This window comes from Amblyraja radiata, chromosome 25 (genome assembly GCF_010909765.2).
Source record: "Amblyraja radiata isolate CabotCenter1 chromosome 25, sAmbRad1.1.pri, whole genome shotgun sequence".
In the NCBI taxonomy this organism is placed as follows: Eukaryota; Metazoa; Chordata; class Chondrichthyes; order Rajiformes; family Rajidae; genus Amblyraja; species Amblyraja radiata.
Window position 1 is genome coordinate 26,732,424 of NC_045980.1, and position 144,179 is coordinate 26,876,602.

At 43.1% G+C, this 144,179-nt stretch overlaps 5 protein-coding genes across 8 annotated transcripts in view; 2 read left to right on the forward strand and 3 right to left on the reverse strand.

Annotated features, from left to right (window-relative positions):
* The first annotated feature begins 5,278 nt into the window (after positions 1 to 5,278).
* septin5 (septin 5) lies at positions 5,279 to 83,915 on the forward strand. 4 transcript variants are annotated; one of them, XM_033043566.1, is made up of 13 exons: positions 5,279 to 5,422; positions 5,645 to 5,655; positions 25,695 to 25,784; positions 62,929 to 63,025; positions 66,024 to 66,110; positions 68,251 to 68,374; positions 69,983 to 70,117; positions 71,510 to 71,627; positions 72,727 to 72,828; positions 73,565 to 73,661; positions 77,052 to 77,187; positions 80,071 to 80,173; positions 81,076 to 83,915. In XM_033043566.1, exons 1-13 carry the CDS (start codon positions 5,380 to 5,382, stop codon positions 81,130 to 81,132), a joined length of 1,200 nt encoding a protein of 399 aa, XP_032899457.1. In that variant the 5' UTR covers positions 5,279 to 5,379; the 3' UTR covers positions 81,133 to 83,915. The 4 variants fall into 4 exon arrangements, with proteins under 4 accessions (XP_032899457.1, XP_032899460.1, XP_032899461.1 ...); XM_033043569.1 differs by lacking the exon at positions 25,695 to 25,784; XM_033043570.1 differs by lacking the exons at positions 5,279 to 5,422; positions 5,645 to 5,655 and adding an exon at positions 17,593 to 17,610.
* Positions 83,916 to 91,478: 7,563 nt separating this feature from the next.
* gp1bb (glycoprotein Ib platelet subunit beta) lies at positions 91,479 to 93,805 on the forward strand. Its single transcript, XM_033043571.1, has 2 exons — positions 91,479 to 91,634; positions 92,298 to 93,805. The coding sequence occupies exon 2, from the start codon at positions 92,307 to 92,309 to the stop codon at positions 92,862 to 92,864; it is 558 nt and encodes a 185-aa protein (XP_032899462.1). The 5' UTR covers positions 91,479 to 91,634; positions 92,298 to 92,306; the 3' UTR covers positions 92,865 to 93,805.
* A 4,208-nt stretch (positions 93,806 to 98,013) lies between these two features.
* On the reverse strand, positions 98,014 to 115,253 carry LOC116987168 (immunoglobulin alpha-2 heavy chain-like). Its single transcript, XM_033043044.1, has 6 exons — positions 115,135 to 115,253; positions 114,703 to 115,044; positions 111,291 to 111,602; positions 101,211 to 101,351; positions 100,778 to 101,110; positions 98,014 to 98,539 (listed from the first exon to the last, which is right to left on the reverse strand). The coding sequence occupies exons 1-6, from the start codon at positions 115,181 to 115,183 to the stop codon at positions 98,217 to 98,219; spliced, it is 1,500 nt and encodes a 499-aa protein (XP_032898935.1). The 5' UTR covers positions 115,184 to 115,253; the 3' UTR covers positions 98,014 to 98,216.
* Positions 115,254 to 124,750: 9,497 nt separating this feature from the next.
* Positions 124,751 to 128,571, reverse strand: LOC116987507 (immunoglobulin lambda-1 light chain-like). Its single transcript, XM_033043576.1, has 3 exons — positions 128,473 to 128,571; positions 128,050 to 128,382; positions 124,751 to 125,130 (listed from the first exon to the last, which is right to left on the reverse strand). Exons 1-3 carry the CDS (start codon positions 128,519 to 128,521, stop codon positions 124,808 to 124,810), a joined length of 705 nt encoding a protein of 234 aa, XP_032899467.1. The 5' UTR covers positions 128,522 to 128,571; the 3' UTR covers positions 124,751 to 124,807.
* Positions 128,572 to 141,273: 12,702 nt separating this feature from the next.
* The window catches only part of LOC116987506 (immunoglobulin lambda-1 light chain-like), a 3,811-nt gene continuing 905 nt past the window's right edge, over positions 141,274 to 144,179 (reverse strand). The window contains exon 3 of the mRNA XM_033043574.1: positions 141,274 to 141,653. Within this exon, the coding sequence (XP_032899465.1) occupies positions 141,331 to 141,653 (323 nt within the window). The 3' untranslated portion in view covers positions 141,274 to 141,330. The remainder of the gene's footprint in view (positions 141,654 to 144,179) is intronic.

Genomic DNA, 144,179 nt, shown 5'->3' on the forward strand with positions numbered 1-144,179 from the left:
AGATGCTGCCTGACCCGTTGAGTTACTCCAGCACTTAGTGTTTTTTTAGGCAAAGTAGCAGCTGGGTGGTGAAAGATAAATGAGACTGAGTAATGTATTCTGGAATGCAAAACAGTGATTAGTATCTGATCTTTCAACTGGGAAAAGATCCCAACATTTTGAAAAAGAGCAGGATTTTAGCCCGTACTTGAGAGCACCAAAATCACTCATACTGCTATTTGTGGGAGCTTGCTTTGCACAAAATGCAAATTTACAACACTGACTGCCCTTCCAGAGGTTTTAATTTGCTTAGGTATGTCCAAAAGTCACCTTACTCAAGTATATTTATTTTCATACCACCAAGACTACATTTGGAGTTCTTTATTCATTTACAGTTACATTATTAAGAAATTAGAAATTACATTATGAAGAAATTAAGAAATTAGATTGAGTGCCACCTACTGCACACTTCAGTTTGTTCATTCCCACCCTGCCTAGCTTCCTCCCACATCACCTTGTGTCACACTATTAACCTCCCCTACATTTTCTCTGCTTTGTGTGTTTATCCAGTTTCTCTCCAGTTGGATATATGCTTTTTGGAGCATAGATGCATCCGATGAGAAATGTGTGGAGTGTATTCCCACCAAATCCATCTGAGTGTTCCCTGACCAGAAGCATAGGATAAACCAGGAGATCTGCAATTGACTGAGCACCTGATCACAGGTATTCAGGTCTGGCAATACAGGGTCATATAAGAAGTGAAGGTACTACATCGATAAGGCCATTGAGAAAGCAACAAGACGATTTTAGACTTAATTGGAGGATCAGTCGGACGTTTGGAAGTTGTGGCAGGTCGTAGCTCAACTGACAGTGATGCATCCCTCCTGGGAGAGCTCAGAGCTCTCTATGCTTGTTGCAAAAGAGAGGACACTGATGTGCCTTCCTGGGTCCCCACGACCCCTGACAACACTGTGATCTCATTTGCCGAGGCCAATGTCAGAAGATCCTTCGCAAAGGTGAACCCTTGGACAATATCTGGCCCTGATAGTACACCTGACCGCACTCTTAAAACCTGCTCAGACCAACTGTTTGGAGATTGTGCAGATATCTTCAACCTTTCACCATTAAGGTGCAGGGTTGTAAAAGTATATTGATAATACTGGTGCCCAAGAAGAGCAAGGAGACATGCGTCCATGAATAAGAATTGATAGCACTGCCATCCGTGATAACAAAGTGCTTTGAGAAGTTGGTTGTGACGCATATCAATACCTGCCTTAACAAGGACTTGGACCCCTTGCAATTCGCCTACCAGCACAACAGATCAGCAGGGGATGCAATTTCACTGGCTCTCCACTTGACACTGGGCCACTTGGATAATAAGAATATATACTTCTCCAACAATAGCTCGGCATTAAACACCTTCATCTCCTCTGAACATCATGAGACTCTGAGAACAGGGTCTCTGTTCGACACTATGCAATCGGATCCTCGATTTCCACATTGGAGGGCTAATATCAGTAGAAATTGGCAACAGCACTTCCACCTCAATAGGTATCAACAGAGGAGCACCACAAGGTTGTGTGCTCAGTACCCTGCTCCACTGTCTCTATATGCATGATTGTGTAGCCAGGCATAGTTCCAACAACATCTTTATATTCTCAGACAGAATAATAGATAATGATGAGTCAGAGTACAGGAAAGAGAATGAAATGTTTTTTGAATGGTACCAGACAATTTTGCTCTCAAAATTAGCAAGACCAAGGAGCTACTGGTTATAATCTGTAAGGGAAAGCTAGGGAATCTGAGAACCTGTCTTCATCAACGGGAGAGCGGTGGAGAAAGTCAGCAACTTCAAGATCCTGGGCCCAGCACATTGGCGTTAACACAATGAAAGCGCATCAACGCCTCTACTTTCCTATGTCATTAGGCATGTCAAGTCAAGTCTATTCGTCACATACACATACGAGATGTGCAGTGAAATGAAAAGTGGCAATGCTCGCGGACTTTGTGCAAAAAGACAAACAAACAAACAACCAAACAAACTACAAACAGAATCACATATTTTTTTACATATTAAATATTGTAGGCGGAAGGAAAATGGTTCAGTAAAGTTAGTCCCTGGTGAGATAGGAGTTTACAGTTTGAATGGCCTCTGGGAAGAAACTCCTTCTCAACCTCTCCGTTCTCACAGCATGGCAACGGAGGCGTTTGCCTGACCGTAGCAGCTGGAACAGTCCGTTGCAGGGGTGGAACGGGTCTCCCATGATTTTATTGGCTCTGGAGTTGCACCTCCTGATGTATAGTTCCTGCAGGGGGGCGAGTGAACTTCCCATAGTGTGTTCGGCCGAACGCACTACTCTCTGCAGAGCCTTCTTGTCCTGGGCAGAGCAATTCCCAAACCAGATGGTAATATTTCCGGACAAGATGCTTTCCACAGCTGCTGAGTAGAAGCACTGGAGGATCTTCGGAGACACTCTGAATTTCCTCAATTGCCTGAGGTGGTAAAGGCGCTGCCTTGCCTTACTCCCGAGTGCTGTGGCGTGTGATGTCCATGTCATATCCTCAGAGATGTGGACTCCCAGATATTTAAAACAGCTCACCCTATCCACAGTATCCCCATTTATCCTCAGTGCTGTGTATGTCCTCAGATGATGTGTCCTCCTAAAGTCCACGATCAGCTCCTTAGTTTTTTTGATGTTCAGGAGGAGGCTGTTGTCCTGACACCAGAATGCCAGATCAGCCACCTCCTCCCGGTAGGCCTTCTCATCGTTGTCTGAGATCAGGCCCACCACCACAGTGTCATCAGCAAACTTGATTATTGAGTTGGAGCTGAACATAGCCACACAGTCATGTGTGTACAGGGAGTACAATAGGGGTCTGAGGACGCAACCCTGGGGCGATCCTGTGCTCAGGGTGAGGGACTTTGATGTATTCCCTCCCATCTTGACTACCTGGGGCCTGGCGGTAAGAAAGTCCAGAGCCCAGGCACACAGGAGGGTGTTGAGCCCTAATTCCAGTAGCTTCTCGGCCAGTCTGGTGGGGACTATCGTGTTGAAGGCTGAACTGAAGTCTGTGAAAAGCATCCTCACGTAGCCCCCCTTCTGGCTGTCAAGATGAGAGAGAACGGTGTGCAAAACCTGGGAGACCGCATCGTCCGTGGATCCGTTCGGACGGTATGCGAACTGTAACGGGTCCATGTTGCGAGGGAGGAAGGCCCAGATGTGTTTCTTCACCAGCCTCTCAAAGCATTTCATGACTACCGAGGTAAGGGCCACCGGACGGTAGTCATTCAGACAGGCTGGGGAGGCATTTTTTGGTACCGGTACAATAATGGATTTTTTGAAGCAGGCAGGGACCACGGACTTGTCCAGGGAGAGGTTGAATATATTAAGTGAGCACCGGAGCTAGCTGCGTAGCACAGAACTTGAGTACTCGCCCCGAGATGCCATCGGGGCCTGCAGCTTTCCTCGTGTTCACCCGTGTCAGAGCCCTCCTCACATCGTGCTCGGACAGCGAGAATGTGTGCACATTCCTCCCTTCCGCTTCGTTAGCCAGCCCGCTGGCGGTATTGTCGATAGTCGGCAGACCTGGGGTGGTGTTGCCCATCATGAAACTAGCATAAAAGGAACTTCTACAGTTGTACAGTAGAGAGCTTACTGACTGGTTGCATCTCTCTCTTTGCTTCCACCTCTCCACGTGGTTGCAGTTCCACACACTCATTTCTTGTTATATGTTATACACTTTCTTGTGCTTTGATTCAGATCATTTCATATCGCTGACCTTCATGTGATGATGAAAGCGAGATGTGACATCACTGGATAAGGGAAGTGAATCATCTGGAGACTGTTATAGTTTGTTTTAACAAGTGGGGAGAAAACAAAGATTAAGAACATAAAATAAGGAAGTCATTAACTTATTTTAAGGGAAAGACCACTTCAGGATTGACAATTTACTCAAGAGATAGAATTCAATTCTATCTACGTTCACACAGGTCACATTTTTAAAACGAGAGAGTAAAAATCTAAGGTTATTTCAAATGGCCAATAGTCAAACATAAATTGGGACATAAAAGAAACCAGTTTGAAATAGGTCTGAGACATTGAGCAAACGCCTTCAGTTTTTACTGTGTGATCCTCAGCCGGGTGTATGCAGTACGTTGTGTGGTGTTTTCCTCACTGTGGCCAATGACAGCTTCCCTTATTTTGAGTGTTTAAGAAGGAACTGCAGATACTGGAAAATCGAAGGTACACAAAAATGCTGGAGAAACCCTACCTCCAGTTTAAATTCCATTTGGAATATTTTGGAGGACCAAGAAACCAAGAACCAAGCGGGTGCAGCAGCATCTATGGAGCGAAGGAAAAATAGGTGTTCAAAAGGGAACTGCAGATGCTGGAATATCGAAGGTACACAAAATTGCCAGGGAAACTCAGCGGGTGCAGCAGCATCTATGGAGCGAAGGAAATAGGCGACGTTTCGGGCCGAAACCCTTCTTCAGACCCGAAACGTTGCCTATTTTCCCTTCGCTCCATAGATGCTGCTGCACCCGCTGAGTTTCTCCAGCATTTTTGTGTACCTTCCCTTATTTTGAGTGTCTGATTAGACATTTCTGGGGCTCAGTCGGGAGCTTTCTCATTTTCTCATTTTTGACTTAAAATAATGTAAGCTATTTGAATAGAAGAGTAAACATGAAATGCATTGCCGTCCCCTTCCTCCCGCTGCCCAGAGCCGGTCGCGCCATTGCTGTTCGACGCTGCGATCAGTGCAGAGGAATATCGGGCGATGTGTGGGACCGGCACCTGGCCCGACCGCCCGCCCGCCCGCCTGTCTCCCGCTTTAACTCCCGGCCCATCCGTCTTTCTTCACGGCCTAATTCCTGTCATAGATCCCAAAACGTTGAGCGTGGCGCTGATATTCTCGATATTCTCGCTATCTCTAGATCGGGTTTGTGTTTTTTTTAATCCCCCCTCGTTGTGTATCCTTTTTTAATTCCCAGACTGAACTCTCGCCTGATTGGCTGGCCGGCCGTGCCCACTCTCCGTCTCCCATTGGACCACCCATCCCTTGCACCTGATTGGTTCTGCTCCCAAGCCATTTGCGGACCCGCCGATTGGCTGGCAGTTGGGGGCCGGCACCAACGATTGGCTGGCAGTTGGGGGCCGGCACTAACGATTGGCTGAACGAGGGAACGTATCATGAGCCAGGTATCATGTACCTGCATGCATCGGATTGGCTCCCCGTCTGATTCCCGGACGCAATTGGTCCGGAGCGTCCCCTTGCTTGCGTGCCATTGGCCCACTTGCTTGCGTTGGGTACCAGTTTCACGGTGTCAGTGTAACCCTGGCTCTCTCGGTGAATCAGACTCCGTGTTCCCCGCTGTCGGAGGGATTTAAATCGGCCACAATGGTCAGCAACGTCAGATTTAAAAGCCGAATGCTGAAATCGGGTAAGTTGCATTGATCTCCGCGAGAAAAAAAAACCCCCACACACAACCCGAACCCGATTAGCACTTGCCAGAGGTCTCTTGTGTTACTGAATGAACCTTTCCATTCACTGCCTCTCCTTTCTCTGCCCGCTGCCGATGGGCGTCGCTGGGATACTGAACCTGCCGTATTTCAACGACCGCCGCCGCTTCCCCCGATGCGCTCGCTGCTCCTGCGGCATCCAGAGGAGAAGGAGGTGAGTTCCAGACTGTGTCCTGTTTTTCTTTCCTTAATATAATCGAGCCGGCTGAAATCTCCGGCCATTCTCCGTGTAAAGCGACATGCAAATAGGGTCGAACCTCACGGGCAATTTTCACATTGTATTTGCGTTCCCGTTATGGAATTTTAATTTTCACGTCGATCTCGGCATCCCTGTTTCGGGTCTGTTTCTCACTCTCACCCGGCATCGCTCTGTACCACATTCACATCCCATGTGTCTCTTTCCCCCCCTCAAGCCCATATAAACATCGTTGTGCAGAGATTTGCAAAGCAAATGAGGCCAAGCTACTTGCGGCCAGCAGCAGCTGATTGCGGTCAAGAATGAGGCCTGGGGAATGGACGGGATGAGTTCCGTATGCAGGAATCCAGTGGGAAACCATCACAGGGTAAAGCCACCTCTGTCATTCCGCAGGGTCGCTGTCTGGCTGTGAAATCCCCTAATTTGGCCGCAGTTTGAGGTAGTTCGCTCTGAATAACATTGCATTCCCCAATGGGAGGGATGTTGATGTGCGAATGTACCTACTATAACAGCATAGAGGGTTAGTGCATACAGCGATTTGGCTTGAAATCACTCATCCAAGCACCAGGGAGTATTTGTTCTCCGGGGCCTATGTCGTGCACACTAGCTCTTACTCCGCCCCCAGTGTTCGCCTACAGGCACAATATATCTCGTTATACCAGTTTCCAACACATTTGAGGTTACCATTTAAATATTTGTAATTGGTAATCCAGATTTGCAACATGACATAGTAAGGTGTTTATGGTTTACCCACATTTCCCATGGGATTTGTGGTGGTGATGAGAAGGTTGGAGTGGTGATATTTGAACATTTTATATTTTGATTTAACGTGGTGCCATTTCTGCTATGGAAAACCTGATAAGCAAACATAATCACTAAATGGGAAGGGATGCACTGCATGTTTTTTGGAGGCAGGCACTCTCACACCCTTTAAGAAGTATCTAGAATAGCACTTGAATTGCCACACATGGAAGGCTATGGACCAATTCCTGGTGAAATTGGGATTAGTATACTGGGTTGGGTTGGACCCGGTGGGCCAAAGGACATGTTTCTGTGATAAATGACTCTGTGACTATTATTTGGGTATGAATATTAAAGAGAAAGAGGGAATTGTTTGAATAAGACTTCGGGTGACAAGATTAGAAATTATAAAGAGAAAGATGAGAAATTGTATAACAAGTATAAATACACAGAAAGGCGTATTGAATGAACTCATACAAGGTACAAATCCTGATCCAGTAGAATTGATAATACATGTTTTAAAAGAATCTCAGAAGGAGACAGGAGAGACAATGTAATACATAGTTTAAAAAAATTGTTAGGCAAGGACGTCAGAAGGCAGACATAATCTGGAGTAACTCAGCGGGTCAGGCAGCATCTCTGGAGAAAAGGAATAGGTGATGTTTCGGGTCGAGAACCCTCTTCAGACTGATGGACAGGGGAGAGGGGAACTAAAGGTGTGAAAAGGTATAAAACAAACCAGAGCAGGCACCGATGGCCAACAAGTCCACAATGGTCTATTGTTGGCTGTGGAGCAGGTAATAACAAATGGATATGAACAGTGGAATTAGCAGGACAACTAGGAAGGGGAAGGGATGGAGTGCGAGTGAATGGTTACTTGGAAGGTGGACAGCAGTATGTCTATGTTCAAGAACAATCTGGTGAACCACAGAGCCGTCAGATTAATGTTTTATTTATTTAATCATAGGATGTACATTTTGCTGACCAGGCTAACATTTTATCGCCCATACCAAATTGCCCCTCTACCGAGTAACGTGCCTACTATTTTGGACACAGTTTGCTTGGAATCCGGAAGGACAAATAGGCCAAACTGGAGAAGGATGGCAGATCTCCCCAACATGAAGGCCTTCTGAGAACCAAATGTGATTTAAGGATGGGAAAGAACTGCAGATGCTGGTTGAAGATAGACACAAAATGATGGAGTAACTCAGTGGGACCGGCAGCATCTCTGGAGAAAATAAATGGGTGACGTTTCGGGTCGAGACTCTTCTTCAGTCTGAAGAAGGGTCGCGGCCCGAAACGTCACCCATTTCTTCTCGCCAGAGATGCTGCCTGTCCTGCTGAGTTACTCCAGCATTTTGTGTCTATCAGTCATTTATGGATAATCTGATTCATTTAATACTTGAATTTAAATTCCTCAGCAGGTATCATAGGATTTGATCACGTCTCCAGATCAATGGCTCTGGTCTCTAGATGTTGATGTAAAATACCATGATAGCACACCTCTTTCTTATGAAAAATAATGAAACATTACCAAAACATATTTTAAAAATAACTTCAATAGCTTTAATCTTTGAATGGAATCCAGAAATTAATGCAACAGATTTAATATACCTGAATTTCCAAACAGCCTATGGAAAGAAATCACATAATAGATCAATTAAAACATGAGGACATTGAAGACACAGCAGCATGAATAGGTACTTATTCTCAAAACAGAAATTAGAGAGGGGATAAAGATCTGCTTTTTAAATTGACGAAAGGTGAGCTCCTGGAACGAAAATGATTAAAAAAAACCACAAATATTCACAATTTTCATTAAAAAATTAAACTGTGGAATTAAAACTCAATTTGGGGATGATATCAAATCCGGGTGGTTCAGCCATCAACCAGGACAGAAACAAAGAATATGAAGACAACAATATTTAAGAATACAGCATTCCCATTTTTCCTAACTGAATGCACAATTTAACATTCCCCCCCCCCCTTTATGTTCCATCTGCCATCATCTTGACCACATCATTAACTAGTCATTATCTGTGATGAGACTGTGCCCTTCTCGAAGCTAACTTTCCCATCCAGTTTCATATCATCAGCATACATTTACATTCTGGTATTTCATTTGAGTCATTTATGAAACTGTGAATAATCGAGGGTCAGTGCTGATTCCTTTGGCCAACCCTAAACTGCTATTGGAAGAAGACCCAGTAATTATTGCAATATGTTTTCTTGCTCTGACCAACCCATTGTCCATGCTGGAATGTCACTCATAAACCCATAGACTCTGGCTTTATATTGCAAATGCTTTCTCAAATTACAGGTATACTACACTTTCCCATTATGTTCCCTATACAATCGTACTTCATTTGTCCAATATGACTTTCTTTCATGAATTCTTCCAGGCTTCTGCAATGGTGGCAAATTACAATCGCAACACATTTCAGGCAAGTGAGCTGGATCTCTTTCCTGTGATATTCAATGGCATTACCATTGGTAGGTTCTCAGGATCAGTTTCCTAGAGAGTCAGCACTGAACAGATCTTAAATGGAACAGCACATACATGCCTTGGTGACTGGAGAAGGTCAAAGGTGGGATCTTCTGCAATAAATAGCTTAACTATTGACTCACCATAGCCTTTCCAGCACTGACATAATATATTGCATGTGCTTGTCTGGTAAATATAATAGATGTTCTTGAGGACACAGTTATAGCAAGATGGACTAGTGGAACAGAGACAATAAATGCAGCGTTTATAGATTCAAGTAAAGGAAACCCCAGTTACTGCGACAAGATTTGTTGAAAGTAGGGAGACAATGTAGGAACTTTGTGAATTGTGGGTGGAAGTCAGTTGCATAGAAATGTATTTATTCCTTCACAGGATGCTTCAAGAATAGAGTCAGCTTTTAACACCGATCCTTAATTCCATTGTCCTTATAAAACTATTCATGTGCACTTCATAAGCCACTGCAGCCACTATGGCGAAGGCACTGTCACAGTTCAGTTGGATAGGAAATTTCACGATATTGACATTAACAGAATGGTAATACATTCCCAAGCCAGGAAGATGCATGAATTGGGGGAGAACTCCAAGTAGTTGTGTACCTTTGCATCTGCTGCTAAAGGCTGTAAAGGTTGCAGGTTGGTTTAGATGTCAGAGAAGGTTTGAACATTTATGCACCAGGTGATCCAAGAAGGAAATATTTAGGATGTTGGATCATTCGCATGTTCTGGATGATGACGAATGCATCCATGCAAGATTTTCAAAATAGGTGCAGTGCTCTCAGTAGCATTGGAGAATCAGAAGGCAAGTCACTCGCAAGATAATACATGATCTTGCAGCCAAAGTGCTGAGTGTGTAAGAAGGAACTGCAGATGCTGGTTTAATCTGAAGATAGACACAAAAAGCTGGAGTAACTCAGTGCGACTGGCATCATCTCTGGAGAGAGGGAATGGGTGACATTTCGGGTCGAGACCCTTCTTCAGACTGGTTAGGGATAAGGGAAACGAGAGATATAGATGTGAAAAGATAAAGAACAATGAATGAAAGACATGCAAAAAAGTAACGATGATAAAGGAAACAGGTCAATGCGAGCTGTTTGTTGGGTGAAAATGAGACTAGTGCGACTTGGGAGGGGGAGGGCTAGAGAGAGAGAGGGAATGCCTTGGCTACCTGAAGTGAGTGAAATCAATACTCATACCACTGGGCTGTAAGCTGCCCAAGCGAATTATGAGATGCTGTTCCTCCAATTTACATTTAGCCTCACTCTGACAATGGAGGAGACCGAGGCCAGAAAGGTCTCCTCTAGGAATGGGAAGGAGAATTAAAGTGTCCATCAAAAGGGAGATCAGGTTGGTTCACGCAGGCTGAGCGAAGGTGTTCCGCGAAACGATCGCCATTCTGCGTTTGGTATCGCGGTGTATAAGAGTCCACATCTTAAACAACAGATACAGTAGATGAAGTTGGAGGAGGTGCAAGTGAACCTCTGCATAACCTGAAAGGACTGTCAGGGTCCCTGGACAGAGTCGAGGGAGGAGGTATAGCAACAGGTGTTGTATCTTCTGCGGTTGCAGGGGAAGGCACCTGGGGAGGGGGTAGTTTGCTTGGGAAGGGATGAGTTAACCATAGAGGTGTGGAGGGAATGGTTTCTGCAGAAGGCGGAAAGGGATGGAGATGGGAAAATGTGGCTAGTGGTGGGATCCCAGTGAAGGTGGCAGAAATTTCAGAGGATTATGTGTTGTATGCGATGGCTGATGGGGTGGAAGGAAACGACTAGAGGGACTCTGGATTAGGGGGAGGGGGAGCAAGGGCAGAGCTGCAGGGTATCGAGGAGACACGAGTGAGGGCCTCACCTATGATGGGAGAGGGGATTGTAATTTTAATTTTCCCATGGCCTTACTTAGTGAAATGCTACTCTTTTGTGCACGAGTAGATTAAGGCTGTAATGAGGACCAGCGCTGAGTGATGCAGGTGAAATAGATTACAATGTTGGTGACATCTACTGTCACATTGCTCATGATTAGCATTGGATGGACGGGTGATAATCAGTTAGACTGAATATTGTGGGGCTGAACATGCCTGGGCAATATTTCATATTTCCAGTGTTGTAACTTTGCTAGAGGTACATCTTGCCTTGGGACACAACTGCAACCATTGGGTTGCATAGGCTTGAATCTATCCAGTGTTCCCAGCTGTTCCTTAACATTACATTAAGGTAGTTCGAATCAAATCAATACAACTATTTTCAGTGGTGTGAACCTTAACTGCCTGGGACAGGTCATTAAGTTGCTTGGGTGATTAAAACCCACTTGGTTGGCATGGATATGCATCAGAGATTATGTGGTTAGCTATATCAAAAATATCAGGTAATTCAGGAAGTGCAAAAAGGGTTTAAGAAGAAACTGCAGATGCTGGAAAATCGAAGGTACACAAAAATGCTGGAGAAACTCAGCGGGTGCAGCAGCATCTATGGAGCGAAGGAGATAGGCAACGTTTCAGCCCGAAACGTTGCCTATCTCCTTCGCTCCATAGATGCTGCTGCACCCGCTGAGTTTCTCCAGCATTTTTGTGTACCTTAGTGCAAAAAGGGTACCCATGGTCATGTATAATGCCATTAATGACTTTGCTAAGGTTTACTGGAAGAATGAAATCTGATTGGAGGTAGTTAAATGGATGACACTGGAAAGAGGGAATTCATTTTGGTGGATCTAGCATCATTTACATTTTTGAAAGGAATGATTTTTTTGTGGAAAGGATGAAGGAGATGCTGAACACTGCTTCAGACTCGATAACTATCAATACATTTAGTTAACAATGGCATCAAAGGGAAGTTGGATGGACTGCTGTTAGGTAGGAATAAAGTTGAGGGAGCAAAGGATGCATCTCGTGTGCTGACTGAACTTGGAGGGGTGTGACAAGTATTAAGCCAGCAACAGAGAGAACTAGGAAAATATATCTGATTATAAATCATTTGGAGATCTGGGAGAGGGCGATTGTAACAGAACATGTCAAGTGCATCCCCTGAAAGAAGCAATGCCATTAAACTTTCAAAACAGTTTGAAATAACAGAACAAGCCTTTAAAAAAAACAACTACAGGGGCAAAATCAGGGCATGTCAAGGCCATAGATTGTCTATGAAATGACTGGAAGACATCATATTCTAGGGTTCAAAGGTCACCAAATAATTGACACGAACAAGTGGGCGTGGTCAAGGGGGAATCTGCAATGCTAATACCAACAAGCCTTATCAAATATTTTCTATTAAAAACTGAGAATGTAAAAAAATAATTGTGGGTGACCACCGAATCTGAATTTTACATAAATCAAATGAACAGAAGTAGTATAAAAACACAAATAGAAACTGGAAATCAAAGCAAAACTGTTTAGGGGAGCTCACACCTTACATCAACTTTTGGGTATTAAAGGATTGACCGGTCACAAGCTGTGAGCAAAGTGTCATTAATGATGGGAGTCTCAGCAGAATGGACCAAATGAAGCTCCTTAAAGAAATATCACTGTTTCTAGGCAGGGTAGCTCACCTGGGCTGTTTAAAGAGAATGAAAAAAACAAAGCAAACTTAAAGATCTCACATCAAGTTAAAACAGTGACTTCAATCTCAATTCAACCTAAAGTCAGTATCCCATTTTAGCCACAGGCACTATCTCTTCAACTGACAGACAAAATATACTGGGAGTGCACTCTGGATCAGGAGGTGGGTAGGAGGCCAATACGTAATTGGTGAGTGTCTGGAAGGAAAGATGGGAAGGAGAGATCGGTGCTAAACCTTTGAGATTAACAGATGTCTGCATAAATTTTGACCAGCTGTCATTATTAATGTTAACCACACATGGTCGTTCATCACTGAGGTATTACCACGCTGTTGGCACCGCGCACACCTGGTCAAGGTGCTACTTTAGACCACCCATGACCTAGATTAATTCCTGACCACTGCTATTATCTGGGTAGCGTATGCACGCTCCCCCTGTGACCATGTGGGTCTCTTCCGGGTGCTTTGGTTTTCTTCCACATCCCAAAGACACGCGGTTTGATGAGTTAGTTGGATGCTATCAATTGCCCCGGGTGAATGATAGAATTTGTGATGATTGGATGGGAATGTAGGGAGAAATGGAATGGGATTAGCAATGAATTGGTGGGCTGAAGGGTCTGTTTCTATGCACGTATGACTCCATAATTAGTTCGGCTGCTGCCCATTTGTATACGTAAATTGCAGCTCAATTGTCCTATTGTCAGTGGAGTAGCCCAAGCCACAATGGTGTGTTCATGTAGATTGGAGCAGTATGACTTCAACTGCTGAATGTATTTTACTGCCAATCATTATCTGAGCAATGCTTTTTTTGGTGTTATCGTTGTTCAGTCATGTGACAAACATTTGTAGCCACCCATTTCCTCCCAGGTTACCCATTTTGATTTGTGATATTTTTTCTCTCCGAGACTTTAATCAGATATGAGTTATGTTGCTAAAATGAAGGGCGCTTAAATTATGTTTGGTTGAAAGGGATTGGGACTGAATTCAATTTACTGTTTAAATGAGATAGAGGATTACTTATCAGAAGAGGGAAATGGAAATTGAGTCATTGCAGGCCTTTCTAAGAAGATGTTGTTTAAAATTTGACAAGATCTGAGACAAAGAAAACAGTAAATGCCAGCATGCCTTGATATTAGCCGGCTGCTCCAAAAATAGTATGTTGATGTCTATTTGAAATTTACTACTGAGAGTACAAGCTTTTCAATGGCAAATTACATCCTCAGCCAAAATGGATAGCCCACCCATTAATTTTCCATTAACTATCACTTATGGAATAGTGGAAACTAACTCTTAGAACAATCGGAATAATTCCAAACTTAGAGCAATTTAGCTCAGTTTTCACACTCGTGTAATTAAACTTCTGAAGAGCATTCCTTCCAGTTCATTTGCAGGTAAACGTTCAAGACCAGATTTATTGAGTCAGTTTCAGGTCGAGTTTAAAAACTGATAAAGAAAAAAATGGTACATCCGTTAGACATTTTTTTTTAACCTTCTGGGTAGTAACTTGGGGGGCAATTCAGCAGTGATGGTCTTTTTAACTAACCAACCCTATCCTTAAGCAATATTATCATAAGTTGGCCAGTTATTTCCAGTGGGAGTCTTGCCATATTTTTTATTCTTTAATTGAGGAATGTTGTGTTATCACGCTTCCTGCTGCCGCAGCTGAAACCAGCATATATCAGGACGAAAAATGCAATCCTTCAAATTGGTATGATTTGTTATTTGCTGGATAAACTGGGTGGATTTTGCTTACTTTCAAAAGTGATATACCCCTGGACACGCCAAATTTTGAAACCTGGATATTTTTATCCTGTGGACACCCCCCAGATTCTGCCATTCCAAAGGAAGAACAATTGGTTTATCACAATATATATGATCAAATGTGGTGTCAAAGGGGGGCTATCAGAATGAGAAGGTGGCATAGTGGTGCAGCGGTAGAGTTGCTGCCTTACAGCACCAGAGACCGGGTTCGATCCCGACTATGGCTGCCATCTGTCCGGAGTTTGTACGTTCTCCCCGTGATCGCGTGGGTTTTCTCCGAGATCTTCGATTTCCTCCTACACTACAAAGACGTACAGGTTTGCCGGTTAATTGGCTTGGTATAAAATGTAAATTGCCCCTAGTGTGTGTTGGATAGTGTTAATGTGCAGGGATCGCTGGTCGGTGCGGACTTGACGGGCCGAAGGGCATGTTTCCATGCTGCATCTCTAAACTAAACTAAACTAAAATTGGAGTTACAAATTAACATTTGGAACAGAAGACCACTTGACCACTCAATTGATCAACCAAATCCATTGTTCTATATAATTTGATCCCCTGTTGTAACAAAACTCTGTTGTAATCTGCCTTGAATGCTCTGTAATCCAGGATAGTCATCCTTTTGGGAAAAGTCTACTATTTCTACTATTGTGTGAAAATATTAGATATGATTTTCCATGTTGTTCCTGACATTAAACATTGGGCAAGTGAGTGCAATAAAATTCTAATAATCCGCACCCTCAGATCATTAGTAGTGCAGCACCAGCAGATTTACCGGGATTTGGGATGCTATTCCTTTCATAGCCAAACAGTCTTTTATTTCACTTTTAAATTTATTACAGCATAGTATAATTTATTACCCTGTAAATCTGGTCAGTTTCAAGGGAGTGGGAAATGTGCAAGCATTTGAGACTGCAATTCCAGCCACAAATTGACCCACATTCCTCATCCCTGGTGTTCTGGTCCCCAGTTTCAACTCCAGATGAACATCCGACACATAGTCCAGACTCTGGCTGCATTCTGGACACCCACCCACTTGCACTCTCAAGCCTCTGTTCACATTCCGGATTAAGGAGTGAGCCACATCAGGACTTCCAAATGATTGGAACTGGATTATCAAAGTCTCTCTGTAATTATTCTGCTTATTTTGCCTTGTCTCCTGCCAATTTCCTCTTCTGTTAGAAACTGTGGGTCCGGTGGAATTATCTGGCGAGGAGTCCAGTTATGATGAGCATTTTGTGAAGATTAGAAAAAGAAGTGGCAAGATTTTGTGAAAGAGCAGAAGGTTATTGTGAGGATGGTAGAGTAAAAGGCGATGATTGGAACATAAGAATAACATACGTAATTTTGCCCAGTCATTGAAGATGAACTGCTGATAATCTGCATATCTGATTATAATGGAGAACAGAAGAGCAGAGCTGCAGTCAGTCTGAACCTTTTTACCCAGATGGAAATATCAAATACTAGAGAGCATAGTTTAAAGGTGAGGGGTAATGTTTTAAAGTGTGGTGCAAGTTTTTATGCGGTGGGTGACTGATGCCTGGAATGCATTGCCAGGGATGGCGGTGGAGCTAAATACAATAATGACATCTAGGAGGCCTTTGAGTGGGCACATGGATATGCAAGGATGGAGGATTGTGGATTCTGTGCAGACTGATAAGAGTTGGTCTTGGCATCATGCTTGGCAGAGACATTGTGGGCTGAATGGCCTGTTCCTGTGAGGTTATAGAGTCACAGAGCATGGAAACAGCCCTTTGGCCCAACGCCTAAACCGACCATCTAAAATAGTCCCACCTGCCTGCGTTTGGCCCATATCCCTCAAAACCTGTCCTATCTATGTACCTGTCTAAATGTTTCTTAAATATTGCTATAGTACCTGCCTCCTCCGGCAGCTTGTTCCATACACCCACCACCGTTTGTTTGAAATTTGTTTTAAATCTTTCCCACCTCAACTTAAACTTATGTCCTCTGGTTCTCAATTCCCCTACTCCGGGCAAGAGACTCTGTACGTTTACCTTTTCTGTTCTGTGTTCCATATCAACAACTCTTGAGGTCAAGTTGCATGGTAGCATTGTTGTGAGATTGATATACTGCGCATTGGGATGGCATTTGTTAGAGTTGCTGGGCATCCCTGAATGCAATCTCATTGCTGAGACCCGACTCTGTAGATCAGCCAGGTTGCTTAGCAACACCAACTTCATCAGTATGTTTTGTTGTGCCAACATTTCACCTATTTATTGAGATTTGGCAAGCAGTCCAGAAAATAACACCACAGAGACTTCTCTAATAGTATCAGCATTAAATTTATTTCCCTCCTAATATTCTGTAACCCCCTCATATGATTTATTGGTATTCAGGCCCTCAGATAGTAGCTAATATTTGGTGTTTTTTTAACAGTGCCTGTGTCACACTAAAATCGGGAATGGTTCCAGAGGACTGGAAAGTCACTAATGTTTAAGAAGGGAGCGAGGCAAAATAAAATAAATTATAGGCCTTAATTATAGTCCATTATTAAGGACGAGGTTTCAGCATACTTGGAAGTGCATGATAAAATAGGCCGGTCAGCAAGGTTTTGTTAAGGGCAGATCTTGCCTGACAAATCTGTTGGAGTTTTATGAGGAGGTAACAAGCAGGATGGCCAAAAGAGAGTCGATGGATATTGTTGATTTGGATTTTCAGAAGGCCTTTGATGAAGTGCCACACATGAGGCTTCTAAACAAGGTAGGAGTCTGTGGTAGAGGGAAGGTTTTAGGATGGATAGAAGATTTGCTAATAGGCAGAAGGCAAAGTGTGGGAGTAAAAGGGGCTTTTTCTGTTTGGCGGCTAGCGGTGTTCCACAGGAATTGGTGTTCGGTCTGCTTCTTTTCACATTATATGTTAACGATCTGCATGAGGGAATTGACGGCCTTGTGGCCAAGTTTATGGTTGATACGAAGATAGGTGGAGGGGCAGGTCGTGTTGAGAAAGCAGGGAGGCTGCAGAAGGACTTGGATGGGTTGGGAGAGTGGGCAAAGAAGTGGCAAATGGAATCCAGTACAGCAAAGTGTGCAGTCGTGCACTTTGGTAGAAGGAATAAAGGCGTAGACTACTTTCTAAATGGTAGGAGAATTCAGTAATCGGATGTGCAAAGGGACATGGGGGTGCTGACATAGGATTCCCAAATGGTTAATTTACAGGTTGAATCAGTAGTAAGAGAGAAAACTGCAATGTCAGCATTTATTTCAAGAGCACTGGAATTTAAAGCAAGGATGTAGTGCTGAGGCTTTATCAAGAGCTGGTGGGGCCATGTTTGGAATATTGTGAGTAGCTTTGGGCCCCATATCTGAAGACAGATGTGCTGGCTTTGGAGAAGGTCCGGAGGAGAAGAGAGGTCTGGGGAGAAGGCGAGAGAATGGGGCTGACAGGGAAATATGGATTTATCACATTCTCAAAGAGTCAGTCATACAAAGGAACAGGCCCTTCGGCCCACCAAGCCCCACTAATCCTACATAAATCAGATATTGTTCTACCCTTTTTCTCATCAACACCTCATTCTTCCACTCACCTACACACCACATGCCAATTAACCTACTTGGATGTGAGTGATCCCATCCAGTCATGGAAAGAACATGCAAACTCCACACAGGCAGCACTACAGATCAGGACTGAATCCATGTCTGGAGCTATAAAACAGCAGCTTTATCAGCTGCATAATTGTGCCACCCATTTTAATTTAATGTTCACACATGGTAATGACCATTTAGTGATCAGATTCATATCGCGAGGCTTCTTCGGATGTAGGGATTGAACAGAACCACAGCCACAACTGAAGCCATCAGAGAGGCAGTTGGTATTTGCATCCTATCTCCTTAAATCATACTAAACATGAGTACAATCAAGTCATACATGTACAATTGCCACTGCAAAGAGAAAAATGCCTAAGTGAGGAATACAGCCTTAGTTACAGAGAAAGTGAAGCTAAAAGAAATGCAAGAGCTGCAATGAAGTAGGCTGGCATATTGGGACTGAATCCTTATGAGAGGACCTTCAGTAGTCTAATAACATTGGGGAAGTAGCTGTCTCTGAAAAAGCTCATCCTGCAGTTGGATTTGGGGTGGTCTAGGTTATATTGTTCTACACTAGAGGTAATTATAACGTCCATGTTAATATGAATCAGGTTTAATCAAGGCTCATGAGTTATTACACTGCCTATATTTTACCTAGTTTAAGAAACCCTCTGGAACCTTTTGAATGTTTCTAAGTTCACTGGGTATAGTAGGCAGCATTTTATTCACTGGCTGTGGTACAGGAGAAAGAATCTGAATCTTGCTCAGGATGAGAGATAATGCATACATAATCTTAGGAGAAAGCAAAATATTATGGATGCTGGCAATCTGAAAACATCAATTGATTTGGATGAGAACATACAGGGCAAGATTAGCTGATGATACAAAATTTAGTGGTTTTGCAGATAGTGAAGATGGTTGTGAAAGATTGCAGCAGGATCTGGATCGATTGGTCAGGTGGGAGGAGGAATGGTTGATAGAATTTAATACAGAAAAGTGTGAGGTATTGCATTTTGGGACATCGAACATGGGCAGGACCTACAGTAAATGGTAGGCCTCTGGGTAGTGTTGTAGAGCAGTGAGATCCAGGAGTACAGGTGCATGGTTCCTTGAAGGTCGAGTCACAGGTAGATAAGGTAGAAAAGGCTTTTGGCATTTTGGCCATCATCAGTCAAAGTATTGAGTATAGAAGTTGGGAGGTGTTGTTGCATTTGTATAAGACGTTGGTGAGACTGCTTTCAGAATATTGTGTTCAGTTCTGGGCACCATGTTGTAGGAAAGATATTGTCAATCTAGAAAGGGTTCAGAAAAGATTTACGAGGGTGTTACCAGGCCGAGAGAACGTGAGCTATAGGGAGAGGTTGAGTAGGCTGGGTCTCTGTTCCATGGAGCGCAGGAGGATGAGGGGAGATCATATACAAAATCATGAGAGGAATAGATCTGGTCTTTTCCCCAGAGTAGGGGAATCAAGGACCAGAGGACATAGGTTCACGGTGAAGGGGAAAAGATTTCATAGGAATCCGAGGGGTAACATTTTCACATAAAGGGTGCTGGGTGTATGGAACAAGCTGCCGGAGAAGGTAGTTGAGGCTGGGACTATCCCGTCGTTTAAGAAACAATTAGAGACAGGTACATGGATAGGACAGGTTTGGAGGGACCAAGCGCAGGCAAGTGGGACTAGTGTAGCTGGGATATTATTGGCCGGTGTGGACGAGTTGGGCTGAAAGGTCTGTTTCCACACTGTATCACTCTATGACTCTATGGAAAACAAGAATTTACTGTAATTGCTCAGCAGGGAAAAATTAAAATATTTTAGATTGGTTACCTTTCAAGAAAAAAATAAACAGGTTTGAAGGAAGGTGGAAACGGGGAGAGCTGCAAATTCAGGGAGAAATCAAATGATAAAATGACAGTGGCAGAGGGGAAAAGGGCGTGAGGGTGTTGGGGGGAAGGGCAGCGGGAGCTGCCTGCTTGATTTTGCCACATCCTGGCTTTGTTTGTTCCTTGTCTTGCTGAATCCCCTCGTAAACATAACGCGGCGCTTTCCCTGTGTGTTCTCTCCAATGTCACAGTTTGATGCCGAACAATTCCCACTGGATTCGGAGATCATTGTTAGACACAACGTGAGCGGTCTTTTTTGGAAGTCCCGCAGCTGCCGAGCTTCAGTCTGTGCAAACAAACATCAGTGGTTTAAATCAGTAAATGTCGGGGTTGCATTTGCAGCGCCGTGCTGCCGGGCGGAGTCTGTCAGAACCCGCAGAGAAACCTCCCCGTGGATGCACAGCGGAGGTTTGTTTCACCCCTGACTGCGAAAGCCCAGCCTCTCGCAGATGGAACAAACCGAGTGGCCCGTGTGGTCTGATGTCTTCGACTGACACCACGCTGCAATGTAGGCAGATGAAATTGTGCCAGGAACAAGTGAAATGGTTGCAGCTGGATGCTGCAGGACACAGCGTCCCATTGACAGCTCCTGCAGCCCGGGTCACATTGGACAGGGCGGGGCGGCTTTCAGTTACCGAGGCTTATTCTGCACCGCTCTTAGATGGTGCCGATGGGCGCCTCAGTTGCATCATCTCGACTGCAGCAATTTAGTTTTATTCGCCACCAAATTTCAACCACCCTCACCCCCATCTTCCCACTCAGCTGCACTATTGGAGGGGATTTGCAGTCGCCATTTAACATAACAACATAGAAACATAGAAAATAGGTGCAGGAGTAGGCCATTTGGCCCTTCGAGCCTGCACCGCCATTCAATATGATCATGGCTGATCATCCAACTCAGTATCCTGTACCTGCCTTCTCTCCATACCCCCTGATCCCTTTAGCCACAAGGGCCACATCTCTCTTAAATATAGCCAATGAACTGGCCTCAACTACCTTCTGTGGCAGAGAATTCCACAGATTCACCACTCTCTGTGTGAAATATGTTTTCCTCATCTCGGTCCTAAAAGATTTTCCCCTTATCCTTAAACTGTGACTCCTTGTTCTGGACTTCCCCAATATTGGGAACAAACTTCCTGCATCTAGCCTGTCCAACCCCTTAAGAATTTTGTAAGTTTCTATAAGATCCCCCCTCAATCTTCTAAATTCTAGCGAGTACAAGCCGATGGTCCTGATGGGCGCCTCAGTTGCATCATCTCGACTGCAGCAATTTAGTTTTATTTCTTTGACCAGAAACGTCACATATTCCTTTTCTCCAGCGATGCTGCATGTCTATCTTCGGTGTAAACCAGCATCTGCAGTACCTTCCTACACATAAGCTTCCAACCAACCAGTGTAGGCTGGGATGTGGAAGGCTCGAAGGGCCGAATGGCCTCCTCCTGCACCTCTTTTCTATTTTCTATGAAACCCGCAGAGCCAAAATGAAAATGTGCATGTCATAAGGATATATACAAATATAGAAACTTTTGCTGACTACACAATTGCACATCACCCGGAAGCAATATCTTGTTTTAATGATACTACGTAAAGAATATGACTCATGTTTTTCTTTCATTCAGCGTGATAAACAGGATTATCTGGAATTTCTACTTTGCATTTTGTGGGAGTTGTTTTCTTACTCTACTTGTTCACACTTCCAGACATACCTGGTTGGTTGCAAATGTGTTGTGTGATGTGTACCTCCCTTGTGTAGAGTGGAGAATGTATACACTCCCAATGAATGCCTTGTATAGAGTGGAGAATGTATACACTCCCAATGAATGCCCTGTGTCCAGCAGAAGATATACATTCCCAGCCTATACTCTGTATAAAGAACGTACACTCCTAGTGTATGATGTGTGCAGTGGAACATGCATGTTTCTGAAGGATGCTATTCTGCGAGGTGCTGCTTTGACAGTGTCTGTTTGTGTCGCAAGAGCGTGAAGAGATAAGTGTGTTTGTCAAAAATGCTGGAGAAACTCAGCGGGTGCAGCAGCATCTATGGAGCGAAGGAGATAGGCAACGTTTCGGCCCGAAACGTTGCCTATCTCCTTCGCTCCATAGATGCTGCTGCACCCGCTGAGTTTCTCCAGCATTTTTGTGTACCTTCGATTTTCCAGCATCTGCAGTTCCTTCTTAATCAGTGTGTTTGTCAGATGTACGGAAATAGAACAATGAAATAATTGCTTGCAGTAGTATAAAGCTAACAGATCTGTAAACACAGTAATTAATAGATAACATCATAAAACAAACAAAAACAAAGTTCAATAAATAAAAATAAATCCCAATATTAGTGCAAACCAAAAAAGCCTCAGGTCCTGAGAGCAACCAAGACAGTTTGCAGTTTGAAGTTTAGTGGGTGTCTGTAGTATTCAGTAGCCCATTGGTTGTTGGGAAGAAACATAGAAACATTGAAAATAGGTGCAGGAGTAGGCCATTCGGCCCTTCGAGCCTGCACCGCCATTCGATATGATCATGGCTGATCATCCAACTCAGTATCCCATCCCTGCCTTCTCTCCATACCCCCTGATCCCTTTAGCCACAAGGGCCACATCTAACTCCCTCTTAAATACAGCCAATGAACTGGCCTCAACTACCTTCTGTGGCAGAGAATTCCACAGATTCACCACTCTGTGTGTAAAAAATGATTTTCTCATCTCGGTCCTAAAAGAATTCCCTCTTATCCTTAAACTGTGACCCCTAGTTCTGGACTTCCCCAACATCGGGAATAATCTTCCTGCATCTAGCCTGTCCAACCCCTTAAGAATTGTGTACGTTTCTATAAGATCACCCCTCAATCTTTTAAATTCAAACGAGTACAAGCCGAGTCTATCCAGTCTTTCTTCATATGAAAGTCCTGACATCCCAGGAATCAGTCTGGTTAACCTTCCCTATACTCCCTCTATGGCAAGAATGTCTTTCCTAAGATTGCTCCAGAACCTGGATGTCACAGGTTTCAGTCTCCTATACCTTCTTCCCAATGACAGGAGGGAAATGAGAACATGGCCACGGTGGTTTGGGTCTTTAATGATGCTGGTTGACCTTTTGAGGCAGCGCCTTCTGTAGATCCCTTCAATGTTAGGGAGACCAGTAGCCGTGATGGACTGGGCAGTGTCCATCACTTTTTGTAATCTTCTTTGTTCATGGGCATTCAAGTTGCCGAACCAGGCCATGATGCTCCCAGTCAATGTGCTCTCCACTGTACACATGTAAACATTCAAGAGAGAATAGCTGCTAAAGGTGCAATGGAATATTTCACTCCATTAAAGGCAATACCTGAATAGAAATTGTTGGAAGTGTGCACACCCCCATGTACAAAATGGATACGTTCACCTCCCCTCTATTTTCAGCTTGAAGAAGGGTTCTGGTAAATCATCCCTTGTTTGTAGGGTAGTGCTAGTATATGGGGTGTTCACTAGTCGGCGCAGACTCAGTAGGTCAAAGGGCCTGTTTCTGTGCTGTATCTCTAAAATCTAAAGTCTACACTCAAGCTGTTGGTGATATTAACTCTAAAAGTCTTGAAACTTAAATCTGCATTGATCTTCCAACTCAGTGCCACACCCCCACACCATCCCCATATCCCTTAATTCCTTCAGTATCCAAAGATGTGTTCACTGCCACCATTCAGCACAATGATTGAGCCCTCCTTAGAATCACCATTGTCTGTGGAGAAATATCTCTTCTTCCCAGTCCCAAACCGCTTGCCCCTCATTCTAATAATATGACCCAGGCTTCACTGTGAGGAGAGACATACATCTCATGTCCTAACTGCGGAGCCTGCAAGTATTCTGTTAACATCAATGAGATTACATCTCACACATCCATACTCTAGAGGACACAGGCCCAGTTCACTTAATCTCTCACACTTAATGGAGACACTCCAGAAACACACTGCGAGTCTCTGCTGCACTCCTTCCAGAGGAAGTGTGTCCCTTCTGAGACAAGGAGATCAAACTTTGCACAATATTCCAGGTACTAAGATCCTTAATGCAATCGTGCAAAGATTTATTTACTGCTGTTTCCAAATCCTCTCATAATTAAGGCCAACATACCATTTCCCTTCCAATTACACATCATACTTGCATTCTGATATTCAGCAACCTGTTCACAAGTACATCCGTCCTCCTCTGGCCATCAGCACCAACCAAATGGACCATCATGGGCTCCATCTTTCCTGAGTCATCGATGCAGGCTCTGCTTTGTTCTGTGCCTTCCCATATCTCCAGTGTCCCTCACCCTGACTCTCAGTCTGATGAAGGATATCTACCCGAAACATCACCTATTCCTTTTCTCCAGAGATGCTGCCTGACCCGCTGAGTTACTCCAGCATTTTGTGCCTAGAACCACCCAAACTCTCTCTGCTGAGTCATAGGGAGAGAGACGCAACACATATAAAGACCCTCAAGTTGAATAAGGCCACACTGATCATCATTCACCAATTTACAATATTCCCACATTAATATATATATATTTTAATTATCTACACAATCTGGTCAAATATCCCCAGATTCTATTATTCACCTACACTTTAGGGGATAATTTACTCTCATCTATTGACCAGCCAACTCCAGCATCTTTGAAATGGATGAGAACTCAATGGGTGGGGCAATCACATGAGGTCATTGCGAGAAAATGCAAACTTCATTGATGTTCAGGAATTACACAAAAAGCTGGAGTAACTCATCGGGACGGGCAGCATCTCTGGAGAGAAGGAATGGGTGACGTTTCGGGTTGAGACCCTTTTTCAGACAGAGACCACTGCAGGGTCTCTGATACTGTGAGACAGTGCTTGTACCAGTGTGCCACAATGGTCCCCTCAAACACCACTCTGTTTGTTGTTCCATGCACCAGAGTGGATGACACATACTTCTCTGCTGCTTCCTCGAACTTGCAAAAGCTGACTGCTTTGTTGGTTGGGACTTGGGACCGTCTTTTAAACTGTGTCATTGTGCAACATCTTTGAATGCCTTGAGGTTCTGTGAGGCAGCAATAAATGAAACAGCAACCTATGGCTAGTAATTATATAATTGGTGAATCAGATGCAAACCAAAGCAAACCAACGACATTTCCAACAGTGAAACAGAATTAAAACGCTTAAACTTTGGTTGGACCACGTTTGGATTGCAGTGTGCTATTCTGGTTGTGATGTTTCTAAACAATGATCTAGAGAGGCACTGGACAGGGTGCAAGAAAGATTTACAATAAATGTGAGTTGTTACTATCAAGAGTGGGTAGGTCTCTTTTCTCTTGAAAAGAAGGAAGAAAAGAGTGATACAATTGAGGTCTTTAAATTGTGAAGGACTTCGATAGAATAGACACAGATATACAGTCGGAAATTAAATAGGGAAGAAAATCAAGAAATTCAGGGAAACTTATTGAGTGTTAGAGTGGGGAATCAAATGTAGAACTATGGCCTCTTATTTTGCAGATCAGCAGAGAAGAATTTAAAGGGGAATAGACTTAACTCAATGTAAGAGGATTGTGTGGTTTTGTGGGTGGAGAGTAGAATAGAGTGTTAACTGGTTGAGCTGGATTGCTGAATCCTTAGCTGTTAATTATCTTCTTGTAATTTCAATAGATGTTACCAGGCCAAATGTGACTTAGATCTCCACTTTTGATGTTTATGTCAGTGCAAAGGTAAAGAGTTCTATTAATCATGGGGAGAGAATGGGGCTAGGAAAAATTGGGGGAAATGTTTACACAAGCCCTCTATGAGTTAACATGATATTGTACGTGGGTCAGAAGGTTTAAAGCTGGGTGTCCTTAGCCATTGAGGTGAACCAAAGGCTTGCCCTTATCCTGGTGTTAATCTTGGTGTTTAGGCTAAAAGTCCCTGTGATTGTATGCAGGACAAGACAATGAGGCAGCGCCGTTATATTAACAGAAGGCTAGGGGTAATGTACTAAGAAGGGTCTTCTCAGCACTGTCCAAAATGCTTGTGACAACTTCATCTGGATTGCTGTCTGACTCAAGAATTATATACACACAGGTAAAGACAGGCAATTTCCCGGCTACCGAACGGAATGATACACCCAACAGCGAAACGAGGAGGAATCTGGCCTGCAGCAATGCAACATGGGTGAGGCTTGCGACACATGAGATGCGAGATGATTTAAAAGGAGTGGACTGGGACATTTTGTTTTATGGGAAAGATGTAGAAGAGAAATGGTGGACATTTAAAGGGGAAATTTTAAGAGTACAGAATCTTTATGTTCCTGTTCGGTTGAAAGGAAACAGTAAAAATTGGAAAGAGCCCTGGTTTTCAAGGGAAATTGGACATCTTGTTCGGAAAAAGAGGGAGATCTACAATAATTATAGGCAGCATGAAGTAAATGAGGTGCTTAAGGAATGAGGTGAGTATAAGGAATGTAAAAAGAATCTTAAGAAATAAATTAGAAAAGCTAAAAGAAGATATGAGGTTGCTTTGGCAAGTAAGGTGAAAGTAAATCCAAAGGGTTTCTACAGCTATATTAATAGCAAAAGGATAACGAGGGATAAAATTGGTCCATTGGAGAAACAGAGTGGGCAGCTATCTGCAGAGCCAAAAGAGATGGGGGAGATATTGAACAATTTATTTTCTTCGGTATTCACCAAGGAGAAGGATATTGAATTATGCGAGGTAAGGGAAACGAGTAGAGTAGTTATGGATACTATGAGTTTCAAAGTAAAAGAAGTACTGACACTTTTGAAAAATATAAAAGTGGATAAGTCTCCAGGTCCTGACAGGATATTCCCTAGGACATTGAGGGAAGTTAGTGTAGAAATAGCCGGGGCTATGACAGAAATATTTCAAATGTCATTAGAAACGGGAATAGTCCCCGAGGATTGGCGTACTGCGCATGTTGTTCCATTGTTTAAAAAGGGTTCTAAGAGTAAACCTAGCAATTATAGACCTGTTAGTTTGACTTCAGTGGTGGGCAAATTAATGGAAAAGATACTTAGAGATAATATATATAAGCATCTGGATAAACAGGGTCTGATTAGGAACAGTCAACATGGGTTTGTGCCTGGAAGGTCATGTTTGACTAATCTTCTTGAATGTTTTGAAGAGGTTACTAGGGAAATTGACGAGGGTAAAGCAGTGGATGTTGTCTATATGGACTTTAGTAAGGCCTTTGACAAGGTTCCTCATGGAAGGTTGGTTAAGAAGGTTAAACTGTTGGGTATAAATGCAGGAATAGCAAGATGGATTCAGCAGTGGCTGAATGGGAGAAGCCAGAGGGTAATGGTGGATGGCTGTTTGTCGGGTTGGAGGCAGGTGACTAGTGGGGTGCCTCAGGGATCTGTGTTGGGTCCTTTGTTGTTTGTCATGTACATCAATGATCTGGATGAAGGGGTGGTAAATTGGATTAGTAAGTATGCAGATGATACCAAGATAGGGGGTGTTGTGGATAATGAAGAGGATTTCCAAAGTCTACAGAGTGATTTAGGCCATTTGGAAAAATGGGCTGAAAGATGGCAGATGGAGTTTAATGCTGATAAATGTGAGGTGTTACACCTTGGCAGGACAAATCAAAATAGGACGTACATGATAAATGGTAGGGAATTGAAGAATACAGTTGAACAGAGGGATCTGGGAATAACCGTGCATAGTTCCTTGAAGGTGGAATCTCATATAGATAGGGTGGTAAAGAAAGCTTTTGGTATGCTAGCCTTTATAAATCAGAGCATTGAGTATAGAAGCTGGGATGTAATGTTAAAATTGTACAAGGCATTGGTGAGACCAAATCTGGAGTATGGTGTACAATTTTGGTCGCCCAATTATAGGAAGGATGTCAACAAAATAGAGAGAGTACAGAGGAGATTTACTAGAATGTTGCCTGGGTTTCAACAACTAAGTTACAGAGATAGGTTGAATAAGTTAGGTCTTTATTCTCTGGAGCGCAGAAGGTTAAGGGGGGACTTGATAGAGGTCTTTAAAATGATGAGAGGGATAGACAGAGTTGATGTGATCAAGCTTTTCCCTTTGAGAATAGGGAAGATTCAAACAAGAGGACATGACTTCAGAATTAAGGGACAGAAGTTTAGGGGTAACATGAGGGGGAACTTCTTTACTCAGAGAGTGGTAGCGGTGTGGAATGAGCTTCCAGTGGAAGTGGTGGTGGCAGGTTCGTTGGTATCATTTAAAAATAAATTGGATAGGCATATGGATGAGAAGGGAATGGAGGGTTATGGTATGAGTGCAGGCAGGTGGGACTAAGGGAAAAAAGTTGTTCGGCACGGACTTGTAGGGCCGAGATGGCCTGTTTCCGTGCTGTAATTGTTATATGGTTATATGGTTATAAAGAGCAAAGTGTGATACAGGCTTTTGCAGAGAAGTCAATGTCTAAAGATAGAATATTTTACACAAACTGCATGGTGAAAGCAGCAGGTGACTCGTCGAAGCTGCTGACAAACCTGTTTCACCTGCTAGGGGGGTGTGGAGAAGGTTGTACATCAGGGGTACTTGCTTTGGATTCTTTTTACTAACGTAGCTGAAACAATTAATTTAAGCTGCATATATTTTCCCTGTTACAATTTCTACATTTCTCTGGTTTGGTTCTTGGGAGCGGCTTTGGGCATTTTCACTAACGTCAATGGAATCTATCTGATGTGTTGCTTGGAATAATTAGTTCAAGTTGCATAATGTCTGCTTCGAGTTCATGATTGTCACTTGTGCGTTTACAATGAAGGAATGTGTTGGGCTCAGAGATTTTTCTAGGGTTTGCACTCAGTGCCATCTCCACCCTTGTCCCATCATTTCTTAGTTGTAGCACTTTCACAATATAATCTGTGATCTGCTCTGGGAATCTTCCATTTAACTGTCGTGGGGAGAGAATGGGGCAAGGAATATTTGGGGGGGAAATATTTACACATGGCCCCTTTGAGTTAACATGATATTCCACGTGAGCAGGAAGGTTTGAAGCTGGGTGTTCTCAGCTGTGGAAGTGAATCATCGGCTCTGACCTTCCTTCCATCGAGGGGATTTATCGCAGTCGCTGCCTCAAAAAGGCTGGCAGTATCATCAGAGACCACACCATCCTGGCCACACACTCATCTCCCTGCTACCTTCAGGTAGAAGGTACAGGAGCCTGAAAACTGCAACAACCAGGTTCAGGAAAAACTACTTCCCCACAGCCATCAGGCTATTAAACCTGGCTAGGACAAAACTCTGATTATTAATAACCCATTATCTGTTATTTGCACTTTATCAGTTTATTTATTCATGTGTGTATATATTTATATAATGGTATATGGACACACTGATCTGTTTTGTAGTAAATGCTTACTGTGTTCTGTGTGCTGAAGCAAAGCAAGAATTTCATTGTCCTATCAGGGACACATGACAATAAACTCACTTGAACTTGAACTTGCCCTTATCCAGGTGGTGGTAACTGGGATGGAATCACAGTTAGTTTGGAGTGCAATAGGAGGCTGAAGTGAGAGGCCAGCTGGTGTGTGTTGGGTGGAGTGCGGGAAATTATTGGATTGAATTTTTAAATATGATAACAAATTGAGTTGATGGATAGGTGAAAATCCACACAGGCAGCAGCAAGGTGGAGATTGAACCCATTGCTCTGGAGCTAGGAGGCAGCAGCTATATTAGCTGTTCCCTAAAATGAGTGGGAAGGTGATTTTGTTCAAAAGCCGGCATATACTCAATGTAATAAGTAAATATGAAATATGTAATTTTTTACGGACAACACTATTGTGCATGTTCCGGGAAACTGAAATAAAATCAGATAATGGGGAAGTACCCAGTTAATAAGGTAGCATCTGCGGAGGGAGGAAATTAGTTAACATTTTAGGTCAATGACCCTCCATCAGAATGAGGAAAAGTTGGAAATCAAATATGTTTTGTATTGTAGAGAAGGAGATGGAGAGAACAAGGGCACTGTCAGTAATAGGGTAGAATATGCAAATGTGAATGATGCAAATGATCGTGGTGGATGATCTTTGGTGGTGACTGAGACTAGTTGGTCACAACTGATCTGTCTGTAGGAGCTGAAAATAGCGAGAGATGAATGAGAAGAAAGGAAAGAGCTAAAAATGTTAGAAATGTGAGCTAACTATATCAATGCCAATACTGGAAATCTAAAATAGAAAGGTGATTTTTAGAAATGTTCACCTCACACTGAGCTCTCCCACACCAGTGAATAATATGCCCAGTGAGAGTCAAGATCATCCACATCCACAGCATCGCCTCCCCCCATTTCAAGACCAAGACCCCAATACCTCCCCTTTCCAACCATAAACAGCACTTCCACACATCATGCGACTGTAGTGAGAACACAGCATGAGGCTCCAGCGGCACCACCCATATTATGTATCTATACCAGTGATGGAAATGGGGGGGTATGCAGGTGGACGGCGTTCCCCTACTTTTCAGTTTCCAGTTTATGTCCAATTTCTGTACTAGAAGGGAGTAAGAGTTATTAACGACGGATTTTTTTTCAAAACGACCATGGATAATCGTTACAAGTCACGCTGCACCATGAGAAGAAAACAATTTGTTAACTACCACGGTTAGCACTTGTTAACAGCCAGTAGTTAACATGTAGTTATACAATGTGTCATCAATACATCGATCCACATTCCTCAGTAAATGTAATTGTGTTTTGACCAAGTATTAATGACGCCACGTTCCTTTGAATAAAATGCACGGGAGAATTTCTTAACTCACTGTCATTGAGGGCTCCAGACCGCGAGCACGGGCTTCTTCTGGTGTGCAGGTAAAGTATAATGAACAATCTTTCTGCATCTAGCCTGTCCAACCCCTTAAGAATTTTGTAAGTTTCTATAAGATCCCCCCTCAATCTTCTAAATTCTAGCGGGTACAAGGCGAGTCTATCCATCTTTCTTCATATGAAAGTCCTGACATCCCAGGAATCAGTCTGGCGAACCTTCTCTGTACACCCTCTACAGCAAGAATGTCTTTCCTCAGATTAGGAGACCTAAACTGTATGCAATACTCCAGGTAGGGTCTCACCAAGACCCTGTACAACTGCAGTAGAACCTCCCTGCTCCTATACTCAAATCCTTTTGCTATGAATGCTAACATACCATTCGCTTTCTTCACTGCTTGCTGCACCTGCATGCCTACTTTCAATGACTGGTGTACCATGACACCCAGGTCTCGTTGCATCTCCCCTTTTCCTAATCGGCCACCATTCAGATAATAGTCTACTTTCCTGTTTTTGCCACCAAAGTGGATAACCACACATTTATCCACATTATACTAATGTGAATTTCCTTCAGTTCCTCCGTCACCCTAGGTCCTCTGGCCACTAGTACATCTGGGAGATTGTTTGTGTCTTCCATAGTGAAGACAGATCCAAAGCACCTGTTCGGCTGCCATTTCAGACTGAAGAAGGGTCTCGACCCGAAACGTCGCCAATTCCTTCTCTCCATAGATGCTGCCTGACCTGCTGAGTTTCTCCAGCATTTTTTGTCTACCTGCCATTTCCTTGTTCCCCATAATAAATTCACCTGTTCCTGTCTTCATGGGACCCACATTTGTCTTAACTATTTTTTCCTCTTCACTTTCTGTGCTGTATGCCTCTATGCCTCTATGATCATACATACAATATCTAAATTTGCTGATGTTACAAAACTAAGTGGCAGTGAGGGTTGTAAGCAGGGTGGAAAAGATGAATAGGAATGTCAGGTAGGACAGGATGTCCCATGTGCTCTGTGCCTCCATTCACTATTTATTCTATTTATACTTCCTGGCACAGATTCATTTCTATGACACGACTGAGTAAAAGGTTTATTCAGACTTAAGGTCAGCGTGTAATAACTGCAGGTGGCACCCAATAAGGTGTTGGCACTGTGAGTGTGGTGACAGGAGCCTGAAGACTGCAACAACCAGGTTCAGGAATAGCTACTTCCCCACAGCCATCAGGCTATTAATCTTGGCTCGGACAAAGCTCTGAACATTAATAGCCCATTATCTGTTATTTGCACTTCATCAGTTTATTTATTCATGTGTGTATATATTTATTTAATGGTATATGGACACACTGATCTGTTTTGTAGTCAATGCCTACTATGTTCTGTTGTGTTAAAGCAAAGCAAGAATTTCATTGTCCTATCAGGGACACATGACAATAAACTCACTTGAACTTGAACTTGAACAATCTGCTTCATTCAAGGTGCTTATTGCTCTGGGTTTGAAATATAATCCAGGAAATTGGACTGTGTTGTACTTTCTTGTTAGGCATAACATATATCCTAGTTGATTTTGGTAGAGTTACTCGTTATACTGAAATTGCATCCGTTGCAAAATTGAACTTGATTCTGTGCGCAGGATTGACGTTGGTGTGCTGGCCTTTCCCCAGTGTCTGACACATAATCAAAGATGTGATTATTCAAGCAACGTTCATTTATGCCGCTGCTAACATAAATTGAAGCACAAAGCTCAACAACATGACTGGCACAGAGCACTCGTTGAACAATAAGCACATTGTGCATTTGCGTTTTTTCTTGCTAGTTAAAGGGACCCTCTGCTTACATTGTGCGACTGACTGGTCTGCCTCTGAACGGAATGGTTACAGGGATAAAGAATGGGGGAATGGGATTGCTCTGTGAATCGGCATTGACTTGATGGGCTGAATGGCTTCCTGTATTTTAGCTAAATGGATAGATGGTGTCAATGTTCCCGACACTGGCAACACTCCTTTACTAGAAGCAGGTTATGGCTAAGGTTGGTTGGTGATTTCTACCTCTCACCTGGACACTAGAAATTTAGATAGGTTTAGAGGGACATGGGCTAAGTGTGGGCAGGTGGGACTAGTGTAGATGGTTCATGTTGGTTGGCTTGAGCAAGTTGGGCCAAAGGGCCTGACCAATTAATCTGCCAAGCCACACACCTTAGCGATGTAGTCGAAGATAGGAACATCCAGATGGTTACTGGCAGAACTTGCAAACACACACAAGTAACATCCAGGGTCAGGGCTGAACCTGTGGCTCTGGTGTTATGGAGCAACAGCTCTCTTACCTGCACCACTGGGTAGCCCAAACCTACACGGCCAGAAGCTTGAAGTTAGCTTCAAACTTACCGAATAGTGAAAGGCCTGGATAGTGTGGATGTGGAGAAGATGTTTCCACTAGTGGGAGAGTCTAGGACCAAAGGCCATAGCCTCAGAATAAAAGAACCTACCTTTAGAAAGGAGAGGAGGTGGAATTTCTTTAGTCAGAGGATGGTGAATCTGTGGAATTCATTGCAACAGAAGGCTGTAGAGCTCAAATTAATGCATATTTTTAAGGTGGAGATTGATAGATTCTTAATTAGTATGGGTGTCAGGGGTTATGGGAAGGCGGCAGGAGAAGAGGGTTGAGAGCAGAAGATAGATCCATCGTGATTGAATGACGGAGTAGACTTGATGGACCACATGGCCTAATTTTGCTCTAACTTCATTATTGACATGAAATGCTCTCCTTCTCCATTTTGGGGAACATGGGCCAGGAACTTCCAAACGACAGTTAGGATATCATACTTTTTATAAAGAGGCTTTGAGCAAATTCTTCACCCTCGTCTCCTGTTTATCAGGTAACCTCATCCCATAACAGAGCTCGAATATGGTGTCTGTTTGAGGAGTCTGGTGTGGGGCATGTGAGCGACCTGCCTCACAGAGCTGACTGCATGTGATTAGCATCTCAATACTGGGGATGTTGGCCTAGTGATGATTGTCATAGTCACAGAGTTATGCCCCTGTCCCACTTAGGAAACCTGAACGGAAACCTCTGGAGACTTTGCACCCCACCCAAGGTTTCCATGCGGTTCCCGGAAGTTGCAGGTGGTTGCCAGAGGTTGCAGGTAGTGGAAGCAGGTAGGGAGACTGACAAAAACCTCCGGGAACCGCACGGAAACCTTGGGTGGGGCGCAAAGTCTCCAGAGGTTTCCGTTCAGGTTTCCTAAGTGGGACAGGGGCATTTACACCCCTGGAAACAGGCCCTTTGGCCCACCTTGCTCAAGCCAACCAACATGACCCATCTACACTAGTCCCACCTGCCCACACTTAGCCCATGTCCCTCTAAACCTATCCAAATGTACCTGTCCAAATGTCTCTTAAATGTTTTACGATAATACTTGCCTCAACTACCTCCTCCAGCAGCTTGTTCCATATACCACCCTTTGGGTAAAAATGTTACCCCTCAGGTTCCCATTAAATCTTTCCTCCCTCACATTGGCAGAAAGTGCAGAGAGAAGAAAATTTATAAAACATACAGCTCTTTTTTTTAAAAGCAGGAATGTGCCTCCTGAAATGGTAGAGAAAGCAGGTTCACCGATTTTCAAAAAGATATTGGATCCCAGTTAACAAAAAATTAGAAAAATATTGTGAACCTTGTGGATAGCACTTTCAAAGAGCTGGCAGGATCACAATGGGGCGAAAGGCCTCCCTGCGTCTGTGGTGTACGATTCCGTACCAACATTCAGACACGTGACAACTGAAGATTTGGCAGCCTTAAGAAAGAGCCAGTGTCTGCCCCACTCCGGCTGGCTGGGATTGACACACTTCTCTAAATATTATTGCAGCCTGTGGTTATCCCAGTCCAATCAGCGGTGGGGATCAGCTGATCAGCAGTAGGGGAATCTTGGCTGCTGGTAGCCCTGGCAGCTGCCAAGCTCTGATGGTGGTGTCCTCTGGCACTGGAGACCAGCGCCAGTAGTGGCCAGCAGCCTCAGTGGCAGTTGCAAGGGCTTTAGCCCGCACCCAACACTTAGACTTGCCGCCTGAACAAAAGGGCTCACAGGAACTTTAAATCCAGCTTTCAAAGGGGAAGGGAGCAGAGAGCTCCGATTGCAGCAGATGAAGTGTTTATTTGTCAGCAGGGGTCAACAAAGGAGAACGAAAGGAACTGTGATCACAGATTGGCAGAAACACACTTAAAGACGATGGGTTGAAGTCTTTGAGCTTGGCTGCCTGAAAAGTCTTTCCTGATCCGAGAACACTAATGCAATCCTCAAGAAAGCTCGTCAGCGCCTCTACTTCCTGAGAAGATTACGGAGAGTCGGTTTGTCAAGGAGGACTCTCTCTAACTTCTACAGGTGCACAGTAGAGAGCATGCTGACCGGTTGCATCGTGGCTTGGTACGACAATTTGAGCGCCCTGGAGAGGAAAAGATTACAAAAAGTAGTAAACACTGCCCAGTCCATCATCGGCTCGGACCTTCCTTCCATCAAGGGGATTTATTGTAGTCGCTGCCTCAAAAAGGCTGGCAGTATCATCAAAGACCCACACCATCCTGGCCACACACTCATCTCCCTGCTACCTTCAGGTAGAAGGTACAGGAGCCTGAAGACTGCAACAACCAGGTTCAGGAATAGCTACTTCCCACAGCCATCAGGCTATTAAACCTGGCTCGGACAAAACTCTGATTATTAATAACCCATTATCTGTTACTTGCACTTTATCATTTGATTTATTCATGTGTGTATATATTTATATTATAGTATATGGACACATTGATCTGTTTTGTAGTAAATGCCTACTATGTTCTGTGTGCTGAAGCAAAGCAAGAATTTCATTGTCCTATTAGGGACACATTACATTAAACTCACTTGAACTTGAACTTGAACTTGAACTCAAGTGTTAGTCTTGTCAGGTGAAAGCAGTGAAGGGGATTCATCCTTTCTCCAACGCTCTGCTCTCACACTGAGATTCCTGGCCCATCAGGTGATACGTATGTGTTCTGTCCAGTGGTTCTGCATCTCTTGAACGTGTTGTGCAAGAGGTGTATGTGTGGGGTAGTAGATTCAAGGTTGTCTAATGCATTGTGAATGTGGATGAAGGACTGGGTGTAGTCAGAGATTGGGTGATATGGAATGTGTGATAGTATGACGGAGCACGTGGGAACATAAAGTATGCGATATGATGTCCGTAGGAGAGTAACACATGGTGTAGGTTGATATGGCTTGAGGGTGGTAGAATATGGTTGATACAGACCAGGAGTGGTGTGGATTGATGGAGGGAGATGTGGAGTGTGGTACAGTTTATGAGAGGAAATGTGCATAGAGTGGGTTGCCAATGCAGTGTAAGGTAGTTTGTGCAGGGTACATTAGGAAGGGTGATATATCGTGTGTGGGAGTTGGGGAGGGTGTTCAGTGTATGTGCGCTGTTTTAATATTGGTGAAGAGGATGGTGCAGTTTCTGTGATGTTGTGTGCCATTGTGAGTCAGAGACTTGGTAGGGCAAGGTCTATGGTGTGTGCGGCGAGCGCGACCTAACGTAGTCGCTTGAGCCGCACGGCCTCGCGGGGCCGGTCCCACTTCGATCGCCGGAGCTGTATGGAGTTGTGCGGAGCTGGTCCCGACATCGCGCGGGGCTCTAAAAAACTGGCCGTGCTAAAAAACTCCGCGCTGCAACTGCCTGCCGGCCCGCAGCCGCCTCGACGCCGTACGTCACGCGTGAACCTCCTGCGGACTTCGTTCGAACTTCACGTCACTCACTCGACCTCCGCACGGCCCCTGCTTCCGGTTTGGTCGCGCTTGCCGCATGCAGTCGCATGCCCGTGGGACAGGCCCTTAAGGCAGTGTTATATTGCAGGATTCAATGGATATGTAAGGGGTGACATGGTGTTTATGGTTGCTGGGGTTGGGGATTTCTTTATGGGGTGTGTGGGGATGCAAGTGGGGACGGGGGCCTTGTTTGACGCAATGTACAGTATGAGAGAGTGAAATGTGTTGGGCTGATGGTCCAATGTATTCTCACCTCAGCTCTGTCTTCCTGCTCACATCCATGCAGCAGTGTTGAACCTATGAATGCTCAGGTAACTCAGCACAGATAGCCTTGCTCTGCACAGAAGGATCCCATAATCCACAAGGAAATAAAAGGGTGTTTGTTTGAAAGATGACTGTCATCCAAGACAAAATAAATGAACTCTGCATTCTAAAGGGCAATAGAACGACTTCAGAAAGTAAATGAAAGAACTTTTGTGTGTATGTTGTGAAGGATGCCACCGTTTCCATTAATAACAAGATTCAGGCGTGGTGGGAGGAAAGCAACCTTGGTCGGAGCAAGAACATGGAAGGGTATTCAGAGCAGAATTGCGGTGAGACAAGTGAGTTCATAAGTTTGCTCTCATGTTTTGAGAATTGATAGTAAACCCCCAGGAATGCAGCGTGCAAGACATTATTAGGCACTGTCTGAGGGAATATATGTGGTTCTGATTGTGATGAACCTAAAATGACCTTTGAATAAGTACAAAGGGAGTCAAGGAGATGATTCCAGATGTCGGGAAATTAAGTTGTGTGGAAAGATTGAACATGTTTTCCTTGGAAAAGAAATGACTTTGAAGTGACTGATTGCTTTTTCGAAAGGGATTCAGAAAATTTGTCCAGACAAATTGTTCATGTTGAAATGTTGATGTACCAAGGGTGACAGTTTAAATTTAAAAGGGCTGGTCGTCCAATAGTGGTTCTGGTAGGTGTATTTTTACACACATTTAAATTATTTCAAGGAAGACCCATTGAAGAAAAATATATAAAAAGGTTCAAAGACCCCATTTGATCGGTGCAGGACAGCAAATGGATAGATGTTGCAGTCTTTACCAGCTTCATCATTATAACCCCACAGAATGAGTGAGTGATTGCTTCTGCCCCTATTTAGTAATCCCCACTCCCCCCCCCCCCCCCACACCGCCCCACACTACTAACACCACACATATGTGCATTAGTGCATGTCTGTGTGTATTTTTGCTTTCTTGTTGACTTCAGCTGTGTGTGTTTGGTCTCGACTGGGCGGTTCCCATCATTACATTTTCTGCTAGAATAATGTGTTGACAATAAAGATATGAAGTGAGCACTGTTTTCAAGTGTTATATGTTCTAAAATCTATTTTAACTGCAGTAATTTCTTCTGAATGAAATTGTACCAGTTGTAAAATTGGATTGAAGATTTCCGGTTGTAAGCCATGTTAGTAGGCCTGACCTATTCACAAAATCAGGCATGTTTAATGATACCATTATTCACGTAATGTAGGTTTCTTCCCATTCCAACCTAATAGGAGGGTCAAAGCTTCACACAATGACCAATGTGGAAAAATCTCCGTAAGAAAAAAACCCCACTAAATCACGATCTTGCTTTTCCTGTTTTTTTTAAATAAATGCCATATGAGTTGATGGAGAAGCCCAGGAACTGGCAGATGGCTGCTCAAACACTTTCCAAATCCACAGGGTGTTGCATGTAATAGGAAGCATTCTGTTTTCTATAATGTAACTGCTAAAGCCTCTGACTCCAAGCTTTCCCCTATACTACAACTGATGGCACCCCATTACTTGAGGTGTCAATTGGGCCAAGTCTGGCTACTTAGGGAAAGTCAGAGCTCAGGTCAGAAAGCGAAGATGTGTTCATCAGTGAAGAGCTCATTCCTAGTTATGAGATTGTGCCAAATATCCGAAGATCAGTGAAGGAGCACTACTTCGATTTTTCTATGTTTATAATTGCTGACATGATATTCTGTGCAAGATCCATCTTGTGCAATATTTCTCTCTCTCTCTCTCTCTCTCTGTCTCTTTCTCTCTCTTTATTTCTCTCTCTTTCTCTTTCTATCTCTTTCTCTCTCTCTCTCTCTCCCTCCCTCTCTCTCTCTCTCTCTCTCATTCTCTTTCCCTTTCCATCTCTCTTTCTCTCTCTTTCTCTCTCTCTTTCTCTCTCTCTTTCTCTCTCTCTTTCTCTCTCTCTTTCTCTCTCTCTTTCTCTCTCTCTTTCTCTCTCTCTTTCTCTCTCTCTCTCTCTTTCCGTCACTCTTGGTCAGGCTCACATTGACCCCTGCCAATGGAACACATTGCTCAAAGCACAGATTTTTTGCTCAGTGATCAGGAAGAGGACTTTTTCCTACAACTGACTAAATCTGTCTCATCCATTCGCATCACTTTCAGCCCTGCATCAAATAGGATAAGATGGAGCAGGTACTTGATCGCACCATGTGTCTTTGGTCATATTCTTAAGCCTCGTTGTATTTCTCCTTCTAGGGTTGTCAGTACAAGTATAATAAGAGCAGGCTGAGCATGGGAGAGGATTCTCAAGGGAAGAATTAACCTCACATTGGAGTTCATACAAATCCTTGCTAGAATTGCATCGCAGTTACAGAATCAGTCAAAATATTTCATGCTCACCTGCTTCTTACTATGAAGTAATACATTTTATTTGAAAAGCATCCCTCTCAAGCTAATGACTTTGTATTATTTGACCTGAAATGCATGGTGTGTGTGTGTGTGTGTGTGTGTGTGTGTGTGTGTGTGTGTGTGTGTGTGTGTGTGTGTGTGTGTGTGTGTGTGTGTGTGTGTGTGTGTGTGTGTGTGTGTGTGTGTGTGTGTGTGTGTGTGTGTGTGTGTGTGTGCGCGCGAAGCTTACCCTGATAGTTCCTTTGATGACAAGAAAATGACTTGCGTCTTCCTCGATTGAGCAGGGATCTTCACTCCCACGGGAGACTATCGGAGTCATTTCCTGCCAGACTTTCCCTTTGTTGGTCCTTGTGATGTTCTGGCTCTTTGGTATACAGGGCATAGCTCCAGACATGCATCACATTACCCAAGACTTCTCTGTCCCTTGAATGAAATGTGGAACATGTTCTCTCTTCCCTGCAGGCCCGTTCTCCTGTCTAGCAGCCATGGTGTGTGCCATGGTTGTTTGGGTGTCATGGACAACCCTGGTATGCATCTGTGGTTGCTGCACACTGTTGGCAGCAGTGTTGAGTTGTATTTGTAGCCACACAAACCCAATGTTAATGATCGTTTCTGGATGTATAACGTCAACATCATTACAGACATGTTTTGTCCAATTTTGCAATTCCTTTTACGGCGAATTGATTTGCCATTGCCACTCAACACAATGATACTGTAATTTAACAAAAACAGGTGCAATCCCATTTTGAACTAACTTCTCTTGCACACTCCCCCCTGCATGGTGCTGCAGTTTTAACAATGAACATTTACATAGAAAGCAAAATCCCTTTTGCGCTTGATCTTAGACATTGGTTGAAAATAAAAGGCACTTGGAGTCAAGTCCTGATCAAACTTGTTTAATGCCCACTTGGATGGAATCACTGCTGGAACCTCTAATATCTTCATATTTTGGAACCAATTAGACTTTCCAATAAATGGTTTCCACAGAAAATCCTTCATCTATTCCACCAATTGAACAAATTTTAATGACATTTCCATTGCAAAGACAAATTATTTTGCTTGTGGTTTCTGGGAGTATCTGGTATGTTAGATTGAGGATATCGGTCTAACCTGAGGCATCTAAATATCTAGCTGTATAATTCATTTTCCAGCTTTGACTTGGATGGCACTGCAGTTTTTTCTGAGTTAGACATGTTTTGGGTTCAAGACATATTTTGAGACAAACACAAATTACTGCTCCTTAGCGGTGCTGTGGGCCTGCTGCATTGTCAGAGGACGTCTTTTGGATGACTCTTTAACTCAGGTCTTGTCGACCCTCTTATCAAACCAAAATAGTCCACAACACGAATGGAAGCAGAGCAATGGACCCTCCTGGCCTCCTAGCCTTAAGGCTAATATTTGTCCAATATTTGTCCCCAATCAAGGAGCAAAATGGTGGGGAAGAGAGTAGGACTGTTACCTCACAGCTCCTTTGCCAGGTAGGTTTCCTCCAATTTCCTCCCACATCTAAATGACATGTGGGTTGGTAGATAAATGGACCACTGAAAATTGTCCCTAGTGTGCAAGTGAGTGATAGAATCTGGCGCGACTTGCCGGGAATGTGGGGAGAAGAAAATTGAATTTGTGTGCTTGGTGGTTGCTGTGGGTTTGTTGGTCGAATGCCTGATTCCCTGCTGACTCGCAACAGAAAAAAACAAAAGATACAATACAATACAATACAATACAATTCAATTTATCAATTCAAGATCTACCCATTACAGCTCGTTGGTTGAACTGATATATGCTTCAGAAGTCTCTCTGGTTGTAAAGTGCTATGGGGGTGGGGTAAGTCATGTAATATACCATCTTTCTTCATTGCTCTTTCCTGTTGCAAGATCAGAAGGGATCTAGTCCTGCATCATTAATTGGCTGATGTAACTAGGTGTATGCAGGCATCAGAAGCAGGTGTCTGAACATCGAACTTGGGGCTGAGATATCACCATTTACCTTCCATTAACCACTCAGTCAAAATGATTTTAATCTCTCTTCCCCTACTTTTGTTCAATACCATTTCCAGGCAAAAGCAGTAAAAAGCCATACACTTGTGTTCTGTCTGCCTAGGCTGTTATTGTCCCACCATTGGCAGTCATGCTTTTTGATGCCAACTTCCAAGGCACTGGAACCCTTTCAAAAGCTCACTAATCTCGGCCCTCCATTTAGACAATTGTTAAAACCTACATTTCTGACTAGGGTTTACACCTGTGTTCTGGCTCCTCTCGTGTCAAATTTGTGAATGCTTTAATTTGTGAAACCCTTGGTCGCTTTTATGACATTAACTGGGTTGCACAGTTCGTTTCATCAGATGTTTCCTTGGAGATGAACACTCTGAAGTAATATATTGCAGTAGTTACTGCAGCAGATCGGGGAGATGGGGGTGGTATTTACAAATTAAGTCAGTAAAATTGAATTCAGTAAATCAGGTTACTTACCTGATCAGAAAATTACAGTCTTTTACAGGGTTTATTGGTGAACCTGAATGATAAATGTTGTCAGGCTGCTACTGAAGGTCACAGTGAATGACCTGCAGCAGAGACTAATGTTGATTCAACTCGACTTGTAGAGTAGTTCCAGGGTCCCACTGGTCCGCATTATTGTTTTCATATGTTGCTTCAATTACTCACATGGAGAGAGTCTGGATGAGCCTAGTTTTGGTGGATGAAGACTGAAGTCCCTTTGCTTACTTCCTTCCTGCAACCTCTAACCAGCCTTCCGAATTCTCTCCTCATCTTGTTTCTGCGCATATGACTGCACATGGAAGATTGAACAGCATTCTTCCTCTGTGTCCCGATCCATAAATATCCTGATGACATTGTCATTGACTTATAAAGTCTTGCAGCACGGAAATAGGCTCTTTGGCCCAATTCATCCATGCTGACCAAGACCCCCATTTGCTTCCATTCGGCTGATATTTCTCCAAACCTTTCCTATCCATGTATCCGTCCAAATGTCTTTTAAATGCTATTATACTGTAGGTCCTGCCTCAGCTGGCCCCACTGGCAGCTTGTTCCATTTACCCACCAAACATGCCACCTTCTGTCTTCCAACTTGTTAATATATACGACAGCCACAGGGGACCCAACACCAATGCCTATGGCACACCACTGGTCATTGGCCAGATATCTGATGAACAGCCCTCTATTAAACCCTTCTGAAACATTCCACCCTGTCAGTTTGTTACCCCATTGACTAGCTCACCCTGGATTCCAAGCTGGCCCATGTCAAAGGCCTTGCTGTGTCCGTGTGGACAGCTTCCATCGTCCTGCCCTTGTCAGCCCACTTGGTCATCTCTTCAAAAATCTTAAACAAATTCACGAGATATAATATCCCTCACAAAAAGCCATGATGCCGATCTCTAATCAATCTTACCTTTCCAAATGCAGACAGATCCTGTCTCACAATCCCTTACAGTAACATTCCCACCACTGATGTTTGGTTCATTGGCTTGTAGTTCTGAGGTTTGTCCTTGCAGTCCTTCTTAAATATGCTAAGAGCACAATTATTAATTGACTTGTAGGTGGCAAGCAAAATCCATATGCACAAAATTGGGAGGCTATGACCATCTTATACATGATACGGTCTGACTATCTACCATTTCAAAGGCTACTACTGCCAAGACCCCACCATCATTATCCCAGGGGTCATCATTAACCAGAAATTGAACGGAATCAGTGACTAAAATACTGTGGCTATTAGATCTGATGACAAGTTGGCTATCCTGTGGCAAGTGATTCAATTCTTAACATACCTGCTCCATTCTATCATCCAGAAGGCATGTCAGTAGTGTGATGGAACACCCTCCGCTTTCTGGATCAATGCATCTTCAACAACTGTGAAGCAACGTGACACCATTTGGTTAGCAGTTGCTCCCTTGATTGATATCCCATTCACCATCATGACCTCCATTGCCTTCATGGCAGTGTGAACCATGAAACAATCAGGAACACACAAGCCCTTCATAAGCAGTGGAAGGCATGCACCACATCACAAACTACCAATTTTCCTGCCCCTTTAGGTACTTATGCCCCTGTCCCACTTAGAAACCTGAACAGAAACCTCTGGAGACTTTGCGCCCCACCCAAGATTTCCATGTGGTTCCCAGAGGTTCCCGGAGGTTTTTGTCAGTCTCCCTACCTGCTTCCACTACCTGCAACCTCCGGCAACCACCTGCAACCTCCGGGAACCGCACGGAAACCTTGGGTGGGGCGCAAAGTCTCCAGAGGTTTCCGTTCAGGTTTCCTAAGTGGGACAGGGGCATTACTGCCAAATCTGTGCAAGAATGAGTGGACATATTGGCCCCATTATCCAACACAGAACCCATATAATGGGAGTGGGAGCAAGTTATCCTTGATCTCAAGCCCTGCTTAAGAAAAAAAGCTATTGTATGTCATGGCACAATTGAAGACATGCACTCAAAAGAATCGGTAGTGTTATGGTGCAAATTTGTGTAAATTAATACTTAGAAATTGAGGTATTAGTCTGTTGGAGAAGGCAGTTGGAGGTTCTTCAAGAACAAGTGTATCTGGGAGTTGGGAACATACATCAGAGAGATTCTGGTCTACATTGTCCAAATTGGATAACTCTGAAAGTGACAAGTAAATAACAACACAAGAATATAAAAACACAATCTATGCCACCTGGCCCCTCAACTCTGATGGCTACTCAATACAATCTCAGCCGATCTACCTCAGGTCCTGTTTCCTCTTCCATGTCCGTTTCCCATAGCCCTCATTTGGACAATCTATCAAAAATGTATCTACTTCAATTTTAAAGGTTTCTAATGAGCTAGCCTCCACATAGAACCCGTCTGAACATATAACTAGTATGAACTGATGATCGATGATCACTCGGTCAGCTCAAGAGTTTGTTTCTCTAAACCAAACTAAATGATTGGTCCCTTACCTTGAACTATGTCCCCTTGATCAAAATTCTCCCAATTGTGAAAATATCGACATCTATCCTGCCATGCTTCCTTTGGATTTTAAATGTTTCAATAAGATTTATCTCCCATTCTTCTAATTTCCGAAGAATACATTCACAACTTGCCTAGCCTCTCTTGAGGTGAAGAAATGTCCTAGGTATCTGGGAACGAACGAACAGGGAGTGTGTAGGATGCCTAGAGTCAAAGTGGATTGGGTCTCTCTGATTGTTAATATGGATAAATGTGAGCTTTTGGTCCTAAGGCTAGAAATACATTATTATTTAAATGCCAATAGATTAAGAAACGAGAAAGAGTACTGAAACCTGGGTGTCTTTGTGCACAAGTCACTGAAAGCAAATGTTCAGGTGCAGCAAGCAGTTGGGAATGAAAATGGTATATTGCCCTTCATTGCAAGAGGATTTGAAAGCGGGAACAAGGATTACAAGGCCTTGGTGCGAACTTTGTGTGCATTTTTTATATTTTTTTCGAAGAAAATATGTTTTTGCCAAGGGGGAAGTACAACAAAGGTTTGCTGCACTGTGTCCTGGGATGGCAGGACTGAGGTGTGCGGAGATGTTGGGTTGGTCAGGCCTGTGTTCACTGGAGTTTAGACGAATGAGAGGGTGCATCATAGAAAGCTCAAAATTTCCAACAAGACCAGAAAGATAGAGATAGGGAGGATGTCCCTGAGGGCTCGGGACCCAGAACTAGGAATCACAGCCTGAGGAAATGCAGTAAGCCATTTCGAACTGAGGTCAGGAGAGATTTCACCCAGAGGGGGACAACCCTGTACAGTTCTCTACCACAGAATTCCAAGCTATAAAATATATTCGAGAAGTATCGAGATATGTTTCTTAATCCAAAAGCGATACGAGGAGTAGAAGAGAACAAAGCATTGAAGTGAATGCTGCCTAAACTGTGTTGAATGGAAGAGCAGACCCAATGGGGCAAATGGTGCATATAGATTTATTTGTTTCTACATTTGTCTTTTTTCAAGATTTATTTTGCCTCTGGTAGTTATAAAGAATGAATCTGATGAATATATTCTTCAAGACATCTGCAAATAGGATTTCAGGTATATTTGAGGAAAATAGGAGCAGATGCCTTCCAGATGGTTTGACGGAGGACATATATTTAGATTATTATTTTCCAATCAAGATCTCTTCCCATCCAATCCTTTTTAATATGAATAGGGATGAGAAGCTGCATCTCCCTGTGAATCTGGCAGCACTCGACTCAAGCATAAAATTACTATGAGTATGTCAATCCTTGTGTTATATCTCATTCCTGCATACAGAATCCAGAGATGTGCTTCCCAGTACCATTCCCAGAAGAACATCACTGGGATAATGGTAAGAAGGAACTGCAGATGCTGGTTTAAACCGAAGATAGACACAAAAAGCTGGAGTAACTTCAGATCTGAAGAAGGGTCTCGACCCGAAACGCCACCCTTTACTTCTCTCCAGAGATGCTGCCTGTCCTGCTGAGTTACTCCAGCTTTTTGTGTCTATCCTGGGATAATGGTGACAGGCACCACCTTGTGGCCAAAGACATCTTTTGAAGCTGCTAAAGTCATAGAAACATAGAAACATAGAAATTAGGTGCAGGAGTAGGCCATTCGGCCCTTCGAGCCTGCACCGCCATTCATTATGACCATGGCTGATCATCCAACTCAGTATCCCGTACCTGCCTTCTCTCCATACCCTCTGATCCCCTTAGCCACAAGGGCCACATCTAACTCCCTCTTAAATATAGCCAATGAACTGGCCTCAACTACCCTCTGTGGCAGAGAGTTCCAGAGATTCACCACTCTCTGTGTGAAAAAAGTTTTTCTCATCTCGGTTTTAAAGGATTTCCCCCTTATCCTTAAGCTGTGACCCCTATCCTTAAGCTGTGACCCCTATCTTTAAGCTGTGACCCCTCATGAAGCATCATGAAATCACTCATGAAGCATCAAAGACAACATAATAATCATGTTGAAATAATGAATTGCTGGGGCAATTTAGTGGGTCCGGCAGCATCTGTGGAGAGGAATAAATAGGCAAAGTCTACTTCCCACGGATGCTACCTGGCCCTCTGAGGTCCTCCACAGTCCAGCATTCGCAGTCTCTTGTGTCTCTGTGCTAATCGTGTTACTCTGTCTCAAACATTCATCAGTTGTGGCACCCAGGAAATTATTATACTGTGGTCTACAATATGATAAGATATAATTTCTTCTGAATGGATTGAATGATTTCCTTTTTCCTTGGAAAAGTAGTGACTTGCTGCTCCAGCTAAAAATAATTGGTTTATTCAGATACTCATGGCAAATGATCCATGTTGAAGAAGGGTTTCGGCCCGAAACGTTGCCTATTTCCTTCGCTCCATAGATGCTGCTGCACCCGCTGAGTTTCTGCTGAAACACAACCTCTTACTGGGTCCTAAATTTTATCACCCTCATAAAAGATGCTGGGGTCCTGCAACAATGTTATTCTCTCTTTTTGTCGTGAAAGTTGAACCATTATACATACCTTGACTTTGATACTCTTTTGTATTTGCTGTGCCTTATTTAAGTCTCTTTGGGGAGGATGCAGAAGAGGTTGATCAGAATGCTGCCTGCCAGCATTTTGTGAACATTTCCTATAACAGGGTAACAAAATCAATTTGGTGATCATCAGGCAGGCTGGTGCATGGAACATTTTAGTTGAAGAATGAGGAAGATGAATCTAACAAATGGGGTCTCCTTGTGGCAGCCATTAACATGGAAACTTGGTGCTACTCAGGAGATGCAGAACAGCAGGGAAGGAAGTGGATGTTGTGAAGGGGTGTATCAAAGGGTCTATTATCCTGTGGCCTCCTCTTGTGGAAACGACTGGACAATGCACCCTGATTCAATCCTTGTTCTGGGATGAGCTGGAACATTGTCCCGTTAACCTAATAATGTGTTGTTGTAGACAGACGAGGTTTAAATTGGTTTTTGCTAACAGAAAATTAACCGTTGTTTTGAAGACCCGAAATGCTAATTATTGATAGGAACACTGGATTTGACAGGTTGTTCAGAGAGACTGGGGTCATATCTACCTTGTTATGTATTTAGGTGTTTAAGAAGGAACTGCAGATGCTGGAAAATCGAAGGTACACAAAAATGCTGGAGAAACTCAGCGGGTGCAGCAGCATCTATGGAGCGAAGGAAATAGGCAACGTTTCGGGCCGAATCCCTTCTTCAGACTTGTTATGTACTGATAAGGCCGAATTGGTTCTAAATTGGCACCAGTTCACGACACATTGCAACACTGGCTGAATACATTTCCCTTGAAGCGAAAACACAACAACAGCAACAACTAACGTGCTTCTTCTGGGCCAGGAATGCCTTGATTTAAAATTCTCATTATATCCCGCCTTGTTCTCGTGGCTTTGGTCTTACCTCCCTCCCCAAACCCCAAACACCCTTCATTGCTCCAAGAACCCTGTCCTCTTCCATTTTCATAAATCTTCTCAGCTCTATTTCTAGCTCAATGGCATCTTTCCTTTTGCAGGGTGATCAAAACTGAACACAATGCTCCATGTGCAGCTTCACCACTATCTTCCTCATTTCTACACTCAATCCCCTCAATGTTGAATCAGACTAGGCCTCCTACCTTGATAGTAATGGTCGGATGGGGAATTAACTGGGACTTGAGGTTGAGTTATGATCGTGTAGATTTTTGCTGCAGCTGCTGATGCACAACACTTCATGGATGCCCAATTTTGAGTGGCCAAATCTTTTCAGTCTCTGACCTGTTTAAAATGATTTTTATCGCCAAGCAACACTGCTTCCACAAGGTATCCTTCAACACAACAGTGGCCTAGCTATTATATGAAGCCATATCTTTAATGTGGAAATAGTTAATGTGACAATAGTCATACAGTCAAAATACATCACAGAAAGAGGCTTGGAAACACAAGAGACTGCAAATGTTGGAATCTTGATTAAAAACAAATTGCTGGAAGAACTCAGCGGGTCAAGCAGCATCTATGGAGGCATAGGAATAGTCAGTGTTTCAGATTGGGACCTGACCCTCACCCAGTGCTTCCTGATCCATAGAGTAGTTCGTTTTTTACTCATGATTCCAGCATCTGCAGTCTCTTGTGTCTCCACGCCTGTTTCTGGGCTGTATGACTCACTGCATGATTAATGCTGTGCTTTCTAGTTGACCTTTTCTCTTATGCCTCTCATTGTCTTTATTGTCCTTTTGCTTCTCCACATACCTTTTGCCTTGCTCTTCTTTTGCCTCTTTCTTCTTCTCCTATTTCTCCGTGTGCTTCTTGCTTTCACAGCTCTTGCTCACTCTCATTTTCTTCTCCCCCTCTTCCCCGCTGAACTCACAGCTGGCAATGTTTTCTTTGGCTCCAGCCCCATGAGTTTGGCAGTGGCAAAGTCTCATTCAGAAGTGGTACACAGGGGCCCTACACAAAGAAGCTGAATAATCTGTATTTATAGTAACAGGATGCCCGACAAAGCTTCCAAGTTGCAGTCTGCCTAGGATCAGGGCCCAGCCTAGGAGGTGAACTCTCTCCTGTTCAGATAGGCTGATGGAAGAAAACGTCACCAGCAATGAGAGGCTTGGACTTTCACACCGCAGTGTGAATGAACAATTAATTCCTTTATCATAAAGTCTTCAATTCAATCTTATTTTGGCTGCTTGTCAGTTTGTGAATGCAGTTTTATGTAAAAAAATATTAGCACTAATAATTGAAGAGAACCAGGTGTGTACTGCAAATAAAGGAAATCGAACAACTGCGGATGCTGGAAATCTGAAAGAAAAACTCTGAAGAAATACAGAAGATATTCATTAGGCAAGGCAGCATCTGCAAAAAGGAACACAGTTAATGCTTCAGGCCCAGGACACTGTATTGTCGTGGGAGGCATATATAGGGTTAAGCAGCCAGAATCTTTATCCAAGAGTGAAAATGTCAAAGACTAGGGGACATAGCTTTTAGGTAAATGGGGTAAAGTTTAAAGGAGATATGTAGGGCAATTTTATGATATGTTCTCTGTTGTTTTTTTTAAATTATTGTCTGTAACTGTGGAACTGTGCTGCTGCCTGTCTTGGCCAGGACTCTCTTGTAAAAGAGATTTTTAATCTCAATGAGACTTCTCCTGGTTAAATAAATAAATAAATAAATAAAATTTTATTAGACAGAGAGTAGTGGGTGCCTGGAATGGCTGCCGGGGGTGGTGGTAGAAGTAGATACAAGAGAGGCTTTTAAGAGGCTTTTAGGTAGGCACTGATATGCAGGGAATTGAAGAAAATGAATCATGTGCAGGCAGCTGAAATTAATGTATCTTGGCATCACATCCGCCACAGTCATTGTGGGCCATTGGGCCTGTTCCTGTGCCGTATTGTTCTATTTCTATGTTATCTGTACTACAATTGTCGATTGGCAATACCATTGATTTTCAGAGTGATGCTGAAATTAAATGCTTGAGATAATTTCACTCCCGAATGCCCAATGGGCATGATATGATTTATCTTCAACGCCACTCGTTTGGTCTCCTTACACTGTTTTGGGGATTTAATTTTTCACAACTATTGATTAAAATACACTTTGATGTTAACAATTTGATCGCACTTTACTGTGTTGCCCGTCGCCACCAGCAAAATATGGATATAGCAAGGGCATTCGAAATGAACTATCCCTTTTGGAAAACTACCACCTCTGCCAATGGGTGGCCCAATCCAAATGACAGACTTATACCAGATTAACAAATGGTAAATCTTTTGAATCAGGCATGGATGAGTTATGCCCCTGTCCCACTTAGGAAACCTGAACGGAAACCTCTGGAGACTTTGCGCCCCACCCCAAGGTTTCCGTGCGGTTCCTGGAGGTTGCAGGTGGTTGCCGGAGGTTGCAGGTAGTGGAAGCAGGTAGGGAGACTGACAAAAACCTCCGGGAACCGCACGGAAACCTTGGGTGGGGCGCAAAGTCTCCAGAGGTTTCCGTTCAGGTTTCCTAAGTGGGACAGGGGCATAAACGATTGCTGAGCCTCTCAAGCGTAGAGCAAAATTGAAAGCGAACTCCGCAGATGAAGCTTCACTAGCTTTATCCTGATTAGTTTTCTTGATTAGTACTGGTGTCAGGGGTTATGGTGAGAAGGCAGGAAAACGGGATTCGGAGGGAGAGATAGATCAGCCATGAATGAATGGTGTAGGTACACAAAAATGCTGGAGAAACTCAGCGGGTGCAGCAGCATCTATGGAGCGAAATAAATAGGCAACGTTTCGGGCCGAAACCCTTCTTCAGACTGATAGGGGTGGGGGGGGGGAGAAGGAAGGAAAAAGGGAGGAGGAGGAGCCCGAGGGCGGGGGGATGGGAGGAGACAGCTCGAGGGTTTAGGAAGGGGAGGAGACAAGCAAGGGCTAGCAAAACTGGGAGAATTCAATGTTCATGCCATTGGGACGCAAACAACCCAGGCGGAATATGAGGTGCTGTTCCTCCAATTTCTGGTGTTGCTCACTCTGGCAATGGAGGAGACCCAGGACAGAGAGGTCGGATTGGGAATGGGAGGGGGAGTTGAAGTGCTGAGCCACCGGGAGTTCAGGTAGGTTATTGCGGACTGAGCGGAGATGTTAGGCGAAACGATCGCCCAACCTCCGCTTAGTCTCCCCGATGTAAATCAGCTGACATCTAGAGCAGCGGATGCAGTAGATGAGGTTGGTGTAGACTTGATGGGCCTAATGGCCTGAATTCTGTTCCAATTAGTCATGATCTTATGATTTTCGTCAAATGTGAGAGAATGCTTAGTCCTTCCAAAAGGCGCTATCACTGAAAATCTCTGGACAAGAAACATTTCACCTAACTGGTAAAAATAGATGCTTATTATGGAGTTTCCAGTGGTTCTGTGAGTCTCCTGCATCTCTTTGTGTCTCTTAAACTAAAGTGCATCCACCAATGAACTTATTGTCCCAGTGGCAGCACTCGTTCCTAATACTGTTGGCCCACTGGTAGATCTGTTCGATCGTAATGAATGAGTTTTAAGGATTGATGACTCTTTGGGGGGCATTGGCTGGTTGAGGTTATGGTACTTAACCTCTGGGAACTATCCCTGTGAAATAGCTTGTGCTGTGGATGAGATATCACAGCTGGTTTGGAAGTGAAGTGTAAACCAGCTTGAAGTCACTTAAATATTTGGAGCTTGTTCAAAGTGGAATAGCCAGTTCGTGTCTTTGTCAGGTGCAAAAGTTGGTTTGTTGTCTAGTTAAGGTGGAACGGCTATTTTCACAACTCATTAAGATGGAACAGCTAATTTGCCATCAAATTAGGGTGAAGCAGCCAGTTTGATGTTTGGTTAAGGTGGAAAGATGAATTTGGTACCTTTCTATGGAGGTGCGGCATACTTGAAGCCTCTAACATTGTGGCTCAGGCATTGGGGTGATTTTAGATTGGGATTGGACCATGGAATCAGCAGATTCCGCTACACAAGTAAAGATTGTTTTTTAAGAAGGAACTGCAGATGCTGGAAAATCGAAGGTACACAAAAATGCTGGAGAAACTCAGCAGGTGCAACAGCATCTATGGAGCGAAGGAGATAGGCAACGTTTCGGGCCGAAACCCTTCTTCAGACGAAGCAACGAAGACAAAGGCCGAATCAGCTAATTTAATATCATACTTGCATAACATCATTCTAAATATCGAAATACCATCAACCGACGGAATTAGAAGAGACTGGGAACAAGAACTAGCTATAAAAATTTCAAAAGAGAGCTGGGATAAACATTTACTATATGTGCATAAATGCTCGATTAACGTAAGACACACTCTAATTCAATTTAAAATCTTACATAGATTATATTACTCAAAAACCAAAATAAGCAAACTTTTTCCTAACGTCTCCCCTATTTGTGATAAATGTCTATCTCAAGAATCTACTATAGCGCACTCATTTGTTTTTTGTATAAAAATCCAAACATTTTGGACTGAAATTTTTGAAATCCTTACAAAATTATTTAAAATAAAATTGGTACACCTTTTCAAAGGAAAGTTTGTATTTTAAGGGTTATTTTTATACTGCTCCATTCAAAAGAAAGTTGAAAATGTGATATAAAAGGGACATTGACACGACCTTGGTAAGGGATCACTTGGGAATGGAAGAAAAGAGAAACAAAAGTGTGTAGGAATCTCCTCCACGTGCAAAATAGGGCAGGATAGGGACTATTCAACAACAACAATGATGCATTGTTCCCTCAACTGTGAAGGCAGTGAATTTGTTACCATTGGCTATGCAGCCTAAAACCATGAGGTAGAGAAGCCGTCGATGTTATGTTTGTTGCTCTCTACCCAGTGACTCTCTGACAGAAAGTCACAAGCCAGGTCGGGTTAAGGTTAGGATGAATGGTGTTGCCCCCTTTAATAAATGTCTGCCACTATTTAACATTGACCTCCACTCTTCAATAGCAAGCACTGAACAGTAAACTCCCCGTGGACTGGTACCCACAGTCAGGGCAAGGTTCCAGGGTAGGAAAGGTTTAGAGAACAAACAGGAGCGTGGTGGAAAAAAGTCCATATTAGGGATGGGGATAAAATGCTAGACTTGGCTGGGCCGATCTGATCCTAAAAAATGAACACAAAATGATGTCCTTAAGTCTAATTCATTGTTTCATGTTGGAGCTACAGTGGTGCTCAGGATAGCTCCAGTTACAGTGGCCTGTCTCCTTTGCCAAGTTCAACTTAGTTGATGGATTTTTGGATTGTGTTTTTATTTTTTCTATTCGCCTCAATTTCTTTCAGAGATATTTTGTTTGCCATGTATCCGGGCTACCTTTCCAATGCAAAGCTTGCCTGAAACAAGGCGGTGGTCTTACTCTGTGAGTGCAGCCTTTCATTAATTTTCAAACAAATGCATTTCGTTTCAGAGAAATATTTTGACACTTAGGGAGTGATTCCAGACACCTGGAGTCTCCCAGCTTCAAAAACAAGCCATCCATCTTTTGTATAATGCCATAAAACTGAATGTGTAGCTATCTGGTCAAACTAACAACAACTTAAACAGCACTGGAGACCACAAGCTCTGTCCCTAAGTGCATCATTAAGCCCCTTTCAGACTGAGGTCTCATTTAGGAATATGGAAATAGTGGTCATAATTTTCTACATGAGAGCGGGACTGTGTAGAATGAGAATATTGTCTGACATCTCCAGACATACCTTAGCCTTTCTGTTATTCAAACCCCCGTTATACCAAGGAATGTTGATTACTTCAGTGATCTCGTGGCCTGCTTCTCATTCTCCCCTTGTAATTTTGCTCACTCACAATTTCCGTGCCATATCCTAACACTTAAGGGCCTGTCCCACGAGCATGCGACTCCATGTGGCAAGCGCGACCTAACGTGGTCACTTGAGCCGTACGGCCTCACGGGGCCGGTCCCACTTAGATCGCCGGAGCCGTATGGCGTTGTGCGGAGCTGGTCCCGACATCGCGCGGGGCTCCAAAAAACTGACCGTGTTCAAAAATTCCACGCGGCAACGGCCTGCAGCCGCCTCGACGCTGTACGTCACGCACGAACTTCCCGTGGACTTCGCTCGAACTTCATGTCACTCACTCGACCTCCACGCGGCCCCTGCTTCTGGTTTTGTCTCGCTTGCCGCATGCAGTCGCATGCTCGTGGGACAGGCCCTTTAGGTCGCGCTTGCCGCATGGAGTCGCATGCTCGTGGGACAAGACTTTTACCGATCCCTCTTTGCTGTCACCCCTGAATTTGCTGATATGCATAGGTTCCAAGATTCTGCAACATGTTGGAAAAGTGAACTAGATCAGGGCAGGACTGGGGTGTAAGTCGATGATTGGTGGCTGGCGCAACATGGCATGTGTCTTAGCTACTTCTCTCCACGAATCTGTGAACATCCAGTTTTCATATTCTTGTCCAAGAATTTAAATTCCTCAAGACCTCTCCTCTCACAGCCTCCACTTCTCTGAGTGCCAATCCTCCGTGAGATTTACATGCTGCCAATTCCAGCTTCTTCAACATCATTAAGTTTTCACACTGCCTCTGACAGCTATTGATTCGACTACTTACTCTGTTTTACCTCTCCAACCCTTTCGGCTTCTCTTTTCCCTCCTCTAAAACTCTGCTGAAACCCCATCCCCTTGTCCAACCTGATGATGATCAATTCCAATGCACAATGCCTTCCTCTCTTGCTGGCGATTATCCTCGATTTCAGTCACTTCTCGCTGACTCACTGTGCTGAGATTCTTGTATACTTGAGTTAAATGGAATACAGATGGTGAGATCTGGTCAGCATTTCCATGGAGCGCGCTACAGAACATAATGGGGAGGCTTCTGCCTGAGGCAAGTCTATTTAGAGTGCTGACCAAGCAGCAGGGACATTGTTTAGCTGATGCAAGATTGGTGTGCCAGTTGTGAGATGAGAACCCAGGATGTGCAGAGGAAAGATGGACCTGACCGGAAATGCAAGCCTCAATAGGCGAATGCAGACTTGCGTGAGGCTAAGATTAGTCCAGCACTAACCAATCCTCACCAATCAACTAGATGTCTTTACGTGTAAGGTAAACCCTTCTAATGGGATATAATGGGGTGGTTGTTGTAGTATGTAAAACCATGGCTCTTCACACTCCCCAAACAAGGACTAAGGTATACTCAAAAGCGAAGTGAGAACAAATGTCTTCACCCCGAACATGGCGAGTCATTAGAAATCTCTGCCTGTGCGGTATGGAGGCTCAGTCATTGAATATGTTGCAGGCAGAGACTAAAAAATGGTTTGGTATTCGAGAAGTCAAGGGATATGGGACAAGTGAAGGAAAGTGACACTGGGGTAAAGCATCAGTCAGATGGTATTGACTAATGAAGTTGGTATGTGAGATTGAATGGGCTACTCCTTCTGTGACATTTATTCTTTGCTTTGATAGTGGGTTCACTCTCATGAAGGCCCATCTCACATGTGCGACAGTGACCATAAGTACACGTGCATCTGAGGTTGTTGGGGCGGCCATGTCATTCCGCTGGCCTTCTGTTCAAAACGAGGATGGACTGCATTAAACTTGTTGGGAAGTGATGTGTTATTGTCAACTATACTGCCCAAAATGCCATCGCATATCTTCGAACCATCACTCCCGAATGTACTTGAGTCTTACTCCTTGATGCAATCATTCCGGTTAAGAATCACACTTTCAGTGTTCTGTCCTGGTAGTGAATTTTGCATGTAAGCATAATTGCGATTGTAATTAATTTATTAGCCAAGTATGTAAACATACAAGGAACTTGATTAGCCAACAGTCATACAAAAAGGCAACAAGATACATAACCACATAAAAAATAAACATAGACTTAAACAGCCAACACAGCATGTGAGAATCCCCAGGGCCACAGCATAAGCAGAGACCCACAGCCATCAGTTCAATGTCCGGGCCACACACATGCTCCTTCACCGTGATGTGACCAGAGTTGTACCGACCGTTGTCACTCTCTCTGCAGTCCCTGTCCGCCTGAACAGTCAGAAAGCCGTCCACACTCGCACTAGACTCCGGGATGTCCTCATGGAGCCATGTCCCCGCAAAACACTGAGATCTCTGCACACACGGCACTCTCTCCAGGTCCTCACCAGTGCAGGCAGCACATCCATCTTGTTTTTATCGCCGACCTCGCATTCCCCACTGTGATGGAAGGCAAATAACTTGTCCTTTTCTCCTTTACTCTGTTTAAGTCTATGTTTATTTTTTATGTGGTTATGTATCTTGTTGCTTTTTTGCATGACTGTTGGCTAATCAAGTTCCTTGCATGTTTACATACTTGGCTAATCAAACAATCAAACCTTCCGCAGTCGGGACGATCAAAGCACTCGCAGTCGCTGATCAAAGCTCCCGCGATCAGGGCAGTCGAAGCTCCAGCAGTTGGAGCTCCCGCATTCGATCCCTAACGAAGAGACCGCCAGCTCCACGAAGTTGGCGCCGCAGTGTTGATGGCGATACGTTGAAAAAGTCGCATCTCCATTGAGGAAAGAGATAAAAAAAGGTTTCCCCCACCCCACATAATACAAAAACTAAAGGTTCACTAAAAACATGCAAGTCAACACAGACCAAAGCAGCAAAAGAAGATAAAGACAAGACAGGCTGTTGGCGAGGCTGCCATGAATGGCGCCAGCACTGGGGTAGTAAAACTTGATGCAGTTACAAAACTGGGCTGAAGGTTCAGGAATCATGAATCCTTTGACTGAAGATTAGAAAATCTCTCACTCCTACCCCAAAGGAATGGGCCCTGGATATTGAGCTTATGATTTCTAGCTACTGCTTCATTATTAATTATTGCATTGTTGTCAGTGTGTGAGTTGGCTACCATGTTTTCCTAGATTACAACATTGCTGACCCTTCAAACAATGTCTTTCACCTATGCAAAGAATTTTGAGAATAATGGGGTTTTGAATAATAATTCATAAATTTAAATATTTATTTCATGGCCTTCAATGAAGATGTGTACTTTTATGGTCCATTGAAATCTTCCAGTGAAAGCTGATGAAAGTTTTAATTTCGACCCTCCTCTCCCATTCTGTGGCAATATCTAATTGTAAACAGACAGATTTGTGGTGAAAGGGTTAACATTAACACACGTTTCCGCCATGGCGGCTTGGCGATTTTGATAAGCTGCTGCTGACTTGAGTTAATCTCACAGTGCAGGGCTGGGATGTTTGAATGGGTTAATCACCCGGCTGGATCGGACCTTACCGGGATGTACTGCAGCTGGAAAAGGTCAGGCTAAAGGGGAGGGGAGAGTTTGTGGAGATTCTCTTGCTCCACAATCAGTCGGTTTTCTGTTGAAACATTTCCTGCCACTGAGACTCGATTGTGATTGTTGGTAGTCATTTTTCTCCTGAGTTTTTTTTTTGATTAATGAGGGAGACTTAAAAATAAGTGCTGGGATACCACATTCCGTCACTGTGCCACATTTCAAAAGCTTTGGAGCACAGATTTTGAGGAAGTCTGTTTGGATGAAGTCTGTGGTTGTAACCCCACCCCCGCTCTAGATGAACGCATAAAACAGGAAATTCCAGGTCATTTTTTTCCCTTAGTCCAGCCTTTCCCTGGTACAGTTCATTTACAATTAGTGCAGGAGTGTTTCGGCGGAGTCTGCAGCTGGTGGGGGGGTGGGGGGTGGAGTGGGGGGAGGTCACCCTGCGGGCCAGTTGAAATCTGATCTCCGACATGGACACCATCATCATCCAGAAGCGATTGGTGGAGCGACTCCTCTCTCCCCGGAGTGGATCGGAAAGATGTCAGCGCACACGGTTGAAGGTACAGTGACACAGGGGGGCAGGGCACAGCGGCAGGACAGAAGGAAGGGGAAGGTGCTCACAATGTAGCTGAACTTGGCAGGAGAAAGGTGGGCTGGAGGGAGAGAAGGTGGGGTGGGGGGGGGGGGGGGTTCGGTGGAAAAGGCTTCACTGGTGCTCTCTGCCAAAACGACCCCAGTGACTCATCCAGTGGGAATGAAAACACTATTTATTCTATTTGATTGCAGCTACTCTGACAGTTCATGTCATCCGTTTATGATTCAAACTCATGCAGTGACATTGGAAGCTGTTACTATGAATCTCAGGCACCCTTAAATCAGTGACACCCTCTGTTACTGAAAACCACAGGCACCTTTAAGTTGGCAACACCGGGTGTTGTTGGTGAGAATCCCAAGTCCCTTAGTGACACTCGGTGTTGTTACTGAGATTACAGGTCCCCTTAAATCAGACACACTGGGTGTTATTATTGCGATCCAGGCTCCCTTAAATCAGTGACACTGGGTATTGTTACTGAGACCCCTGGTCCCCATAAATCAGTAACACTGGATATTGTTACTGGGATCCAGACTCCCTTACATCAGTGATACTACGTATTGTTACTGAGATCCCTGCTGCCCACAAATCAGTAGCACTGGGTATTGTTACTGAGATCCAGACTCATTTACATCAGTGATACTACGTATTGTTACTGAGATCCCTGCTGCCCACAAATCAGTGCCACTGGGTGTTGTTATTGAGAATCGCATGGTCCCTTAAGCCAGTGACACTGTTCTCACTGAGATTTCCTGGATCCCTTCATTCAGCGGCACAATCTTACTGAGAGATTGCTGGGACACCAGTCTGTGAACATTGATAATGTTGGGGGTTTGAAACAGATACTGTGAAACTAAAGGTTCCTTCACATTAAGACCATACAGTACAATGTTTCAGACACTCTACATACTTCCCCCTCCCAATAATTGTTCTACTCCTCCCATAAACTGATCTCTTTGTGTTCAACATGCAGTTTCACTGGTGAGAAACTGCAGATCCCTGCGAAAGGTTTGACATTCCTTTGCAGTTTATCTTTTGCTCTGCTTCTGCAGTTGAACATATGGGTGAGTGTAGAGTCAATAGTGTTCTGTGGTTAATTAGTGTTATCCTGTCTTCCTCTGGCCTTAGCTCAAAGCTCTGGGATTCTTTCATTTTATGTTTCTCGCACTCTGGCCACAGTTTCCTTAAGACACCCATTCTACAATTAGTTTAGCTGATGTCTCACAGCTCCAGCAACCCACTTCAAACCCGATCTCAGATGCTATCTATGTGGAGTTGTACATTGCCCCTGTAACCACCTGAACTTCCCTGTGGTTCTCTGGATTCCTCCCACATTCACAAACATGCGGGTTGGTAGGTCATAGTTTCAGAGTAGGGGTTGAGGAAAAGGGTAAGCATGGAGGGCAAATGAAAATGGACAAAAGAACGAGGAGTAAGGTTGTCGTGTTAGTTTAGAGATTCAGTGTAGAAACAGGCCCTTCGGCCCACCGGCAATCAACTGTACATTAGTTCTATCCTACACACTCAGGAAAATTTGCAGAAGCCAATTAACCCTACAAACCTGCACGTCTATGGAATGTGGGATGAAACCGGAAAAAAACCCACGCTGTCACAGAGAGAACGTACAAACTCCATACAGACAGTCAGGATTGAACCCAGGTCTCTGGCGCTATGAGGCAGCAACTATACCGCTTACCACTGTGCCGCTCCAAATATGTGATGGGGTTTCCTCTAATTAATGAGGAATTGACTGCACCATTCACGCAAGATGCCTTTTTTTGCCTTATGATTTATCCAGTCTTCAAACCTACTGCTCTACCCACCCAACCAACAAAGATTACGTATTAGACAGATTCCCAATGGAATAACTCGGGCACAGGAGTCGCCCAACAGACACTATGGCCAGGATTTTGTAGTCCCTGGTGTGCGCTGATGATTTGCTGATAATCTGCTCAATACAATGGCTCCATATCAATCCTCTCCATTGAAACCTCTGAGAGCAGCTGGTTGGGAATCCTTCCCCAAGGCAAAATATGTCACCCGGAAAAAATCCCGAAAACACTGCAATTTAATTTGCCATGAATTTTCTACTTTAGTATGTTCCTGTATAATGCATTGTTAAGATATCTCTTGGGCATGACATTAAACTGCAGGGGGATGCTATTATTCCTGTGGGTCAGTGCAGAAAATAGCAGCAGGTCCAAGAGATACCCACAAGGATCTTCCATCAAGTAGCATCAATACAATAAATGTTAATGTTTAACGGAGTTGGTGCAGTGTAAAATGGCAGAATAACCAAACAGAGCAACAAAATGGCCTACTTGATCACTGTGAGAGTTCCTCAAAGTAACCCCTGATATATGAGGTGTACTAGGACACTGTACTGTACATTCTCTTGCTCCCTATCTGAATTTGCACATGTTGGTTCCACTGTGCTCAACGTTTATCACTTACAGAAAGATGACCGGGGGAAGGAAGTTCTGGTGTTTCCTGGTTTAATTGATAATTGTATGCAATTCACTTATCTAACATTCCTACGTATTGCGCTGCTGGTTGATGCCTTGTCATTTCAACCAGTGGTTGAGTTGTGTTGCCCATCACTGGCGTTTGTATTGACTATATCCAGGACAGTACACTGCTGCATTGCATCCCTTAAACAATTAGATTTAACGCAATATTCTGCCTTGGAAAATATATCACTATTCCTTTCCTGTCTTTGGTTCTACATTTTGGAATTCCCTTCCCGACAACATCAGCAGAGAGTCTATTGCATTTTGAGAAGGTGCTTTTATGTAGTGGTGCTTTAAGGCAATAGATGTTAGCAATAAACAAGCTGCTGGACGATGTCAACGGGTCAGGCAGCATCCCCTCAAAATTACAGCATCTGCAGTCTCTTGTGCCTCCAATAAATGTTGGCTTTTGCTAGTAATTTTCTAGTGGGGTGGCACATTGCACAGTGGTAGAGTTGCTGCCTACCAGCACCATAGACTCAGGTTTGACCCTGACTACGGGTGCTGTCAGTATGGAGTTTGCATGTTCTCCCTGTGCCCGTGTGGGTTTTCTCTGGTTGCTCCGGTTTCCCCCCGTATTCTAAAGACATGCAGGTTTGTAGGTTAATTGGCTTCTGTAAATTGTCCCTCGTGTGTTGGGCAGAACTAGTGTGTGGGTGATCGCTGGTCGGCGTAGTCTCAGTGGACCAAAGCGCCTGTTTCCATGTTGTATCTCTGAACTAATTATCATAAAATAAAATTAACATAGGTACACAATCTATCCTGGGCCTCCATCCACCTCCATGTAGGTTCAGAAACAGATCCAGAATCAGATAATTTTATTGTTATATACAACAGGGTGCAATTAAATTCCTAGTTCACCTAAGCTCACAGGGTAAACAGTGCACACAATATTGATAGATGTGATAATAATTTCAATGATGAATGCAATACATGGTGCAGAGATGGTAATGCAACCTGAACTAACACAAAAAAAACTAAAGTGCAATAATGGAATAACCAAATTAGCTAAGAATAAGAGTACATGGTAGCATTTCCGGGAAGAGATTGTAGAAGAAGTCTGTTGCTGTTGATATCCATGCCAAGGTACATAAAACTGTCGACTATCTATACTTTAACTCCATTAATGAGGCTGGGGTTGTGTTCACACTCTTGCATCGTTCGATCAACGACTAACGCTTTCACCATGTTGCCATTCAGTATTAGCTTGTTCCTCTGACAACATGACATAACGTTCTCAATCTCTTTCCTGGGTTGAGTCTAATGATCCAACCGATGACAGTGGTAATGTAGGCAGACTTAAAGATTGAGGTCATGTTGTGCTTGTTCTCCGATAAGCAACCTTTTGAAAAACCATCGGTCTGATAAGTTATTTATTTTCCTCCACATAAATGCTAACTGACCTGCTGAGTCTTTCCAGCATTGTTTGTTTCCCTTCTCAGTTGCAAAGTTCTTACTTGTGACCACTCCACCTCTGGCTTCCAATATGCCCCCAATCCACCCATGGTCTATCTTGCACTCTTTAATTCTTTCCCTCCTGTCAACTAATCCCTTTTCCAACACAAAATCTTTGCTAACTCAAACATTACTCCCATCCCTGTTCTCTCTACTTCATCAATCCATTCTACTGCTAGAGCTCCAGGTGTTCTCAAAACCTTCCTGTGCCAAGCTCCCTCCAGCTGTCAGTCCTCCCCATGGTCAGAATCCTCTGTTTGTTGATCTCTTGACAATCAACCTATCTTAAGCTCTCCAATCCTGATTGGTTTCTGTAACCCCACACTCTTACCAGTTCCCCATTTTCTCTGTTCTCTAGTCTCTCTCCTAATGTTCTCTGCAACATCAATAATCTGCATGAACAATACTTTCTCCTCTCCAGGTTCTCTCTACTTTCCCAATTCCCTCTCTGTGCCCCAATTAGCAGGAGTTTTATATTCATTGTGTTTATGTCAACTAAACTGAATGAAGGAATGAAGGAAGATGCAAGGACATCTGCAATTCCCCTGAATAAGGGGATTAATAAATATTGATTATTATTATTATTATCATTATTTATTTATATTGTTGCAGGGTTGCTGCCATTATACTCTTTGCACATTTATTTTTGAGACATTGAGTTTAAAGTCAATTGTTTTCATGTTTTGAATTTAGATGAATTGCAGAGAGAGAGAACCTGCTGGGCAGGTACTCAGATTGGGTGTGGATGGTGTTGTATCAGCATTTGTCCTCCGGCCAAAGTTTTTAATCTGTTTTGTCGATAGAAACCTGTAGCCAAATCTCAATAATTGAGACTTATGCCCCTGTCCCACTTAGGAAACCTGAACGGAAACCTCTGGAGACCTTGCGCCCCACCCAAGGTTTCCGTGCGGTTCCCGGAAGTTCCCGGAGGTTTTTGTCAGTCTCCCTACCTGCTTCCACTACCTGCAACCTCCGGCAACCACCTGCAACCTCCGGGAACCGCACGGAAACCTTGGGTGGGGCGCAAAGTCTCCAGAGGTTTCGGTTCAGGTTTCCTAAGTGGGACAGGGGCATTAGATACATGGATTGGAAGCGATGCATTTGAAAGCAGAGAGGTTGCTGGTATGGATGGATGGGACAAGGGAATATCTGTGATGTGTTGGGTTCCTAATTCTAACGCTAATAGTTGCAATAATTTATGCTCATCTGCGGTTATGGCAGGGGTTTGCTAGGCAGAAAGGAGTGGTCTACAGTCTGTGGGCTATCATTGTGTGCTCCAGTCTCAAGTCAGCTACCTTGTGCTTAATGAGAATGTCAAGATTAGAGAAAGATTCTCTAATCTATTGCATCCAGGTTGTCAAAAACATGATGGTTTCAACTGGGATTTGCAGCGGCCGAATCCAAACTATGAGTACACCCGTCACAGATACTGCAGTTTTGTGAAACGGAGAGTGTTCTACTGGTGCAGTAAAAGACAACCTTGTGAGATATTGGTCGGGATACACTTTTGGCATTCTGTATCTGACTGGGAATGTTGACAACTGACACCAAAAAACTGCTCCATTTACGGACTGCTGTTTGCAGTTAAGTGCATTAATTCACCAGGAAGTAACCTATTACACCTAATACCAGGAAATATTTTGGGAGACACAAGAAGCTGTAAATACTAGAATCTTGAGCAAAACATCGAGTGCTGGTGGAACTTTGCAGCTCAGGCAGCATCTGGGGAGGGAATGGACAGGTGACATTTCGGGTTGCAACCCATCTTCAGAATATTTTGGAAGCTCCAGTTTACTGTCCATGAATTGCATGCATTTCTTGTACGTTTTTCCCGGTCCATCTTGTGTAATCTCCAATTATCACCTCTTTGGGATTTTCTAAAATGAGCAATTTATTTGTTTCAGGATGTGGAAAAAGAATATGTGGGATTCGCCACATTGCCCAACCAGGTCCATCGCAAATCAGTGAAGAAGGGCTTTGACTTCACGCTAATGGTAGCAGGTAAGAATACTTCCTGCTAACAATACTTGAAACCCATTGCTCAGAATCATAATGAGTAGTTCAAGCAGGTTAAGTAGCACCATGTAAAATGTGCTTAGTTGGATCTGCATATCTGTCTGTCGACCTGAGTGAGAGGATTAGAAACCCTGGAAGGTTGTTTGGACTTTTTCTTAGTTTTGGAGGTGTGATAAGTTAGGAAAAATATAAATTGTTGACGCTTGAGCTTTTGGAGCACTTGAAAGCTTGGTCTCGAGACCAATGGTGCTGGTCTATCTATATTTGTAGTGGAAATTTTTTGATTTCTGGGAGTGTTCATCTCCCATTCCCATCAGTCTACCCAGGTTCTCTCTCCCATCGTTCACCTTGTCCATCTCTTCCCCCTCCCCCACATTGGTCCATCTTGCCATTGTCCACACACCATCACCCCCCCAATCTGGTTCCACCTATTCCACCAGCTCCTGTTCCACCCCTCCCAACTATATACAGGCCATATTTCCTCTTCATCCCCAGAATTGATGCAGACATTGATATCCTGAAACATTGACATATCCCCTTTGCTTCCGCAGATGCTGCTTGACTATGAATTAACCCAGTAGTTTTGCTTAAGGTTCGAGTTAAGCTGCTGTCAATAGTTTCTCTGAACCGTTACCATTGCTGTCATTGGACTTTGTCTCTGGACTGTAATGCTACAATGCTGAGAACTATATTCTGCACTCTGTATCTTTCACTTCGCTCTATCGATTGTACTTGAGTGTGGCTTAATTGCATTTATGTGTTGTGTTTTCTGATTTGATTGGATAGCATGCAAAACAAAGCTATTCACTGTATCTCCGTACACGTGACAACACTAAACTTAAACTTAACCCTGCCAGTTTCTCGATACAACAGGATGCTACCTGACTTTACATGTTTCTATGTTTAGACTTTACTTTAGACTTTAGAATATAGCATGGAAACAAGCCCTTCCACGCCGATCAGATCACTCTGTACACTAGTACTGTCCTACACACTAGGAACAATTTACTATTTAATGAAACTAATTAACAATACAATACAATACAATACCTTTTATTATCATTTGAACCTCACATGAGGTTCAAACGAAATTTGGTTTCTGCAGCCATACAAAAAAAGAACCAAGACACACACCAACACAATTCAATTTACATAAACATCCATCACAGTGAGTCCTCCTCACTGTGATGGAAGGCAAAACTTAAACATATCTCTCCCCTGCACTCCCCTCTCCCCCCCATGTCAGAGTCAAAGACAGAGTCAAAGCCCCCGGCGGGCGGTGTTAAATGTCCCGCAGCCATTAAAGCCACGCCGGGCGTGCAAGGCCACGCACCGGGTCTCGGTGTTGGAGCCCCGGCGGGCTCTTGGTGTTGGAGCCCCGGCGGGCTCTTGGTGTTGGAGCCCCGGCGGGCGCTCACAAAGTCCCGTGGCCATTCCAAGCCGCGCGGGGCGGTGATGTAAGGCCCCGCTCCAGGTAATCTTCAACCCCGCAACTCGGGCGGGAGAAGTCGCCGTTGCGGAAGCCCCGAAAAGCGGTCTCCCACCAGGGACCCGCGGGCTCCCGGCATTACCGTCCACAGACCTGCGGTAGGAGCTTCCGAATCTCCGTGTGTCGGGTCACAGCAGCGCTCCACCACAGCTCCACCCGCTCCGGACTCGGCCAGCTCCGTGATGGTGAGTAAATCCGCAGCTCCGCGACTGGAGCCCCAGGTCATTCCTGTTGGAGGCCGCTCCACGTTGCAGCCCCAACGACAACGGAGACCCGACAAAGAAAAGGTCGGGTCTCCCGTGCAGGGGAAAGACCTTAAAGTTCCCCCACCCCACCCCACCCCCACACACATACCCCGACAAAAAAAACAATAAAAACTACATAGAACGAGACAGAAAACAATAAAAAGACAGACGGACTGCAGAGGCCGCTGCTGACAAGAGTCGCGCCGCCCACTTGATTAACCTACAAACCTGTACATTTTTATAATATTCCTCTACCCTGTTTAGAATATTACCTTCATGTCAGCAGTGCATTATTTAACTAAGGGACCTGACATTTATTAATTTAGTTTAGAAATGCAGCTTGGGAGCAGGCCCTTCGGCCCACTGAGTCTGTGCCGACCAACAATCTTTGCACACGAACATTATCCTACACACCCTAGGGACAATTTACAATTTTAGCAAACAAATTAGCCTACAAACCTGTATGTCTTTGGAGTGTGGCAGGAAACCAGAGATTCTGGAGAAAACCCATGTAGTCACAGGGAAAACATACCGTACAGAAAGCACCTGTAGCCAGGATTGAACGTGGGTCTCTGGTGCTGTAAGGCAGCAACTCCACTGTGCTGGCCTAAACCTGAACTGCTATGTATTTCCAGCATTTTCTCTTTTTTACCAGACCTGCAGTTTTTATAATGTTCTTCTACCCTGTAGAGAATATTACCTTCATGTAAGTAGTACATTATTTAACTAAAGGACCTGACACTGCTCTGCAGAAATTCATTTGCTAATTGTGTGATCCTCCTGCAAGTTAAACAATGCCGTGATTCGCCCCATTGCTCCTTGCTGTTGAATTCCTGTGGCTCCGATATGCACATTCATTTTTTTCATTCCAGCCCCAGGCACTTTGATTATGCCCTTATTTCCTCACTCTACCTGTCAAAGGGAATCATTTCCTAAGTCACCCAGTGAATGTAATCATTTAATTAAGAAGGTGGATGATGGGGAATGATGAGTTTTGCCGAGGAAGATTGGTGTGTGATTGGAATTAAACATTTGCTGTTGATAGGGCTCTTAAAGATAGCGGAATCAGGGGATATGGAGAGAAGGCAGAAATGGGATACTGATTGTGGATGATCAGCCATGATCACATTGAATGGTGGTGCTGGCTCGAAGGGCCGAATAGCCTACTCCTGCACCTATTGTCTATTGATAACACTTATTTAACAAAATTAATTCTCATTATTTAAAATAGTTGTTGCTTTCTCCCCAGGAGAGTCGGGGCTTGGGAAGTCTACTTTAGTCAAGAGCCTCTTCCTTACAGATCTTTACAAAGACAGGAAGCTTCTCAATGCTGAAGGTAAGTGCCGTGGGGTTTGGCAACAAATTTAATGTTCTTGGAGGGGTTGAACGTGATGGAAGTGGAGATAAATTATCCTTCTCTATTTTGACCTACCACTGCACAACCACATACCTTGCACCACAAGCCACCTTCACACTCACCCACCATTGACATTTTGCCTCCTCCATCACCCAACAGAAGTCAAGTGTCCAGCTGTCGGAAAATGTTGCCATTCAATTTGCAGGGAAAAGTCACAGTGGTCTAGCAGTTGCTGTTACTCCACAATGCTAAGGTTGCTAATATTATATACTTTTGGTCAACTGGTTTGTGGTCAGACTTAGTGGCATGCTGCCAATGGATGTTTTTCAAACAAAAGGGATTAATCTTTGTAATGAAATGTATAATGACATAAATAGATTAGTGCCATTGTTTTTTATCTAATACCTGAGTAAGAAACTCCATAATGATGTTGAGTCCTATCCTGAGAAACCTTTCTCCACTCAACGTGTTCTTACACTACTTGTGCCTCAGATCCTCATGAGAGAGGAACCAATCAAGAGGCTGAGTAATAGGAACAAAGACATTGTGAGATCAGACATCTTGTCCTTCTGCATGAGATTGAAACATACTGGGATTTAGTTAAAAGTGATGAATTGAGCAAGAAAAAGTAATGCGACTGCAATCACATCCACTTGTGAGCAGTGTGAAACTTGGTGCTTCTAATGCTGAGACATTGTTAGTTATTGCCTAAAAAAGCACCATTAAATGTCGGACTGGTCCTCGGCTTAAACTGAACCTCGATTCAGATTCGGACAAGCTAGATGCCGGAAAAATGTTCCCAATGTTGGGCGAGTCCAGAACCAGGGGCCACAGTCTTAGAATAAATGGGAGGTCATTTAAGACTGAGGTGAGAAAAAACTCTTTCACCCAGAGAGTTGTGAATTTATGGAATTCCCTGCCACAGAGGGCAGTGGAGGCCAAATCACTGGATGGATTTATGAAGGAGTTAGATAGAGCTCTAGGGGCTAGTGGAGTCAAGGGATATGGGGAGAAGGCAGGCACAGGTTATTGATAGGGGACGATCAGCCATGATCACATTGAATGGCGGTGCTGGCTCGAAGGGCCGAATGGCCTCCTCCTGCACCTAGTTTCTATGTTTCTATGATTCCATAAGGATATTTCTGCACTGCTAGGAATGTGAAGTTCTTTGCTCTGAAATAGTAACCCTTTCATGCATTGTATAGTAACCCCATACACTGCCTGCCAATCTGAAAAGGAATAGCAGATTAGTGCCATTGTTTTTTATCTAATACCTGAGTAAGAAACTCCATAATGATGTTGAGTCCTATCCTGAGAAACCTTTCTCCACTCAACGTGTTCTTACACTACTTGTGCCTCAGATCCTCATGAGAGAGGAACCAATCGAGAGGCTGAGTAATAGGAACAAAGTCACCTATTATTTTTCTCCAGAGATGCTGCCTGTTATTCCAGTTTTTTGTGCCTATCTTTGGTTTAAACCAGCATCTGCAGTTCATTCCTACACAATCTGATCGATACACTGTGATGTGTATTATTCTCAGCTAAATTGGATGAAAACTCTTGAAAACTGGTTAGGGGAAAGATAATTTTTTATTGATAATACAAAAGTGCATTATTGATGGGAGTCCTTGTGGTCACATAAATGCAATCAATGGCTGTCTGCACTTATGGGAACCCAGCAATGCTAACTAATCACAATGACAAAGATAGATGAGACTATTAAAATCAATATTGATCAAATATTTTTTTCTGATGACTTCTCTGATGGTGAGAGTGCAGTAATAAAAATAGAAAATACTGAAATTGGTCAGCTGATCATGTAGCAACTATGGAAGAGAAACATTTCAAGTGCAAGACCTTTCATGCAATTATTCCACAGATGCTGCAGGACTTGCTTAACATTTCTCTCATTTTCTGTTTTTCTTTCATATTTCTGGCCTCTGCAAGTTTTTCCATTCACAATAATAATTTTCAATGGTGTTAATGACGATCACAAACTAAACAGATATCTTTGATTCCTCAAAATTGGACAATGCATTAATCAGTCAGTGGATGAGCAGGATGATTGCAATATATTAGTTACATTTGCCCTCACATTTTCCTCATCTTTACTTCACAGAGAGGATCAATCAAACAGTGGAGATTTTAAAACACACAGTGGACATTGAAGAGAAAGGTGTTAAATTAAAGTTGACGATAGTTGATACGCCTGGATTTGGCGATGCAGTCAACAACATACAAAGGTGCGTTTTTGTGATGCAAATGGTGAATTCCTTACAAAAGCGACAGGCATGTGGAACTCTGTTTCCAAGGAACAGGATGATAGAAGGTTTCAAAACTCAGAATGGTGGATATTATTTTCCTCAAGCATGGATTTAAAGGGTAATATATCCAAGCTGGGTTAAGATAATTAATCTTCCAGGAACCATCTGAATAATATAGAAACATAGATACATAGAAAATAGGTGCAGGAGTAGGCAATTCGGTCCTTCGAGCCTGCACCGCCATTCAATATGATCATGGCTGATCATCCAACTCAGTATCCTGTACCTGCCTTCTCTCCATACCCCCTGATCCCTTTAGCCACAAGGGCCACTTCTCTCTTAAATATAGCCAATGAACTGGCCTCAACTATCTTCTGTGGCAGAGAATTCCACAGATTCACCACTCTCCGTGTAAAATTTTCTTTGCTCATCTCGGTCCTAAAAGACTTCCCCCTTATCCTTAAACTGTGGCCTCTTGTTCTGGACTTCCCCACATCGGGAACAATCTTCCTGCATCTAGCCTGCCCAACCCCTTAAGAATTTTGTAAGTTTCTATAAGATCCCCCCTCAATCTTCTAAATTATAGCGAGTACAAACCGAGTCTATCCAGTCTTTCTTCATATGAAAGTCCTGCCATCCCAGGAATCAGTCTGGTGAACCTTCTCTGTACTCCCTCTATGGCAAGAATATGCAAGGTGCAACCAGCTGAATAGCCCACATCTGAACATCTGTAAGTGAATATTACACAGTTGGATTCAGGTCATTTGTTCCAAAATGTTTGCATCAATGTTTAAGCTGTATCGCAGCATAAACCTTAATTCATCGTGCCTTATCTTTGTATCATATTGGCCTGGAGGTTTTTGGTCGTAACAATGGAAAATCACCAACAGTTGCCGACATTACTCTGAGGAACTGAGATCGCTGTTGAATGCGCAATTTAGGATGACAGTACCAGAGTACTTCCCTCAGAGTGTTTGAAGTCATGAACACTGGAGTCAAGGGAAGTGACTGAAACTGGTGTGATGGGAAGCTGTCTACAAACAAGAGCATCATGATTATGGGAAAGGTTAGAAAAATGGCATCAACCATGAATGGCAGAGCAGGTACAAGAGGCTGAGCTGCCTACTCCTGTTTCCCCTTCTTATAGGTCTTTAGGTCTAAACATAACCTAAAATGTTATGCAGTTGTTCCTTGATACCTGTGAGTATTGAATGCTTTACTAACCAGCATGGTATGCAGATGTATTAATGCTCTCTGTGGGCGCTAATGAATTTCTCTATCGTATTTGTTGTTCTTAACAATACTATAGTCTATATTTACCAGGCCTCTATATTAAAGTCAGTATTTCTACGAATATTGTCATGCAGTTGTACATCAATCAACCTATATTTAAATGTCCTTTCAGTATCAGAGCAGTGAACCGTGTTTGTTTTGTTTGCCCAGACCAAGTCAACACTTCAACCTGTGCCTTCCTAAACAAACCAAGAGGAAATCTCACTGACTCTATTCTGATTTGCTGACATTTGTGAGCCAACGTTCCTTTGAAAGAGATCTCTTTCATTTCTCTTCCTCTTTTTTTTGTGGCAGCTGGAAGCCTATAGCGGACTATATTGACCAACAATTCGAGCAGTATTTCCGTGATGAGAGTGGCCTAAATCGCAAGAACATTCAGGATAACCGTATCCACTGCTGCTTGTATTTTATCTCTCCCTATGGACACGGGTAAGAGGGAGTGTTGAGCGGGTGGGTACTGTTTATTTGTGAGTGCCTTCTGCTGCTCAACAAGTGAGACGAATTCTGCGGGGTTAATAAAGCTGTGGGTGGTGGAGAAGGGGTGAGAAGAGTGGTCGGAGACATTGATAAAGATTGAAGGTAGACAAAAATGCTGGAGAAACTCAGCAGGTGAGGCAGCATCTATGGAGCGAAGGAATAGGTGACGTTTCGGGTCGAGACCCTTCTTCAAACTGATGTGGGGGGGGGGGGGGGGGGGGTGGGGCGGGAAGAAGAAAGGAAGAGGCGGAGACAGTGAGCTGTGGGAGAGCTGGGGAAGGGAAGGAGGGAGAAAGCAAGGACTACCTGAAATTGGAGAAGTCATTGTTCATACCGCTGGGGTGTAAACTGCCCAAGAGAAATATGAGGTGCTGCTCCTCCAATTTACGGTGGGACTCATTCTGGCCATGGAAGAGACCCAGGGCAGAAAGGTCGGATTTGGAATGGGAGGGGGAGTTGAAGTGCTGGGCCACCGGGAGATCAGATTGGTAAATGCGAACCGAACGGAGGTGTTGGGCGAAGTGATCGCCAAGCCTGCGCTTGGTCTCACCGATGTAGAGCAGTTGACACATAGAGCAGCGAATGCAATTGATAGAGATTGAAGTAATCAGGAAGGAAATGACTTTCTGGAGTGTACTTGAGTTAGTTTCCCGCACTAAATGCGATCAAGGGGCAAGGCAAGTACAGTTCAATGATGCGTCATCAGCCACATTCACAGCCCAATCTGTTGATTGCGAGTGAAGGAGAGCCTCTCTTGAGAATAATGTCACCAGGGTTTTATTTAACTTTCTGTATTTGATTTCTTAGTCTCAGGTGAGTTTATGGTCTGCATTTTGCCTTGCAGAAGAGCTTGTCATTTGTTTTAGAGATGCTCCAGCTATCTGAAGGTATTTTAGGTTGTGTTGTGAGTTATGGACAGGCCGGTGTTCTGTAATTAATTTATTATGCTTTACCTTTGAGAGAGAATTGAAAGGGCTTGCATATTAGACTGTACTATGGTTGTTTTACAGTGGGTCCAGTCCTGGGCTAATTGTGTCTGATTGTTCTTTGAGACAATTGTGTAAGACATTGGCAGAGAAATCAGTGGTTCTTGCAGTCTCTTGTGGAAGAGACTGCACGAGAAGCTAAATCTGCTTTTCTTTACATCTTATTATGGGACTTGGAAGAATTGCTCCTTGTATCATTGGAGCCACTATCCACTTGCCGATGGCCCATGGTTAGCCTTTGAGATTAGATTTGTCTTTCACTGTGATTGTACTTTCTCTGGAGATGCTTGGTCTATGGAGGTGGGGAGGGATAGTCCGCCCACTGTGAGTGTAATTTATTCCATCTGCTTGGATATAGGCTGCGGCCACTGGACACGGAGTTTATGAAAGCGTTACATCAGAAAGTGAACATTGTACCAATAATTGCAAAAGCAGACGCGCTCACTCCCATCGAGGTGAAGAAACTCAAAGAGAGGGTGAGAAAAATCATTCATAATATAACAGTGCCTCAGAGATTAAAAAAACAGAACATAAAATTCAGCTGCCACAGGCAAAAAGCACATCCTCCATAATATTGGTGTTATTAATATCCCAGGAAGTATGGCACGTTGTCAACAACAAACTATGACATCAACAGCCCATATTGCTAGTCATTCACAAATATCATCTGGTTTGGAATTCCATTACAGCTGCAACATTGGCATTTAAAGACAATGTGGAAAATTGCCCAGATAACTAATATTAACAAAAAAAACAAAATGGATCCAATCTGGCTAATTATTGCCCAATCAGTCTTCTCTCAGGGATGCATCATCTGCAACAAGATATTCCCCTAACATTGTCAAGCGGTACAGACAATCTGGGCATTAAACCCAGCGCCTGGTCAACCTGGTCAGCGCTTACCAACATCCACACCTTTTCAGTCTTGCAGCCATTATTTTGCAATCTCAGGTCCTTTGATGATTCTCCAGCCATTGCCCCATCCTCACTGCTCAGTTCACCAGCTCTGCAACATTTTAAATCCATTTCATAGCTTGCACTTTTAGTTGCATTGATTGTGAAACAATGTGAAACACAGCACACTGTGGTATGTTGGTTCCTAAATCCAAACTCATTCCCACATTTGCTGCCAAGGCCTCCACCCATATAATCAGTAGGTCAGGCCACATCTGTGGGGAGCGAAATAGAGTTTGACATTAACTGTTTCTCTACCCGCAGATGTGGCCAAACCTGCTGTGTATTTCCAGCATTTTAAAACTTTTATTTCGGATTTCTAGCATTTCCAGTTTTTTTTTACATTCTCACACAACCACCCCACATATCATGCTGCAAAAGTCTGGAACTTTTATGTTTCTCCACCAATTTTCCTAGCTTCATCAATGTCTTCAGAGTCAACCTCCTTTATTGCTCCTTTGTTCGATTGTTGAATCTTTGACTACTAATCAATGTCTGTCATCCCTGAAGTTCATGGTCTTGTTTCACTATGTCATAATCATTGCTGTTCTTGTCAAATTGAATTTCTCAGCCTGGTTTATTAACTGGAACTCTACTCTGCTCTTCCTTGTTCCAATGTAGATAAGAGATGAAATTGAACAATACGGAATTAAAATATATCAATTTCCTGAATGTGACTCAGATGAAGATGACGAATTTAAAAAGCAAGATAAAGAACTAAAGGTAAATTGAAATTCAAGGAACGAGAGATTCAAGCAAAATGGTGGAAGTGGTGATTTTATTTTTTAGAAAGAATCAGACTTTGATACAGCAGCAACAGAAACTAGAGAAGGAAATGATATGACGAGGACAGCTTCAGTGAAGTAACTCCAACTCTGATGCACTTGTTTCACTATATAACACATCCTTGTTGCTATTCACTGGAGTTTTACTGTGTTCCTACCTGATGCAAATTCTGAGTGGAAACAGCGGGATCTTCCCCAATTCTACCTTCCCAGAGCTGAACAGGACTTTAATCCTGACCATCATTGTATTTGCCTGGGCTCAGAACACAGACTAATATAATAGACCTGATATAATGCAATGCTCTATATCCATGAGGATCGCAACGTTACGAAGAAGATACAGATTTGTAAAAGGATTTGATCTTTATACTTATCTGTTGATAAACTTTGGAATCAATTCTGATTTGATTGTTATTGGGAGAGGTAATATTTTGTGATAGAGTCTATAATTATGGCCCAGTGTGCCATTAGAAGCAGGAACATATTCTTATATTAATTCATTGTTTTCTCATAGGAGACATTAGGACAAACCATTCAGTGGGATGAGGCATTTATTAAACGTGTGCTGGTCTTATTATTAATTTTTTTTTTCAATGAGATATTCCATTCTTTCCTTCACTTTTCATTTTTATTAATCCCCCTTAATATAATTTTCTACTTCTGAATGGTTACAGGAGAGCATTCCCTTTGCAGTCATCGGCAGCAACACAGTGGTGGAAGCTCGAGGTCAGAGGGTCCGTGGCCGACTGTATCCATGGGGCATTGTAGAAGGTGAGCAAGCTCAGGGAAGGAGGGGAAGGAGAGGCAGCCTAACTTGCCCTGCTCCAGAGAGGCCCTGACATGTGAGCGATTTAAATCTTAAAGTAGAGGAGAAAACCCCCCCTTTCTCTTCTTGAATGGAATTTTTTGCAAGCATAACATATTAACAATAGGCTATTATCCAAGTGATAGATAGCAAAATAACTCAGTGGAAGAATGTAAAATATAGAGCACTTTCTAATTAATCTGACACTATTATACAAAAGGACATTGCCTGATATTAAACTAAGATTAATACTTTACAGAATGTCACATTAATCCCCACTCATGTCACCTTAGCCAAGAGAGTTGTATGGATGGCATCATCAGTTTCATGCAAAATCGCTAGGAAATGGATCAAATCAGCCACAGGAGAATGCAGATGCTGGAATTGTGATCAAAAAACAAAGTGCTGGAAGAACTCAGTGGGTCAGGCAGCATCTGTGAAGGAATGGACAGACAGTGTTTTAACACCCTTCTTCAGACTGTTTGCAGTCGGGGAGAGAAAGCTAGAAAAGAGAGGTGAGGGTGGGACAAAGGTGATATGTGGATACAGACGAGGGGGGCTAATTGACAGATGGGTGTAAATGACAAAGACTAGAGGTGAAAAGGATACAAAAAGGTGTCAGATATGGAAAGAAGACAGGAGTGAAATGTGAAGTCAGAGGGAAGAATTTTGGTGGAAGGGGGCAGGGGGAAGAGAAGGATGGGGAGATAAATAGGAAAATTGGTAGAGGGATGGGAGATAAGCACATGGAAATGGGAATAGGAGCATGGTGACTGGGGGGGTGGGAAGTGGTGTAAATGTATGCAATGTTTTTAAATGGGGGCAGTATTTTTAATTGGTTAATTCTATATTTAAGCCACTTGTTTGTAAGCTGCCCAGGAGGAATATGAGGTGCTTTTCTTCTGATTTATGTGTGGTCTCACTTTGGCAATAGAGGACCGAAAGGTCAGCATGGGAATGGGAAGAGCACTTTAATAAATGATTAGCAACTGGGAGCTCCAGCCAGTCTTGGCAGACAGTGTGCAAGTGTTTAACAAAATGGTGGCCTAGTCTATGCTTGGTCTCTCCTATGTAAAAAAGACCACATCGGGAGAACTAAATGCATTCTGAATGAAACGAACTCCCACAAAAGTATTATGTTCCCATCTGTACCATTCAGAGGCAAAGACTGGGCTGACTGCTTTGGAGACACTTCGAGAAATTACATGTAGGTGCGTCTGAGGTTGTGCTTGTTTGGGTAAAAGTCAAAGATACAATTTTCAACCTGGGCATGCTCAATTTAAATCATGCCCAAACTAGCATCCCTTTTGTGAAATGTTTAGTTTTAATTTTCCACTCCCACTAATTTGTTTATTGCCAAATCCAAAAACTGTCGAGAGCCAATATTCAAGTCAAGTCAAGTCACATTTAATTATATAGCACATTTTAAAAAACAACTCTCGTTGGCCAAAGTGCTTTACATTCGTTATAAGGTGCTGGGTAGTGTTTTAAGACCTAATTAGTTATTCTGATTTTTTTACAAAGTATTCCTTGACATACTAAAACACGCCAATAGTTTGATTAGATTTCGAAAGCTCAAGGTCTTACATAGACTACACTTCTCTAAAATAAAACTAAATAGAATCTTCCCACAAATCTCTCCTATTTGTGATAAATGTCTACATTTAGAGGCTAATTTAACACATACGTTTGCAAACTGTATAAAACTTAAACATTTCTGGACAGATATTTTTGAAATAACTTCAGAAGTTATTAATACAAAACTGGACCCAGACACAAAATTAATAATACTTGGAATATCAGAACAAAGCTTAACACTCACAACAAACCAAAGAAACTTCCTCAATTACAGTATAATAACCGGAAAAAAATTAATATTAAAATTTTGGAAAGGCCCTACAACCCCCACAATCAAAATGTGGATTACGGAAATGTCGGAGACCCTATACTTAGAAAGAATTAGACTTGTCTTAATGGACAAACAAGATCTTTTCCATAAAATTTGGGCTCCATTCATTAACTATCTGAAGGGATAGATTGGCACAGCACGAGGACCCAGCTGAAACTTGAACTCAGGAACAGATGAAAAACTATACTCTATACTTTATAACCTACGAACCTATCTCCATTGATGTATTACAGGTAACCCATTCCACCTCCCTTGTTTTTCTGTTGTGTTTTTTGCTTTCTTTTTTATTTGTAACTTTCTACCCTCTCTTTTTCTCGCTTTCTATAAAAAATAAAAATACTAGAAGCAGAAGTAATTGATAATGGAAAATTTTAATAATGTATGACTGATGTATATGAAAAGTTTTTTTTTTTACTATAATATGTAACTACATTTTATAATATGTCTACTTCTAATAAATAAATTAAAAAAAAAAAAAAAAAAAAAGATTTCGAAAGCTGAAAATGGGCTTATCACACACAAAAGGTATGCTCATTTTTGCACGTGGTTTTAGTGCAACATTTATGATAAACTGATTCTAAATGCAATTTGCAATTTCAATGGGCATAGTGGTTAATTAATTAACATTTTAAACAAAAAATCATTCATAACGTTTAAATATTTTAGTGTCATTGACTCCATATGAACCAGTTTAACTGTTGGATCCCAAGAATGTAAAGATATAAAAAGTAAAAGCAGGAGTAGGCCATTTGACTTCTCATGCTTGCTCTGCTATTCAATAAGATTGTGCCAGAAGCATAAATGCTGGTTCTTTTGGGTTTCCTCGAAATGTGCGGACAGTTAGGAGCAACATCTTTATGTCTGAAATGACAATAACACCATGTGAAACTAGGACATCAATGAGATGAAAAGTGCAAAAAGGTCGATCTGAATTTTACTGTCCAAAGTAAAACTCAATTGATTGAGGAAAAATAAATAATTGACAATAGATTTCCTGATTACACATTTTTCAGAGTCAATATTTACCAGCCACTCCTTTACACTGAATTATTTTCACAGAGCATTTGCCTCGGTGCAGCATTACTGCCTCTGAGACAAAAGTTTCAGCACCACTTGCCCAGTATGGCTGAACCTCCACTTTGTAATATGAGTGAAATATTCAAGTCCAGTTGGTAGGGCTGGGTGGGTTGGATCTGGTATTGGGTGAGATTTCCTAAAGCTCTCCCCTGAACAGCGCAGACGCAAGGAACTGCAGTTTTTCGGTTTTACAAAAAAACACAAAGTACTGGAGTAACTCAGCAGGTCAGGCGGCATCTCTGGAAGACATGGTGACGTTAGGTGACGTTTTGGGTCGGGGAACCTTCCTCAGACGTCATCTGACACTTCGTCATTGCAGTCAATAAATAACTAGCCTGAAGAATTGTTTCTTGATTATATTTCATTACAGTGGAGAACCAGGCACACTGTGATTTTGTAAAACTGCGGAACATGCTGATCCGAACACACATGCAGGACCTGAAGGATGTTACCTGGGACATTCACTATGAGAACTTCAGAGCTCGGTGCATTCAGGAAATGACAAGGTTGGTTTTCTTTCTGCCCATCATTCACCCTCCCATCAGGAACTAGATCCATTGAGGAACTGGGGTGGTACAATATGGAACAAGCTGCCTGAGATAGCGGTTGAGGCAGGAGCAACAATAACATTTAAAGGACATTTGCACAGGTACATGAATAAGAAATGTTTCATGGGGGGATATGGATCAAATGCAGGCACATTGGATTAGCTTAGATGGGCATCTTGGACAGAAAGAGTTGGGGTGAAGGTCCTACTGTATGTCTGTGCTGTGTGACTCTATGCTTTATGACCCTAACTTGCGTCTGTCCAGATGAATGGAAGCTATTGCAAAGACTATGGTCTCTATTCATAAGGAAGGATATGATTGCTCTAGGGAGAGCACAGCAAAGATTAATCAGATGGGTTCCTGGGATGGAAGGTCTACTATCCATCTTGAAGTTAAATAAATATAAATTTCAAGGAGTACTCAAGGAGGTGGCCCAAGAAATCATGGATGCATTGGTGATCATTTTCCAATGTTCTCTCGACTCTGGATCAGTTCCTGTGCACTGGAGGATCGCCAATGTAACTCCACTTTTTAAGAAAGGAGTAAGAGAGAAAATGGGTAATTATAGACCAGTTAGCCTTACATCGGTAGTGGGGAAAACGCTTGAGTTGATTATTAAAGATGTTATAGCAGCGCATTTGGAAAGCAGTGACATGATTGTTCAACGTCAGCATGGATTTATGAAGGGGAAATCATGCTTGGCTGATCTTCTGGAAATTTTTGAGGATGTAACAAGTAGAATGGATAAGGAAGAGCCAGTGGATATGGTGTATCTGGACTTTCAAAAAGCCTTTGACAAGGTCCCACACAAGAGATTAGTGTGCAAAATTAGAGCACATGGTATTGGGGTTAGGGTATTGACATGGATAGTGAACTGGTTGGCAGACAGGGAGCAATGAGTATAAATTAATGGGTCCTTTTCAGAATGGCAGGCAGGGACTAGTGGGGTGCCGCAAGGCTCGGTGCTAGGGCGACAGTTATTTACAATCTATATTAAAGATTTAGATGGGGGAATTAAATGTAACATCTCCAAGTTTGCAGATGACACAAAGCTGGGTGGCAGTGTGAGCTGTGATGAGGATGCTAAGAGCCGGCAGGGACACTTGGATAGTATGGGTGAGTGGGCAGATGCATGGCAGATGCATGGCAGATGCAGTATAATGTGGATAAATGTGAGGTTATCCACTTTGGTGGCAAGAGCAGGAAGGCCGATTATTATCTGAATGGTGACAGATTAGGAAAAGGGGAGGAGCAACGAGACCACGGTGTGCAGGAAGCTAATGGCATGTTGGCCTTCATTGCGAGAGGATTTGAGTTTAGGATCAAGGATGTCCTAATGCAGTTGTACAGGGCCCTGGTGAGACTGCACCTGGAGTATTGTGTGCAATTTTGGTCTCCTAATTTGAGGAAGGACATTATTGCTATTGAGGGAGTGCAGTGTAGGTTCACCAGGTTAGTTCCTGGGACCGACATAGGATGAAGAATGGGTGGACTGGGCTTGCATTCACTGGAATTTAGAAGTTTGCGATCTTATAGAAACATATACAATTCGTAACAGATTGGACAGGCTAGATGTAGGAAAAATGTTCCCGATATTGGGAGAGTCCAGAACCAGGGGTCACAGTTTAAGAATAAGGAGTGAGGTGAGAATGAACTGAGATGAGAAAAAAAATAAGGGGTAGGCCATTTAGGACTGAGATGTAAAAAAAAAATGTCACCCAGCGAGTTGTGAATCTGTGGAATTCTCTGCCACAGAAGGCAGTGGAGGCCAATTCATTGGACGTTTTCAAGAGAGATTTAGATTTAGCTCTTAGGGCTAAAGGAATCGAGGGATATGGAGAAAATGCAGGAATGGGGTACTGATTTTAGATGATCAGCCATGATCATATTGAATGGCCGGTGCAGGCTCGAAGTGCCGAAGGGCCTACTCCTGCACCTGTTTCTATGTTTCTGTTTTCAACATGCTGACTTTATATCTGCATTTTATTAGATTTATTAATAGCTTCACTGCACGGGCAGTAACGCAGACTCAGCACGTCACAATTCTATCCCATTTCTGCTTACGCACCTCTAAGCATTGGACAGAGCAATGTTGAAACTGAATTTATCGGCAGCCAATTCCACCTATTGTTTATTGCATTCATGATATATCATGGATGCTGAATTAGGTTGACCTTTAGGTTTATTATTGTCATGTGTACTGATACATTGAAAAGCTTTCATTTTGCATACTATCAAATAAGATAATATTAGACATAAATACAAGCAAGCCAAACTCAAGTGCAATAGTTAGAGTGAAGGGAAAGATGCAAAATGCAGGATATAGTTCTCAGCATTATAGTGCAAGAACCACAGGATTGTCGGAATCATTTGGTTCATGCCTCGTGCAAAGGAAAAAACATGCGGTCCTCTCTCAAAAATAGCTCTTTTAGGGTAGAATTTCCATGGAAGTTCTTATCAGTGAATTATACCATTTCCTTGAATTTTCACCACTCCTTTTCTGAGGACTCCTTGCAAGAATTGCTCTGCTAAAATTCATGGCTTTTCCAGACAAATTAGAATGGTTCAATGAGTGGTCCTCAAATTCTCAAGGGTTTCCCACAAGTACGCTACGAAACACTGGTGAGATTTTAGTGGAGGTATAGGGGATCGACACCAACCACCATGCTAAATTGTGGCCATTTTCTCGTTAGGGAGTTTCACTCAGTTCATGTTATCGTCATGTTTGGAAGTGTGGAATCGGAAGATCAGAAATTATTTTATTATTCCCAGTGTGACATTATAAAATTACAAAGCCAGCTGAAAAAAGCCACTGACTTTTCCGTACTTTAATTTACACAGTAAATTGACCCAGGACAACCGAGCAGAAAGTCCCCTCCCCATACTCCCAGTGCCAACTCCGGATGCAGAGACAGAGAAACTGATCAAAATGAAAGATGAAGAGGTGAGTGGCTGAAGTGTGAAGAGAGATGAGTGTCTAAGGTGTGAAATCCACATCATGTAACTGAATAGTCTGTGACAATCTTGAGTCTGTTATTGGTGGCCAAATTCACCGAAAATATTTAATCCACATTTGTGATTTTACTGTTTAATTTTGGTTTGCTGTTCATTTTTTAATTGTTTTGAGACTTGACAGGAAGTAATCATTTGCAAATTAATCAAGATGAGATTTTGCCATGATTAGCTTGAATATGGAATCGCCAACAGTGGGCAGAGCCTGTTAAATAAAATTGGTGTTGAAATGTTGTTCTTTCCCAGCAATGAATTCATTCCCTGTGCTCCTGAGTAGTGGGCTTTCTAATGACTGCTTATCTGGCTATAAATAAGCTACAATTTCAAATTTCAGCCAGATATTAAACTGGATTTGCAAATGTATTGCCCAACATAGGAACCACTCAAATTGGATTCCCATTGAATCATCAGAAGGTAAAATTGGACAGATGAAAGTATACAAGGCCTATCCACACAAGAATTTGGAAACTTGGATTGTAACTTGAATATTAGCCTTTGGTCTCTGATTTGACCAGGGTATCAAGTTATTAAGTAATCTCCTTATCATAGATGTTGAGGTAATTTCTTATGTCATCTGCCAGTTCTCATTGTATTTGAATATAATTTAATTTCACATAGTATTCAATTTATGCAAACTCAGCTGTTTGCATTTTTCATTATCTGAATAATATGAATGTTCCCAAGCATTTTAGACACTCATTATCCTAGTAAAAGGGATGCGTGGTTGTTGAACCAGTGTGTATTGTTCAATGATGGAAAAACCACTGCTGCTGCCTGTTGCTAGTGTGTATCAGTACGCAATAGAGCTCAGTAATTACACCTTCCTTTCTGCAGCTCCGGCGAATGCAGGAAATGTTGCAACGAATGCAACAGCAAATGCAAGACCAATGAGTGATGGACTGAGACTGAGCAAAGAACAAAGACTCACCACTTCAACCAAATCCAACTGGAGTGAGGAAGGTGACACAAGACGCAGGGCGAGCCCCTGGGGGAAATGCACTGTACAGAATGTGTCATGTGTTTCCTGTTATACTCTAGAGACAGCTCAAGGGTCACCTTGTGTCTGGCCTACCCTGTATAGTGCCACCATATAATTTACATATCCTGCTTGTTTGTCTGGGTTTGTATTTAATATCTTGTCAGTACAATTTAACAACATTCAGAGGGATATCTACATTGGAATGCTTATGTGGAAAATACTCTTTACTAATAAATGTTTTCAAATGGGTCTGACTTCAGGTATTGGGTTTTTTTTAAAGGTCAGGAGTGCACGTGCTGGCCAGTGAATAATTTTGTACACATTGACATCCCATTTTTTTCTGATAACCGCAGAGAAAAGCAGAAATGACAGTTTGCATTTTTCTTTAAGCTCTCCGTATCTTCATGCTAAGGTTTGAATAGAAACCCATGAATATTCTGGGCGAAATTGCACAAAACTCTGCCATGCCTCAAAGCCCGTCCATCAAAATCATCATAAGAACATAAGAAATAAAAATAAGTATAGTCCTTCCTTACCCACTGGATCACCATTCACTATGATCATGGCTGATCTTCTACCTCAGTGCCATTTATTAACACATGGCTATTTGCCAGCAAAACCCCCATATCCCCTGGTTCCCTTCATGTCAAGGTGGGTATAGGGAACATGCTGCCATAGGATGCAGCTGAGGCAGGTAGCATAACACCATTGAAAAGAAACTTGGAAAGGTACATGGATAGGAAAGGTTAGAGGGATATGGGCTAAACATGAACAAATGGAAGTAGCTTTGATGGGCTATCTTGGTCGGCATGGACAAGATGGACCTCAGGGAGTGTTTCCATGCCGTATGATTCTATGACATTGTATCTATCAATCTATGCTTTTAATGAATAATGATCAAACAATGGAACCTGAATAAGAGTTCAGATTGGCAATGAGGAAGTTCATTGTGTATTGAATACAAGATTTCTCCCAGAATGGTTTCATGTCTATGTCAATTGAATAATTCTTTTCTCTTTTCAGTGAACTCTGGCTGCGTAGAAACCATTATTAAGACAAACCTAGTTTATGTTTCAGAAGGCACAAAATTGTCCTTGGGGGAAAAATATATCACAGCACTGTGTAAATGCATTTATCCTGCTTGCAACGTTTAATTCAGTTGACTCCGTTGGACAGAATTTTGGAAGCAGATTCCAATGAACATACAAATCACATTTAGCACATGCAATGGGAGACACATTTCCCTACCGAAGTGTGAGACACATTCCAATACTTCTACAAGCCTTTTCCAGGCTTACAAGCTTTCTCCTTGGAGAAAGTTCGGCCAGTTTCACTAGTATTTCACCATGCTTTTGATGATTGAAAGAAGAATTTGCATAAATTAGCTTTGCATTCCCTGTAAATTACAGAACGAAGGGTGATTTCAGAGAGTTTTGATCATTCTGAATGGAATTAATGGGATAGATAGAGGAACTGACTTGCTGAAGTGCTGTCAGACAAAGGTACTTCACATAAACCAAAGTAATTCAGAAAAATAATTAGGATTCACTTCTCCCCACAAGAGTAGTAGTAGTAGCACGGGATACTTTCCTACAGAAAACAGTAGATTCTAAAGCATTGCAAATGTTTAAATCTCAGATTCATTGATTACTGCTGTCCAGGGTTATAAAGGGATATGTGCCAAAGGCTAGTGAAAAAGTTATAATACAGATCAGCTGCAATTTTATTGAAAGATGGAACAGGCCTCGGTATGAATGGCCTACTTTAAAAAAAATTATCGGGCATTGTTAAAAAGATGTAGAAATATCATTCATATTGTATATTTCAGGAACACTTCTAATGAAACACTTTGAAGATGTAGTCGCTGTTGGAAATCACAACAGATAATTATGTGCCATATGGTTCCACACATACCGTAATGAAATTAATAGCATGTGGTATAATACAGTGACGATGACTGAGATATAAATGTTGGCTGGAGAGTCGGAGAACACCTTGCTCTTCCTGGACCATCTATGTCTACTTGAGGAAAAATTCCATTCTAATATTTAAACTTTACTCAGTTTACAGCTTTTGCGTATTTTATGCTTCTGATAAAAACTAGGCAGTCATGCCAAAAGGATGAAGATTTTCTTTCCTGCTCCTCCCCCCACCCGACTCAGCAGCTTTCAGCTTATTTTTCTCTGTAACTATTTGGTACCTGTGTATCATTAACAGGAGGCCCCATATGTTGTAGCACTCTACCTATTTTGCTGTCTGCCTCAAAAGAAGGCACAGAGTAGGGAGTTCCCTTCAAGCTGTAAATGGAAACAGCTTGGCACAGTATCTTTGTGGCATTACAGACAAGACAAGCTTCTGTTGATAGATTCTGATGAGCAGTTCAATTTCTACAACATTACACTCATTACAGTCATTGTAATATAAAGGGTAATGTAATATTTATTAATGTTTGGATCAAAAATCTCACTCTTTGCTTGGTGTAGTGCATTACCCATTCCCTGTATGGTTCCCTGTGTTTTTATACTTCCTGTAAACAGGTGCATTTACTGAAGGCACGCTGCATTATATCCCCTTGTAGCGACAATGTATCTTTTGTCATTACTTAATGTAGAGCATTTTAATATATTTCTGAAAAGCCTACTGAACCATCTTAATAAATTGGCATCATGCTTGTGTTTAGCATATCAATTCCAAATGCTGACATGAATCAAACATTATTTTGTTTATCAATAGCTTTCCTCGCAGAAGTACGGAGGCTTATATTTGTTTTAAAATAGATTTCAGAGCTTGTATCCCCAACTGTAATGCTTGCCCTCGTGTTATTAAAATACTGCCCTTATTCCAATAATTGGTGTGCTTTAAGGACAGCATGAAAGTGACAATTGCTGTCAGGCTCTGCAAAGACTTAAAATCTATTAGAAACACTTGTTTTTCATGCCAAGCTCCAGCAGGGAGACAGAGATAAAATGGTTGAAAAACTGCCAACTCATCTACACTGCTACATTGACTTGTTGTTCATTTGCAGCCAGCAATATTGATAAGCTGCTTTTGAACTAAAAGCCAAGACTATGTGCCAAGTATATTATAGCCTTTGTCCTAAACTAGACAAGGAACAAAAAAAACAAATAACCTGTAGTTTCAAAAGGAAGAAAGCATTACTATGGAAGGAAAATATATATATATATATAAATTAAAGAAAATGTTGCCTTAATTTTAAATAAAACTGCAATCTTTACTTTTGATAAAAACTTCTACAGTTTTGCAGATGGAACAAAAACTGAATTGGAATTCCTGACAATATGTAAATATATCAAGAATATTTTTGGATTTTGCATTTAGAAGGGAGGCATCATTAAAAAAGATCAGTGGTTTATTAAAAATTTAACCTAAGGAATTCTATGACAAAGCAAATTATTGGAAACTAACAGCAAATGACAATAATTTTAATTGATCATTCTACCTATGAATGTATGAGATATGATGTGGTAATTTGGAAATTGACTATTCTACTTGCATTCATATTATGAAGGGTTCCTTGAGGAGATCAACATGTTTATGATTCAAAAACTGTACATAAAAATAAGGCATATATGATGTAGGGTGGCTGACTTTAAAAATAGACCCTTAATCATTGTGTTTTGTTCAGCAGGGATTAAATGAAACACTAACACATTCATCTCTATCTCCAGAAAATTGCTATGTCTTTGGAAACACTGGGTAAAACAAATTAGTTTTATGGTTATATCTTCATAAAGCGTGTTTTCACAGAGTGATCTTTCAAAACACATATAGGAATAGAATCACCCATAATATGTGGAATTTTGTCATTGTCTATTTTTAGCTAATGAGAAGTTTTGTTTTATCCATAGCAGTGCAGTATGGAATCCTTATGGGTCACTGTTTATAGTCTAATCTGTTGAAAGTTTTCCTCATAAAATAGCCTTTCATTCCAGGTTTCAGTGTCTGTAAATCTTCCCTAATCTGTTTCCAGTGTTACCATCCTTACATGAGGAGATCAATACTATGCAGTGTACTCCAGTCCAGATGTCACAAATGTTACAGATACCTGACAAGCAATCTCCCATCATATGAGATGAAGAGTGAGAGTGGAGTGAAGGCAGGGCCATTGATGAGGTTATTCGTGTCTCAGTTGGTAACATTCCAACCTTAGAACATAAAATATAGAAAAGTACAGTATAGAAACAGACCCTACAGCCCACAATGTTCATGCTGAACATGATGTCAAGTTAAACGAATTACCTCTGTCTGCATGTGATCTATATGCCTTCATTCCCTGCATTTCCATGTGAATTCAATTTTCACCCAGAGACATGAGCACATAAGGACACCGAAGCTGCATAAATGCAGTCATACCAAGATTATATACAATACAATAAGACCTCCTTACTCTTACGTTTACATGAATTTGAAACAAAGGTTTACAAAGCATTTGCATTCCTAATCACTTGATACACCATCATGTCGGCATTCAGTGTTGGGTTAATTGCCTTTCACTTGTGTACAAGCACATTTTGATACAGTTCTGCACTTCCCAAATTTTCATAATTTAAAGCAATTCTGGATTTCTCTTTGTGCACCAGAGTGTGCAAACTTAAATTTCTTCACATGATACTCCATCTGCCATGTTCTTGCCCATTCACTCAACATAGCTTTATTCCCCTCTAAATCTTCTTACATTCACCTCCACGCTTGCTTAGTTTAGTTTAGAGATACCGCGTGGAAATAGGCCCTTCGGCCCACCGGGTCCATGTCAACCAGCGAGTCCCGCACATAAACACTATCCTACTCCCACTAGTGACAATTTTTGACATTTATCAAGCCAATTAACCTACAAACCTGTACGTCTTTGGAGTGTGGGAGGAAACCGAAGATCTCGGAGAAAACCCACACTGGTCACGGGGAGAACGTACAAACTCCCTATAGACAGCACTCATAGTCGGGATCGAACCCGGGTCTCCGGCACTGCATTCGCTGTGAGGCAGCAACTCTACCATTGCGCCACCGTGACACTGCTTAGTTTTGCGTTAACACCAAACTTTAAAATATGTCATTTGGTCCACTCGGCCAAATTGTTGACATAGATCGTGAGAAGATGAGACCTCAAGCTGCAACCTCAGTGGATCCCAACAGTCGTAACACGCCAACATGAGAAGGATTCTCTCCCGAGATGCTGCCTCACCCACTGAGTTACTCCAGCATTTTGTGTCTAACATGAGAAGGATTTATGTATACTCACTCTCAGCTTTCTGTTGATAACCAATTCTCAATCTCTGTCAGTATTTGCTCACAATTTCATGTACTCTAATTTGGTTGACCAATTTTCAGTGTGGGATTTATCAAAAACCCATTCACCACATATCCGTTGGTTCCTCTTTACCAGTTCTTTCATTGCATCGCAAATAACTCCAGACAAAAGTGATCTTCTTTTCATAGGTCACCCTGACTTTGACAATCTGATTCATTTTTTTCAATGAAATTTGTTAATACATAATTTATTATAAATTCTAGTATTATCCCTTACCACTTAAGCCAGCGGACTAGTCAATCCTTGTTTTTGGACAGTGTTGTCACATTTTCACTTTTTGAACTATAAGAAATAGGTTCACAACACAGAAATTTTGAAGATATATAATCTCTACAGCTTGTCCTTCAGAACTTTGTGATATAGATCTTTGGGTCCTTCAGATTTTCAGCTTTTAAGCTCACCAATACTTATTTCCTCAATTCCTTGTTCTTGCTAAACACATTTTTTCTGATGTTTCTAGTAGGGTTTCTGTGTCTTCTGTATTGAAGATGGACACTGGTCAGCACGGACTCGGTGGGCCAAAAGGTCAGTTTCTGCACTGTATCTCTAAAACTAAACTAAAAACTAAAACACGGACTGATTAGGGATAGTCAGCACAGTTTTGTACGTGGGAGTTTGTGTCTCATGAATCTCATTGATTTTTTTTGAAGCTGGAACCAAAAATGTTGCTGAGGGCAGAGCAGTGGAAGTTGCCTATATGGATGTCAGCAAGTCATTTGATGCAGCTCCACATGGCAGACTGGAATGATGGATCGCATGGGATTAGGGAGAGCTAGCTGACTGGATAGAAAATTGGCTTCATGGAAGGAAGCAGAGAATGATTGTGGAAGTTTGTTTTTCAGACTGACGACCTGTGACTAGTGGTGTGCCTCATGGATCGGCGCTGGGCCCACTGCTCTTTAGTCAAGAATCAAGAGTGTCATGTGTCCCAGATTGAACAATGAAATTCTTACGTGCTGCAGCACAACTGAATATGCAAACACAGTATGATATGACAAATGAGAGAGAAAAAAGAAAAGCTTAATGTGTATATATACACACATACTCACAACATACCCATATATATACCATATATACACATATTCAAAAAACAAACAAAACAGTGCAACAATAATAATAATAATAATAATAATAGTCTATTATAGTTCGGAGCCTATATGAGGTTGTAGTGTTTAATAGCCTGATGGTTATAGGGAAGAAGCTGTTTCTGAACCTGGACGTTACTGTTTTCAGGCTCCTGTACCTTCTTCCCGATGGCAGTGGTGAAATGAATGTGAGGCCAGGACGATGTGTGTCTCTGATGATGTTGGCTGCTTTTTTGAGGCAGCGACTCCGATAAATCCCTTCGATGGTGGGGAAGTCAGAACCGGTGATGGAGTGGGCAGTGTTCACAAAGTTTTGCAGTCTTTTCCCCTCCTGGACGTTCAAGTTGCTGAACCAGACAATGATGCAATCAGACTATATGCTCTCTACTGTGCACCTGTAGAAGTTCAAGCGAATCCTCTTTGACATATCAAATCTCCGTAATCATCTCAGGAAGTAGCTGTGCTGATGTGCTTACCTTATAATTGCACCAGTGTGCTGGGTCCAGGAAAGATCTTCGGAAATATGCACACCCAGGAATTTGAAGTTTTTGACTCTCTCCACTATCGTCCCGTTGATATAAATAAGATTGTGGGTCCTCATCCTTCCTCTTCCAAAGTCCACACTCAGTTCTTTGGTTTTACAGATATTGAGAGCCAGGTTGTTGTGCTGGCACCATTTGGTCAATTGGTCGATCTCACTTCTATACTCTGAGTCATCACCATCTCTAATTTGTCCCACAATAGTGGTGTCATCGGCGAACTTGACGATGGAGTTCGCACTATGTCCAGCTACAGAGTCATGAGTATAGAGTAGAGCTGGGGGCTGAGCACGCAGCCTTGAGGTGCTCCCGTACTGATTGTTAATGAGGGTGAAGTTTATATCAACAATTTGGATGAGAACATACAAGGCAGGATCAGTAAATTTGCAGATGACATTATAGTGGGTGATATTGTAGATAGCAAAGATGGTTAATAAAGGTAACAGCAGGATCTTGATCAGTTGGGCAACTTTAATGCAGATAAATGTAAGGTGATGCACTTTGGGAAATTTAACCAGGCAGCACATTCACAGTAAATGGTTGAGATCTGTGGAGAGTTGCGGAACAGAGGGATCAAGGGAATGTAGGTACATAGTACCTTGAAAATTGAGTCAAAGGTAGATCAAGAAGTCAGGAAGTCTCCCGGTATATTGGCCTTCAACAGTCGGGTATTGAGTACAGAAGTTGAGATATTATGTACAAGGTGCTGGGATGGCCACATTTGGAGTATTGTGTTCAGTTTTAGTCACCCTGCTATAGCAAAGATATTGTTAACCTGAATGGAGTGCAGACAAGATTTACAAGGATGTTGCCAGGACTTGAGGGTCTGAGTTACAGGGAGATGTTGGGCAGGGTAGGACTGTATTCCTTGGAGCGTAGGGAGATGAGAAGAGATCTTAGAGGTGTACAAAATCATGAGGGGGAATGATGGGGTAGATGCACTGAGTCTTTTAACCAGATGAGGGGAATCAAGATGCAGAGGCCATAGGTTTTAGATGAGAGGGGAAAGATTTAATAGGAATCAGAGGGGCAACCTTTTCACACAGAGGGTGCAGATGTGGAATAAGCTGCCAGGGGAGGTAGTTAAGGCAGTAACTATAATGACATTTAAAAAACTTTTGGACAGGTATATGGAGAGAGAAAGCTTAGAGGATATGGATCAAATGCAGACAGGTGGGACTAGTGTAGATGGGACACCTTTGTCGGCATGAGCAAGTTGGGCCGGATACTCTGCTGTGTGGTTTGACGGGGGGATGCACAAGGCCCCCCCCCCGTCCCACTTTGGAAACCTGAACGGAAGCCTCTGGAGACTTTGCGCCCCACCCAAGGTGTCCGTACGGTTCCCGGAGGTTGCAGGGGATTGCCAGAGGTTGCAGGTAGTGGAAGCAGGTAGGGAGACTAACAAAAACGTCCCGGAACCTCCAGGAACCGCATGGAAACCTTGGGTGGGGCGCAGAGTCTCCAGAGGTTTCTGTTCAGGTTTCCTAAGTGGGACAGGGGATCTTACACAAATTATGGAGTCACATAGCTACACATCACGGAAACAGGCCCTTCAGCCTACCCTAGCCATACTGACCAAGTTGGCATGGTGGGCTAGGTGCATTTGCCGAATTTGGCCAAGGCCCTCAATACCTCCCGAATTCAGAGTTGAGCACCAGTATTCGGTAAGGATTTACTGGTGTTTTACACAGAATGAAACACATCGTGTAGGTAGCAAACAACTATTCAAAACCGATGATAATGACACACGGTTAGCGGCAAGAAGTCGCACGGAGGGCTGTGGGACATCGGAGGTCACAGGTTTTACTATATAACCATATAACCATATAACAATTACAGCACGGAAACAGGCCATCTCGGCCCTACAAGTCCGCGCCGAACAATTTTTTTCCCTTAGTCCCACCTGCCTGCACTCATACCATAACCCTCCATTCCCTTCTCATCCATATGCCTATCCAATTTTACATTTTGGATATTACAAATTTACACTTTCATTCATGTCCCAACTTGTACTGGCCGGCTTTTTCCAGCTCGCTGTATTCGGATTTGCTTGGGATGGTGTCAGGCCATAAGATATTTTCGTGTTTCTCGGAATTATTACTGAACCAAACAATGAATTTGCAGCCAGCCAGCCGATAAACTGGAAATTGTACAGAAGAGAGAACTCGATGGGCTTTGCTGATTTCGTGCCGTTTAACACGATACTGGGTGGGGCTGCAAACCAACCAGCTGTTTACGGCCACCCCTGTCCCTTTATCAACTGGGGCAGCATCCTCTGTCGCTGTGACGTCCTAACGAGGTCACTCAAAACTGAAAAGAACTGAATTTTAAAAATTACTTTGGTGTGAAATGCTTGCACACGCCTGTGCATTTATTTAATCTCGTCTTTTACGGTAGAGAACACAGGCTGAACATTAGGATATAAGTCAAGGCACCGAAAGGTAAATGGGGAGGGGGGGGTGGAGGAAGAGGGCAGGGGGGGTGGGAGGGAGAGGGGGGATGAGGGAGGGGGGAGGAGGGGGAGGGGGGGGGGGGGGTTTAATGAAGCAAGTTCCATTACGAATGATTTTTGGTCGGTTATAAACAATTAAATTGAATTAGCGTTTTTGATTTTTTATTGTTTAACGGACAAGCTTGATTACCAATGGTATAAAATGTGATGCTTCAAGGAACCTTTTATTCGTGTAGTGTAGCTATGAAATATTAGTTAAATTTATTATTGTAATCGAAACATTAGGATCTTGGACAAATTATGTGGCATTTCTCACACATGTGCTTGGAAACGGTTAAAGTCGCCTGGTAGCTTCAGCAGGGGTCCGCTAGAACCCCGCAAGACACAACTCCCTAAAATCGTTTCCCCAGTGGATGCGCCAAGATGCAGCCCAAGTCGGTCGCCAATCCGCCTCTGCGGCGCCGCAAAATCCTCATGCTTATGAAAACAACATTTCGGAGTGGAATATCCTAAAGTAGTCGCAAAAGTTCCAACTAAATTTACACATGCAACCAGCTGCAGAATACAAGTCAGAAACGACGGGTCATGCAGAATAAACTGGGGGGTTCGTACCATATCTACTTAAAAAAGAAAGAAACGGTGGTATAAATCTTTTATTTATCTTGTAGAAAGTATAAAAGTGACTGGCTCGTTGTATTGCTGCCTCATCCTGGCATTTCAGTTCATTGATTTTTTTGGTGTGGCGTCAATGGTTATGTGATGGAAAAACGATGTCCCAAAGGATCTCCAAATCACGTTTCACCTTGTGTTGCTTTAAAAAAATCTTGATCCTATGCCTGTGCTTCTTCTCCTGTTGGCGACTAGCAAAGAAGTATTTTGGTTCTGATCAGCGGGACAAACCTGCCTGGCACATCAGTAGAGGAGAAGCAACGGTATCTTTGCAAGGGAAGTGGGAAATACACCCAAGACGGAAAACATCTGTGATTCTGTGAGGACCCTGCAGGATCGAAAGGTTAGTTGGTCAACGTTTAACAAACGACACCGCTATGCTCGGGTGACTAGTGTCGGATATGAGGAACGGTCTGGGCCCGAAATGTCACATATCCATGTCCTCGCTCCCGGGATGCTGCCTGACCTGCTGAATTACTCCAGCCCTTTCATCCACCAATGCCGCCTGACCCGCTGTCTTCCTCCAGGCTTTTATTTTTTGCTCAAGATGCCAGCCTCGGAAATGTATTGTGTCGCAAAATATTGTGCAATTTGTTCTCTATTGAAATGTGTTCAATGGACTAGCTGCCTGGAAACCAGAGGGTTATCTACTGAGCTACAGCCGCGAGTGATATGTAGGTTCCCGCCAGGTGCACAGTCCTCGGTGATCCAAAGACATTGCAGACCGAACAATAAATCCTCCCATCCTAAATGAAACTTTGAAACACAAGGACCAAATGTTGAATATAATGTCATGACTGCTTCCTCCACACCCTTCTCTCTCCCCCACCCACCCACCCATCCTGTTCGACTATTGCTTAATTACCATTTTAAGATAAGCGCTCAACCTTTCACTTGTGAACCAGATCCTGATCGTTGTCTTCCTTACATCAACGTCCCTTTCACCATCTATTTTACAGGCTAACTTGTTATTTTCTCCCACGTTCCCCACCCCTTCCATCCGCAGGTTATTACAATGATGAGACGGCGAGAAACGTTCCTTGTATTTCTTTCCCTGCTTCGGGTGGCGATCTTCCAGTGTCCAGAAGCGTGCAGCTGCACAGGGACTTCTGTGGACTGCAGCGGCCAGGAGCTGAATGTCAGCACCATTCCCAGGCTCTTTGGGAACACCATCACCGAAATCAGACTGAGCAACAACAAACTCTCTGCCATCCCCAACGGGCTCTTCGACACTCTGCATCACCTGAGGTCTGTGTCGTTGGACAATAACCCGTGGACATGCGATTGCAATATTTTATACCTGAGATCTTGGCTTCTTAAACAAGAAGACCGGTCCCCGTATAAACAGCTGACCTGCTCCTCGCCCGCGGAGCTCCAGAGCAGGCGGATACTGTATCTAACCGAGGATGAAGTGATCGCTACGTGTGATGACTGGTACTGTCGCATTGTCCTGATCTGTCAGATTGGACTGGTCGTCTTTATCGCCATCCAGGCTATTCTTCTGATATTCGTTATAAGGTTTTTGAGGAGATTTGAGGCTCTTTCTGGAGAGGCCATTCGGTCATCAAAGTAAATTCGTCGTCACTCGGACTACCATCGACTAAATAGTCAATTGAAAACCATTTATCCGATCAGCACTCTTGACCGAACACCCGCTGTTTCCCTCAATGAGTTCTTGTTAGTGCCGGGGGAAAAAAGCCCCTTGTTTTAAATGCGCCGATGCTGGAATTCTGCCTTGCTGTTCTTTATACTTTAGACTTTAGAGATACAGCGCGGAAACAGGCCCTTCCGCTCACGAGTCCGCACCGACTAACGATCACCCCCGCACACTAGTTATATCCTGCACACTAGAGGAACAATTTACAATTTTGCCCAAGCTAATTAACCTGCAAACCTGCAAACCTGCACGTCTTTGGAGTGTGGGAGAAAACCGTAGCACCCGGACAAACCCCACGCGGTCACAGGGAGAAGGTACAGACAGGATCGACCTCTGGCGCAGCAACTATCACGGTGCCATTGTGCCGCCTTTCACCTCCTCCGATCGCTTCAAATTTTGTCAACTCCTTAATATCCTTCACTCCACAATTGCATCATCCGTTTACTCCCCTGCTACATATTCTATACATTCTATACCCATAATATAAATATTTTAAACCCATTACTATTCTATTGGCTCTCCTGCGATGAACACATCCCCTAAAACCTCCCGTGAATTAAAATGTATTACTGCAGTGCCACACCATTGCCCATTAGTCATGTCTATAGACGTTCTTATATACGTTTCCTCTTTCGTTGTGATTTATTGGGTTTCCTACTTTAATACCAGCAGCAAACATTGTCTTCTCTCATCCAAACAATTCGCTTCTGTGACGAATAGTTATTTAATGCCCCTGTCCCACTTAGGAAACCTGAACGGAAACCTGAACAGAAACCTCTGGATACCTTGCGCCCCACCCAAGGTTTCAGTGCGGTTCCCGGAGGTTTTTGTCAGTCTCCCTACCTGCTTCCACTAGCTGCAACCTCCGGCAACCACCTGCAACCTCCGGTAACCGCACGGAAACCATGGATGGGGCGCAAAGTCTCCAGAGGTTTCCGTTCAGGTTTCCTAAGTGTGACAGGGGCATAACACGGTTCCAATACAGACTATTAAGAAATAGCATGAGTCTCATCCTGCATCTATTGCCCACATTCACTATCTCGAACCTTGACTCTCTTCTCGGCTGTTCGTATGTTAAGGCTGAACGCCCAGTAACTTCATCCTCTAACTTGTTGGATCAGGTACCCAAAGGTACCTGAACAACTTTTTGCAGTCCCATTGACATGGCCCTGAGACATCGCTGTAACTGATTGCTTTTTTTTACACCACAACAAAAGTGAAAACTGGGAGGGAAAATAATTCCTAATCCATTCCCATTGAAGGTTGGAACTTAAAGTCAAGCACCCCAATCTTGGATACCCAATACAACAAGCAGACACAAGAAGCATTCCGCTCAAACATTTACTTTCCTCATTATACATAGCTTCACCCGAGAGTAAAACTATCAGTTGGCCAGTTCTTGCAGGCTGACATTGCAGGGTTTGATTTGTGCTAAGCAATCCTGACATCGCGATATGCTATTTGAGTTACAGACATCCAATGTAGAAAAATTGTACACGATTTTGTTCAAGCAGACATGAAGAAGTGATATTAAATAAAATATTAAATATTTAAATATTAATTAAATATTAACATTAAATTAAACACTCTTCAATCTGTGGAAACTACAAATCAACAGATCTGTACATGTTACAACAAACCGATGGCGTTTGGATTAAATGTTATGGATTTAAAATGATAAATCTATGTCTTTATCGCGTCGGTGCAATTGGCTTATTTGTTGAATACTGTCAACATTATCCGATTTTGTTTCATGTTTCCACTTGCACAGGTTTTGTATTATACAAAGGAACAAATAGATACCATAGAAGAATTAAATGTAATATGGAAGGAGGAGTTTCCTGGGAATCATAAATACGGTTCTTGAACTGATAGGTGGAATGGGCAAAACACGAAGTGCTGGAGTAACTCGGTAACTCAGAGTATTCATCTCTTTTATTATTTTAATTTTATTTATCATCGTTGAAAACATTAGCAACACAGTGGGTGCTGGTTTCCGACTGGAACGGTGACGGACGCACCGCACATCTCTGTCCTCCAGTTCCTGCAGACTTCCGCCGCTGGAAGTATAGGATTTTGGTGTGTGTGTGTGTTTTATCGTCATTCCTTACACTGCTATGTCCGACTGTGATCGCAACTTCTACTGAAGTGTGGATGGCCGTTGGCTCGCTAGAAGCTCATCCCCCCTTTGACCGCTCTTGTTTTTGGTCCAGCTGGGCCCCCCCCCCCCCACACCTCACAAACCAGGTGGGGGAGACGGTTTAGTCGCCGACTCTCCGACCATGGAGCAGATAGTACGGGATTACATGGTACCCGTGGCGGGGGAACTCCCCCCGACCTGACCTAATCTCTGAAGGACATGAATAGGCGAGGTTTCGGGTCTGGAACCTTCTTCAGACTGACTGGTGGGGGGCGGAGATAATGGAAAAAGAGGTGTTGGGCGGGGGGGGGGGGGGGGGGGGGGGGGGGGAGGCCTTTGAAGTGGATGCAGATGGAAGAGCTTTGACTGGTAGATGGCCCGTGATATCACTGGCACTGGACAGTGGTTTAAAAAAAGTGACAATGGGTGTAAGGTAAGTGGAGAAGAATAGTGAAATGGGAAGCCAGAGGTAGAGATGTAGTTGAAAGGAGACGGAGGAAGGGGAGCAGAATGTAGAACAAATAAAACGTAGAATGGGCTGAAAATGCAATGTAATTGCATGGAACGTTTATATCTGGTATGATATATACATGCCTAATATGAGAAAGAAAGTCTGTAAATAGCCATTTGAATTGAATTTTGTAATATGTCCGCTATTTATGATCAACCCAAAATATTGGTTTTCATGAGAAATATCGAATAGTTTACATTCTGGTAAATACCTAAGGATCGCGTAATGCCGAAGGTAACAACAGCTGAATAAAAACCCACAATCTGAATATCTACACATTCCTGTTCAGATGACGCCAAAGGACACAAAGTGCTGGAGTAACTCACCGGGTCAGGCAACATCTCTGGAGAACATGAATAGGTGACGTTACGGGTCGAGACTCATCATCGGACGGATTGTAGTGGGGGTGGGGGAGCGGGGGGGGGGGGGGGGGGGGGGGGGGATTGGTAGAGAAAGCTGGGTGACAGGAGAGGCAGGACAACGCGTGGCAAGTGACTGGTGGACACACGAGGGAGTCTTTGGTCGGCAGATGTTTGGAATAAAGGTCAGAGATTATTGTGAAGCCAGAGGAAGGAATATAGAGGAGGAGGGGAGAAAGATGTGGAGGAAGAGGAGAGAAATGGGTGTTCGTCCAGCTGAAGCACAGGGATAGCGCGGTGTGGGGGAGTGGGAGTGTTAATGAATTCTCCAATTTTAGATAACCTCTAACACCCCTCCCCTCATACGTTCTGCCCCTCCCCCGTTTCGCCCCCCCCTCCCCTGTACCTCACCTGGACTCGCGCCTATGTATCTCCATCATCTGCCTGTCAAAATCCACCCTAGTTTGTGTCCATCCGTCACATCCCACGCTCTGTCCACCTCCCCTCTCTCCCAGCCCCCGCACCCCAACGACAAGCAGTCTGAAGAAGGCTCCCGACCCGAAGCGTCGCCTATCTATGTTCTCCAGAAATGCTGTCTGACCCACTGATTTACTCCAGTGCTGTGTGTACTTTTGTGTAAACCGGCATCTATAGTTTCTTCATTTATTGATTAATTGGGGTTAAAAGGATTAATGAGATGTCCGAATGCAAAGGTGTTCTGAGCTCATGAGAGAAAAAATACATAGTTGAGGATGAGGATTCCTTGACCAATAAATATGCACAGAAGCTGAAACGTAGGGAGAGGAGCTTGACAAACTGGAGGGACCGAGGTGCAGGCGCAGCGGTAGAAAGTGATGTTTCGCTGAATACAGACCACGCAGTGTCAACGAGGAGGATATCGGGAAAAGGAAGAGTGAGGTTGGAGCTGGTGTGAGGTGCTGGGTCACAATGCGCTAATGGGGGGGGGGGGGGGGGGGGCGAGGGGGGGGGGGGGGGGGGGCGGGGGCTGGTGTGGTTCAGTATGGTCCTGAAAAAAACGTTTCCACCCAGAGAGTTGTGAATTGATGGAATTCCCTGCCACAGAGGGCAGTGGAGGCCAAATCACTGGATGGATTTAAGAGAGAGTTAGATAGAGCTCTAGGGGCTAGTGGAGTCAAGGGATCTGGGGAGAAGGCAGGCACGGGTTATTGATAGGGGACGATCAGCCATGATCACAATGAATGGCGGTACTGGCTTGAAGGGCCGAATGGCCTCCTCCTGCACCTATTTTCTATGTTTTTATGGAGTTGCGAGTGCAGACGTCAGATGATAGCGGACAGAGGGAGAGAGAGACGGGCATGTGTTGGGCCTGGGAATTGGGTATAGGTTCACAGGAGGGTGGCAATCAGCATGGGGTAGGAGACCTGAGCGTGTGCGGTTGGGGGGGGGGGGGGGGGGGGGGTGGCGGTGGGTGGGACGTCCAATGTCGGGAGCCTGGAGCCTGGAGTCACCTTTAGTGGAAGCCAGGAAAATGAAGAGTCATTAGTGAATAAGGCAGAAAACGAAAATGAATTACGAACCGCGCCGTATATATATCTGAAAAAAACGAGACACGGTCTGTGTATGGAAGGGGAAATTAACGCAAGCCAACAAAGAGCATTACGCAGATAATAACACTGGATACACAGGGAAACTCCGTAAGGAAAAGCGCTTCATGGACTGTACGTGTCTGATTTCTTGCTAGGAGCCTCGAAACTCGCTCTCCCCTCCCCCAACCCCCGGCTCCTGATCCATGCTCACAGAGCCTCCACGTCCCCCCCCCCCCGTCCCCCCCCCGGTTCCATCTGCCCATCTTCCCTCCATTATCTGGCTACATCTTAATTTGCCTTTATTCTCTGCATGAATTTCTCAGCCACGTGTCCTGGTTCTAGTGACAATGATCATATTTCCACGATATGAAATGAACCGGGCTCAATTTTAAACACACTTTGCCCGACTTATCACTCACCAACATCGTAAACATTTATGTGAATTCAATTTTGTCAGAGATATCGAAAAATACAGGAGAAATATGGACCCGGTGATAATAGAGGTTTTATTACGTTGCGACAAAGATACATTGATGGTTTTAACTTCTGAATGAATCCACTGTGAGAATCGTACAACTTAACGTACAACTTTTTTAATTGAAACTGTATTAGACAAAACTTTGTGTAATTGTCTAACTACGATGATACACATTTCTAAGGAAGCAAAACAGAATACACAAACTGCTTGGATTACATGCAGCTGGATCGCGCGATGTTTGCCTGCAGCGGGCCTGCCCGAGCCTCGTGTTTAACCACACAGGAGTAAAGCTCGTGTGAGTTCCAGACTGTGGCTGGCAGAGTCAGGTAACTGCTCGCACTGAACGTGTTGTCCTTATCCTGCTGGATCCGGCTGGTCTCAACGCCATCACTTCTCGCCCTGCCGTCCACCGTCCACTCAATGTCCACAACGCCCGGATTAAACCCGCTCACCAAACACACCAGGGTGGCGCTGTTCTTTCCCGAGACTTCGGCCTCCGAAGGTGGGAGGACGGACACCGCTGGGGATCGCGGAGCTGAAAATAGAAACAAGTGCAGGAAGGTGAATTGGGGAATAACATCAACGTCTGAATCAAATTGCCTCTTTCTTCTGTTATTCTACTTTCAACTGTTCTGCCTGCAACTGAGCTGTAATATTTAGTATCCATTTCACCATCAGTTGCGTTTGCTTCTTTCTGTCTGGATTTCTACACTAATATTGATGGAAGTGGCAAAATAGAGTTTGATTTTCGAGGTTTCTGGACAAATCACTGCCACAGTTTCTCAACCCCGCTGACCATTTCAGCCACGCTCTGGTAGAGCTCTAATATACAGATTAAATATTTCACCACGAAGATACAGATACGTTTATGCACCATATTTTTCCAGACCTACATTCTGTCTTTCCGAAACCGCTCCTGGGTCAGAGTCACGAAACCAAATATATGCATGTTCTAACGAAACAACAATCGCCCATTTTCTAACGAAACAATGAACAATGTCTTTGTGCTATGAATCAACTCTAAATTCACTGCAATTCTTAACATGAAACCAAAAATGGCCAAGCTGATATTTATTTATCATCCAAAACCGACTAAAGTACCCCCCCTTCATTTTTGCTGTCTGTTAGATATCTCTGCGCCGTACTGTTTCTGGCATAATTGAGTGACTGAACTTCAGAACTACTACTTTAGCTGCAAAGCGCATTATCGTGCAATTGAATCATCCTACCACAACCAGAGAGCAGTGCAGAACTACTATCTACCTCATTGGTGACCCTCGGACTATCCTTTATCGGACTTTGCTGGCTTTACCTTGCACTAAACGTTATTCCCTTACCATGTCCGCTGTAAATGGCTCGATTGAAATCATGCAGTCTTTCCGTTGACTGGATAGCACGCAACAAAAGCTTTTCATTGTACACCGGGACACGTGACAATAAACTAAACTGAACGGTTTATACCAAAAATAGACACAAAATGCTAAAGTAACTTAGCGGGTCAACCAGCATCTCTGGAAAAAAAGGGATGGGTGGCGGTGACGATCCGAAACGTCACCCAACCTTTTTTTCTCCGAAGATGCTGCCCGACCCGCAGCATTTTGTGTTTAAGAAGGAACTGCAGATGCTGGAAAATCTAAGGTACACAAAAATGCTGGAGAAATTCAGCGGGTGCAACCGCAGCATTTTGTGTCTATCTGTGAAAAGATGAACTCGGGCAATGGTACGTAGGGGAAAATAGACATTTATTATTCCCAGTTTCATGACATAGAAACATAGAAAATAGGTGCAGGAGTAGGCCATTCGGCCCTTCGAGCCTGCACCGCCATTCAATATGATCATGGCTGATCATCCAACTCAGTATCATGTACCTGCATTCACAAGTGCCACATCTAACTCCCTCTTAAATATAGCCAATGAACTGGCCTCAACTACCTTCTGTGGCAGAGAATTCCAGAGATTCACCACTCACTGTGTGAAAAATGACGTCCTTACTCTACTCCTGTCTCAACTTGTCTGCTGCCGAATCTCCCACCAGGCCTTTGCCAGCCCTAGCCTTGGATTCCTCTGTCTGCCTTGAAAGATAAATTATCGCAGTTGTGGTTGTCTCTTAATAAATAGCTTCTGGAACTCCTTCCAAACTTCACCAACTTTTATTATCTTGTGAACTATGTGTGTAGAGATTTTAAAATTACGCTGCACGAACCAATAGTTTAGTTTAGTTTAATTTACAGATGCAGCGTGGAATCTGACCCTTCAGCCCACCGATTGCATGGCGGTCATCGATCACCAGTTCTATGTTCTCCCATTTTCTCATCCATTCTCTACACACTGGGGACAAATGAGATAAAACCCGTTAACTTGCAAACCTTCACGTCTTTGGAACGTGGGGGGGGGGGAACCGGAGCACCCGGTGAAACCCTACGAGGTCGCAGGGAGAGCTTACAAACTCTGTAGAGGCAGCGCCCGTAGATAATATCGGGTCTCTGGCTGTATAAAGCAGCAACTCTAACACTGCGCCACTCAGCCCCCTGTTCTGTCTGAATATAGTTTATTCTTTTGTTTTTTTCACGAACTAAATATTTTACCAAGTTGGGTGATATTTGCCTTTCCTCCCTGAAAAGTGAAAAGATTCAGCGATAAATTGATCAGCGCTTTGTACACCGGATGAACCAAAAAGATGGGCGTGGATGCAAGGGAGATGGAAAGATAAAAACAAACAAGAAATAAAAGCTGGTAATTGACATAGGACGGGTTGCATTCTTTTAATACTTACTGCCCAGATTCAGTTTGGTTCCCGTCCCGAAGATATATCGACTACCGGTCCACATAAAGCAGTGATAATCAGCGGCGTCCGTTGATTGAAGGTTGGTGATGGTTAAATGTATTTGGTTACTCGACGAGTCAATGGTACCGGTAAATCGATCAGGTATTCCGGAAGCTCTGGTGCTGCCATACCACACCAAGACTGGAACGTTGTCGCGTTTCTGCCAGTACCAGCTCGGATAGGATAAAGTGCCTTCTGACAGGGTGCAGGTGATTTTGACGGTTTGCCCCGGGAATGTTGAGATAGACGCGCCCTGGGTAACTATCACCTCTGCGCTTGTGGCTGTCGGAAATACCAAATGAATTAAATGCTCAGAGCTCTTCGAAACATTTATGCAATGTAAGAATATACAACAAAATTAAGAATTGCGTGTTTTACTCACTGCGAAGAAATAACACTAGTACGGCCAGTCCACGAACCCATTCAGCCATGGCGAGTGACAGTGCGGGGTCCCAAGCGAAAGGTGCAACTGGTGATCGACAGAAATCTGATTCTTGGCTCTTGGGAGTCCGCACCTTATGAACTCAGAAACATCGCAACGTCACTGAGTTTTAATTATTTATGCAAATTGCTGAACACGTGACGTAGAATTACTGAATTAGAGGTTCATTGTAGACTGATATTTGCAGAGCTCGCTCACTGCAAAGGGCTGAGAGAAACAAACGTATAGGGGAAGGTAGACACAAAATGCCGGAGTAACTGAGCGGAACAGGCAACATCCCTGGATGGAAGGAATGGGTGACGTTTCGCGTCGAAACCCTTCTTCAGAGGAAGGCAGAGGACTAGAAGATACAGCAGAGATTTGAGATGTACAAGGCCGGGGTTGGCGTAGATTGCAACAGTTGAGGAATAGAAGGGCTTCAGTAGCCCAAATACGGGGGCACAATAGACAGTAGACAGGCAGATACATATATCGCACAGTGCGTGGATAATTGTAAGGAAAATACTACCCAGTGTTCAATATACCGAATTTAAACAAGTCAATGAAAACCAATGGCACACTATATTTTACAGAACAGTCGCTCAAGGGAGATCTCCGAAGACCTTATCGGTAATTTCTCAATTTTCAAACGTAGTGTTTCCATGCACAAGGGAGCAAGGCAGAATAGGTGGAACTATAGGCCGGTTAAACTGGCTTTAGTTGGTAAGGTATTAGAGTCCATTATAAAGGACGAGCTTACAGAGTATTTAGAAGTTCACGATAAAATAGGCTAAAGTCAGCATGGCTTTGTGAAGAGGAGATCTTGCTTGATAAATTTGCTGGAATTATTTGAAGAAGTAAATAACAGGACAGACAAAGGAGAGCCAGTAGATGTTGCTTATATAGATTTTCAGAAAGCCTTTGATAAGGTGCCACATGTTAGGCTGCTTAGGAAGATGAGAGCCCAATGTATCAATAGGCAGATACTAGCATGAATAGCAGGTTGCCTGGATGGCTGAAGACGAAGAGTGGGATTAAATGCAGCTTTTTCTCGTTGGCTGCCAGTGACTCATGGAGTTCCGCAAGGGTTGGTGTTGGAGCCGCTACTCTTCACATTGTATATTAATGATTTGGACATGGGGATGGAAGGCTTTGTGGGAAAGTGTGCAGATGATAGATAATAGGTGGAGGGGTAGATGGTGTATAGAAAGCAACCCTCGGTACCCATTGGAAAATATATTGTGATAGGTAAATCGATCGTTGGTGTGGACTCGATGGGGTTAAGGGCCTGTTTCCACGCTGTATCTCTACACTAAACTAAACGAAACTCCGACACAGCATTGATCCCATGACTTCTCTGGCTTTAAGTTAAAGGACTTTTTGAAGAACTTTAGTGAAAATCCAACCATAAAAAATGTTTGATACCTCCATCAGCCATTTTGTCCGGGGCCTCGACCACTATTGATCTCGAGATTCCACAGCATTTACACACACACACACGCTGAAATCTTGTCGGCGATCAGGCGGTATAGGATTAGCCAGCTCATTCTCTTGCGTATAAAGCGAGTGGAAGTTGGGTTAAAATATGGTCGTTTGTTTTATTTGATGCTGCCAAACCTTCTGAGATCCTCCAGCAATTTGTTATTTTGTCCCGGTTTGCAACATCTGAAATTGCTTTTATTATTTTTTTTAATGTTTTAAATTATTACCATTGTTTTACGTCGGTATAATTTCTTGCCTTTCACTTTTTTTCCTTATTTAATTGAATGGCCCTGATTTACCAGTTGATAAATATTTCTGATAGTCAAAGGTCTTCGGAAATATAGACAATCTCTTGTGAGTACGGACAGAGGGCGAAGCTGGAGTTGGCGTTAACGATCCGTAACAGGTTTCCAGAAGAGATTTTAACGTGATGCTCTCTTTGACTCATACACAACACGTGTTGTTGGCGCTCCTGCTGCTGTTGTTCCAATCTGAGCCAGTCGGATCTGGGAACTTTAGTTGACTGGCAAACACCCGCGCCGAGTACAGAGGGGTAGAAACATTTTGAAAAATCGAAGCGCATGAATTCGACAAAGCCTATAAAAAATTGCAGTGCGCAGACTATTCGACCTTGTGTATTCAGGGAAGATAGACATAAAAAGCTGGAGTACCTCAGCGGGGTTGGCAGCATCTCTGGAGAAAGGAAATAGGTGATGTGTTGAGTCCAGATCTTTCCTCGGAGTTATTACGGGCGCGGCTTCCGAAGACATTTATCAATTTCAATTTTAATTTCAATTAAAAAACTTTATTGGCATGATAAAAAATACATTGTTATATTGCCAAAGTATAAAACATGACATGCATATTTAAGATGCATAAGTATAAATACAAGTATACAGTGCATGGATAGATATGTCCCTGTACATAAACGCGCAATAGGCCTATGGCCCTTTATTGATTGCTACACGTTCTTGCAGCTGTAAGCAGTACAACACAATAGCAAGTTTAGCAATTCAATATTAATTTCTTAGTTATCTTTCTATCGATAATCTTCTAGACGGAGGTTTAAGTGATACAACATCACCACCTACCGGTGTAAGCACATCTGGCACACGCGAAGTAATAGCATAAGAAAATGTGTGTTACTTCAGATATTATGTTCCACTGTTTGCGGGTTTGAATTAGTAATGACTTGAAAGAAATCTGGAATTAAAAGCTAATTGGGAAAAATATCATCTTTGCTTGGGGCGACGGTAGCCATGAAGCTATCAGATGACCACAAACCCCACGAATCGCTGATATGCTTCAGAAAATACAATTTGTAACAAATTTGGGATGCTTAGCATCTGAAAATCCTCCGTCATTCAAAAGCACCGGTTGATTCAATAGCAACCTCTACTTGGAGTTCGAGTTTAGTTTATTGTCACGTGTACCGATGTACAGTGAAAAGCTTTTGTTGCGTTCTAACTAGTCAGCGGAATGGGGGGGGGGGGGGGGGGGGGGGGGGGGGGGGGGGGAGGGATTGACAAATTAGTATAAAGATAGAGTTAATGCGGAAGTGAGTACAGGAAAAGTTACATAAGACTCCCGAATTAATGTGAAGGAATGATCGAGAAGGGAAAGAGAGTAAGGTCAGGGTCAATAGTGACCGGAGTGAGAGGGGAGGTGGATACCGAAGTCAAAGTGTTGTATTGCGCGAAGTATAAGAAATAAAGTGGATGAGCTTGAGCCAGAAACTGGCAAGTATGCTGTTGTGGGAATTACAGAGACATGGATGCAAGAGGACCAGGGCTGGGAACTGAATATTCAATTATATACGTCCTAACGAAAAACAGACATGTGGGCAGAGGGAGTGGGGGTAGCTCTGTTGGTGGGGAATTAAATTCAGTCCCTTGCGAGGGGTGACATAGAATCAGTAAATGTAGAGTCAGTATGGATGGAACTGAGAAATAGTAAGGGTAAAAAGACCTTAATGAGTGTTATCTACAGGCCCCCAAACAATAGCCTGGATATAGGGCGCAAGTTTGAATCAAGACTTAAAATTGGCATGTTGTAAAGGTTCTTATGGGAGATTTCAACATGAAGGTGGACTGGGGAAATCAGGTTGGTTCTGAACCCCAAGAAAGGGAGTTAGTAGAGTGCCTCCGTGATGGATTCTTAGAGCAGCTTGTACTGGAGCCTACCAGGGAGAAGGCAATTTTGGATTTAATGTTGTGTAATGAACCGGATTTGATAAAGGAACACGAGGTAAAGGAGACATTAGGAGGTAGTGACCATAATATGATAAGTTTTAATCTACAATTTGAGAGGGAGAAGGATAAATCGGAGGTGTCAGTATTACAGTTGAACAAAGGGGAATATGGAGCCATGAAGGAGCTGGCCAAGTTGACTGGAAAGATACCCTAGCATGGATGACAGTGGAACAACAATGGTAGGTATTTCTGGAAATAATACAGAAGGTGCAGGATCAGTTCATTCCAAAGAGGCAGAAAGATTCCAAGGGGAGTAAGAGGCGACCGTGGTTGACAAGGGAAGTCAGGGAAAGTATAAAATAAAATAAAAGTACAACATAGCAAAGATAAGCGGGAAGCCAGAGGATTGGGTAACTTTTAAAGAGCAACAGAAGATAACTAAAAAGGCAATACGTAGAGAAAATATGAGGTACGAAGGTAAGCTAGCCAGGAATATAAAGGAGGATAGTAAAAGCTTCTTTAGGTATGTGAAGAGGGAAAAATTAATTAAGACCAAAGTTGGACCCTTGAAGACTGAACAGGGCGAATTTATTATAGGGAACAAGGAGATGGCAGACGAGTTGAGCAGGTACTTTGGATCCTTCACTAATGTAGATTAACTCTTATTAATCCATGTAGTGGATCATTCACAAACAACTATGGAGGACACAAACAATCTTCCTGATATCGTAGTGGCCAGAGGAACCAGGCTGACGGAGGAACTGAAGGAAATTCACATTAGGCAGGAAATGGTGTTGGTGGGACTGAAGGCTGATAAATCCCCAGGGCCTGAGGGTCTGCATCCCAGGGTACTTAAGTGGCTCTAGGAATCGTGGATACATTGGTGATCATTTTCCAATGTTCTATAGAATCAGGATCAGTTCATGTGGATTGGAGGGTAGCTAATGTTATCCCACTTTTTAAGAAAGGCGGGAGAGGGAAAACAGGGAATTATAGCCCAGTTAGCCTGACATCGGTGGTGGGGAAGACGCTGGATTCAATTATAAAAGATGAAATAGCAGCACATTTGGATCGCAGTAGCAGGATCGGTCCGAGTCAGCATGGATTTTCGAAGGGGAAATCATGCCTGACTAATCTTCTGGAATTTTTTGAGGATGTAACTGGGAAAACGGACAAGGGAGATTCAGTGGATGTAGTGTACCTGGACTTTCAGAAAACATTTGATAAGGTCCCACATAGGAGATTAGAGCGCATGGTATTGGGGGAAGGGTGCTGACATGGATAGAAAATTGGTTGGCAGGCAGGAAACAAAGTGTAGGGATTAACGGGTCCATTTCAGAATGGTAGGCAGTGACTAGTGGGGTACCGCAAGGCTAGGTGCTGGGACCGCAGCTATTTACAATCTATATTAATGATTTAGATGAAGGGATTGAAAGTAACATTAGCAAATTTGCAGATGACACAAAGCTGGTTGGCAGTGTGAACTGTGAGGAGGATGCTATGAGGATGCAGAGTGACTTGGACAGGTTGGGTGAGTGGGCAGATGCATGGCAGCTGCAGTTTAATGTGGGTAGATGTGAGGTGGCATAACAGGAAGGCAGATTATTGTCTAAATGGTGTCAAGTTGGGAAAAGGGGATGTACAATGGGATCTGGGGTCCTTGTTCATCAATCAATGAAAGCAAGCATGCAGGTACAGCAGGTACAGCAGGCAGTGAGAAAAGCGAATGACATGTTGGCCTTCGTCACCAGAGGAGTTGAGTATAGCAACAAAGAGGTTCTTCTGCAGTTGTACAGGGCCCTGTGCAGTTTTGGTGTCCAAATTTGAGGAAGGACATTCTTGCTATTGTGGGAGTTCATTGTGGTAGTTGACGACTCTGTTTCCTCTCTGGTGGCTACCCAAAATTTAGAATTAGGTGGAATGTGATCCACGTTGGCGCATGTTCATTTATTTGATAACCATGCATTGGTATATGTTTTGATACCAAATATATACACAAATTCATAGGTGTCAGAGGTTATGGGGAGAAGGTAGTAGAATGGGGTAAGGGGAGAGTGATAGATTAGCCACGATTGAATGGTCGAGTAGACTTGATGGGCCGAATGGCCCAATTGGACTCCTATTCCTTATTAAATGACCAAATTCGAAATATCTTGATGGGATTCATTTTCACATTCTAACACCTCTATGCATGACATTGCTGAAAAATTAATTTCTAGGTTTTTCACTACCTAACCTACAGAATTCCTTTCTCTTAAATAATTAAAGTAGATTAATTTCGTAAGGTTTGGTATCATTACATTCAATCAACGTGCGTGTACAGTCATTCGTGGTCAATGTATCACTTTGGAGTTATTTTACATGAAGCTGATGAAGGGTCTGATGAAGGGTCTTAACCCAAAACGTCACCCATTCCTTCTCTCCAGAAACGCTGCCTGTCCCGCTGAGTTAATCGAGCATTTATGTCTACCGATAATAATGAGTTCCTCTTTCTTTGGTGTCACCCACAATAGACAATAGACAATAGACAATAGGTGCAGGAGTAGGCCAGGAGTAAGTAAATTTTCCACTTAAATAACTTAAATAACAAAAGCTCTCAAAATGATTGAAAAAAAATGTCAATAATTCCACATTAATGGGAGGTCCCATATATGGACATCCGGTTGACAGCTTGATATTTTCATGCTTCGATTCCAGATTTGACAACGACATGGATGGGAGTGTTCGCAGGTCAGAGAACAATCCAATCCATCCCGCTCTCCTTCTTATTTCCTCGTGATCTATTCGCCCACAATGTCAAGTAATGCTCCTACATTAACTGAAAGTTACAGTGGCCAATTCGCCCAACAACCTGCACGACCCTGGGGTTTGTTGAGAAATTGGAGCTCACTGGGGGATTGGGGGATTGGGGGTGGGGGGGGGGCGGGGGGACCACATCGCACGCATCATAATTTTCAAGGATCAGCTTCTATCAAGCTCGTTTCGGGGACAGTTTTGGCCGTTCAAAATGCCCTCCCAAGTCCACAGGGACCCCACTCAGAAATCCTGGGGCCGCAGACGATTTATTAATTCTCCATGGTCAAATCCACATGCTATTACTTTGCTGACTGACATAATCCGTTTGTTTCTTGTTTTCACTCAATTTATTCCCCATCGTAACGTTTTACGATCTGCGCCTCTCCTGACTGGAATGGAACTCCGCTTAACCAGCCAATGAGCAAACCCTGGATTATTGCATCCCGCCCCCTGCTTCCGATCTAACTGCTAGCCCATAGTTCATTCAATTTGATTTGAGGGGCACCATCTCACCCATTGGGGAATCGTTTTTTTTTTTTTTAAATCGTCATAGTGACTATTATCGTCATAGTGACATAGTGACATATCTTTTCGTCATAGTGACATAGTGACATATCTTATCATCATGGTGACATCTCAATGCTGAATCCTGTTATCAGTCTAATTTCCATTGAAAATCATCTCATTTTCTTTTCGAATGTACACTATCCCAGTGAGATAATATGTGTGGGGAAGAACTGCGAATGCTTGTTTAAACCGAAGCTAGACACAAAAAGCTGGAGTAACTCAGCGGGACAGGCAGCATCTCTGGAGAGAAGGAATGATTAACGTTTCGGGTCGAGACCCTTCTTGGTCACCCATTCCTTCTCTCCAGAGATGCTGCCTGTCCCGCTGAGTTACTACAGCTCTTTGTGTCTATCCCAGTTTGATACACGGCTGTGTATTTCCCTAATTGATTAAAATTGTGTACTTTTAAACAGATCTACACAACTTTCCTTCTCCTACACCTTGTTCAACTGGTTCCATGTGCCCACCAACCCTCACTTTCTCCACTATCAGTTTCCGTAAATGCAGCCTCCCGTGTCTCTGCTTATCATCTTCCACCTTCTGTGTCTAAATCCACCCCCCCCTCCACCCATCCCCTGGCCTATTTTCTCATTTTTGCTTCTCTCCCCACATCAGTCTCTATCATCCACCCACCAGCTGCTTTCTCCCGACTCTATCACTCCCCCTCTTTAACATGGCACCTTCTGCCCCTTCTTAACTAATTCCACTTTTCACCAGCTAGCCCCGGTCTCACCCACGCTCTTAGCTCGTTATAGGCAACGACGCATGCTGTATGTACAGGCGAATATCCTCTTGCGTAAATTTGGTGGTGTGCAGTTGTGGTGAAGATGTCGCTATTTAGAGCATACTGCACACCACTCTACACTGCGCACCTGTGGTCGAACTATTTAAAGACAAGTATTCAGAGACTAAAGGTGGCATATAACGATGCCATGAGAACACTGCTAAGGCAACCTAGATGGTGTAGTGCCAGTAATATGTTTGTGGCTGCAGGGGTCAGTGCTTTAGAAGCTATCCTAAGACACCACATGTATAAATTCATTTGCAGGGTAAATGACTCTAAAAATGTGCTTACTGTGGCCTTGACAAACATAAGGGTTAGCACTACACGCTACGAATCACAGCTGTGGAGACACTGGTATCGTTGTCTCGTTGTAGGACATTGATCATCTTTTAATCTGGATTTTTAACTTAAGTATTGTGTTTAAAAAATATATATATTATGATGATTTTATAAGTGATATACCAAGATTTTATATGTATTTATGATATTTGATATGCAATGCTTTTTTAATGTAACGTTGCCCCTTGTCTGGACCTTGAGTCCGTAATAAAGTTTATTATTATTATTATTATTATTATTATTATTATTATTATTATTATTATTATGATTATTATTATTATTATTATTATTATTATTATTATGATGATGATGATGATGATTATTATTATTATTATTATTATTATTATTATTATTATTATTATTATTATTATTATTATTATTATTATTATTATTATTATTATTATTATTATTATTATTATTATTATTATATTGGCACCTCCCCTCCACAAACAATCCGGATGCACGCACATGACCCCAAACGTTGCCAGTTTCTTTGCCACCAGATCCACTAACCAACCGAGTTCCTCCAGCAATGTTCTTCTGCTTTATTTACCTAGCACTCTCCGGTTATTGTTGTACTGGCCCTCTACATACCAATGCAAACTTTCCCATCTTACTTGATCGGTTTTAATTTTCCGGCGAGTTGTGTACTCCAGAAGCAGTCTTAATGAAGTCTATGGTACTGGAGTACCCTACTGGAGTACTGGACTACGACAGTGGCAACATTGTCACTGTCGTGAAAATATAATCAGAGAATGTGACTCTGCACATAATTGGGTGGTTGCGAATTAACGCTTCCATAAACTTACAGCTGACGCGTTGCATTTGCACTTGCTCGCGAATAACTATCATTGAACCCCGTTTAGAATGTAAAAAAATATGTAATGTTTAAAATCGGCCAAGAGAAAATCCTATGTCAATCTATTATGTAGTAACGGAGACAGTCACTGATATGCTTTTAAATGTGAGACCAGGTCTTTGACAAAACAAATAACCACGGTTCACGGAAGTACGTAGCAAGGAACTACAAATACTGGTTTACACTGAAGATAGACACAAAGCTACACCAAAATGCTGGAGAAACTCAGCGGGTGCAGCAGCATCTATGGAGCGAAGGAGATAGGCAACGTTTCGGGCCGAAACCCTTCTTCATACTTCAGGTTTCGGCCCGAAACGTTGCCTATCTCCTTCGATCCATAGATGCTGCTGCACCCGTTGAGTTTCTCCAGCATTTTTGTGTACCTTCAATTTTCCAGCATCTGCAGTTCCTTCTTAAACAGATCGACACAAATGCTGGTGTAACTCAGCGGGACAGGCAGAATCTCTGGACAAAGGAATGGATGACCCTTCTTCACACTGAAGGGCAGTCCATATATCCAGCGATGCTGCCTGTCCCGCTGAGTTACTCCAGCATTTCGTCTTTATCTTCAGTGTACACCAGTATATGTAGTTCCTTTCATAGCCATTCATTGTTCTTTCCCGCCGTAACCCACCTAGAATTACTTTAAAAAGACAAAATTGGATTCGTTTAATTCGGCTCCATGGCCTGGAAACACAACCATGGCGAATAAACTCTTCGTGTACTGCATCGTTTCCGTCCTAACTGTTGTAAAGTTAATTTGCTGAAGTTAAAACTTTTGCTCAGCATATTTACTAATGTATTAATGCATATTTAGGATATCATTGTTTTGGTACAAAATAGTCGAGCAATGCAGGCAGATATATGAGACATTATTGCTCTCCTCTCCTTATTACATTACATTGTACATTTGCTGTGACTGAATACATCTATTAAAAAAAAACAGACATGTAATCTCTGTGCGTGAACTTTATTTCCAACTGTATCAATTCAAGACATCATTTTTTTGAATCAAGCACAACCAGATCTGGCGATGTTTGTCTTCAGTGGGTTTGTCTGAGTCTCGTGTTTAACCACACAGGAGTAAAGCTCGTGTGAGTTCCAGTAGGCGGCTGGCAGAGTCAGGTAACTGCTGGTACTGAACGTGTTGTCGTGATCCTGCTGGGCTCGGCCTGTGTCGACGCCATCACTTCTCGCACTGCCGTCCACCGTCCACTCAATGTCCACAACGCCCGGGTTAAACCCGTTCACCAAACACACCAGAGTGGCGGTGCCCTTTCCCGCGATTTCTTCCTCTGAAGGCCCAAGGACTGACACCGCGGGAGGCTGGGGACCTGGAAAATAGAAATAAGTACAGCATAGTGAATTATTAACGCTGGCCTTCCGAATCAAGTGTTTACTTTGCTTCCCCATGTTCCAGAGATAGATTGTTTGCCGTGTGAGGGAGAATTGAGTAGACGGGGATGCAATCTCTGGATTTCAGAGCATCGAAACAGGCAAATTCCTTTCATGTCTTGAAAGATTGCATGCAGCGAGAACATTTCCCCTAGCACCAGATTCAGAATATCTTTCAAAGGTAGACACAAATACTGGAGAAACTCAGCGGGTGAAGCAGCATCTATGGAGCGAAGGAAATAGGCGACGTTTCGAGTCGAGACCCTTCTTTAGACTGAAGAATGTCTAAAGAAGGGTCTCGAACCGAAACGTCACATATTATTTCGCTCCATAGATGCTGCCTCACACGCTGAGTTTCTCCAGCATTTTTGTCTACCTTCGATATTTCCAGCATCTGTAGTTCTTTCTTAAACAGAATATCTTTAGGGCCGTTTAGGATTAATATGAACGGAGTATCTTCGGATCCAACTGGAAGTATTGGGTAGTCTATTCCTGACACCGTGTATTATGTTTTTATTTCCACTACTTTACAATTAATATAATTTTGCAAACACGTGAAAATGTCTGTGCAACAGAAGATCATTACTACAGTTTGTCCAAAGGTCTGGAAATAATTCAACATTGTAAGAATAAATCAACGATTTTAGGTGGATATTTTGGAAAGAGACACTCCCGTAAATACGTTTAGTTTCATTCAATGTTCATCCTATTTACATCCTTAGGGTTGAAAAAATAATTCGGAAAATCTTGATGTTTTCGGTGTAAAATGAGTGATTCAGGAGGGGTGGGAGAAGGTGGGGTCAGTCAGAGGAATCAACATTGGTTAAAGCGGGACTCTGACAATGAAATGCGTTGGTCTCGTTTCACTCCATCCTTGAAATTATAAGCAGCGAGATTTGCAGTTTCGCCACCAAACTCATAATATTTCAGTGTTACTAATTCAGATAATTTCCGCTACAATTTAACCCCCCACTTCAATTGTTTACAGTTTTGCACTATTTCTGATGGATGTGCCAAAGTTATATCAGGCTACCGCTGGGGCGTCGGGATGTTCACTCCCTCAGCCAACCTACTCGCATTGACCAAGATCCCAGCCGGTTCACAGGAAGAACAAATTCAAAAGTCTGCTAAACAACTTCATCCTCCTCGTGATACATACACATGGGCAAGGTCATGGGTGCTAACGTCACACAATGTGCAAGTTCATTAAATGCATTTTCCAACAAATAACGACTGTTATTATGAATCAATGTTTATCGTTACACCAAGCCGAAGAAGACATTTCAGTTCGAAAGAAATGTCACTAGATGTATCCAGGCCAAAACCTTAAAGCCTTTGGATACTGGGGTTTTGAAACGTAATATATCAATGCAAATTCCCTCTTAGTGTAAATAAAATCCATTGTCTTCTCAAGGAATGAAGTGAGACTGCTGAAGCCAGTTCGCCCAACTCTATTGAGTAAAACACAAAATGCTGGAGGAAATCGGAGGATCAGGCAACATCTTGGAAGGGAATGAACAGGTTCATTCGCTTCACAGCTGCTGACTGACTCACTGTGTCCCCCAGCACTTTGTGTTTTATTCAGGATTTAAGCATCTGCAGTTATTGTACGGCCCTTCCCTTGCTATCTTAAAACACAGTTCACGTGGTCCTCTTTTCAATAGCACTAAATGCTGCTAATACTAGCGCACCAAAAGGGATTACTTTTGACAAGCTCCTGAAAAAGCACCCATTTTAAAATTTAAAATCTTTAAATTGTTTTCTGTAATTGCCGAGTTGGATATCAGATGCATCCGCTGCAAATTGTACGGATGCTGATACAATGGAGGGACTGCAACCTTCATTCACAAATTAATTCCTGAGTTGCGGAGGTTGCACTACAAAGAGAAGTTATACTGGCCGGGACTGCACTCTGAAAACAGGGACAATAACATAAATATTTCCTATTGCCTTTGACAGTTTTAAATACTGGGATGCCGGTTCTAGGCTTGGAATTCTAGAAGGGAGGGGACGGTGTCAAGACTGAGGTGACAATACATTTAGTTATTAGATGGCGCTGAATTATTTGAAATCTCAACCCAAGAGCGCTGTTGGAGCCCATGCGCCGACTATGTGTAGCGTAGAGGTCACGTTATGGGCTTCAACGCATGTTCTATTTGAATGTTCTATTTTTTTAGACTTGCAACAATTTCATACACCAGCCCCTGCAACAGCAATCGAAAAATGCTCATCATAGTGTTTGCTGTGAAATAAAATGCGACGTGTACAGGTTTTATAATTACGTTTTTGGTATTTGCTGACAATGAGTTTTAGCACGGGAGTCAATTCAAAATTTATTTCCTCGTCGAACTTCACGGCGAAGATCCTCACAGGACATTGCTAAACACACAATCAAACAATTGTCTACTCTCATTAGTGCGTCAGTTTTGGCTTCGATACTGACACAGCTAATTTGTCTTTGAATCTATCACACATGCTTATGCTACATCCAGACTTAACCATTCCCGTCTCCTCTCAAAGTTGAAACGCTCGGTAAGAGGATCATCTAATAAGTGACTCCGAGGTCCGCTCCAACATTTTAACACGCAAATTTGGAGACTGCAGATGCTGCAATCTAAAGCAAACAAAAGCAAACTGGTGGACGAACTCAGTGGACCAGGCACCATCTGTGTACGTAACACATTGGAGTTAGGACCTTGTCACGATGCTGGGTCTCAACCTGAAATACCTCCACAGATGCTGCCTAACTCGCTGAGCGCCTCAGTCAGTTTGTTTATTTCCCCCAAGTTTTTATCACGCTACGCAAATAGAAGTGCAGTCCGTTTTCTTTAAATCTCACCGGAGGCTATTCGCGTACCCTGTATTAATACATTATAATGGCATCAGTTTCCGTTTATATTCACAAAGCAAATTACGGGTTTGTTTTATTCGCTTCCGTATTATTGCAAGAATTGGAGGTTGAACGTTTTGAAAACCGGTTAAAATTGAAAGCTGGTTATTAGTCAAATGCCGTTTTCAGATAGCTATTATTTTACTTACTGCTCAGATTCAGTTTGGTTCCTTTCCCGAATGTAATTACACCAGAGAGTGCCACTGCACAGTAATAATCAGCGACATCCTCAGCTCGCAGGTTGGTGATGGTCAGGTGCATCATATTGTTCGGATCATCCACGGTACCGGTGAATCGATCTGGAATTCCAGAAGCTCTGGTGCTCTCATACCACACAAGGACCGGGGCGCTGCCGGTCTTTTGCCAGTACCAGCTAGTGAAGGAGCTGCTCATCTGGGCTCCTGAGAGGGTACAAGTCATCTTGACCGTTTTCCCCGGAGAAGTGGAGATGGACGTAGGGTCCTGAGTCACCAAAATCTCTGCGATTGAAGCTGGTGAAATAACAAATTAATATTCGTAAACATACAATCTATCAGCAGAATGCAAAGAGCAGCTGCCTGGTGATTAGGTTTTCTACTTACTATGGAAGCAGAACACGAACGCGGCGAGAACGCGAATCCATTCAGACATGGTGAAGGAGGTGGCGAGGGTCAGAATCTAAACGTTTTCCGACAGAGGTCCGTTTCTGGTTCTTGAGAAATCTCCCCTTAAGAACTCCTCGACATCACAACGTCACCGAGTTTTAATTATTCATGCAAATCTCTATCCACGTGACATCGAACTACTGGATCATTGTGGAGCGATATTGACAAATCATCGGGCTTTTTTCTGTGCTTGGGCGTAGGGTAGAGGGCGGGGGGGGGGGGGGGGGGGGGGTATCGCTAGAATCATAGAGGAGAACAGAAGAGTAGCAAACTGCATAGCCAGATGTAGGAACTGCTATGTAGTCAGTGGTTAGGCAGGCAGATATATTTTGTGCAGAAACAGAAAATACTAGGGATGCTCAACACCTCAGAGAATACATGTGAAGGGGAAAAGGACGTGATCTTTTGTTAAGTCAATAAAGGTTCACCAGAACCAAAGAAACCAGCTCTTCACAGATGCTACCGAGTGTCACCTCCATATACTGTTTTTGTTCCAGATTTCCAATGTCGCAATTTAATTTTAATTTTCAACTTCGTATTTTTGATTCCGAGCTGGAAGGAGTGAAAAAAAAAAACGTTGAAGGTTTTACGAAGATTTTTGAAATTAATTTTAGCCTTAATTTGTGGAAACTTTATAAACCATTATTTTCTTTGCAGTTGTTACCCATACAGATAACATGCTATGAATCGTGTAGGTTTTCGATGGCGCCGCATAAGCTTTGCGGCAAACCATCATATACTTTGTGCTTGGAGAGTTTAAGCTTCAAAACAGTTCTCAATGTGTATATGTATATTTGTAGGTTATAATATTGTGTGACGAGCTAACAATTCAGAGGACGCTCCCGCAATTTCCGTATTCATCGCCATAGGAACGAAAGCATTAATACTTCAATTGTCAACTCGAAATGTTCGGGGCAGATTGATGTAGAAGGGAAAAGAAGACGCTGAGTATCATTGCAATGAAGATATGCGAAAGATAATTGCGTTTTGCACAATTACATGAAAACACGATAAATCCTTGAAACGCATTTGACAAAACAAAAGGCCCATTGAAGGATTTATCATTGTGGGCGATAATATAGTGAAACATATTTCTGAATGGGTAAAACAACAAATCAGAAAATAAGGACACTTGGAAACTTTGGAGTTAAATTGGCGCAATTGGGTAGGCTGAGATCATTGTCGAGAAATTACAGAGTTTAGAAAACTGAGTCATAGAGTCATAGAGGGCTACAGTGTGGAAACAGGCCCTTCGGCCCAACTTGCCCACACCAGCTAACAATGCCCCAGCTACACTAGTCCCACTTGCCTGCGCTTGGTCCATATCCCTCCAAACCTGTCCGATCAATGTACATGTCTAACTATTTCTTAAACCAGTCGGCCCGTGAGGTCATTCTGAGGACTGGAGAGGCACATAGAAAACATAGACATAGAAAATAGGTGCAGGAGTAGGCCATTCGGCCTTTCGAGCCTGCACCGCCATTCAATATGATCATGGCTGATCATCCAACTCAGTATCCTGTACCTGCCTTTTCTCCATACCCCCTGACCCCTTTAGCCACAAGGGCCACATCTAACGCCCTCTTAAATATAGCCAATGAACTGGCCTCAACTACCTTCTGTGGCAGAGAATTCCACAGATTCACCACTCTCTGTGTAAAAAATGATTTTCTCATTTCGGTCCTAAAAGTCTTCCCCCTTATCTTTAAACTGTGACCCCTTGTTCTGGACTTCCCCAACATCGGGAATAATCTTCCTGCATCTAGCCTGTCTAACCCCTTAAGAATTTTGTAAGTTTCTATAAGATCCCCCCTCAATCTTCTAAATTCTAGCGAGTACAAGCCCAGTCTATCCAGTCTTTCTTCATATGAAAGTCCTGCCATCCCAGGAATCAGTCTGGTTAACCTTCTCTGTACTCCCTCTATGGCAAGAATGTATTTCCTCAGATTAGGAGACCAAAACTGTACGCAATACTCCAGGTGTGGTCTCACCAAGACCCTGTACAACTGCAGTAGAACCTCCCTCTTCCTATACTCAAATCCTTTTGCTATGAATGCTAACATACCATTCGCTTTCTTGACCAAACAATAATGCACCATCTTGTCTCCTCAGACTCTATTCAATATATAATTATTGTGTGTAAACGATTAGGGGTGTCCATGATACACCAAAGAATGTAATGCAGGTATCAAGTAATTAAAAACGCTAACACAATGCTATTTTTCTTTGCTGGGCGATTGAATGAAAACAGAAGGCACGCGTGACTTGGATTGGTACTCTTTCAGTTCAACGCATCTTGTCCTTGAATTGGTACTGGCTAAATGGTTGATATCGCTGCTGATCAGTTCCGTGACGTTTTCGGACGTTAGATTGTATGCGGAAGTCACAAACTACACCACCAAGTTCCACCAACCATGTTAGCTTTGCGCTCCGTCGCTGGACATTTGGCTGCATTTACATTCAGAGAGTAATCCGCTCTGAGAAAACGCGGCACAGGAACGCCAACTGATCCATTTGAGTAAAATGTTTCATTGCGTGTTTCCTTTAATATCATATGATTATTAAAAAATATTGGAGACTTTCAGATGTAGTGAGTTTTTTTTACAGTTGTAATAGATCACACAGCGGGTTTTGCAATCTATTTCAGTGAAGTTTATGAATGGAAATTATTATGATTATGGGGGGGGGGGGGAGGGATTGACAAATTGGGAGAATAAAGATAGTTACAGCGGAAGTGAGTACAGGAAAAGTTACAAAAGGCTCCCGAATTAATGGGAAGGAATGTTCGAGAAGGGTAAGAGAGTAAGGTCAGGGCCAATAGTGACCGGAGTGAGAGGGGAGGCGAATAACAAAGTCAAAGTGGTGTATTACTCAAAGTATAAGAAATAAAGTGGATGAGCTTGAGCCAGAAATTGGCGAGTATGATGTTGTGGGAATTACAGAGACATGGTTGCAAGAGGACTAGGGCTGGGAACTGAATATTCAATGGCATACGTCCTATCGAAAAAAACAGACAGGTGGGCAGAGTGAGTGGGGTAGCTCTGTTGGTGAGGAATTAAATTCAGTCCCTTGCGAGGGGTGACATAGAATCAGGAGATGTAGATTCAGTATGGATGGAACTGAGAAATAGTAAGGGTAAAAAGACCTGAATGGGTGTTATCTACAGACCCCCAAACAGTCGCCTGGATATAGGGTGCAAGTTGAATCAAGAGTTAAAATTGGCATGTCGTAAAGGTTGCTATGGGAGATTTCAACATGCAGGTGGACTGGGAAAATCAGGTTGGTTCTGAATCCCAAGAAAGGGAGTTTGTGGAGTGCCTCCGTGATGGATTCTTAGAGCAGCTTTTACTGGAGCCTACCAGGGAGAAGGCAATTTTGGATTAAGTGTTGTGTAATGAACCGGATTTGATAAGGGAACACGAGGTAAAGAAGTCATTAGCAGGTAGTGACCATAATATGATACATTTTAATCTAAAATTTGAGAGAGAGAAGGGTAAATCGGAGGTGTCAATATTACAGTGGAACAAAGAGGAATATGGAGCCATGAAGGGGGAGCTGGCCAAGTTAACTGGAAATATACCCTAGCATGGATGACAGTGGAACAACAATGGCAAGTATTTCTGGGAGTAATACAGAAGGTGCAGGATCAATCCATTCCCAAGAGGAAGAAAGCTTCCAAGGGGAGTAAGGGGCGACCGTGGCTGACAAGGGAAGTCAAGGACAGTATAAAATAAAAGTGCAACATAGCAAAGATGAGCGGGAAGCCAGAGGATTGGGTAACTTTTAAAGAGCAACATGATAACTAAAAAGGCAATACGTGGAGAAAATATGAGGTACGACGGTAAGGTAGCCAGGAATATAAAGGAGGATAGTACAAGCTTCTTCAGGTATGTGAAGAGGGAAAAATTAGTTAAGACCAAAGTTGGAAGACTGAAAAGGGCGAATTTATTGTGGGGAACATGGAAATGGCAGAGAGTTGAACAGGTACTTTGGATCCGTCTTCATTAATGTAGATTAACTCTTATTAATCCATGTAGTGGATGATTCACAAACAACTAAGGAGGACACAAACAATCTTCCTGATAGAGTAGTGGCCAGAGGATCTAGGCTGACGGAGGAACTGAAGGAAATTCACATTAGGCAGGACATTGTGTTGATGGGACTGAAGGCTGATAAATCCCCAGGGCCTGATGGTCTCCATCCCAGGGTACTTAAGGAAGTGGCTCTATAAATCGTGGATGCATTGGTGATCATTTTCCAATGTTCCATAGAAAGGATCAGTTCCTGTGGATTGGAGGGTAGCTAATGTTATCCCACTTTTTAAGGAAGGCGGGAGAGAGAAAACAAGGAATTATAGACCAGTTAACCTGACATCGGAGGTGGGGAAGCTGCTGGATTCATTTATAAAAGGCTGAAATAGCGGCACATTTTTTTTTATCGCAGTAGCAGGATCGGTCCGAGTCAGCATGGATTTACTAAGGGGAAATCATGCCTGACTAATCTTCTGGAATTTTTTGAGGATGTAACTAGGAAAATGGACAAGGGAGATCCAGTGAATGTAGTGTACCTGGACTTTCAGAAAGCATTTGATAAGGTCCCACAAAGGAGATTAGTGGGCAAAATTAGAGCACCTGGTATTGGGGGAAGGATAGACATGGATAGAAAATTGGTTGGCAGGCAGGAGACAAAGAGTAGGGATTCACGCAGAGAGTGGTGAATCTCTGGAACTCTCTGCCACAGAAGGTAGTTGAGGCCAGTTCATTGGCTATATTTAAGAGGGAGTTAGATATGGCCCTTGTGGCAAGAGGGATCAGGGGGTATGGAGAGAAGGCAGGTACGGGATCCTTAGTTGGATGATCAGCCATGATCATATTAAATGGCGGTGCATGCTCGAAGGGCCGAATAGCGTACTCCTGCACCTATTTTCTATGTTTCTATGTTTCTATGTCCCTTTCAGAATGGTAGGCAGTGAATAGTGGGGTACCGCAAGGCTCGGTGCTGGGACCGAAGCTATTTACAATATATATAAATGATTTAGATGAAGGGAATGAAAGTAACATTAGCAAATTTGCAGATGACACAAAGCTGGGTGGCAGTGTGAACTGTGAGGAGGGTGCAATGAGGATGCAGGGTGACTTAGACGGGTTGGGTGAGTGGGCAGATGCATGGCAGATGCAGTTTAATGTGGATAAATGTGAGGTTATCCACTTTAGTGGCAAAACAGGAAGGCAGATTATTATCTAAATGGTGTCAAGTTGGGAAAAGGGGATGTACAAAGGGATCTAGGGGTCCTTGTTCATCAGTCAATGAAAGTAAGCATGCAGGTACAGCAGGCAGTGAGGAAAGCAAAAGGTATGTTGACCTTCATAACATGAGGAGTTGAGTATAGGAACGAAGAGGTTCTTCTGCAGTTGTACAGGGCCCTGGTGAGACCACACCTGGAGTATTGTGTGCAGTTGTGGTCTCCAAATTTGAGGAAGGACATTCTTGCTATTGAGGAAGTGTAGTGTGGTAGTTGACGACTGTGTTTCCTCTCTTGTGGAAACACTCCCTAAATTTAGAATTAGCTGGAAACAGCTTTGGACACCCCGAAGGGAATGTGATACACGTTGGAGCATGTTCATTTCTTTGATAACCATGCATTGGTATATGATTTGATACCAAATATATACACAAATTCATAGGTGTCAGATGTTATGGGGAGAAGGCAGTAGAATGGGGTTTGGGGAGAGAGATAGATCAGCCACGATTGAATGATCGAGTGGACTTGATGGGCCGAATGGCCTAATTGGACTCCTATTCCTTATTACATGAGCAAATTCGATATCTCTTGATGGGATTCATATTCACGTTCTAACACCTCTAAGCATGACATTGCTGTAAAATGCATTTCTAGGTTTCTCACTACCTACCCTACAGAATTCCTTTCTCTTAAATCAATTATTTAGTTTAATTTCGTAAGATTTGGTATCATTACATTCAATCAATGTGCGTTTACTGTCATTCGTGATCAATGTATCACTTTGGAGTTATTTTACATGAAGCTGACTGCAATACCCCAGACGAAGGACCGAGAATACGAGTCTGATGAAGGGTTTTGTCCTAAAACGTCACCCATTCCTTCTCTCCAGAAATGCTGCCTGTCCCGCTGAGTTACTCCAGTATTTATGTCTACCGAGGATAATGAGTTCCTCTTTCTTTGGTGTCACCCATAATAGACAATAGACAATAGACAATAAGTGCAGGAGTAAGCAAATTTCCCACTTAAATAACAAAAGCTCTCAAAATGATTGACAATAAATGTCAATACTTCCACATTAATGGGAGGTCCCATAAATGGACATCCGGGTGACAGCTTGATATTTTCATGCTGAGATTCCAGATTTGACAACGACATGGATGGGAGTGTTCGCAGGTCCGAGAACAATCCAATCCATCCCGTTCTCCTTCTTATTTCCTCGTAACCTATTCGCTCACAATGGCAATTAATGCTCCTACATTAACTGAAAGTTACAGTGGCCAATTAGCCCAACAAAAAAAAAGGGGGGGGGGGGGGGGGGGGGGGGGGGGGGGGGGGGGACCGTCACTGGGAGAATGAGAAAATAGCGCAAAGACTGCATCGGAGCTCAGGGTTCAACCCAGCTCGCTGGAGATCCGAGCCAAATGGTCTACCTGCAGCGCCACCGCGGTCCACACCAGGGTATTCCCATCGGTGCAGTGAGAGCTGACTGAGATTCCTTTAGATTACTATTTAATCTCCTGCAGGAACTATGGGCTCATTCATTCGAAAGAAGGTTCTGGGGCCAAAACTGAAGACTAACTACATTTTTATTTATTTCAATTATCTGATGTTTCATCTTTCATGTTTCATGTTTCATATTTTATTCATATTTTAAATGTGTTTATTTGCTTTCTTTTGAATGAAATTCACTTAAATCTATTTCTGCACCTTCAATGGCTTCTGAATGTCAGAAAGGTTTAGAGACATTGAAAGACCCCCACTAGTTTGACAAACAGCAAAACTGGGAGACGACTTTCCCATTTTGTCAAGAGCTTTCAGAATGCGCTTTCGTGGACCATCACATCGCTCGCATCATATTATTCAAGGATCAGCTTCTATTAAGCTCGTTTAGGGGACAGTTTTGGCCGTTCAAATGCCCTTCCAAGTCCATTAAGACGACGTTCCGTGAATGTTGAATGCGGGTGGCATGCAGGGACCCCACTCAGGAATCCTGGGTCGACAGACGATTTCTTAATTCTCCACGGTCAAATCCACATGCTATTATTTGCTCACTCACTTAATCCGTTTGTTTCTTGTTTTCACCCAGTTTATTCCCCATCGTAACGTTTTACGATCTGCGCCTCTCCTGACTGGAAGGGAACTCCGCTTAACCAGCAAATGAGCAAACCCTGGATTATTGCATCCCGCCCCCTGCTTCCGATCTCACTGCTAGCCCATAGTTCATTCAATTTGATTTGAGGGGCACCATCTCACCCAAAGATTAGAGGAGTCTCACCCATTGTGGAATCGTTTTTTTAAAAATCGTCATAGTGACTATTATCGTCATAGTGACATATCTTATCGTCATGGTGACATCTCAATGCTGAATCCTGTTATTAATCTCCTTTCCAGTGCAAATCATCTCATTTATCCCTTCCTTTCGAATGTACACTATCCCAGTGAGATAACATGCGTGGGGAGGAACTGCAGATGCTTGTTTGAAACGAAGATGGACACAAAAAGCTGGAGTAACTCAGCGGGACAGGCAGCATCTTTGGAGAGAAGGAATGATTGACATTACGGGTCGAGACCCTTCTTGGTCACCCATTCCTTCTCTCCAGAGATGCTACCTATCCCGCTGAGTTACCACAGCTGTTTGTGTCTATCCCAGTTTGATACACGGCTGTGTATTTCCTTAATTGATTAAAAGTGTGGCATTGTAAACAGATCTACACAACTCGCCTTCTCCTACACCTTGTTCAACTGGTTCCATGTGCCTACCAACCCTAACTTTCTCCACTATCAGTTTCCGTAAATGCAGCCTCCCGTGTCTCTACTCATCATCTTCCACTTTCTGTGTCTAAATCCCCCCCCCCCCTCCCCCCCCCTCCCCCCCAACCCCCCCAGCCTTTGCCTCCTTTCTCATTTTTGCTTCTCTCCCCACATCAGTCTCTATCACCAACCCACCAGCTGCTTTCTCCGGACTCTATCACTCCCCCTCTTTAACATGACACCCTCTGCGCCTTCTTAACTAATCCCACTTTTCACCAGCTAGCCCCTGTCTCACCCCCACTCTTAGCTCTTTATAGTGGCTACCTCCCCTCCACAAACAATCCGGATGCACGCACTCGACCCCAAACGTTGCCTGTCTCTTTGCCACCAGATCCTCCGACCACCCGAGTTCCTCCAGCATTTTTCTTCTGCTTTATTTACCTAGCACTCTCCGGTTGTTGTTGCACTGGCCCTCTACAAACCAATGCAAACTTTCCCATCTTACTTGATCGGTTTTAATTTTCCGGCGAGTTGTGTACTCCATAAGCAGTCTGAATGAAGTCTATGGTATTGGAGTACCCTACTGGAGTACTGGACTACGGCAGTGGCAACATCGTCACTTTTGCGAAAATATAATCAGAGAAGGTGACTCTGCACATAATTGGGTGGTTGCGAATTAACGCTTCCATAAATTTACAGCTGACGCGTTGCATTTGCATTTGCTCGCGAATAACTATCATTGAAACACATTTAGAATGTAAAAAAATATGCGATGTTTGAAATCGGCCAAGAGAAAATCCTATGTCAATCTGGTATGTAGTAACGGAGACAGTCACTGATAAGCTTTTAAATGTGAGACCAGATCATAGACAAAAAAAATGGACCACGGTTCACGGAAATACATAGGAAGGAACTACAGATACACTGAAGATAGTCACAAATGCTGGTGTAACTCAGCGGGATAGGCAGAATCTCTGGAGAGAAGGAATGGGTGACCCTTCTTCACATTAAAGGGCTGTCTATCTATCCAGCGATGCTGCCTGTCCCGCTGAGTTACTCCAGCATTTGGTGTTTATCTTCAGTGTAAACCAGTATCTGTAGTTCCTTTCATTGGCATTCATTGTTCTTTCCCGCCGTAACCCACCTAGAATTACTTTTAAAATACAAACATGGATTAGTTTAATTCGGCGCCATGGCCTGGAAACACAACCATGGCGAATAAACTGGAAGGTACACAAAAATGCTGGAGAAACTCAGCGGGTGCAGCAGCATCTATGGAGCGAAGGAAATAGGCAACGTTTCGGGCCGTAACCCTTCTTCAGACCCGTGTACTGCATCGTTTCCGTCCTAACTGTTGTAAAGTTAATTTGCTGAACTTAAAACTTTTGCTCAGCATATTTACTAATGTATTAATGCATATTTAGGATATCATTGTTTTGGTACAAAATAGTCGAGCAATGCAGGGCGATAAATGAGACATTATTGCTCTCCTCTCCTTAATAAATTACATTGTGCATTTGCTGTGACTGAAAACATATATAAAAGAAAACAGACATGTAATCTCTGTGCGTGAATTTTATTTCCAAATGTATCAATTCAAGACATCATATGTTTGAATCAAGCACAACCAGATCTGGCGATGTTTGTCTTCAGTGGGTTTGTCTGAGTCTCGTGTTTAACTACACAGGAGTAAAGCTCGTGTGAGTTCCAGTAGGCGGCTGGCAGAGTCAGGTAACTGCTGGTACTGAACATGTTGTCCTGATCCTGCTGGGCTCGGCCTGTGTCGACGCCATCACTTCTCGCACTGCCGTCCACCGTCCACTCAATGTCCACAACGCCCGGGTTGAACCCGTTCACCAAACACACCAGAGTGGCGGTGCCCTTTCCCGCGATTTCTTCCTCTGAAGGCCCAAGGACTGACACCGCGGGAGGCTGGGGACCTGGAAAATAGAAAGAAGTACAGCATAGTGAATTATTAACGCTGGCCTTCCGAATCAAGTGTTTACCTTGCTTCCCCAGGTTCCAGAGATAGATCATTTGCCGTGTGAGGGAAAATTGAGTAGACGGGGATGCAATCTCTGGATTTTAGAGCTATGAATGATATTCGCATCGAAACAGGCAAACGCCTTACATGTCTTGAAAGGTTGCATGTAGCGAGAACATTTCCCCCAGCACCAGAGAGAATAGATTCAGAATATCTTTCAAAGGTAGACAAAAATGCTGGAGAAACCCAGCGGATGAAGCAGCATCTATGGAGCGAAGGAAATATGCGACGTTTCGGGTCGAGACCCTTCTTCAGACTGAAGAAGGTCTGAAGAAGGGTCTCGATCCGAAACGTCACCTATTCCTTCGCTCCAGAGATGCTGCCTCACCCGCTGCGTTTCTCCAGCATTTTTGTCTACGTTCGATTTTTTCAGCATCTGCAGTTCTTTCTTAAACAGAATATCTTTCAGGCCGTTTAGGGTTAATATGAACTGCGTATCTTCAGATCCAACTGGAAGTATTGGGCAGTCTACTCCTGCCATCATTTATTATGTTTTTATTTCCACTACTTTACAATTAATCTAATTTTGCAAACACGTGAAAATGTCTGTGCAACAGAAGATCATTACTACGGTTTGTCCAAAGGTCTGGAAACAATTCACAAATGTAAGAATAAATCAACGATTTTTGGTAGATATTTTGGAAAGAGACACTCCCGTAAATACGCCGTGTTCCATTAAATGCTTATCCTATTTACATCCTCGTGGTTGAAAATGTAATTCGGACAATCTTGATGTAAACTGGGCGATTCAGTAGGGGTGGGGGAAGGTGGGGTCGGTCAGAGGAATCAACATTAATTAAAGCGGGAGTCTTACAAAGAAATGCTTTGGTCCATTTCACTCCACCCTTGAAATTAAATGCGGCGAGATTTGGAGATTAGCCGCCAAACTCAAAATATTTCACTGTGATCAATGCCGATTGATTTCCGCAACAATTTAATGAACCCTTCTCAGATGCTGCCTGACCCGCTGACCCGCTTACCAAAGTGCTGAGCACTTTGCGTTTCATTCAGGATTTCAACATCTAGTTTTCTGTATTGCCCTTCTATTGCTGTCTTAAAACACACTTCGCACAGTTCACACAGTGCACGTGAAAATATTACTAACCGCTACAACCGCTACAGTCGCAGCAACATTGATTCATTTTGAAAAGCTCCTGAATAAGCACGGATCTTTAATTTTGTCGTATGGAAGGTTGAAAGCCACAATCCGTGTCAACCTCAAACTCAAGTCACTAATTCCATTTTGCCCGCATGGTCCAGAATAAAGGAAGATTTTTGATTGAAATATCCAGCGCGATTAAAATAATGAGCAGTTCGCAATGTCAGTTTATCGTCAGCCCTTCAAAAGTCTAATAAAATACTTCATTGACTCCTTACCAATGGTAGATTTGAAGATATAAATATTTTTAAAAATGTAAATATTGCACAAAATACTTACTTCGATATATATATATATGACGTACCATATTCCAAACTAATGCAACCAAACATTATTTCTATCGCGACAGTATCAACATGTTCAGTTATATTGGACTGAACAACTTGCCAAATACAAAGATATTCAAATAAAAGTGAACGAAAGTGAGTGATATACCAGCCCCTGCAGTGTCAATCAGAAAATGCTCACGAAGGTCTTTAGTGTGAAATAAAATAGCGGCGTTTGAAGATTTTATAATTGTGTTTTCTGTATTTACTGGCAATGAGTTTCGGCTCGGAAGTCAATTCGAAATTTATTTTCTCGTCGAATGTCACAGAAAAATGCCTCATAAGGCATTGTTAAACACAGTCAGACCATTCACGTAGAATAACAAATGGGGAGGGGAAAGCTATTAGGCAAAGAGATAGATTTCATGAGCATGTTAAGAATGAAAAGAGAGATAGGAAGCATGAGATGCTTGAGGGGTAATCCTGAGTTTTGATCTTCATGGTGACAATAATGTTGACGATTAAGAGGCCAAATTTAGAGAAAGCCAACGCCTCAGATTTTCCTGAGATTAGAGAACCATCCCACGACTGTGATAACAAAATGAGATTTTTTAAATCGAGTGGTTACTTAGACATGAACAAAAGTACATCAGCATGACGCGATAACGGAGATTTCCTTACTATCGAGTATGTAGAATATAGAAAGAGAAAGATTCAGGAATAACAAACGCGAAATAGGCCGATATTGCATTGGCGGAACCAGCAATTCTCTATTTTCTTCTGCGCGTCAGCGATGCTTTCGAAACTGACTCATCTAAGTGACTTTTTAATCTATCACGCATGCTTTTGCTACATCCACACTTAATCACTCCCATCTCTTCTCAAGGCTGAAACGCTTGATGAGAGGATCGGCTTAATAAGTGATTCGTCCGCCCGCTCCAAGATTTTAAACACGGAGGCATGAGCGATGGCAGATGCTGCAAATGCTGCAAAACAAAAATAAACTGGTGGAGGAACTCAGAACCATCTGCGGAGGCCTCGTTATACCTTGTCCCGATGCAGAGTCTCAACCTGAAATGTGGAATAGCTCTGTGTCTCCATAGATGCTGCCTTGTCGCTGACCGCTCCCACCTGCTCGTTTATTTTCCCCAACTTGAACTAACAGGAGGTGTACTTCGCGTTTGACTTTCTCTATCTCTCACTCGCGGCTACTCACATATCCTGCGTTAATACATTAAACTGACAGAAATTTCAACTTAAAGCCACGACTTAATTCATCCGTAATATCGCAAGAATTGGAGGACAACTTGTAGAGCGCTTTAAAAATCGGATCAAAGTGAAAGCGGATGTTGCATTGTGCTAATTTTCAGGTAGTCATTATTGTACTTACTGCTTAGATTCAATTTGGTTCCTTTCCCGAAACCAATAGTTGAAACAAAACAGTAATAATCGGCGACATCCTCAGATCGCAGGTTGGTGATGGTCAGGTGCATCATATTGTTCGGATCATCCACGGTACCGGTGAATCGATCTGGAATTCCAGAAGCTCTGTTGCCCTCATACCACACAAGGACCGGGGCGCTGCCGGTCTTTTGCCAGTACCAGCTAGTGCCGTAGCTGCGCATCTGGGCTCCTGAGAGGGTACAAGTCATCTTGACCGTTTTCCCCGGAGAAGTGGAGATGGACGTAGGGTCCTGAGTCACCAAACTCTCTGCGATTGAAGCTGGTGAAAAAACAAATTAATATTCGTAAACATACAATCTATCAGCAGAATGCAAAGAGCAGCTGCCTGGTGATTAGGTTTTCTACTTACTATGGAAGCAGAACACGAACGCGGCGAGAACGCGAATCCATTCAGACATGGTGAAGGAGGTGGCGAGGGTCAGAATCTAAATGTTTTCCGACAGAGGTCCGTTTCTGGTTCTTGAGAAATCTCCCCTTAAGAACTCCTCGACATCACAACGTCACCGAGTTTTAATTATTCATGCAAATCTCTACCCACGTGAGGGGGGGGGGGGGGGGGGGGGGGGGGGGGGGTATAGCTAGAATTATAGAGGAGAAGAAAAGAATAGCAAACTGCATGGCCAGATGTAGGAACTGCTGTGTAGCCAGTGGTTAGGCAGGCAGATATATTTTGTGCAGAAACAGAAAATACTAGGGATGTTCAACACCTCAGAGAATACATGTGAAGGGGAAAAGGACGTGAACTTTTGTTAAGTCAATAAAGCTTCACCAGAACCAAATAATTCAGCTCTTCACAGATGCTACCGATTGTCACCGCCCTTCACTGTTTTTATTTCAGATTTCCAATGTCACAATTTTATTTTATTTTTCAACTTCGTGTTTTTGATTCCGAGCTGGAAGGAGTGAAATTAAAACACGTTGAACATTTTACGAAGCTTTTTGAAATTAATTTTAGGCTTAATTTGTGGAAAATTTATAAACCATTATTTTCTTTGCAGTTATCACCCGTACAGATAAAATGCGATGAATCGCGTAGGTTTTCGATGGCACCGCATAAGCTTTGCGGCAAACCATCATATTCTTTGTGCTTTGTGCTTCCAAACAGTTCACAATGTGTATATGTATATTTGTAGGTTATAATACTGTGTGACGAGCTAACAATTCAGAGGACGCTCCCGCCATTTCCGTATTCATCGCCATAGGACTGAAAGCATTAATACTTCAATTGTCAACTCGAAATGTTCGAGGCAGATTGATGGAGAAGGGAAAAGAAGACGCTGAGTATCATTGCAATGAAGATATATGAAAGACAATTGCGTTTTGCACAATTACATGAAAACACGATAAATCCTTGAAACGCATTTGACAAAACAAAAGGCCAATTGAAGGATTTGTCATTGTGGGCGATAATATAGTGAAACAAATTTCTGAATGGTTAAAACAACAAATCAGAAAATAAGGACACTTGGAATCTTTGGAATTAAATTGGCGCAATTGGGTAGGCTGAGATCATTGTCGAGAAATTACAGCGTTTAGAAAACTAAGTCATAGTCATAGAGGGCTACAGTGTGGAAACAAGCCCTTCGGCCCAACTTGCCCACACCAGCTAACAATGCCCCAGCTACACTAGTCCCACTTGCCTGTGTTTGGTCCATATCTATGCAAACCTGTCCCATCAATGTACCTGTGTAACTATTTCTTAAACCAGTCTGGCTCGTGAGGTCATTCTGAGGACTGGATAGGCACGCGGGACTTGGATTGGTACTTTTTCAGTCTTCAACATAACATTAATGACAGCGGACATAGCATTAATGGCTTGGAACCATCTTGTCCTTGAATTGGTACTGGCTAAATGGTTGATATCGCTGCTGATCAGTTCCGTGACGTTTTCGGACGTTAGATTGTATGCGGAAGGCACAAACTACACCACCAAGTTCCACCAACCATGTTAGCTTTGCGCTCCGTCGCTGGACATTTGGCTGCATTTACATTCAGAGAGTAATCCGCACTGAGAAAACGCGGCACAGGAACGCCAACTGATCCATTTGAGTAAAATATTTCATTGTGTGTTTCTTTTGATATCATACGATTATTTAAAAATATTGGAGACTTTCAGATGTAGTGATGGTTAAGAAGGAACTGCAGATGCTGGAAAATCGAGGGTAGGCAAAAATGCTGGAGAAACTCAGCTGGTGAGGCAGCATCTGTGGAGCGAAGGAAATAGGCCATGTTTCGGGTCGAGGCCCTTCTTCATACTTCTTCAGCATTTTTGTCTATCTTCAGATGTAGTGACTTTTTTTTACAGTTATAATAGATGACAAATCTGGAGGTGGGTTTTGAAATCTATTTCAGTGAAGTTATAGATGGAAATTCTTATGATATCCAGATAAATTGTGCAAGAACCACGTAATTCTGAATGAAAATGCTGTATATCGGAAATAAACAGAACAGTTAGTAGGTGAGATGGCACCTATGACCACAGAGGTAGAGGTGACTTTTCAGATACATGGCGTTTGGTTTTCTCGGGAAGTCATTCTTTCACAGTCTCCATTATGTAGGGGTGTTATTTTAGCTGGCTTTTGATCAATTTCCTTCTTTGACACGATAATGTGAAACAGGCAGGATGGTTGCGGAAGACTGGACGGGCTAGGTATGCACCTGTTGGAATTTAGAAGATCGCGAGGGGATTTGAATGAAATGTAAAATTTTGAGGAGTCTTGATAGAACATAGTATTAAGAACACTACGGCACAGGAAGAGGCCCCTCAGCCCACCAACTAGATGCTATGGCCAACCATTATCTGCCTGCATATAATCGATATTCCTCCATTCCCTGAATGTCAATACGCCTACACAAAAGTCATTTTAAACGCCACTAATGTATCTACTTCACGACTTCACCACCCACGACTGCGCGTTCCAAGCACTGACCACCCTCTGCGTATAAACATTGCTCCGCACATCTCCTTTAAATTTAGAATTACTGTATCTAGAGGTCAGGTTACTGACGGAGGGTGAGGGTGGGGGATGGGGGGTGGGGGGTGGGGGCATCCATTCCTGTCAGGGATGAGGCGCTGGTTTCCCTCTCAACTTATTTCATATATTTTGGAAGGCGGAAGTAGATAGATTCCCAACTCGATATAGTGATGATTTTACAAAATGTTGAAGTTCATTCTCCTCCTATATACTCATTCAGTTGAGAATGGGGAACGAACAGAAAACGCATTCATGTACATTAGTCTAAATAGGTGGATGAGGATTAACGCAGGTTCGGGGGTTTCTGCGTTGTAACTTTCTATGACTATTTAAACCTCCTCCAGCAGGTCTGCCGCCTCTCGCAAGGCTTCTTCACTTTATTTTCATCGACACATATCAGCCTCATCCATTTCTCCTGGTCCCCTCTCCGTACCACATATTTACTGATATCACCTCCCCCCCTCCCCCACCCCACACTTTCCTGCAATTCAAAGTATTTCTTTTCTTTTTTAAGTGTTGGCGAAAGATCATCACCGTAAACCATTAACCCTGTCGCTTTCTCCATAGATTCTGCCTTAGTCGTTATCTGCCATTATTATTTCATGTATTACATCAGCAGACTTTCTTTGCCATCAGGAACCGCACTCGTCTTCTTTTCAGAAGGTGCACTCACTCTATCGATGGAGATGACGAGCATTAAATATCAGTGTCAAACCGCATTCAGGAAAATCCAGGGCAATTATTTGAAAGAAACAGTTTTTTTGGCAGAGCCACACAATGACTTTTCTTTATCATGCAACAGGGTTTCAAGCACTAATGCAAATCTCCCTCTGGTCCCTCACGATCCAATAAAATGTGTAAATGGTATAACATTTCCATCTAATGGCGCAAAGGCATATTACATCAGCTACATTTCAGAACATTTGCGCGAAACCGCCAGACACGAGAGCAAAGTTATCATGGACTGTTGGACAGTTATTAGGCTGAAACCTCCAAGCTCCCACATAGAATCCGAATTACGGAGCTTGATTCGAGTGATGTCTATTCCGCGTCTGTCACGCATGCCACCCTTTGTATACATTTATGTGGGGATAGATCAGGGCCGGATTTAGATGAAGAGAGGCCCTAGCTTATTCCACTTGTGAGGCCCCTCCCAATCCCCCACCCCCACGAGGTGAGGAAGATGGAAGAGTCCACCAGTTTGACACCGATGTGCAGCCGAGCGTGGCCAATGAGATAAGGGCTGGAAAGCTGTGCTTTTTATTTATTGCCAGTGCTAGTGTTGAGTTATCGGCATATAACACTATTATTCTGAAATGGAGGGCAAGGAAAATTACTGAAGTGTTATTTAGAGACCACAGTGCGTTGTGACAGCATATGTAAGAAAGGCCAATGTCAGTGTCAAAAATATAATACACCAGACCTGTACGAAGCTTTTCAAAAAGGGGGGTGGCATGGCAGGATGACAAAAAAATTATGCGAAATAAGTGCACACAGCGCATATCACAAGCGCGAAGCTCGAAGACCCTTGCGGCCGGGGTCCAGGGCCTGCTTAAGGGCCCTGGAAGCTCTGGTGTTTTAGATGCTCTCTGGTGCATTCTGAGCCTTATTTTGGAGCATTTTTGCACCAGATTTATGACCAATATTTCAGAAATAATTTTGGTTGAGTCAAGAGTAATGAGTGGTTGGAATGGGGTGATTGGGGTAATTGTTGAATACATTTTTTTTAAATCAAGAATTGAAGCTGTCCTTGTTTTAATAATCAAGTTGTACTGTAAAATGTTATGTAAAATGGTATAAAGGAGCATGCAAACACTGCAAACAAAACACATTAATTTTTTTGCAGTAAATAAAACATTTTTTTAGAAAATGTTTTGTGTGTTCATATGATTGCCTGTTACTGTTCGACTGTGTTAGTGTGTGCATATTAAAAATATGATTCAAAATGAAAGTCGCAAACTATGAAATTCATATTTTTCAGTATTGTAATGAAGGAAAAGAAACCAGTTCCAATAGTTTGATATTATTCCTGTGGAGGAGAAAATATAATTGCTCTAAAACCTACCTTAATTTTACAATCTCACTAAAGATAATCCCCCTCTCCCCCTCCTCCTTCCCCTTCCCTCTGCCTCCACCTTTCTCTCCCTCCCCAACTCTCTCTCCCCCTCCCCCTCCCCCTCTCTCTCCACCCCCTCCCCTCCCTCTCCCTCCCCCTCTCTCAACCCCCTTCGGGGGGATCTCAGATACCCCCTCACTGTCCCCCTCTCCCTCTCTCTCTCGTCCCTTCCCCTCCCTCTCTCACCCTCCCTTTCCCTTCACCCACCTCCCCTCTCTCTCCCCCTCCCCTCCCTCTCTCTCCCCGTCTGTCTCAACCGCCCCTTTCCCCCTCTCACATCCCCCTCTCTCCCTCACCCTCCCCTCCCCCGCCCCCTCCCTCTCTCTCCCCGTCTGTCTCAACCACCCCCTTTCCCCCTCTCACACCGCCCCCCTCTCTCCCAAGCAGCGAGGCTCCGACTCCGCGCCGCAGACACCGCAGACACCGCGGATGGTCGCAATCCCCCCCCCCCACAAAACTTCTAGCTGGCCTGAACCAGAATTTAGGGTAATTTCAGTCAAAGTGTAAACGCTGATAGCGCTCCAATTTTTTATTTTTCGGGATTTTATTTACTCTGGGGAAAAAAACACCTTGGCCGGAGGCTCCCTAAATTTTGAGGCCCCAGGTAAATCCGGCCCTCCCTAGATCTCGAGGCCCTAAGCTTAAGCTTGTGAAGCTTATACGTAAATCCGGCCCTGGGATAGATAGGGTTCATGCACAGAGTATTGTAGCCAGAGAGAGAAATCAAGAATTAGAGGACATTGGTTTAAGGTGACAGGGAAAAGATTTAAAAGAAACCTGGGGGGTGGGGGGTGGACATTTTCACACTGTGGGCGGTGGATGTATGAAATAAGCTGTCAGAGCAGGTTGTTGAGGCAGGTACTATAACACAATTTCAAGGACACGGACAGATACATGTGCAGAAAAGGTTTATAGGGATATGGACTACATAGGGGAACGTGGCACCAGCGTAGATGGGGCATCTTGTTGTTTCCATCTTGTTCGTGTATAATCCAATAAAACCTGCTGAGATGTTGAAATCCAAAATCAATACATATTTCCCAGGTCGTTAAAATTGTGGATATTCCATATCGAGATGCTCGATTACTATTGCCGAAAAGCCATCTTGATTACTACGGCTTTTTTAATGTGAATTTGGCGTCCATATTTAATATAATTATGCTTTGAAATTGTTATAATGAGATAATGCATTCCGTTACTCTTTTTAAATTTAACGACTTTGTGCAATATAAGCTGCCGTGTATTCGCGCGCCTATTTACACTCGACTTGGTGTGATATATAATAGCATAAGAAAATGTGTGTTACTTCCGACATTATGTTACATTGTTTCAGGGTTTGAATTAGTAATGACTTGCAAAAGCTACCCGGGAAAAAGATAATCTTTGCTTGGGACGACGGTAGCCATGAAGCTATCAGATGATCACAAATCCCATGAATCGCTGATATGCTTCAGAAAATACAATTTGTAACAAATTTGGGATGCTTAGCACCTGAAAATTTCTCCGTCATTCAAAATCACCGGCTGATTCAATAGCAACCTCTACTTGGAGTTCGAGTTTAGTTTATTGTCACCTGTACTGAGGTACAGTGAAAAGCTTTTGTTGCGTTCTAACTAGTCAGCGGGAAGTGAGGGGGGGGAGCGATTGACAAATTTGGAGTATAAAGATAGAGTTAAAGCAGAAGTGAGTACAGAAAAAGTTACAAAAGACTCCCGAATTAATGGAAAGGAATGTTCGAGAAGGGTAAGAGAGTAAGGTCAGGGTCAATAGTGACCGGAGTGAGAGGGGAGGTGAATAACGAAGTCAAAGTGTTGTATTGCGCGAAGTATAAAAATTAAAGTGGATGAGCTTGAGCCAGAAATAGGCGAGTATGATGTTGTGGGAATTACAGAGACATGGCTGCAAGAGGACCAGGGCTGGGAACTGAATATTCAATGGCATACGTCCTATCGAAAAACAGACAGGTGGGTAGAGGGAGTGGGGTAGCTCAGATGGCGAGGAATTAAATTCAGTCCCTTGCGAGGAGTGACATAGAATCAGTAAATGTAGAGTCAGTATGGATGGAACTGAGAAATAGTAAGGGTAAAAATACCTTAATTGGGTGTTATATACAGGCCCCCAAACAGTAGCCTGGATATAGGGTGCAAATTTGAATCAAGAGTTAAAATTGGCATGTTGTAAAGGTTGTTATTGGAGATTTCAACATGCAGGTGGACTGGGAAAATCAGGTTGGTACTGAACCCCAAGAAAGGGAGTGTGTGGAGAGCCTCCATGATGGATTCTTAGAGCAGCTTGTACTGGAGCCTACCAGGGAGAAGGCAATTTTGGATTTAGTGCTGTGTAGTGAACCGGATTTGACAAGGGAACACGAGGTAATGGAGCCATTACGAGGTAGTGACCATAATATGATAAGTTTTAATCTAAAATTTGAGAGGGAGAAGAGTAAATCGGAGGTGTCAATATTACAGTTGAACAAAGAGGAATATGGAGCCATAAAGGAGGAGCTGGCCAAGTTGACTGGAAAGATACCCTAGCATGGATGACAGTGGAACAACAATGACAGGTATTTCTGGAAATAATAGAGAAGGTGCAGGATCAGTCCAATCCCAAGAGGAAGAAAGATTCCAAGGGGAGTAAGGGGCGACCGTGGCTGACAAGGGAAGTCAGGGACAGTATAAAATAAAATAAAAGTACAACATAGCAAAGAAGAGCGGGAAGCCAGAGGATTGGGTAACTTTTAAAGAGCAACATGATAACTAGAAATGCAATACGTGGAGAAAATATGAGGTGCGAAGGTGAGCTAGCCAGGAATATAAAGGAGGATAGTAAAACCTTCTTTAGGTATGTGAAGAGGAAAAAAATAGTTAAGACCAAAGATGGACCCTTGAAGACTGAAAAGGCCACATTTATTGTGGGGAACATGGAAATGGAAGACGAGTTGACCAGGTACTTTGGATTCGTCTTCACTAATGTAGATTAACCTTTATTAATCCATGTAGTGGATCATTCACAAACAACTAAGGAGGGCACAAACAATCTTCCTGATATCGTAGTGGCCAGAGGATCTAGGCTGACGGAGGGACTGAAGGAAATTCACATTAGGCAGGAAATGGTGTTGATGGGCCTGAAGGCGGATAAATCCCCAGGGCCTGATGGACTGCATCCCAGGGTGCTTAAGGAAGTGGCTCTGGAAATCGTGGATGCATTGGTGATCATTTTCCAATGTTCTATAGAATCAGGATCAGTTCCTGTGGATTGGATGGTAGCTAATGTTATCCCACTTTTTAAGAAAGGCGGGAGAGAGAAAACAGGGAATTATAGACCAATTAGTCTTACATCGGTGGTGGGGAAGTTGCTGGAGTCAATTATAAAAGATGAAATAGCGGCACATTTGGATAGCAGTAGCAGGATCGGTCCGAGTCAGCATGGATTTACCAAGGGGAAATCATGCCTGACTAATCTTCTGGAATTTTTTGAGGATGTAACTGGGAAAATGGACAAGGGAGATCCCGTGGATGTAGTGTACCTGGACTTTCAGAAAGCATTTGATAAGGTCCCACATAGGAGATTAGTGGGCAAAATTAGAGCACATGGTATTGGGGGAAGGGTGCTGACATGGATAGAAAATTGGTTGGCAGACAGGAAACCAAGGGTAAGGATTAACGGGTCCCTTTCAGAATGGCAGGCAGTGACTAGTGGGGTACCGCAAGGCTCGGTGCTGGGACCGCAGCTATTTACAATATATATTCATGATTTAGATGAAGGGATTGAAAGTAACATTAGCACATTTGCAGATGACACAATGCTGGGTGGCAGTGTGAACTGTGAGGAAGATGCTATGAGGACAGTTGACTTGGACAGGTTGGGTGAGTGGGCAGATGCATGGCACATGCTGTTTAAAGTGGATAAATGTGAGGTTATCCACTTTGGTGGCAAAACAGGAAGGCAGATTATTATCTAAATGGTGTCAAGTTGGGAAAAGGGGATGTACAATGGAATCTGGGGGTCCTTGCTCATCAATCAATGAAAGTAAGCATGCAGGTACAGCAGGCAGTGAGAAAAGCGAATGACATGTTGGCCTTCGTAACAAGAGGAGTTGAGTATAGGAACAAAGAGGTTCTTCTGCAGTTGTACAGGGCCCTGGTGATACCACACCTGAAATATTGTGTGCAGTTTTGGTCTCCAAATTTGAGGAAGGACATTCTTGCTATTGAGGAAGTGCAGTGTGGTAGTTGACGACTGTGTTTCCTCTCTTGTGGAAACACTCCCAAAATTTAGAATTAGCTTGAAACAGCTTTGGACACCCCGAAAGGAATGTGATCCACGTTGGAGCATGTTCATTTCTTTGATAACCATGCATTGGTATATGTTTTGATACCAAATATATACACAAATTCATAGGTGTCAGATGTTATGGGGAGAAGGCAGTAGAATGGGGTTTGGGGAGAGAGATAGATCAGCCACGATTGAATGGTCGAGTAGACTTGATGGGCTGAATGACCTAATTGGTCTCCTATTCCTTATTACATGAGCAAATTCGATATCTCTTGATGGAATTCATTTTCACGTTCTAACACCTCTAAACATGACGGTGCTGTAAAATGCATTTCTAGGTTTCTCACTACCTAACCTACAGAATTCCTTTCTCTTAAATCAATTATTTAGTTTAATTTCGTAAGGTTTTGTATCATTACATTCAATCAATGTGCGTTTACTGTCATTCGTGGTCAATGTATCACTTTGGAGTTATTTTACATGAAGCTGACTGCAATACCCCAGACGAAGGACCGAGAATACAAGTCTGATGAAGGGTTTTGTCCTAAAACGTCACCCATTCATTCTCTCCAGAAATGCTGCCTGTCCCGCTGAGTTACTCCAGCATTATGTCTACCGAGGATAATGAGTTCCTCTTTCTTTGGTGTAACCCATAATAAACAATAGACAATAGACAACAAGTGCAGGAGTAAGCCAGGAGTAAGCAAATTTTCCACTTAAATAACAACAGCTCTCAAAATGATTGACAATAAATGTCAATACTTCCACATTAATGGGAGGTCCCATAAATGGACATCCGGGTGACAGCTTGATATTTTCATGCTGAGATTCCAGATTTGACAACGACATGGATGGGAGTGTTCGCAAGTCCGAGAACAATCCAATCCATCCCGTTCTCCTTCTTATTTCCTCGTAACCTATTCGCTCACAATGGCAATTAATGCTCCTACATTAACTGAAAATTACAGTGGCCAATTAGCCCAACAACCTGTACGACCCTGGGGATTAATGAGAAATTGGAGCTCACTGGGGGTTCGGGGGGGGGGGGGGGGGGGGTGGTACCGTCACTGGGAGAATGGTGGAGTGAGAGCTGACTGAGATTCCTTTAGATTACTATTTAATCTCCTGCAGGAACTATGGGCTCATTCATTTGAAAGAAGGTTCTGGGGCCAAAACTGAAGACTAACTACATTTTTATTTATTTCAATTATCTGATGTTTCATCTTTTATATTTCATGTTTCATATTTTATTCATATTTTAAATGTGTTTATTTGCTTTCTTTTGAATGAAATTCACTTAAATCTATTTCTGCACCTTTAATGGCTTCTGAATGTCAGAAAGGTTTAGAGACATTGAAAGACCCCCACTAGTTTGACAAACAGCAAAACTGGGAGACGACTTTCCCATTTTGTCAAGAGATTTCAGAATGCGCTTTCGTGGACCATCACATCGCTCGCATCATATTATTCAAGGATCAGCTTCTATCAAGCTCGTTTAGGGGACAGTTTTGGCCGTTCAAATGCCCTTCAGAGTCCATTAAGACGACGTTCCGTGAATGTCGAATGCGGGAGGCATACAGGGACCCCACTCAGGAATCCTGGGTCGACAGACGATTTCTTAATTCTCCACGGTCAAATCCACATGCTGTTATTTGCTCACTCACTTAATCCGTTTGTTTCTTGTTTTCACCCAGTTTATTCCCCATCATAACGTTTTGCGATCTGCGCCTCTCCTGACTGGAAGGGAACTCCGCTTAACCAGCAAATGAGCAAACCCTGGATTAGTGCATCCCGCCCCTTGCTTCCGATCTCACTGCTAGCCCATAGTTCATTCAATTTGATTTGAGGGGCACCATCTCACCCAAAGATTATAGAGGAGTCTCACCCATTGTGGAATCGTTTAAAAAATCGTCATAGTGACTATTATCGTCATAGTGACATATCTTATCGTCATGGTGACATCTCAATGCTGAATCCTGTTATTTATCTCCTTTCCAGTGCAAATCATCTCATTTATCCCTTCCTTTCGAATGTACACTATCCCAGTGAGATAACATGTGTGGGGAGGAACTGCAGATACTTGTTTAAAACGAAGATGGACACAAAAAGCTGGAGTAACTCAGCAGCACAGGCAGCATCTTTGGAGAGAAGGAATGATTGACGTTACGGGTCGAGACCCTTCTTGGTCACCCATTCCTTCTCTCCAGAGGTGCTACCTATCCCGCTGAGTTACCACAGCTTTTTGTGTCTATCCCAGTTTGATACACGGCTGTGTATTTCCTTAATTGATTAAAAGTGTGAAATTTTAAACAGAACTACACAACTCTCCTTCTCCTACACCTTCTTCAACTGGTTCCATGTGCCTACCAACCCTAACTTTCTCCACTATCAGTTTCCGTAAATGCAGCCTCCCGTGTCTCTACTCATCATCTTCCACTTTCTGTGTCTAAATACGCCCCCCTCCCCCCCCCCAGCCTTGGCCTCCTTTCTCATTTTTGATTACTCCCCACGTCAGTCTCTATCACCCACCCACCAGCTGCTTTCTCCGGACTCTATCACTCCCCCTCTTTAACATGGCACCTTCTACCCCTTCTTAACAAATTCCACTTTTCACCAGCTAGCCCCTGTCTCACCCCCACTCTTAGCTCTTTATACTGGCTACCTCCCCTCCACAAACAATCCGGATGCATGCACTCGACCCCAAACGTTGCCTGTCTCTTTGCCACCAGATCCTCCGACCACCCAAGTTCCTCCAGCATTTTTCTTCTGCTTTATTTACCTAGCCCTCTCCGGTTGTTGTTGCACTGCCCCTCTACAAACCAATGCAAACTTTCCCATCTTACTTGATCGGTTTTAATTTTCCGGCGAGTTGTGTACTCCATAAGCAGTCTGAATGAAGTCTATGGTACTGGAGTACCCTACTGGAGTACTGGACTACGGCAGTGGCAACATCGTCACTTTTGCGAAAATATAATCAGAGAAGGTGACTCTGCACATAATTGGGTGGTTGCGAATTAACGCTTCCATAAACTTACAGCTGACGCGTTGCATTAGCACTTGCTCGCGAATAAATATCATTGAATCCCGTTTAGAATGTTAAAAAATATACCACGGTTCACGGAAGTACATAGGAAGGAACTACAGATACACTGAAGATAGTCACAAATGCTGGTGTAACTCAGCGGGATAGGCAGAATCTCTGGAGAGAAGGAATGGGTGACCCTTCTTCACATTGAAGGGCAGTCTATCTATCCAGCGATGCTGCCTGTCCCGCTGAGTTACTCCAGCATTTGGTGTTTATCTTCAGTGTAAACCAGTATCTGTAGTTCCTTTCATTGCCATTCATTGTTCTTTCCCGCCGTAACCCACCTAGAATTACTTTAAAAATACAAACTTGGATTAGTTTAATTCGGCGCCGTGGCCTGGAAACACAACCATGGCGAATAAACTGGAAGGTACACAAAAATGCTGGAGAAACTCAGCGGGTGCAGCAGCATCTATGGAGCGAAGGAAATAGGCAACGTTTCGGGCCGTAACCCTACTTCAGACCCGTGTACTGCATCGTTTCCGTCCTAACTGTTGTAAAGTTAATTTGCTGAAATTAAAACTTTTGCTCAGCATATTTACTAATGTATTAATGCATATTTAGGATATCATTGTTTTGGTACAAAATAGTCGAGCAATGCAGGGCGATAAATGAGACATTATTGCTCTCCTCTCCTTAATAAATTACATTGTGCATTTGCTGTGACTGAAAACATCTATAAAAGAAACAGACATGTAATCTCTGTGCGTGAATTTTATTTCTAAATGTATCAATTCAAGACATCATATTTTTGAATCAAGCACAACCAGATCTGGCGATGTTTGTCTTCAGTGGGTTTGTCTGAGTCTCGTGTTTGACCACACAGGAGTAAAGCTCGTGTGAGTTCCAGTAGGCGGCTGGCAGAGTCAGGTAACTGCTGGTACTGAACGTGTTGTCCTGATCCTGCTGGGCTCGGCCTGTGTCGACGCCATCACTTCTCGCACTGCCGTCCACCGTCCACTCAATGTCCACAACGCCCGGGTTGAACCCGTTTACCAAACACACCAGAGTGGCGGTGCCCTTTCCCGCGATTTCTTCCTCTGAAGGCCCAAGGACTGACACCGCGGGAGGCTGGGGATCTGGAAAATGGAAAGAAGTACAGCATAGTGAATTATTAACGCTGGCCTTCCGAATCAAGTGTTTACCTTGCTTCCCCAGGTTCCAGAGATAGATCATTTGCCGTTTGAGGGGAAATCCAGTAGACGGGGATGCAATCTCTGGAGTTCAGAGCAATGAATGATATTCGCATCGAAACAGGCAAACTCCTTTGATGTCTTGAAAGATTGCATGCAGCGAGAACATTTCCCCCAGCACCAGAGAGAACAGATTCAGAATATCTTTCAAAGGTAGACAAAAATATTGGAGAAACCCAGCGGGTGAGGCAGTATCTATGGAGCGAAGGAAATATGCGACGGTTCGGGTCGAGACACTTCTTCAGACTGAAGAAGGTCTGAAGAAGGGTCTCGATCCGAAACGTCACCTATTCCTTCGCTCCATAGATGCTGCCTCTCCCGCTGCGTTTCTCCAGCATTTTTGTCTACCTTCGATATTTCCAGCATCTGTAGTTCTTTCTTAAACATAATATCTTTCAGGCCGTTTAGGATTAATATGAACGGAGCAACTTCGGATCCAACTGGAAGTATTGGGTAGTCTACTCCTGACACCGTGTATTATGTTTATATATCCACTACTTTACAATTAATCTAATTTTGCAAACACGTGAAAATGTCTGTGCAACAGAAGATCATTACTACAGTTTGTCCAAAGGTCTGGAAACAATTCACAAATGTAAGAATAAATCAATGATTTTTGGTAGATATTTTGGAAAGAGACACTCCCGTAAATACGCCGTGTTCCATTAAATGCTTATCCTATTTACATCCTCGTGGTTGAAAATGTAATTCGGACAATCTTGAGGTAAACTGGGCGATTCAGTAGGGGTGGGAGAATGTGAGGTCGGTCAGAGGAATCAACATTAATTAAAGCGGGAGTCTTACAAAGAAATGCTTTGGTCCATTTCACTCCACCCTTGAAATTAAATGCGGCGAGATTTGGAGATTAGCCGCCAAACTCAAAATATTTCACTGTGATCAATGCCGATTGATTTCCGCAACAATTTAATGAACCCTTCTCAGATGCTGCCTGACCCGCTGACCCGCTTACCAAAGTGCTGAGCACTTTGCGTTTCATTCAGGATTTCAACATCTAGTTTTCTGTATTGCCCTTCTATTGCTGTCTTAAAACACACTTCGCACAGTTCACATAGTGCACGTGTAAATATTACAAACCGCTGCAACCGCTACAGTCGCAGCAACATTGATTCATTTTGAAAAGCTCCTGAATAAGCACGGATCTTTAATTTTATCGTATGGAAGCCACAATCCGTGTCAACCTCAAACTCAAGTCACTAATTCCATTTTGACCGCATGGTCCAGAATAAAGGAAGATTTTTGATTGAAATATCCAGCGCGATTGAAATAATGAGCAGTTCGCAATGTCAGTTTATCGTCAGCCCTTCAAAAGTCTAATAAAATACTTCATTGACTCCTTACCAATGGTAGATTTGAAGATATAAATATTTTAAAAATGTAAATATTGCACAAAATACTTACTTCGATGTATATATATGACGTACCATATTCCAAACTAATGCAACCAAACATTATTTCTATCGCGACAGTATCAACATGTTCAGTTATATTGGACTGAACAACTTGCCAAATACAAAGATATTCAAATAAAAGTGAACGAAAGTGAGTGATATACCAGCCTCTGCAGTGTCAATCAGAAAATGCTCACGAAGGTCTTTAGTGTGAAATAAAATAGCGGCGTTTGCAGATTTTATAATTGTGTTTTTTGTATTTACTGGCAATGAGTTTCGGCTCGGAAGTCAATTCGAAATTTAGTTTCTCGTCGAATGTCACAGCAAAATGCCTCATAAGGCATTGTTAAACACAGTCAGACCATTCACGTAGAATAACAAACGGTGAGGGGAAAGCTATTAGGCAAAGAGATAGATTTCATGAGCATGTTAAGGATGAAAAGAGAGATAGGAAGCATGAGATGCTTGAGGGGTAATCCTGAGTTTTGATCTTCATGGTGACAATAATGTTGACGATTAAGAGGCCAAATTTAGAGAAAGCCAACGCCTCAGATTTTCCTGAGATTAGAGAACCATCCCACGACTGTGATAACAAAATGAGATTTTTTAAATCGAGTGGATACTTAGACATGAACAAAAGTACATCAGTATGACGCGATAACGGAGATTTCCTTACTATCGAGTATGTAGAATATAGAAAGAGAAAGATTCAGGAATAACAAACGCGAAATATGCCGATATTGCACTGGCGGAACCAGCAATTCTCTATTTTCGTCTGCGCGTCAGCGATGCTTTCCACACTGACTCAGCTAAGTGACTTTTTAATCTATCACGCATGCGTTTGCTACATCCACACTTAACCACTCCCTTCTCTTCTCAGGGCTGAAACGCTTGATGAGAGGATCGGCTTAATAAGTGATTCGTCCGCCCGCTCTAAGATTTTAAACACGGAGGCATGAGCGATGGCAGATGCTGCAAATGCTGCAAAACAAAAATAAACTGG

Bases quoted from the DNA above. Each gene is read 5' to 3' on its own strand.
- septin5 (XM_033043566.1), top strand. From the start codon at position 5,380: ATGGTCAGCAACGTCAGATTTAAAAGCCGAATGCTGAAATCGG. The intron at 73,662-77,051 runs GTGAGCAAGCTC...ATTTCATTACAG, and splicing joins TCCATGGGGCATTGTAGAAG to TGGAGAACCAGGCACACTGT. The intron at 77,188-80,070 runs GTTGGTTTTCTT...TAATTTACACAG, and splicing joins TGCATTCAGGAAATGACAAG to TAAATTGACCCAGGACAACC.
- gp1bb (XM_033043571.1), top strand. From the start codon at position 92,307: ATGATGAGACGGCGAGAAACGTTCCTTGTATTTCTTTCCCTGCTTCGG.
- LOC116987168 (XM_033043044.1), bottom strand. From the start codon at position 115,183: ATGTCTGAATGGATTCGCGTTCTCGCCGCGTTCGTGTTCTGCTTCCAT. The intron at 111,603-114,702 runs GTAAGTAAAATA...TCTATTTTCCAG, and splicing joins AACCAAACTGAATCTGAGCA to GTCCCCAGCCTCCCGCGGTG. The intron at 98,540-100,777 runs GTAAGTATTAAA...TTCTATTTTCAG, and splicing joins AACCAAACTGAATCTGGGCA to CTCCGCGATCCCCAGCGGTG.
- LOC116987507 (XM_033043576.1), bottom strand. From the start codon at position 128,521: ATGTCTGAATGGATTCGCGTTCTCGCCGCGTTCGTGTTCTGCTTCCAT. The intron at 128,383-128,472 runs GTAAGTAGAAAA...TTTTTTCACCAG, and splicing joins GTTCGTGTTCTGCTTCCATA to CTTCAATCGCAGAGAGTTTG. The intron at 125,131-128,049 runs GTAAGTACAATA...TCTATTTTCCAG, and splicing joins AACCAAATTGAATCTAAGCA to GTCCCCAGCCTCCCGCGGTG.